The 124,409-nt window shown below is 44.5% G+C and overlaps 1 protein-coding gene across 4 annotated transcripts; it reads left to right on the top strand.

Annotated features, from left to right (window-relative positions):
- Positions 1-28,353: 28,353 nt before the first annotated feature.
- On the top strand, positions 28,354-116,365 carry LOC137415806 (F-actin-monooxygenase mical2-like). Of its 4 annotated transcripts, XM_078769035.1 has the most exons (6): positions 28,354-28,600; positions 42,211-42,316; positions 74,874-74,962; positions 80,109-80,446; positions 108,479-108,686; positions 116,013-116,365. In XM_078769035.1, exons 4-6 carry the CDS (start codon positions 80,183-80,185, stop codon positions 116,285-116,287), a joined length of 747 nt encoding a protein of 248 aa, XP_078625161.1. In that variant the 5' UTR covers positions 28,354-28,600; positions 42,211-42,316; positions 74,874-74,962; positions 80,109-80,182; the 3' UTR covers positions 116,288-116,365. The 4 variants fall into 4 exon arrangements, with proteins under 4 accessions (XP_078625161.1, XP_078625160.1, XP_078625163.1 ...); XM_078769034.1 differs by lacking the exon at positions 42,211-42,316; XM_078769036.1 differs by lacking the exons at positions 28,354-28,600; positions 42,211-42,316 and adding an exon at positions 57,958-58,134.
- Positions 116,366-124,409: the final 8,044 nt, after the last annotated feature.

The following is a 124,409-nucleotide window of genomic DNA, read 5'->3' as shown; positions in this document are numbered from 1 at the left end:
AAGCAGCAGTGCACTCCGAAGCCGCTGCACATGGCACGAATCCTCAATCTCACCAAACACTCTCACATCCTCAAGGGATGAAGCTCTACAGGAGGAGGTCCGTCAAAGCCCAGGCCTTCCCACCTGGCAACACTGGGCCCACAAGTCCCACCAAGCTCCAGAGACACCCAAACCCACGTCGAATGGTGAGACACCGACCACCATCTCGTCTTATCAAAGCCACCATTCCCAAGTCAGTTTTTACTGTCTATGAAACTGATCTATTCGACACAGTTCCTGGTTCTCTCCACCCCATGTGAGAGGAAGGCGGCCACAACCAGCAAGTCATGTCGCCTCCCCCGCAGTGGCCATCTAGTCAGATTGTGTTTGTGTGTGTGTGGGGGAGGAGGCATGCTTTATGTGGAGTTCTACAGGAGCGTGTCATACACCAAATGGTGTGTCATATACCAAATGATCGTCATGATGTCTGAGGCTAATTGACGACAAAGAATCTGGAAGAATTCCCAAGTTTTAAACACACGCCATGTTAAGGTGAACAGAGCAGCTTAATAGGTCTTTCCATGGCATGACATTCCAACTACTAAATAAATAACAAAAATAATGATAATATTGTAACAAAGCATATATTAATTAATACTACTAATAAAATAAGTCGAGCTATATTCAAAGTACACCGCCTCCATGCCAAATAAATAAATAACATATCCTTCAGCACGTGCAGCACATGGGGACCGAATTAAGAGGGAGAGGTGCACTAGAATTGATTGATTGATTAATTGCATAATTAAAATAAATAAAGGATAATCGTAAAATAATTGAATTGTAAATAAATTGGCTAACAGCATACTACCACCACTGTTTCATCCGAATCTATAACTTTTAGAATGTTACAAAAATTGAACTCTTTGGCATGAATGCACTACATCTGGTGGAAACCGAGCACAGCTCATCACCCATCTACAACCATCCCTACCTTGAAGCATGTTGGTGGCAGCATCATACTATGGGGATGCTTTTCAGCAGCAGGGACTGGGAAACTTGTCAGGATAGATGAAACAATGAATGGAGCCAAATACAGGCAAATCCTTGAGGAGAACCTGATTTAGAGTGCAAAAGACTTTAGACTGCGGCAAAGATTTACATTCCATTTACATTTACACAGCCAAAGTAACACTGGAATGGCTTCAGAACAAGAACGTGAATGTCGTAGAGTGGCCCAGCCAAAGCCCAGACTTGAATCCCATTGAGAATCTGTGGAAAGAATTGAAAATTGCTGTTCACTGATACTCCCCATCCAGCTTTATAGAGCTTGAGCAAATTTGCAAGGAAGAATGGGAGAAACTCTCCAAATCCAGATGTTCAAAGCTGGTACAGACATACCCATGAAGGCTCGAAGCTGTAATCGCTGCCAAAGTGGCTTCTACGAAGTATTGATTCAGGGGTTGAATACTGTCCTGTCAGCCCCAGCAGTTAACACCGCAGGGTGATGAATAGCCATGACGGTCAAGTAACGGTCCCATCAAGTACGGTACATCAAGTAATGGTCATCATCAAGTAACAAGTAACGTAACAGTCCCATCTCTACCGCCTCTGACATCAACTCATCCTAGGAATTCTTCCAAAGTAAATTGTTCTCTCTCATGCAAAGATTTATCCCATCTCGTCTTCAGTTGTCATACCCTTCCTCCCGTCCATGGTTCACGGAATCTTGTGGTGAGGCAGTTGCCCAGAAACAACTTGCCTTCGCCTCCTGGAAAGCAAATCCAACGGAAGGAAATCTCATTTACTTTCACAAAGCCCGAAACAAGTGTGTGTCCACGCTCAGGAGAGCCAGGAACAATATCTCTCCTCTCTCCAGACTGAACTCTCAAACCTGTATCCCTCTTCCAAATCCTGGTGTCGTCTGGTCAAATCTGTTTCTGGTGTTTGTTCCCCCTCCATTCCCTCCCTTACTTCAAACGGCCACACAGCTGACTCCGCTCGTGAAAAAGCTGAATGCCTCAACTCTGTGTTTGCCTCTAAATATTGTGTCCCAAACCCATCCCTCTCTGTACCCACCATACCCAGTCGTACCCAGCTGCTCCTGGACTCTGTGTCCTTTCCTCCTGACAAGGTGGAAAAGTTTATGTCAACCCTCGACTGATTCTGCAACTGGACCTGATGGCATCAGCCCACGGGTTCTAAAATCCTGCTCTGCCACTCTTTCACTCCCTCTCTCTGTTCTCTTCACCCTCTCTTTTGCTCAAGGTGATCTGCCATCAGCTTGGAAATCAGCCAACATCACCGCATAACACAAAAAGGTGGAAAAACAGATCCTTGCAACTACAGACCAATCAGCCTTCTCCCAATTATCAGCAAAGTCATGGAATCCATCATTGCTTCGGATATCAAATCTTTCCTCTTCTCCAATGGCTTGATCTCTGACCATCAATTTGGTTTCAGACCAGGTCACTCTACTCTGGACATGCTGCTTCTGCTGTCTCAACAATGAAATGGAGGTCCTCAATGCCAAACAGGAAATTAGAGCTGTCTCCCTTGACATATCACGTGCCTTCGATACGGTCTGGCACCCCGCTCTGCTCTCTCCCCCTATGGAATCCAGGTAAATCTCCGCACATGGCTTGCGGACTTCCTCTCTAGTCGTAGTCAACATGTGGCCCTGAATGGGTTTTTCTCATCTCCCCTTCCTGTTCAGGCTGGAGTTCCCCAAGGCAGTGTTCTGGGCCCTGTGCTTTTTCTAGTCTTCATCAATGATCTCTCTGACTCTCTTAAAATCCTCTCTACCTCTTTGATGATGACTCCACTCTCTGCCGCTCCATTCCTCATCCCTCAGATCGGCAGTCTGCAGCCTCTTCACTCTCTGCAGACCTGGACAAAATCACAGACTGGTCAAACAAGTGGAACATGTCTTTCAATCCTGACAAATCTCACACTCTTAATATGTCTCTCCAAAAAGACCGACTGTACAACCCTCCCATCTACTTTCTGAACAATCCTCTCCAAGAAGTTCTGTCACTCAAGCTTTTTGGTCTCACTATTTGCCATGATCTTTCCTGGGAAAACCAGATTTCCAATCTAGCCTCCAAAGCCAGTCGCTGACTGGGCATCCTCCGTCGTGTGAAGTCCTTCCTTGGCACACCTGAGCCATATACAAGGCTTTCATCTGCAGCTCAATGGAATACTGTTCTCCCCTCTGGGCCGGTGCTCCTGCCTCAAACCTAGCTCAGCTTCACGCTGTTGAAACCAAAGCTTTCAGAATCATTGGAATCTCCCGCGATGAAGCTAACTCCGAGGGCCTTTCACTTACTCACCACAGGCAGGTTGGTGGTCTTTCTGTCTTCTACCGACTCCTCTCCGAACCTTGCTCCCCCAGCTCTCTCTGGGCTCTGTCCCCCAAATATTCCTACAGGTCGCACAAGATCTGCCTGCAACCCTCTTGTTGGAAAAATCAAGGTCTACAACATTGTCCCAATAGTAGGTTTAATTCAGTTTCGATCTCTGGCAACACCTGTAAGAAATCATCAAGCTTTGTCCCAATAGTAGGTTTAATTCAGTTTCGATCTCTGGCAACACCTGTAAGAAATCATCAAGCTTTGTATCAGTCAAGCCTTGAACATCTAGAAATACGCACCATTCGAGTATACACTATCACACAGAATAAATGTCACAGGAATGTGTCAGAGCGATGTTCGTCCGAGTTCTTATAGGAGCCTCTCAGTGGTCGGAGACAGCATAACACCTGGGTTCAACTTAGACACAATTTCATTACACCTCTGATGGTTAAACTGACAAAATCAAGACTCTCTGCTCACCTTCACTCCTTCATTCCTCATTTCTCCCACCTCTGGAACAAACCTCCTCACTGTCTTCAATGCCACTCCTCCCTCCAGGTCTTTAAAACAGCTGTTCACCACCATCTCTTATCTTCCCCCATCCAAAACCCTGATCTTTTCTACCCCCGCTAATTTCACCCCAGATCCACCTTTTTGAAATACCAACTTCTTTCCTTTGAAGTCCTTGCAGTGTTCTTGTGTTTTATAATTCTCCCACCACCGCCCCCCCCTTCCCACGCCTCCTCCCCCCAAGCCCTCTCCCTCTCACAGATCTCCCGATGTCTCTGCTCTCAAATGTTGGGTTTGTGCTTCTCCTTCTTTCCCCATCTTGTCTACCGCTACCCTTATTATATGTTTTGTGTGTCTGTTTGATATTTTGTGTAATAAATGTTAGCTCTTTCAAGAGCCTCGATCCTGTATATATATATATATATATATATATATATATATATATATATATTGTTGCAGATCGCGGTTAGGATGTTATAGACCGAGCGGTGGTTTAAAACCGCGACCTAACAAAACTCACCCGATTCCACCCGAACGTTGGTTGTATCGCACCCTAGCTGCTCAATGAGGGAAAAGACAAAAGCGACGCAATGCAAGAGGAAAACGGAGACAAAAAAAGGTTTGAAATACTACTACATTTATTCCTACTATTTACACACAAGCAAAAAGACAGATGTCACGTTTATTTACAAGCACAAGACGCAGGTGACACAGTGCAAATTTAGCTTACCTACAGACTTAACTTATATCCCAGGACAGAACAAACAGAACGCTGACTCACGCGGGGAATGCCAGGGATGGCAGAAGGTGGATGGCTGGCGGGAGAGGAAAGGTCCAAGGGGGGGTCTTGCAGCTCAATCGTGCGTTTGGCAGCCGCCGTTCCTTTTTGTTGGCCCTGCTCCAAACCGCCGTTCAGGCCCCCTTTGGCGGTTGCCGGGTGTCGCTGCTGCGGCGGCCTCCGTCCGCTGCGTTCCCAGGACTTGTCTCACTGGTCTGGTCCCTCAACCCTCAACTCTTTCTTGCTTCTCTCACTTCTCACCACCGACTCCTCTCTCTGGCAACCGACTGTGACCAACTCCTTGCAACCAACTCCTCCTCTCTTCACAACCCTTCTTTTTCCAACCCAGAGTGCATCTCTCTTTCTTCTTCTTTTTTCTCCACTTCCAGTTGCGCCCTTTTATAGCGCCCCCAGCGATCACGCCCCCGGCGCTTTGGACACGCCCATCGGGGGTGCTCACCTCGGCCCTGGCTGGTCGCACGACCCTCGGGCTCCGCCCCGGACGACGACGGGCGGGCGCGCCCCTCCCCTCCTCTGACGAGGTGGAGACACGCCTTTCTTCCCTGACTCGAGCCTCGTGGTCAATGGCGGTTATTGGAGGGGAGGTGATTGGGAATCGAGGGCTCAGCAATGACGAGAGGGGATGTAATATGGTAATCGAGGGTCGGCAATCACGAAAGGGGGATGTGAAGGAAATGGGGATTTTTGGGGATGGGAATGAAAGGGGATCTATTCTCTTTCACTGGTGCAATGGAGTACTTCAATTAATGGGAGACACAGCCTTATCCTAAAACACAGAATAAGAGATAACTGTCAAAAGAAAAGATATATCGTGTCCTGCATGTATGTTTTTATGGACTAACTACGGGAACGCCCTTTGACCTTTATACAACCACAACGGAGGGAGGAGGGGTGATATTTTACAACATTTTACCACCACAACAAAATTAAAAAAAAACATTCTCATATTCACAACACTGCACCCTCCTCCCCTTAGGCACGTCCCGGGCCTATTACTTTTACCTTAGTGTGGCATGTAGGTGTAGTTCCCTCTACTTTTAACCTGTCCCTGAGTGCGACTGGTTTTAAAACATAAATAAATGTGTCCCGCTGCTCCATTGCACCCTGCCTAACAGACTTACGCCCACAGTTAACCGAATTGCGGAATGGTCTTCAAACTATACACTGACGGTGGGGAGCATTATTTACACTGACGCTAATTTTATTTACAAAAACTAACCCAGGACCTGTAATTGTTCTTTCTGGGGGGGAGGACAGTCTGCTCTGCATCAATGCACCATTAAAGCACCCAAAAACGCACCAATACACACCCAAGCACCAATCGGTGCAGTCACCATTGTTCAATGAATAAAATAAAACCAACAAACCCAACCCTGCAGGTGTCTCTTGCTCTTCGGCTCCCTCTGCTGGTTATTATTATTTCTTCCAGTTGTTGTCATTTTCATTTGCTTTGCTTACTGGCGGCCTATTTGCAATAAAGCTTGCCCAAACGTGTTCATTTTATTTATCTTTATTTATGGCCCACAGGGCCGACTACGTGTGGTTCACCTGTGGGGCATCGGTGCCCTGTGGCCAAGGTCCGCCAGCAAGATTTCGGGCCCTCATGGCCGGTTCCAGCAGAGGGGCCATGCCCCAACCCATGGGGTCCATAAGTGGTGCTCGGCCACTGATATGTGGTCCATAATGTGGTGCATCGATGCAGACAGCTGGTTCTGGGAATTTCGGGCGCACAATGGCCGACCCACGCACGCTCCCCTCGGCGCCCAACGGCGCTCAGGTCCTCATGTGGGAGACAAAAGGGGGCACAAGACAGATGAGCGAGGGGTAAGGTCTCAAGGGTACACATCAAAAAGGCAATGCAAGGCGAAATGCGTACGGAGGGCGAAGTGAGAAAGCTCGTCCCTACCGTACGTCACCCCCCTGTTACCTAGCCCACCCTTGCCCTTACCCCATATGTACAAAACCTACACATTACCAATTCGTCACTACTGTCACGTCTTCCCCATATTTCCCCTATACCAAATTCGTCTCCACAATCCCTCTACTTCAAAATTTGCCATCATCAAGTCATCATCAATCCTCATAAGGAGGCAGAGATGGAACATCAAAGCACAATGTCACACCCACGTCATGATGCGTCTCACAATCCAAACATTTGCATCATAAAAATAATTAAACTATGGCATGGTGTGGAGTACCTGTCACCTCAGGTGAGTGGATGCAGATGGTGCGAGGAGATCCTTCATCCTAACTACTTTCTAAATGACTTTAACACACTTTACACTACCCGGGGTCTTTCCCCTGCCAATCCATTGGCCACTTACACTATGGGTTCTAACAACCAATCCCCATTGACCAAACTGTGGTGCTTCTCAATTTGGGGTCTCACTCCCCCGATTCATCTCCCGGTGCCCTCGCACAATTTCTGGGCCGCGACGTGTAGCTCTCCCAACAGGTCTACCCACCTGCACACCTCCACCACTGTAGTTGCCACCCGAGCTTACCTAGCTCCTCACCCTAACCTATCTAACTGGGGGCAGCCCCTCTCCTGGCTCTGTCACCCCATGGTGCCCTCTGGCACTGGGCTACCCGGGTCCGTCCTCCGGATCCTCGGGCCCCATCCACAACAACTACTACCGGCTCCCAGAGCCCACCTGCGGCCTCACCTGGCCGACATCCTTACAGTGGTGGAGTGCCCAAACCAACTACACACACTAACAGGCTACACGCCCAGCCATTTCCACAACACTAATGCACCCATCCACATACCATTCTTTCACCTCGCACCACAGATGCCAATATCCAACCACAATTTACCTGTACCCTCTACCTAACACTTACACTACCCGCCCCGGGTATCCGTGATGGGGGTCCACTCTTCCCCCATTCACACCTTCGCACCATCCACTCCACTCCACAATTTCCACCATTCTCACTCCACGACCATCCATTCCAATCCTCCAGACCATTTATTCCATACACCTGTCTTTCATTCACCTGTCGTTGCACACCTGTGCAATCCTACCTGGTGCCACCTGCACCCTCCTCCTCTTCCTGGACCATTTGGTCAACACAACACGCAATCACCACTACTCCCTCATACACTGCTCCATTCACCTGTTCAGTTGCACACCTGTGCAATCACACCTGTTCAATTCTCACACACACGGCATCATCTCAGCTAACTACTCCCCTCTGAAACTTGCGCTTCCCAGTCGTCCCTTTAAACTATTGCGCTCCCTCGTCATTATCATCCACACTAATCTACCTGCGTCCCCACTACAGGTATCAGTCACTAACTAAACTTAACGTTACCTAATGTCATCTTCTAGGGCCCTATCAATATAACCTAACCCACCCGGGCTAGTTTTCACTGCCATCACCCCATAAGCTATTGCTCCTTTGCCCCCACATGGGAAGGATGGTGGATTTGCCATCCCACCACATCGGGGGTCTCTCACTACCAATTTCGCTCGTCCAAATCCAACAATTCAAAAATTTTCCATTTACTGCCAATTCTATTCACTTTTCTAAATTTCGGATCAAATCACTATCACTATCACAGTCCGTCTACTTATTACATCCTCTCGGTGCGCCAATTCACATCTACAGCCCGGCTTCGTACAGCCGAGCAATGAACGCGGGTCGTTTTGTGCCAGCGGCTGGATACGTCCCGCATTCGGGGCAGGGACGGGGGCTTACCCGGGCCGAGATCCCACGCACCACCTCGGCGTGGAGCCATCCAATGTCCCGATCTCGACCTGCCGGCACGTCTCAATAGAAAGTGGTCGCCATGACGACCCTTCCTATCGAGCTGCCCGCTCCGCCCAGTGGAGCCCGGACGCGGCCGTTCCACGCGAGGCCCAGCGTGGATCGCGCACGGCAGTTCTTTCGAAACCGCCGTGGTTCGGATCCCCGCTGGTTCTCGCGGCACGCGAAGCCCGGCACGCACCGAGGGCCTGATTCGGCTATAAGTCGTTCTAAACTCTACCCCGTCTAACGTCGATGCTTCACCTGGACGCTTACACCCCGCAGCCCGTTCCTCGCTCACACATCCAGCTGTGCCCATGCTCCTCGTACCTTTCCTTACACACCCAGGTACACCCATTCCACTCACAGCCTTGGTCACACACCTGACCACCGAACACTTTGGCACACATTCGTTGCTCGCACACCTCACCAATACACCGCTTCGCGCCCCCTCCTCGGTCACCTCCTCTGTGACAATCACAGGTGTGCTCTCATTCGCACACCCAACCACGTGCCTCACTACCAACTCAAATGTGCCTTCCCACACACGCTCTACCATTCCAGGTGTGCATCCTTCCATCCCAGGTGTACATCCTCGCTCACCTGTCATAACCAACTCACGCTCCGTTTCACTCTCACTACTCTCACCTCCACTCTCGGTCGCGCACTCACCCTTACTCTCGACCGCACACTCTTTCCTCATGCACCCGTCCGTTACACACCTTTCTCGCGCACACCCTCCCGTTACATCCTCTGTAACACTCACCACACCGCGCTTCCATGTACCCCCTCGCACACGCGCTTCGACCGGCTCACTCCTGACGGCACACTCACTCCTCGGCGTGCACTTTTTCCTCACACACCCCATGGTCGGACATTCTCGCACACCTCTTTTTTCGCACACCTGACCTGTCACACACTTCACCAACGGCCTCTCACGAACACCCGGATCCAAACCAATCCCCAAGCCGACTGAAGCTTTCCTCACATCATATACATTGCCACTCACCTCCGTACTTCGTCTCCGCACCTCCTTTGCCACCTGCAAACTTTTTATTTGGTTAGTGAGCATCACATCATGATTTGAACACAGACCTTGTACATATTCCATGACTTCCTCCTTTATCTCCCTCTTAGTTTCTGTCCGTCCCTTCTTAATTTCACTCACCTCTTCTCCCACTTCCTCTAGTTTTTGTTTAACCTCTTTTATTTCTCGGTGCGTCCCCTCAAGTTCGTCCTCTAAGGCTACCGTGACCGTCTCTATGTGCATCCTCACCTGCCGGTCCTTTGTCTCCATTATCTCTGTCACCTCCTCCACCCTCATTGTCAGTTCCTCCCGTACCATCTGACATTGCCTCTGCGTCGCTATTAATTCGTTTTTAATTTCTTTTTGTGTCGCCTTTAACCCTCCTAGTACCGCAGTGTTCTTTTGAACCTGCTCCACTAACTTAGTTTGTCCCTCTGTCAGCTGCTCCACCTCCTCCGTCAGATCTTCTATTCCCCCTTGTAACTTAGCCGTATTATTCCTCACTTCTTTCTCTATACGCTTTTCGCCTCGCCTTACCTCCTCGCGTAGCCCCGAGACCTCCTCACTCACCCCTCGTCGTATTTCCTCCATCTGGTTCCCCATCTGTTCGATTTCCCGGGCGGATTGTTCCCCTATTTCCCGCAATTTGTCCTCCATCCTATTTTCTAACCCCATTAACCCATTTTTCACCCCCTCTAACTGATTCTCCTGGGCAGCCATTCTGTTTTCCACCCCCGTTAACCCATTCTTTACCTCTTTTATCCCGTTGTCTAACCCCTCAAAATTATTGTCTAACTTCCCAAATTTCTTGTCTAACTCCTCAAAATTATTGTCTAACTTCCCAAATTTCTTGTCTAACTCCTCAAAATTATTGTCTAACTTCCCAAATTTCTTGTCTAACTCCTCACCAGTACCCCTCGCTTCGTCCCTCATTACCCCCATTTGGCCCCCCATCCTATCCATTTTTGCATTCAGTTGGGTCAAGAATAATCTGAGGTCAAACCCGGTTTGCCCAGCGTCCCCAGCCGCCACCGCGGGCTCGCCCTCCGCGGCGCCGCTATTTTGGGACCCTTCAACCACGTGAGCGAGCGCGCCATTTTGCGCGCCTGATATTCCCGCAACCACATTGCCATTTTCCTCCTCCCTTTCTTCCCCGAAGTCCTGGGTTACTTCTAACCCCTCTATCTCTCCCACCGGCATCCCGTCGCCTTGGACAGCCATGGCGCGATTTCAAAATTCGGGCTTTTCCTTTAAAACAAAACAAATTTCGGTATTTTATAATTTTGAGCGCGTGAAGCGCGCTCCGGGTCGATCCCACTCCTGACACCAATTGTTGCAGATCGCGGTTAGGATGTTATAGACCGAGCGGTGGTTTAAAACCGCGACCTAACAAAACTCACCCGATTCCACCCGAACGTTGGTTGTATCGCACCCTAGCTGCTCAATGAGGGAAAAGACAAAAGCGACGCAATGCAAGAGGAAAACGGAGACAAAAAAAGGTTTGAAATACTACTACATTTATTCCTACTATTTACACACAAGCAAAAAGACAGATGTCACGTTTATTTACAAGCACAAGACGCAGGTGACACAGTGCAAATTTAGCTTACCTACAGACTTAACTTATATCCCAGGACAGAACAAACAGAACGCTGACTCACGCGGGGAATGCCAGGGATGGCAGAAGGTGGATGGCTGGCGGGAGAGGAAAGGTCCAAGGGGGGGTCTTGCAGCTCAATCGTGCGTTTGGCAGCCGCCGTTCCTTTTTGTTGGCCCTGCTCCAAACCGCCGTTCAGGCCCCCTTTGGCGGTTGCCGGGTGTCGCTGCTGCGGCGGCCTCCGTCCGCTGCGTTCCCAGGACTTGTCTCACTGGTCTGGTCCCTCAACCCTCAACTCTTTCTTGCTTCTCTCACTTCTCACCACCGACTCCTCTCTCTGGCAACCGACTGTGACCAACTCCTTGCAACCAACTCCTCCTCTCTTCACAACCCTTCTTTTTCCAACCCAGAGTGCATCTCTCTTTCTTCTTCTTTTTTCTCCACTTCCGGTTGCGCCCTTTTATAGCGCCCCCAGCGATCACGCCCCCGGCGCTTTGGACACGCCCATCGGGGGTGCTCACCTCGGCCCTGGCTGGTCACACGACCCTCGGGCTCCGCCCCGGACGACGACGGGCGGGCGCGCCCCTCCCCTCCTCTGACGAGGTGGAGACACGCCTTTCTTCCCTGACTCGAGCCTCGTGGTCAATGGCGGTTATTGGAGGGGAGGTGATTGGGAATCGAGGGCTCAGCAATGACGAGAGGGGATGTAATATGGTAATCGAGGGTCGGCAATCACGAAAGGGGGATGTGAAGGAAATGGGGATTTTTGGGGATGGGAATGAAAGGGGATCTATTCTCTTTCACTGGTGCAATGGAGTACTTCAATTAATGGGAGACACAGCCTTATCCTAAAACACAGAATAAGAGATAACTGTCAAAAGAAAAGATATATCGTGTCCTGCATGTATGTTTTTATGGACTAACTACGGGAACGCCCTTTGACCTTTATACAACCACAACGGAGGGAGGAGGGGTGATATTTTACAACATTTTACCACCACAACAAAATAAAAAAAAAACATTCTCATATTCACAACAATATATATATATATATATATATATATATATATATATATATATATATATATATATATATATATATATATATATATATATATATATATATATTGTTACAGATCTCAGCGTCGGCCGTTCCCTTTAAGAAGGGGGGATTAATCCCCTCGCTTATAACTGACAGACGTGGTCCTGGGGGTATGACGCCACGCCCGGTCGGCGCTGGGTAGGGTATTAGGCCCAACCGTCCTATGACCTAAATACCAGCGCCTCCCGGTACGCAAGGAAATACTCCCCGCTCACGGCCGCAGCGTAATGGATGACTTGCGCCGAGCGAAGCGAACTGCGGCGTAAGCCGTTTACCAAGACTAGACCCGATTTATATTCGTTGGCCGAATCGCGCCACGTACCCTCAATATGGAAACCTCTAAAGCGACCGAATGTGAAGAAGAAGACAAGGTAGGAAGAACAGATATTTATTATTATTTACAACAAACCAAAGAAAGAAGAAGAAACGAAGGTAATTTAAAGAAGAAGCAGACACAGGGCAACACTAGCTTACCTATACAAGCTTACTTAACCCCAAGACAACATGAAAGACAGATGAACAATCAGACTTACACGAATGGGAAATTTGCAGAATGGATTGCTGGAGGGAGAGGAAGGTTCAGCTCGGACCGAAGCACGGTCGGGCTGGGAGGGAGCAGCCGCCGCCCTCTTGATCGGTCTCGCACGGCGCGTTCCTTTGCGGCCACGGGCGATACTGCCGTTGAAACCCGAAGCTGCTGCGTGCTGCTGCGTCGCGTGCTCTTTCAGGGATTCCTCCGCCTCATGCGCCGCGTGCCTTCCACTGGTTCATCTGCCTTCTCTCTCTCCCTGTGGGGGCGTCGGCTGCGGGTTATATAGGCCACACCCTCAAGCCTACGCGAACGTTCTCTCCACGCCCTCGCAAAGCCAAACCCCTCATCCTTGGTTGGTCGGCAAGGGCTGGCTCACTCCTCCTTTTGATGACGAGGGCGGAGACACGCCTTTCTTCTCCGAAACAGAGCACGTGGCAATGGCGGCAAATGCAGACAACCGCCCAATGCAGTTGGCAATGAAAGCTTTGGGATATGAAAGGGGATCCAGATTATTTAATTGATGCAACGCAATGAATTAGTGGACCACAGAGCCTTATACTGACATTTACTAAGGACATAACTACTGAGGGAATCTTATGATTGGCTACGTGTGTGCGATGGCTTAACTAAGGACGACCTTTGATCTTTACAATTGGAGGGTGATATTTACAAGAAGATTTACAGCATACAAAAGCGGAAAATTTACATCGAATTACACACAGTTCCCAAATCCTCAACACTGCACCCTCATCCTCTTAGGCACGTCCCGGGCCTATAATTTTAACTTTAGTGTGACACGTAGGTGTAATTCCTTCTACAATTAACCTGACCCTGAGTGCGACAATTTTAAAACACAAATAAATATGTCCCGCTAATTGCGTTGCACCCTGCCTAACAGTTTCACACCCACAGCTAACCGAATTGCGGAATTCTTTTCAAACTAAAACATTTACGGTGGGGGACCATTATTTACAAGTGTCGTTAATTGGACTATTTACAAAACGCAACCCAGGATCTGTGATTTTTCTTTTAGGGAACAAAAAAAAAAGAAATTCCTGTTGGGAGGGAGGAGACAGCACGCATTGCATCGACGCACCAGTACTATAAAGAGAGCACCAAAACACCAAAAGCACCAAAAGCACCATTTGGTGCACAGTCACCAGTTCATAATAAGCACACACAAAAAAAACAACTGGTGGTGGTCTTCCTCTTTTCTGCTGGGCCGATGTTCTTCCTGATGTTGTCTTTCAATTCTTTTCTTCATGCGGCCTATTTGGAACTAAAAAATGAAGTGCACAAAACGTGTCTATTTTCATTTAGGGCCACAGGGGCCAACTAAGGGTGGTCCACCTGGTTGGCATAGGTGCCACCTTACCGAGGTCCGCAAGCAAGACCCTGGGCCATCGTGGCCGGCTCCAGCAGAGGTGCCAGGCCCCAAAACGTGGGGTCCATAAAGTGGTGCTTGGCCGCAAGACGGCGGTCCATAAGTGGTGCATCAATGCAATGCATGCTGGTTGCGGGAGTTCTGGCACACCATGGCGGACTCCCGCACGCTCCCCTCGGTGCCTAGAGAGCACAGTCCTCGGGTGGGAGACAGGGGAACAGAAGACAGGTGAGCGAGGGGTAAGGTCACAAGGGTACACATCAAACAAGGCAATGCAAGGTGAGGTGCGTCTGGAGACTGAGCGGAGAAAAGCTCGTCCCTACCGTACGTCACCCCCCCTGTTACCTACTCTACCCTTGCCCTTACCCCATATCTACAAAAATCTACACATTTACAAATTCGTCACTACCGTCACGTCTTCCCCATATCTCTCCGATACCAAATTCGTCCCCACAATCCCTCTAACCAAAATTTGCCATCATTCAAATTCATCATCAATCCTCATAAGGAGGGAGAGACGGAACATCAGCACATTGTCACACCCACGTCATGATGCGTCCCACAATCCAAACATTTGCACAACAAAAATAATCAAAACCTGGCATGGTGTGGAGTTCTGTCACCTCAGGTGAGTGGATGTAGATGGTGCGAGGCGATTCCAATCCTAACTATCCTCTAAACGACTTTAATACACTTTACACTACCCGGGGTCTTTCCCTGCCAACCCATTGGCAATCTTACTCTATACGGACCAAACTGTGGTGCTTCATCAATTTGGGGTCTCACTCCCCCGATTCAACTCCCTGTGCCTTTGCACAATTTCCGGGCTGAGTCATGTGGCTCTCCCAGCAGGTCTACCCACCTGCACACCTCCACCACTGTAGTTGCCTCCGAGCTTACCTGCTCCTTACCTAACCTATCTAACTGGTGAAGGCCCTCCTTGGCGCTTACCCCACTCGGTGCCCTCTCTGGCACTGGGCTACCCGGGTCCGTCCTCTGGATCCTCGGGCCCCATCCACAACTCTACCGGCTCCCAGAGCCCACCTGCGGCCTCACCTGGCCGACATCCTCACAGTGGCGGAGTGCCCATTCAACTACACACACTAACAGGCCACACGCCCAGCCATTTCCTCGTCACTAATGCACCCATCCAAACACCATTCTTCCACACGCACCACAGATGCCAATATCCAACCACAATTTACCTACTCCCTCTACCTAACTCTTAAACTACCCTCCCCGGGTATTCGTGATGGGGTCCATCCTCCCCATACACACCTTCGCACCATCCACTCCACTCCACAGTTTCCACCATACTCACTCCACACCATCCATTCCATACTCCATATATTCCATACTCCATGTATTCCATACAACCATGCTCACCTGTATTTGCACACCTGTGCCATCACACCTGGTGCCACCTGCACCCTCCTTCCTCCCAGGCTTCCTCAATCATTCAATACAATACAACGCACAATCACAATTGTTCCTCATACACTTTTCACAACACACTTCTGAATACACTTTTACACACACACACGGCATCATCTGACCTACCTGGTGCCCTGCTAAAACTCGCGCTTCCCCGTCGCCCCTTACATTATTGCGCTCCCTCGTCATTATAATCCAACTACCCTCTCTATGTCCCCACTACCTGTACAATGTTGCTACTTAACCTTACCGTTACCTATGGTCATTTCTAGGTCCCTATACATTATCCAAACCCTCCCTGGCTAGTTTTCACTGCCAAACCCCATAGCTATTGCTCATGTGCCCCGTTGAGGGATGGCCGATTTGCCATCCCACCTCATCGGGCATCTTCCACTATGCGTGGTGGAATTTTGCTCACCCAATTTCCAGCCAATCAAAAATTTTCCAATCATCTGCCAATCATCAATCTGCCAATCATCAAATTTTGCTTTTCAAATTCACTACTACTACCACCCTCACACGTCTACTCACTTGAGCCTCTCGGTGCGCCAATTTGTTTCCAAAGCTCGGCTTCGCAAAGCCGAGCAATGAATGCGGGTGGTTTGTTGCCGGCGGTTGGATTTGTCCGGCATTCGGTGCAGGGAAGGGGGCTTACCCGGGCCGAGATTCCACGCACCATCTCGGCACGGAGCCGTCCGATGGCCCGATCACGCCCTACCGGAACGCTTCAACCACAAGGGGTCGCCGTGACGACCCTTCCAACCGGGCCGCCCGCTCCGCCTAGCGGAGCACGGACGCGACTGTTCGGAGCGAGGCCCGGCGTGGATCCCGTATGGCGGTTCCTTTGAAACCGCCGTGGTTACGATCCCCACTGGTTCCCACTGCACATGAAGCCCGGCACGAACGGAGGGTTTGCTTCGGCTACAAGTCGATTTGACCGCTATCCCGTTTAGCGTCGATGCTCCACTTGCATGCTCACACCCCACGTTCCGTTCCTTGCTCACACATCCAGCTGTCTCCATGCTCTTCATCATTGCACCTTCTCTTATACAACACCCAGGTACACTCATTCCGCTCACAGACTTTGTCACACACCTGACCACCGCACACCTTAGCACACACTCGTCGTTTGCACACCTCACCAACACACCTCTTCGCGCCCACTCCTTGGTCACATCTTCTGTGACAACCACGGGTGTGCTCTCCTCCGCACACCCAATCACGTGCTCCACTACCAACTCAAGCGTGCATTCCCACACACGCTCGACCATTCCAGGTGTGCATCCTTCCATTCCAGGTGTACGTCCTTCTATTCCAGGTGTGCATCCTCTCTCACCTGCTACAACCAACTCGTGCTCCGTGTCACTCTCACTACTTTCACCACCACACTCGGTCACGCATTCACCCTTACTCTTGACAGCGCACTCCGTAATCATGCACTCCTCTGTTACACACCTTTTTCGCACATGCTCCTGTGCACACTCTCCCGTTACACCCTCCGTAACACTCCCCACAGGTGTGCACTCTTCCGTTACATCCCCTATAACACTCCCCATCACGCGCTTCCATGTGTTCCCCCGCACACGCGCTATGACCAACTCACTCTCGACAGCACACTCACTCCTCGGCGCGCACTTTTTCCTCACACACCCCTTAGTCGGACATCCTCGCACACCTCCTCCTTTACACTCTGTACCTGTCGCACACTTTACCAGCGGCCTCTCACGAACACCCGGGTCTACACCAACACCCAAGCCGACTGAATCTCCCCTCACACCATATACATTTCCGAGTATATCGCCACTCACCTCGGCACCTCGTCTCCGTTCCTCCTCCGCCACCTGCAAACTCTTTATTTGGTTAGCAAGCACACCATCACGATTTGAGCACAGACCTTGCACATATTCCATCACTTCCTCCTTTATCTCCTTCTTAGTTTCCCTCCGTCTCTTCTTAATTTCACTCACCCCCTCTTCCACTTCCTCTAATTTCTCTTTTACCTCCTTCATTTCCCGGTGCGCCTCCTCGATCTCTTCCTCTAATGCCACCTTGACCGTTTCTATATGCGTCCTCACCTCCCGGTCCTTCGTCTCCACTGCCTCTGTCACCTCGTCCAAGCTCGTGGTCAGTCCCTCATGTACCGTCTGACACTCCTTCTTTATGACTGCTACGTCCCTCTTTATCTCCTTCTGGGTCGCCTTCAACCCCTCGATCACAGCCGTATTCTTTTTTACCTGTTCCTTCAACTCCCTTTGTCCCACTGTCAGCTGCCCCACCCCCTGCGTCAACTCCTCTATGCCCCCTTGTAACTTTGCCGTCCCCTTTCTCACCTCTTTCTCCATACGCTCCTCACCTCGCTTTACCTCCTCGCGTACCCTCGAGACATCCTCGCCCACACCTCGTCTGATCTTCTCCCCCATTTCTCCCATCTCTTTGGTAGATGCCGCCCTCATCTGTTCTAATTCATTACTTTGAGCATCCAATTTAGTTTCTAACCCGATTTTCACCTGCTCTATCTGATCTCCCATCTGCTTAATTTCCCGGGCGGATTGCTCCCCTATTTCCCTCAATTTGCCTTCCATCCTGTCTTCTAGCCCCGTTAACCCATTCTTCACCCCTTTTATCCCGTTGTATAACCCCTCAAATTTATTGTCCAACCCCTTAAAATTATTGTCTAAACCCTCAAATTTATTGTTCAACCCCTCAAATTTATTTCCCATATTGTTTTCCATTCGTACCAATTGTTCTCCTATCCCCATTTGCACGGCGGCCTGCAGCTGCGCAATGAGGGCCTGCATGTCAATCCCTCCCACTTGTGCAGTGGGTGCGGCCGCCGTAGCCATGTGCGAGGCGCCATTTTGCGTTTCTACAACCACGTGCGCGAGAGCGCCATTTTGTGCACCTGAAGCCCCCTCAACCACATCCTCATTTCTCTCCTCCTCCATTTCCTCCCTCTGGTCCTGGGTTACCCCTAACCCCTCTTCTAATTCCCCCACCGGCATCCTGTCGCCTTGATCATCCATGGCGCGATTTTCAAATTTGGGATTTTAAAAATAAAATTTTGGCCGCTCGAAATTTTGAGCGCGCTATTCGCGCTTCAGGTCCGAATCTCGCTCCCGACACCAATTGTTACAGATCTCAGCGTTGGCCTTTCCCTTTAAGAAGGGGGGATTAATCCCCTCGCTTATGACTGACCGACGTGGTCCCGGGGGTATGACGCCACGCACGGTCGGCGCTGGGTAGGGTATTAGGCCCAACCGTCCTATGACCTAAATACCAGTGCCTCCCGGTACGCAAGGAAATACTCCCCGCTCACGGCCGCAGCGTAATGGATGATTTGCGCCGAGGGAAGCGAACTGCGGCGTGAGCCGTTTACCAAGACTAGACCCGATTTATATTCGTTGGCCGAATCGCGCCACATACCCTCAATATGGAAACCTCTAAAGCGACCGAATGTGAAGAAGAAGACAAGGTAGGAAGAACAGATATTTTTTATTATTTACAACAAACCAAAGAAAGAAGAAGAAACGAAGGTAATTTAAAGAAGAAGCAGACACAGGGCAACACTAGCTTACCTATACAAGCTTACTTAACCCCAAGACAACATGTAAGACAGACGAACAATCAGACTTACACGAATGGGGAATTTGCAGAGTGGATTGCTGGAGGGAGAGGAAGGGTCAGCTTGGACCGAAGCACGGTCGGGCCGGGAGGGAGCAGCCGCCGCCCTCTTGATCGGTCTCGCACGGCGCGTTCCTTTGCGGCCACGGGCGATACTGCCGTTGAAACCCGAAGCTGCTGTGGCTGAAGCTGCTGCGTGCTGCTGTGTCGCGTGCTCTTTCAGGGATTCCTCCGCCTCATGCGCCGCGTGCCCTCCACCGGTTCATCTGCCTTCTCGCTCTCCCTGTGGGGGCGTCGGCTGCGGGTTATATAGGCCACACCCTCAAGCCTACGCGAACGTTCTCTCCACGCCCTCGCAAAGCCAAACCCCTCATCCTTGGTTGGTCGGCAAGGGCTGCCTCACTCCTCCTTTTGATGACGAGGGCGGAGACACGCCTTTCTTCTCCGAAACAGAGCACGTGGCAATGGCGGCAAATGCAGACAACCGCCCAATGCAGTTGGCAATGAAAGCTTTGGGATATGAAAGGGGATCTATCTTATTTAATTGATGCAACGCAATGAATTAGTGGACCACAGAGCCTTATACTGACATTTACTAAGGACATAACTACTGAGGGAATCTTATGATTGGCTACGTGTGTGCGATGGCTTAACTAAGGATGACCTTTGATCTTTACAATTGGAGGGTGATATTTACAAGAATATTTACAGCATACAAAAGGGGAAAATTTACATCGAATTACACACAGTTCCCAAATCCTCAACTATATATATATATATATATATATATATATATATATATATATATATATATATATATATATATATATATATATATATATAGTTGAGGATTTGAGAATCCTGTGTGTAATTTGTTGTAAAATATACCCTTTTGTGTGCTGTAAATATTCCTTGTAAATACCTCCAAGTGTAAAGGTCAAAGGTCGTCCTTAGTTAGGCCATCGCACACACGTAGCAAATCATAAGTTTCCCTCAGTAGTTATGTCCTTAGTAAATGTCAGCATAAGGCTTCGTTTCCACTAGTTCATTGCATTGCATCAATTAAAGAAGCGTAGGCCCATTCTCCCTTCGAAAGGGTGCGGGTGGTTGTTGGCATTATCCCTCCACAAGACGCCATTGTTCCATGCGGTCGACCCGGGGAAGAAGGGCGTTGCCCGCCCCTCGTCATCGGAAGGTGGAGCCAGCGAGCCCCCACCAGCCAATCAGGGCTGGTGAGATACCATCACGGGCGTGGCACGGGTTGATCTCAAAGCGCAATATAAAAGCGCGGGCGGAAGCCTTTGACCGAGAGATGATGGAGATGGTTCGTGCGCCCTGCTCGTTGTGGTACCTCGTCTGCGCTTGAGCCCGCTCACTGCCTCGCTGTGCTGCCTTGCTCTTGAACTTACTCTTGAGCCTTCTCTGCGGAATCGGCGCGTGCACGCTCGAGCGGGGAATCCACATCGAGCCATTGGCCCCGGACCTTCCTGCCGCGATCTCTTTGGGCCGTGCCCCACCCTGCCAGGATTCGAATCTGCCATCCCTTTCATCTCCCCAGTCGTGTGAGTCTGCTCGTTGTCCGTCCTCTGTGTTGTCTTGGGGTCTTAAGTTAAGCCTGTATAGTATAAGCTAATAATTGCACTGTGTCTTCTGCTCCTTCCATTTCCCTGTATATTACCTTGATTGCTCTCTTTTCTTTGGGTTGTGTAAATAATTAATAAATATCTGTTCTTCTGTACCTTTGCTTTCCTTCTTTCTCATTCGGTCGCTTTAGCGATTTCCAAATTGAGTGTACGTGGCGCGATTCGGCCAACGCATATGAATCGGGTTTAGCCCCTTCGATAAACGGCTCACGCCGCAGTTCGCTTCGCTCGGCGCAACCAATCCATTACGCTGCGGCCGTGAGCGGGAGTATTTCCTTGCGTACCGAGAGGCGCTGGTATTTAGGTCATAGGACGGGTGGGCCTAATACCCTACCCAGCGCTGACTGGGCGTGACGTCATACCCCCAGGACCACGTCGGTCAGGCATAGACGAGGTGATTAATCCCTCCTCGATAAGGGGGAAAGAGGCCGACGTTGGCTTCCGTAACAATATATATAAAACGGTCCTTAATTTCCGAAGTGCATAGCCGAAACTGGTGGTTGGTCCATTGTATGCGGGGGAAGGAACTAAAGTACTTACCTGCACGAGGCACATGGGTTGATTCCCAAAACCCACAACAAAGAAACATGACACAACAAATGAAATGCACCACAATAATGATTTAATGAAAGTAATGCATGGAATAAAAACGAATGCTGAGGTAAACCTTTAATTCTAATCGAGGTACCTCCACATGCAGACTCAAAAACAGACGAGGGGAAAGATAAAATAAAAGACAAGTACAGATACATTCAAAGTACACTGCCCCCATGCCAAATAATTAAATATCTTCCAGCGCGGCATTGCCAGGGCGCCTCTGGCGCATGGCAATGTCGGCATGCAGCTCATAGAGACTGTATTTGGAGGGAGAGGTGTACAAAAATCCCCCCTTTATGCCGGCACTCAGCTTTGGTTTCGACGACGACTGTTCGGAGCTTGGTGGTCGTAAGAACGAGGAGCCACCGCGTGGGAAGCCACAATATGCCACGGAGTCGCTCTCCACTGCCCCACGAACATGAGGTAATTCATGCGGGTGGTCCTCTTTTGCTGTCCACTCCGTCCGAAGCGCCAAAAGCCCCACAAACCGCCGCCAACTCCTCCTCATGATCGTAATTGCCAACACCGCTCTCTCTCAGCACCAGGTCCACACACACCAAATGGCGCCGCCTTCCAACAAAATGCGAGCCTCTTCTTTGGCCAGCACAAAAACCAAGAGAGAGAGAGAGAGACTGAGCGATTCTTCTTCTTCTGCTGCTCAAACCTTCCCTATGATTTCACCCCGACCAATCGCCGAGTTCCACTGAATCACCCCATGGTTGGGCTCGACCAATGACGAACATTGGGGCGTGGCCTTTTTCCTTACTCGGTTGGTGGGCGGGGTTCATTGTTTATCGAGGACGTTCGGCTTCTGCCGGCATGGTGTCGATTATTGTTGTTTCATGGCAGATTGTTGATGTGACGAGCGTGAGTTTTATTGGATGGCCTTGTTGCAATTTGTAACTAGAACGGCACTCTTCGACATTACGACATCGACTGATATGCCTCCACCCACATTATTACATCATTATAATACTTCTATAAAGTTTGATTTAAATCCATTCAGCTGTGCCCAAGTTAACACATTTTTACCTGACATGAACTCTGCCCTTTGACATATTGACCTCAGGACCCCCAAAATCGAATCAGTTAATCTTTACATCATTATACATATCTGTACCAAGTTTGAATTAGATCACTTCAGCCGTTCTCAATTTATAGACATATTACAGATTTGACCTTTGACCTGAGACCCCAAAATCTAATCACTTAATCTTTAAATATTATATATACCTATACCAAGTTTGAATTAGATCATTTTAGCCATTCTCAAGTTATAGACCTATTAAGATATGACCTTTGGCCTTTGACCCCAAAATCTAGTCACTTAATCTTTACATCATTATACATGCCTGTACTAAGTTTGAATTAGATCACTTCAGCAATTCTCAAGTTATAGACCTATTAAGATTTGACCTTTGGCCTTTGACCCCAAAGTCTAGTCACTTAATCTTTACATCATTATACATGCCTGTACTAAGTTTGAATTAGATCACTTCAGCAATTCTCAAGTTATAGACCTATTACAGACTTTCACCTTTGACCTCTTTACCCCAAAATAGAAGTTCATCTTTACATCATTCTACATAAGTGTACCAAATTTGGTCAGCATCCCATCGCTGGTTCACAAGTTATCGTGGTAACAGTATTTTTTACCTAACATGACCTCTGACCTTTGCCCTTTGACCTCGTAACCCCAAAATCTAATCGGTTCATCTTTACCTCATTATATATACCTGTGCCAAGTTTGACTAAGATCCCTTCAGCCGTTCTCAAGTTATCACGGTAACAAAAACCTATCACGGACGGACGGACAACCTGAAAACTTAATGCCTCCAATGACTTCGTCGGCGGAGACATAAAAAATTCCACTTTCCCTTTATGGGGTATTATGTGTCAATCAGTGACAAAAATCCCAATTTAATAAATGTTAAATTCAGGCTGTAATATAGCAAAATGTGAAAAAGTCAAGAGGTGTGAATACTTTCTGAAAGCACTGTATGTACAGAAAACTGTTGTATTCACTCCCCTCATGTTTGTCTAAAACCGTTATCCCTTCACATCATTTTTATATTTTATCTCTTTGTAATCTGTCTTTTATGTTCCTTTAAATGATCCAATAGACTGACGGCACTAGTAATGGTGAGAAAACGCCACTGTGAAGAAGAAAGTGCACCTTCAAAGTGGGTGAAAGGTCAGGTCTGTTTGCCATACCCACGGACGAGGACAACAGCCAATGGCAGCCAAGCTGGGTGGGGCTGGTGACTTTATGTGATGAGGGTGGTGATGTCCTCGATAAAAGAGTGCAGTGCAAACCGTGGAAAGGAGATGCACGGAAACTTTGCTAAGAGGAACTTATACTCGGACTCCTGGGGTTTTCTCTGCAACACGGGTCGTATTTGTCTGCAGCCTTCCAACATGCTCCCACAGCAAGCCATGTCCATCCACCCCTTCCCCATACGCCCCCGTCCTCCTCTTACTGGCCTTTAATTATGGCACAAACTATACTTCCCACAGGAATATCTCCACTTCAGACTTGGTGTGTCCCTTCGGGTGCAGTCTCGCCATTTCTCCCTGATCCTTCCTTCTGTGGTGTCCTGGAGGCCTTAAGTGATTAGGTAATTAAGGATCTTCTGGATAAACGTTCTCGATAAAGCCGAACGTTCCCGATAAACAATTAACCCCGCCCACCAACCGAGTAAGGAAAAAGGCCACGCCCCAATGTTCGTCATTGCTCCTTTTGTATAGATGATTGTATTGCTCCTTTTGTATCCCTGCTCTTTTTGCTGTCCAATACACCATTATAAATTCACTTTGTCTCTAAATGATTTGAGTGTCCTGATTGTGAGTATGTGAGTCATAATCGGCCGTTAAAGGACAGATTGGGTTCGGGCGCTTAGTACACAGTACGAGACCATACTTGCGTCCAGCGATATCTGCTTGGATCACAAATTGGGGTCATCAGATGCAAATACCTATTAGGAATTAGGGCGTCGCCTGCATCGCATCGCATCGCTTATTACCTCCACCACCAAAGGTGGATGGAGGTTATGTTTTCACCCCTGTTTGTCTATTTGTCCGTTTGTGAACAAAATATCTCAAAAAGTTGTGGACGGATTCAGACGAAATTTGGCAGAGATGTAGCGTATGTGACAAAGAGGAAATTATTAGATTTTGGTGAAGATCTGGAAATGGATCCGGCTACTAGAATTTTAAAAGTGATTCTTCACCATTAGGAATATGAATGAATGATCGTTTTTAAGGACATTTTCCCCGCTAGAGCGGGGGTTGGCCTTGCGGGCCCCATGACAATCATGGTTCCCTGTTTGAGGCAATGTTTTTATGGCCGGATGCCCTTCCTGACGCCTTCTTCACCATTAGGAGATGGGGCCAAAAACGATACATAGCAGGATATCTCAAAAAGTGTTGGACGGATTCGGATTAAACTTGGTGGACAGGTGGTGTGCGTGACAAGGAAGAATCGATTCAATTTTGCTGAAGATCCGGATCCGGATCCGGCTAGTATAATTTTTAAAGTGATTCTTCACCATTGAGTGATATGGCCAACCGGGTGGAGGTATGGTATGCTCTCCACTGAGTGCCGTTCTAGTTTTCACCTGAATATGGCAACGCGTGAAACAGGCCCAAAATCCTATTCGGAGCATCAGAATGAGTTGGCCGCCACGCCCGCTTTGAAGCGGTACATCAGGATTTGAATCGGGCAACTGTGGCGAGTCCCACGACAACAACATTTCACAATTCCATGGATATAAATGACGAATTCTGTGATTATAAGGTAAAATGCCTCAAGCATTGACCTTTATTGAAGTGGATAATATCACTGAAAGGGCTTCTGTGTACGTTTTGCTACAATGTATGGATTGTTTACGGATGTTACACGTATTTGTTCCTGCTGACAATCGATTTGGGCTCCATTTTACCACAAAACCTACCAACGGGGCTCATGTGGGTGGCAGAGTCGGACCGCTTGGAAACCGACAGGACTGCTCGCAGTTCCAGCTTTTACTTTCAAGCTGGTGAGTATAATCATAAAGACTCATAAATACCTACCTGCCTTCATTATTCACACCTACCTGCCACCTACCGCAGTTCAGACACCTGCCACCTGCCACCTACCGCACCTACCGCAGTTCCAGCTTTTACTTTCAAGCTGGTGAGTATAATCATAAAGACTCATAAATACCTACCTGCCTTCATTATTCACACCTACCTGCCACCTACCGCAGTTCAAACACCTGCCACCTGCCACCTACCGCACCTACCACAGTTCCAGCTTTTACTTTCAAGCTGGTGAGTATAATCATAAAGACTCATAAATACCTACCTGCCTTCATTATTCACACCTACCTGCCACCTACCGCAGTTCAGACACCTGCCACCTGCCACCTACCGCACCTACCGCAGTTCCAGCTTTTACTTTCAAGCTGGTGAGTATAATCATAAAGACTCATAAATACCTACCTGCCTTCATTATTCAGACAATGGTCATCTTTTTATTAAATCAATGTATTCTGGGTCCGTCAAAGTTTTCTGTGTTTTGCAAGCTTATACTTATTCTGAATAGTTGTGCTTGCATCGCCTTTTTTTTGCACCAGTATTCACAATTTATAGAAAACTGGAGTCTTCTTCTTCCATCAGATAATTATACATACATGATGAAAACTGTTGTTTTGAATGATTACTCACATCCGGTGACAACGTGTTTGTTTTGAAATAAGATTAAAACAACATATTGCAGTGAGTAATGAGTTTACATGTATTATTTATTTATTTGTATGCAGCCTATGGTACATTCCAATCTGCTTGGCTGCATCATTTTTGGGGGGCGAGGGGCCAAAAGGATCTTGAGCCAACGACCTCGGGCCCACGGATTGTTTAATCCGGCCCTGCATACTCTTTTCAGAGCGTTGGTACTGCCGAATCAGTTTCTTGACAAGGGTTAAACTGGGGGGTTTGCCATTGCTCTTCCCAGGTGTTGATTGTCTATGCTCTATCCTTTTAAATGCTGAACGTCAAGCAAGGAAGCCGCACGTGCCATTGGATAAAGCCTTTGGTATGACTCCGACGGGGTTCGAACAATGACCTTCCAGACTCAGAGCGGAAACTTGAACCATTAGGCCGATTCCACTGAGAGTAATGACTACATAATGAGTGGAGGCAGATAAAACAACAGTACTACAGTCTTGCAAACTTATATTTCCTCCATCAGGCCCTTTTGCTTCTTTATCATAACTTTTGAAAAACTTTGAAACACTCCGCCCAGAGCTCTGGCCCTCATGGGTAAGGGAAAACAAATACATACACACACACACACACACACACACACACGTACAGCCACACACACACACACACACACACACACACACACACACACACACACACACACACACACACACACACACACACACACACACACACACACACACACACACACACACGTAGACAAAAACAGCCACACAGAGAGAAACACACACACACGTAGACAAAAATACAGCCACACAGAGAGAAACACACACACACGTAGACAAAGACATAGCCACACACAGAGAGAAACACACACACACACACACACACACACACACACACACACACACACACACACACACACACACACACACACACACACACACACATAGACAAAAACAGCCACACACAGACAGAAGCACACACACACACACAAAGACATAGCCACACACATACAGCCACACACACACATACACACGTAGACAAAAACACAGCAGCACACACACACACACACACACACACACACACACACACACACACACACACACACACACACACACACAGACAGGAAGCACACACACACACACACACACAGACAGGAAGCACACACACACACACACACACACACACAGACAGAAAGCACACACACACACACACACACACACACACACACACACACACACACACACACAGACATAGCCACACACATACAGCCACACACACACATACACACGTAGACAAAAACACAGCCACACACAGACAGCAAGCACACACACACACACACACAGACAGGAAGCACACACGCACACACACACACACACACACACACACACAGACAAAGACATAGCCACACAGACAAAGACATAGCCACACACACAAAGACAGCCGCACACAGAGAGAAATACATACACACACGTACAGCCACAAACAACTACACACACTTAGAAAAATACACAGACACACACAGAGAGAAACACATACACACACGTACAGCCACAAACAACTACACACACGTAGAAAAATACACAGACACACACAGAGAGAAACACATACACACACGTACAGCCACAAACAACTACACACACGTAGAAAAATACACAGACACACACAGAGAGAAACACATACACACACGTACAGCCACAAACAACTACACACACGTAGAAAAAGACACACACACACACACACACACACACACACACACACACACACACACACACACACACACACACACACACACACACACACACACACACACACACACACACACACACGCCTTCCCGTAGGGCTGCATGCTTCATGATGCAACACACATAGCAACGCATCAATAAGTCGAAAATTCGGAGTCTGATTCGATTATATTGGGTATCATTTATAAGATCAGATCGGTCATAGCCAAGCACACTATAAACTGAGACCTCCCATCATCCTCGAACACGAAGAGCAACGCAAGAACAAAGAAATTTCAAAAATAATATACGTGACGTCATTTTCATGGTTTGGAATGTACCATGTTTTTGCCTAGTGAACAAATTAAAGGGGGGAGGGCGTGGTTATTATTGACCAGTTCCAAACAAGCTGTGATCAACAGCTGGCGCTTTCGAAGCGATGAGCATGCGCCATCAACGCGTAATGACTAATGAGCGGACCAATCGGCTGCGGCTCATCATCAAATCATCGTCATCATCACCAACATCACCAACAACAACAACGGAGGGCCGGGACTGTCACGTTGGAGAACGGAAGCGCGGTTTGGAGCTGTGTGCACACTGCGGATGCCACGCCACGCCCTGGGCCATTGGGAGGAGCCAAGGGGGCGGAGAGAGCACGAGCTGCCGTTGGTTGTGAAGCGCGAGACGCGGGAGACGCCTTTTGCAGTGGCACTCGAGGGATTCCTCTTCTTCTTCATAAACCTACATAGCACCTTTCTCCCCGGGTTTGCGATGTGATGCTGGAGGACGAGCTCAGAGAGACGGTGTATGTACGGCGGCCGCAGCAGCTGCGCATCCAGTGAGTGTTACAGGCGTATCTTGAGGACCTGGAGGCAAACCGAATGTCCTCTTCAAACCTCCGTTTATATAATATCAGCGAGTGATGGGCCCTGGTGCTTATATTAGTCGTTGTGCCACTTGGGTCACGTGTTTGTGAGTGTGTGTAGGTGTAGGTGTGCGTGTGTTGTAGCTGTAGCTGTAGCTAGAGCGGCACTTAGAGTGTTCAGTGTACCGGCCGGTGGTCCTGGTGGTGGTCTACGTGTTGCACCAAACCCCCCTCCTCCCCGTGTACCTTCGGGGTTCCAAGCTTGCCAACCAGGGCGTTCATTTCCTAGTGGAAAAAGATTGGTGTTCCCAGTGCTCCCCATGCCTCACCATTCATCCTTCACCATCTCGTTTCTTCCCCAATTAGCCACGAACTACCCTCATGGCGCATGCTGAACCTGGCGCAACATCTCGAAATTCTGAACACTTTTTAACATACGTTACCCATTCGAGTTGCACACCACAGCCTTTGCACACAACGGTGCGTTCATGAAGAGTTGGGAAATTGCAAAGTTCTGTTTGAATAACGACTTTCAATTTGTCTTCCAGCCTCGCACGTGTTCTTTGATCTTGTGCAGCCTTTGCAGACGTTTGTACGAATGGCATTCCTTAATATCACCTCCATCTAACGTATCATCAAATGCAATATGGGAGCGTTTGCGTGGACATAGATCCTGCATATTGAGTGTTGCTTGTGTTTGTTTACCCCTGTCACCTTCGTTTGTACTGTGCAAATCTTTTCATATACCTGAGGTTCAATTGCTACTAGTTTAACTGGATTCTCACTTGTAGCTTGAGTTGTTGAGAACCTTTGCTGGGAAAACTAGATACCATGAAGGTAATTTTAAGAACAGTCTCCACCCTCCCCCGAGTGGGCAGAAGGTCATCTGTTGAGGTCTTGAGGTTCAGACCTCTGCTGATTTGGGCTCTCTGGGAGCTCCCTGATCCAAAGCCGAAAATCTAAGACCATGTGATCCTGTGGACCATCGGACAGAAGGTCCGTACTGTGTTTCAGAGCGATCAGTTAGTCAACAAGCATTGAGTATTGCGCTGCAATACATGTCCCTACCGGCAGTCTGTCATCCGGAAAACTGTTGGGGAAATTACTAAAGTTCAAAGTGCCATAACTTGGTCAAAAATGATCGAAACGTCGTGAAGTTCGAACTTGATCTGTAACTTATCATGAGGAAACCATGTACCAAGTTTGAAATCATTAGCATTAAGAGTTTAGAAAAAAAGTCGGGAAAACTGTTCTTTGCGTGACGGACTGACAGACTGACAGACTGACAGACTGACGGACGGAATACAAACCTATAGTCAGGGCCGGCGCCAGACTATTTTGCGCCCTAGGCAAGGCCAGCTAATTGGAGCCCCCCCCCCCATTTTTTTTTGCCAACTTCGATTTAAAAAAAGATGTTTTGTAGAAAAAATAAAAAGCAGAAAACTTGAAACTGCTAAATTTATTTTAAATTGCAAGAATACGTACCGTAAGATGCCAACAGCACCAATATTAAAGGCGCAATATCCATTAATATGGCAGTGGCCCTGTTACCCCACGCTTTGGGGCAAATGGGCTTTCACTTAAAAAAATATGACGCTACATGTGGTTTGCAATGCAAAATAAAGAAAGTGGTCCCTTTATGAGTGTGTGAATGGAAATTAAGGAATAAACAAAACAGTTTTTGGTTTGAGCAATAAGTTTTAGATATGCAAAATCAAAATTTTAAATAATCAATCTTTGATTATCTTTCGCAAATACAAAATAAAATATTTTGGCACACAAATCATTTTGAACTAAAGGGCACTCGGTATAATGCATACCTCAGCCATTGGCAACACAACATTCAAACCTTTTACTTCACACACCTTTAAGTATACAGGTATATACCATTTAAGGATACTTGGCGTAACCAACCCGTCATGTCACCACAATATTTAGCTTACAGTCAGTCAGAGAAACAAACAAAAAAACAGACAAACAGAGTTAAAAATGTCTCATAAAAGTTTCAATTTCAGACACGTCAACATCTCACTTTGCGTGCCTTTTCCTTTGCAAATTTTGTCACCAATTCAACCAGATCAAGTGCTGATGCCTGGGCATGTTCAATTGATATAGTTGCCAAGCCAACTAGTCTCTTTTCCAACATTGTAGAGCATATGTAAGTTTTTATAACTTTGAGCTTTGAGAAACTACGTTCACCACTTGCCACTGATACTGGAAGTGTGAGAAGGATCCTCAAATCAACGGAAACATTCAGCACATTATCCAGGAGTTTTTGTTGTGGTATGAAGAGAAGTACTTCTTGTGGCAGCATAGACTTTGGAAGTCTTCAAGCCATTGCTACAAGTTCAGTAATGCGCCCCTCTGATGTCTGCGCCCTAGGCGGCTGCCTAGTTGGCCTAATGGTAGCGCCGGCCCTGCCTATAGTCCCCTCCGGTGTACACCGGTAGGGGACTAATAAGGGACGAGTATGGATCTGAAGTTTCAGAGGGTAACCCCCACTGGGAGTCCTCGTGATCCAAAATGGAAAAATCGAAGCTAGAGCGATTGTGCACGTCGCTGTATTGTATTCATGTGTCAAGTTTTCAGAACAGACGGGTGATAATAAGGGGTGAGTAGCAAAAAGTTAATGGACGGACAGACTTTTGGACGTCATGACCCATTTTATAAGTTCATCTCTTCGAGACTTTAGATGAGATGACCTCAAAACAACAAGTGGTAAGGGTGTGAAGAAGAAGACTAGACAAGATAAGATGTGCATACAGTGTTTTGTTGGAGTTCTAGTTGCATTGGTGTATGAAAGGAGTGAGCATCAAGTGAAAATGGCAACATCATTATGGTCGTTGTCCTATAAGGACTGCGATTGGCTAAAATAATGTAGTTTATCCTTGGTTCTTTGCGTTTTCAACTGTCTACCATGTCTTGGATACCAGATTTCGCTTCCATTGCCAGATGTGGTTAACGATCAATGAAATCTCATTTTGGTTCAGAATTGTGGCAAAAAAAAACAATTCACAATCCAGTTTGGGTGTTTTGTTTTTGCCACAAAGCTGTCCTTACCCTATGATTTATTGTTTGTCGTACTGACAGCCTCAACAGTAGCTTCCTCACCCTTGAGCTGTGTCGTCTGGATTGGATTCTTGATCCGTAAATAAGCCGTCATGCTGTTGCTTCCCCGTTCCATCGGCGAGTATCCTAAGCTTTGTAGGGGACGTTGTTCCGGCTGTCGTTACCTCGTGACAATTCACCCATATACCTTGATAAAAGAGTCGTCTATTTGTATCGATGTGTCGTGGCCCAATTTTTGTCAAAATGCGGTGGTGCCGTGAGGTGGGGCAGCATAGCTCGTGTGCCTTGCACGAGAATTTCTAACTTTGGACGTTCATCACGTTTGAACATGTCATCATTTGCTGTTTAACGCACCTATTTAAATGGTGTGTGTCAAATTCAGTGAAGTGCTTGTAATGCTTTAACCCTGAAACCTTCATCAAGGTTGTACCGTAGATGGTTTTTTTTTCAACTACGACTAAGCTAGGTAAGTAATGCTCCAACAAAAAGTGGCCTGGCTAGATATCAAACCCTTAAAAAAAAAAAAAAAGCATGGTACATCTTTCAACACCTTCATGGAACCTTTAATTACTATTCTCAAATCGCCTCCATGGCACACAATCTGTCGGGACTTGTTTTTCATCACCTGCTGCCATTTTCTATTAACCTTAAAACGCAACTTTAATAACACTGGTATTCCGCGTCGTGTGTGTATGTACGTTTGCAGACCCGTTTTGCAAAGTGCTGCTTTGACACACGTGGTTCATGTCGGTCCAGAGTCCACAGGAAATGATTTTATTTGCAAAACGAGAACCTTTGGGTTTTCTGCACGTGACATGGAGGGTGTGCCTTTTCAAGTGCACCTTAGCATATTTAGCATTGTTGCAGTGCGTTCTTAGCTAATGCCTGCAGTCTTGATGGAAGCTTTGCCCTTGGCCTAAATAGCTTGGTGAGTTTGGCTTTGTCTTGTGTCATGTCCTGGCACTGTGGTCCGTGTGCTTCAACATTACCCTCCCTGTTTGTTTTACGGCAAGAGCAAGTTCCAGCAAGCTCGTCGCTTAGAATTTCGATCAATTAAATGAATTATTTACCCTTTGTTAGATGCATGAGGTGTGTGTGCGACTGTGCGTGCGTGTTTTGATCATCGTTGGGTTGGCACTTTTTAAGAGGCAAAAACCAGATTGTTTGCAAAAGTATATAATATGATTGTAGGGCTAATAGAAAATTGCTTTGTTCATTCAAAGGCATTACTGTGTCATAAAACCAAATATCCTTTCCTTTCCAAGGCCCATACTTTCCTTTAGGAACCTTTTAGGTTTGCAAAAGTGGATTTGTCTCTATGGGGGGACATCTGAATACAGGAGAGGATAACACAGATGGAACTAGAACGGCACTCAGTGGAGAGCATACATACCTCCGCCTGGTTGGCCATATCACTCAATGGTGAAGAATCACTTTAAAAATTATACGATCCGGATCCGGATCTTCACCAAAATTGAATTGATTCTTCCTCGTCACACACGCACAACCTGTCCAACAAGTTTCGTCCAAATCAATCCATAACGTTTTGAGATGTCCTGCTATGTATCGTTTTTGGCCCCCTTCTCCCAATGGTGAAGAATCACGGAAAAAATTAAATAATTATCATATCCGAATCCATATTCAGATCTTCACCAAAATCGAATCGTCCTTGTCAGACACCCAACCGGTCCACCAAGTTTCATCCAAATCTGTCCATAACTTTTTGAGATATCCTGCTGTGTATTGTTTTTGGCCCGATCTCCCAATGGTGAAGAATCATTAAAAAAAATTATAATAGCCGGATCCGAATCCGGATCTTCACCAAAATCGAATCATTTTGCCCTTGTTGCATACGCTACATCTCTGCCAAATTTCGTCTGAATCCTTCCATAATTGAGATATTTTGTTCAAGGACAAACAGACAGGGGTGAAAACATAACCTCCATCCACCTTTGGTGGAGGAGGTAAAGATGGGGATTTAATGTGGAAAGGAGGGAGAATGGGGGTCAGGGGAGGGGCATGCACATCAAAATCCTACTTTTCATCCAATTTTTTTTTTTAATTTACAATAGCCTCCCCCCCGACCCTCCGACCCTCATTGTATTGTTGTGTGAAATTGGGTGGACACCATCACTCTCCCCCTTTTCTTTCTCCTACATACGTTAATTGTTTAAGGTGTGTCAAAGGTAGATCTAATAACGTGTGTCGAAGGGCATGGTACATCATTAAAATGGGGGGGGGGGGGGGGGGAGGGGGGGAGGGGAGGGGAGGGGAGTTGCAAATTTCCTAACAACTGTCGAATAACATATCGCTGGCACCATAAGCATGCAGTGCACTGAGTATAACTGCAGAAAAAAAAATCCGTGTTAAACTATAGTTTAAAAAACGATGAGTTATATCAATTTATCCAGAAAAATTGACGGCTGATGGAAATTCTCCACCACCACATTTCAGAAACATCCACCTCAAACCCTCTCCATTTTTAAATTGCCACACGTGCTAAACGATGTCCAGGTTTTACGGAGGACATAAAACGATGCATTTATTAGTTACTGGCAGTTTAGCCACCCTACAGGTTGGTGGAGTTTGCGTATTATTTACTAATTGTGAGGTCAAGGGTCTGAAGGGGTATAGAAGAGGTCCGAGGGGTATGTTCCAATCGTACATCATTAATAGATGTCCCAAGTTCAAACTACGTAATTAGTAGACATACTCACATGGTTTCGCCGTGCCCCCTTATTGTGTGTGTGTGTGTGTGTGTGTGTGTGTGTGTGTGTGTGTGTGTGTGTGTGTGTGTGTGTGTGTGTGTGTGTGTGTGTGTGTGTGTGTGTGTGTGTGTGTGTGTGTTTGCAATAAGACTATAAATGTTTGTGTTGTGGTTCTAAAAGGTTATAGATGGTCGAAAGGGTACGTTCTAATAGTAGTAGGAGTTTTAGGGGTCGAAGGGTTCGAACTGGGTCTTAGGGTACTTAAGTTGTCTTGGGGTTGGTTCTGAAGGGTCTTATGGGTCTTGAGGGTTCTAACGGGGTCTCTTTGTCTTTGTTTGGGGTCTTCTGGTTCTAAATGGGATCTATATGGTCTACAAGGTGTTGGAGGTCTTACTGGTCTATCGGGTTTCAACGGGTATATAGGTATAGAGGGCTCGAAGGGTCTAAAGGATGTAAATGTCGAAAGAGTCTTAAAGGGTCTTCAAAGGTCTAATGGGGTCTCAGCAGTCTAAAGGATGCAAAGGTTTACAAGGTACGTTCCAGTAGTACGTAATTTATAGACGTAATGATGGTGCAACGGATGTTCAAACAGTACGTAATTAAGAGACATTGGCGTTTGGGCCGACCAAGGATTCACTCACGGCTTCACGGACTGTTTTTCATTTTTATACACATATAGATATGGATAACCTGCACTACTTGCATAGAATTGTGGATCGGTTTTGGCTGTGCACGCACATTTGGCCATCATTTGTAATTTACCATAAATTAAGGTGACCTCAAAGACAGATATCCTGAATGCACAAGCTTAGATCCCCATCCCAAGTCACTGCATAGCACAACAAGCAATCTTTTGCTGTTTCTAAAGTTGTGTGTAGGCAAAAACGATTTTCCACAACTTTTTTTATGGCACAGAGAATAGTTGCAAAAGTATCTAAAAGTTATTTTGATTTCATTTTACATGGACCAATATATTTCTGGATTTTCTTCCTGCTTCTTTACTTGCTGTTAAAGTGTACCATACACAGTAGTTCTTTTTCAAGTTTATTGAGGCTATTAGTTACACTTGGAAAAACGTTACACCTCTATCTCCCATACCGCTCAATGGAAAAAGTTGAAACAAGGCTCACTTTCAAGTACTCAGCATGGGGAATAAGATATGATGATGATGACTCCATCGGTGCCTTCATTATGACATCATAATTCGACAAGTACAACATCTGATGAGTATGAATTTTTTTTCCCCTCTGCAACTGTTAGTCCAATGGACACCAAATTTGTCCCATAGGAGCGCCTCCTGTGGAATATTCTAATGACTAGCCGAAACCCGTGGAACATCCACGGAAGGCAGGATGTGGTGTATGGATAGTGTGTACCATTATGGATGGCATAGGGGAGCGCTCATGGGATCTTCTTCTTCCGCTAATCTCCAATTTTTCCTCTTTACGTTAAGTCCAATCAGTCCTCTCTGTTCGAAGTGCTCAGGCCATGCCTTCCCGCTCTCATACTTTTATTTCCGTTCTGTGTAGAAAGAGATTGACATATCGTTCGTCTGTTTTCAGCTCGTTATCTTTAAGCTTCCTTACGTCTCGCCACCTGCTACACCTCTCTGAGTTACGAGGATTTATGCAACGCACCCCGAGTATCGCAACGTCACTCCATTTAACTTTATTAAAATGACGATAAAGACGTTTCCTTATACATCCTAATTTAAAATGTTCAAGGGAATAAAAAGACCATTTGGTTCACACCACCCATGTTCACACCACTCGACTGTCCAATCAGCGGACGGCTCGCTTCGCCTTCGCCCAGCAGACGCCAATACGATGGCGTCGTAAGATGGCGTCGTATCGGCAGTTAATCGGATGCTTTTGGGCCCCAACGTCGGCTAATTCAGATTTTTCGAGTATGGCTGTATGTGATAAACAAAGAGCGCGGTTCGTAGATCGTAAATCCATGAGTGCTGTGGGCATCGGGTCACTGGGTGCGGCGTAAAAGGGATAACAAAGTCGAGTCCTTACGGTATTATTATATAGATAATTATGACGTCATAGGTCACGTGGTACAGGCACCATATTGGAAAAACTTCGTACCTCTATATCTCTGAAACTGCTCAATGGAAAAAATTGAAACATGGCTCATTTTAAAGTACTCTCCATGGGGAATAAGATGTATAAGTGATGTTATTAGTGCCTTCCTTATGACGTCATAATTCAACAAGTATAACGCTTTATTCGATCAGTATGAATTTTTTTTTCTCTGCAACTGTTGGTCTGATGTACACAAAATTGTCATCATAGAAGCGCCTCCTCCCGTAGAATATTTTAATGATAATTATGATGTAATAGGTCACGTGGTACAGGCACCATCTTGGAATTCCACGTGGGGAATAGGTGTCGTTAACGATGACGTCATTGGTGTCGTAATTATAATGTTATAATTTGACATGAACAATGCTTGGTCTGATCAGTTTGAAATTTATTGAGCGTGATCTATGCAACAATTATATTAGAGAACAAGTCAGGAGACGACGATGGTTCACGAGCGAGCGGTATTCAATGACAAAGGACGGACTGTAACCGAAACAGGCCAGGCCAGGACAGGCCAGGCCCGGAAATGTCAAAACGAAGGTTACTGACCTTGAAATGAGATAGAAAATAATGTATAATCAGTTATGAGGTTAGTTAGCTACACAATACCGAAAATTCGGTGAAAAATGAAATGAAAGAAAAAAAAAATCGAGCTCCGTGGGGTTGGCCGAACCAACCGAACCGAACCAAGACACATGACATTGGCCGAACCAAATATCGAAACCCCTGTCAGATTCCACCAAACCCCTCGGAGAAGATGTAGCTTGAACTCAATTACCCCCAAAAAAGACATCTTTTTCGGGCGTGGCTCCGCCCACAATGGGCGCAATACGCCCACTCTCGGCAGGACACAACTACATCATGATATCATCCTCCCACACAAGTTTCATCAAGATCGGATGTTATCGGGTAGTTATGCTGCGAACAGACACACACACAGACAGATGCACACACATGACGAATATAGTGGTCACTTGATAACTCGTGAACCAATATAAATTGATGATGTAATCGCTCACGTGGTCTGGCAGCCATATTGGATCAAAGAAAAAAAACAATAAAAAACATTCAAAAACAGAAGAGTTGGCTTGCACCAAGTTGATTGTGCAGGGTAAGTATTCTAAGAATACTAGCTAGTGTTTATACTATTTTCGGTTGTTGAATGATTAGTGCCTTTGAGAGGTTACTTGACTCCTTTGCCGATCATGGTAACATCTTAATTAGGTTATTTTTACATCTGATAACATATTTGATGATCTGATCTCATTATCTCACTATCTCACCATTTACAAAGTTATCCGGGTTTAATTCCAAAAACATATGGGGATTTTATAAAGCATTATCTGCATATATATATATATATATATATACAGTCACGTGAAAAAGTAAGTACACCCGATGTAAAGTTTTGACTTTTTCAACATATTTCAACATACAGCTATTTGATCTTCATTTCAACAATATTGATAGATAAAGGTGATATAATATAACAAATATCATGAAACATTTACATTTTGTAGTCCATTGTATAATTTAAATAAACATAAATGCAAATTTCGCATGTGGAAAAAGTAAGTACACCCTATGTAAAGTTTTGACTTTTTCAACATATTTCAACATACAGCTATTTGATCTTCATTTCAACAATATTGAGAGATAAAGGTGATATAATATAACAAATATCATGAAGCATTTACATTTTGTAGTCCATTGTATCTATCTATAATTCCAGTAATCTCTGTGTGTGTGTGTGTGTGTGTGTGTATGTGTGTGTGTCTGTGTGTCTGTGACAGCTGTTTCTCGACAACCACGGGTCCGATATACTTGAAACTTGCCAGGTATATTGCTGGGGACCCGAGGATGTGCCTTTTCAAGGTTTCATATTAATCGGAGAAGTAGTTACCGAGCTATGGCGATTTCTTTACCAAACTCCGCAAGCCGTTCGCTTTGGACCAAACCATTTCATGTAAATAGAGGGGGGGGATTGTCACCGTACTCGCAAGCCGTTCGCTTTGGCTTTGCGAATGGACCAAACCATTTCATGTAAATAGAGGGGGGGGATTGCCACCGTACTCGCAAGCCGTTCGCTTTGGCTTTGCGAATGGACCAAACCATTTCATGTAAATAGAGGGGGGGGATATAATTTTAGATATATATATAGTACGGGCATGCCCTAGTAATTTAAATAAACATAAATGCAAATTTCGCATGTGGAAAAAGTAAGTACACCCCTACATGTATCACTACTTCAAATACCTAAAATTAGAATCAGGTGCGCCAGCTCAGGTGCAAATGATTAGAACATCGTTAGAGAGGATCTTGGAGGAACCTGTCTTATTTAAACTTCAGACATTTAGTTTGGTTTGCTCTTTGTTCCTGAAGTGTGCGGCGTCACCACGCCTAGATCAAAAGAGCTCTCTGAGGCCTTCAGAAAGAAGGTTATAGATACCTACGAGTCTGGGGAAGGGATTTAAAAAGATCTCCAAACAATTTGAAATCAATCATTCGACTGTCCGGAAGATCATCTACAACTGGAGAAGATTCCAAACAACTGCCAACTTGTTCAGGCCAGGCCGTCCCAGCAAGTTCAGCCTGAGAGCAGACCGCAAGATGCTGCAAGAAGTCTCGAATAACCCCAGAATGTCATCACGGGACCTACAGGTACCTCTTGCCACTGTTGATGTCAAAGTGCACGAGTCTACCATTAGAAAGAGGCTGCATAAATTTGATCTACATGGGAGGTGTGCCAGGTGGAAACCTTTGCTGTATAGAAAGAACATCAGGGCAAGACTAAAGTTTGCCAATGAACACCTAGGCAACGACCAGCATTTCTAGAACAATGTGCTCTGGACAGATGAGTCAAAGGTAGAGCTATTTGGCCACAGTACCAGAAGACATGTTTGGCGAAAACCAAAGACAGCATTTGACCACAAGAACCTAATACCAACTGTAAAGCATGGTGGTGGAAATATTATGGTTTGGGGCAGCTTTGCTGCCACAGAGCCTGGGCAGCTCACCGTCATATAATCCACGATGAATTCTTAATTGTACCAGAGGGTGCTTGAAGATAATGTGAGGCCATCTGTCGGAAAGTGGAAGCTCAACCTCAATAATGACCCTAAACACACCTCCAGGCTATGTCAAAACTACCTTCGAGGAAAAGAACAAGAGGGTAGGCTTCAAATCATGGAATGTCCAGCACAGTCTCCAGACTTAAACCCCATTGAGCTGGTTTGGATGAACTGGACAGAAGGGTGAAAGCAAAGCAACCGACAAGTGCAACACATTTGTGGGAACTTCTGCAACAGTGTTGGGAAGAACTTCCCGAACAATATTTGATTTCGATTGCAGAAAGAATGCCACGAGTGTGTTCGGCGGTTATATCTGCAAAAGGTGGCTACTTTGCCGAGTCAAAAATTTAAATTAAATGTTGTTAAACAAAATGATTCTATGATTTCTTTTTTTTATCTCCAATTGTTTATTTGTTCTATGCTTAATTACAGAGTACATTGAGACATTAAACTGCGTAAATTTCAATAAAAACTGGAAAAATTGAGGTGTTCTAAAACTTTTGACCGATAGTGTATATGCATATGTATATATATACACACACACACACATCATATATTTATATATATATATACACATCATATATTTATATATATATATATATATATGGCTCTACACTCGGATATCATGGCGACAGGTGGATGTTTATAAGTTATGATTTGTGGGAAAATAACTGTTTAAAACCCCAATTTTGGTGCATTGTGGTAAAAAATGTTATCCTATAAAGTTTCATGCCGATTAACCGATGGAGCTGAAGAGGAGTAGGGTCACAAACAAACAAACATTTCGCTTTTGTATATATATATATATAACCCCCCTTCACCCCTTCTCCATCCCACTGTTGGGAGATTTGGAGCTTCTTTTGAAACTTAAACAGGGTTCAGGAGGCTTAAGGTTGTTTCATGGCTAAGTTCTTATAATCCTTGCATTATATTCTTATGACCCACCTTCGCATTGTGTAACGGATGCATTGTTTGGTGATATAAGTTGAATACATTTTGGGATTGGGGGGGAGGAAGAGGGAGTGTGGACACGAGTTCTGCCAGTGCAGTTACTTTGGCAAGGATTACAACCCTGGACAGGTCACCACTCCCATGCAGGTGACTTGAATGAGGGTGCAGAAATTTGGAATTTAGCCGTGGTTCGACTGATAGCCCACATACTCTTCACAAAGGACTCTGTGGCATCTTTATCGCCCGCTTACTAATGCCAGCAAATAGGATGCCCTTTGAACATCCATCTGAGAGACTGCATACACATCACAACACCAGGGTGACAGTATATAGCTGGATCGAGATTGAGGTGAGGCAGCTCAGAGGCAAGTGTGTGTACATCTAGTCTCGTCCATCCAGCAAGCTTGGAGCAGCGAGGGAAGGAAGGGTTAAAAACTTCTGCCTTTATGCATATTGACTAATTATGTGGTTCCTTAAGGCAAAGCATGCTGGGTAAGCTTGACACTCTTGACACTCTTGCAAAGCAAACTCGTAACATTTTCTTTCAGCGTTCTCATTCAAAAGCTTGCGCTTGTGAAATATGTCATCGGATAATATCAAGGCTCAAATAAATGCAAGTGCATCAGATAGCCTGCTTACCACACAGTTTTGACGACTTTCTATATGATCGACATTATGCAAGTAAAATATCAGGATAACGGCCTCAATGTAATCCATGAGCTTAGTTTTTATATATGTGCATAACACACCTAAACTACACCACGATAATATGCAGCAAAACATGTTCCAACTGAGTTTGTTCCAGTCACTTCAGTACAATTTATTTACTTATTTGTTTTGCCTACGTTTGGCTCTGCCCTAGATTAACTGTGCCAAAAAGCTTGACGGTGGACCAAGATTTGAAACGGCCAAGAATTTTGGAAATACCCGATCTTTTGCAAGAAACGTAGAAAATAACCACGTTTTTACCTCCGCCACCTAAAGTGGACGGAGGTTATGTTTTCACATCTTTTTGTTTGTCTGTCATCAATCATCATCATCGTTTTACGGCCGGTTCCATGCTTGCATGTGTATGCCGTGATTCACCTAATGGCTGCGTTCCAGGCTGCACGGTCCGTTACTAGCCCTCTTGTTAGTCCTTCAACTCTGAGATCATCTCTCAAAAATCTTGATCTCCGAGATCATCTCATCTGTGAGGAAGATTTTTCAAAAAGTTTTGGACAGATATCGGACAAAACTTGGTGGACAGGTCAGATGTTTGACAAAAGATTTTGATTTTGCTTTAGGTCCGGATCCCGATCCAACCTATCATTTGGATACAACATGTAAACTGTTCATCCTGGCAGAGGTACGCGCTCTGTCGAGTGCCATTCTAGTCTTGGGTATGCAGTTTATTTTATACCAGTTTCTACCAGTTTATTTCCCTGTATTTTGGTTGTAACATAAAGGTTTGCTCAAGAAATATGTATTTTATATCTAGTTCCAGATGAAATACCATAATTTTACACTTGTTAATATAATGATCTATTAATGACACTCAATATAAAACTTCCAACACTATGCAGAGGAAAATTTTCCAATGCGCCGGTTATACTGATCAAGCCTAGCAGGTATCCGGATGCACATGTTGTCCATGACTTTTCACGGTGTCTTGCTTAATACAGTGTGTGCAATCCTGGATCACTGTTTTCCAGGTCCAAGACCGTCCTCAAGGCTGTCTTTTAGATGTGCTTCTGAGGAAGTCCACCCCTGACCCCTGTAAGAAGTCGCACGGATTGTTCCGGGCTCGTCATTTTCCAGGCGAGGCCTTTGTCTAAGTTATACAGGGAAACGGATTGAGATATCATTTGATGTGACTTGTCATTGTGTCAGGAATGGATGTAATTTAAAACATCATCCATGGTGTGTGGGTGCGCCCCAATCATGATGAACCTATGGCTTGTCACCACAAAACATAGATGTTGCCTTTCCACGAAAAATAATGTAACATGTCCAAGAATGTAGGCACGAAGAAGAATGTAGCCATTTCATCATCATAACCATCAAAAGGGAGGACCCCATTGTTATAACGTCCAAAAAAATTGAGCATGAAGGGGACAGAGTCAAAGTAGATTGATGCGTTTTTTGACCGTTTTTGATTTGAACTTCTGACCGTTTTTGAGTAGATTGATACATTTTTGATTTGACCTGCCTCCCTGTAGTGTAGTGGTACCAGTTCTGTGTTTGTCATTAATAAATGTGTAAAATCATGGCATTGCATCTGGAACCATGTATATTTTTGATTAATGGAAAGCAATTTACTACCATTTGATTAATTGAAAGTAAAAAGTATTTCTGTTTTCCGAAGTGTTTCATTGAGAGCTCACAAAATGTATCGTAGTTTTGCATTGTTCACAGTTGCCTTTAACTTTCTGTCAAGCTGAGGACTCTGTAGACCACTTTCACAAGTCTTTTTCATGTTGCACCAGTATATTATATACACACATGCACACACTTTAGGACGAAGCATTGACAAATTCCCATGATGTAAAATTTAATCATCTCGCCAACTTTCCACAGGGGTGGCAGGATGGCCGAGAGGTAGGCACGCTGTGTCTAGCCTGGGTTTGAATCTTGGCCCAGCTATAAACTGTCGTCACTGAGCATCCTGTCAGCTGGCATTAGTTGGTGGATGTTAAAGATCCTCCAGTGTCCTTCGTGAAGACTAGGCGAGCCCAGCTGGCACCATGAACAAATTACAAATTCCTGCCCTAACCTTAGTCGAACGTCAGGCCTGGCCATTCAGCTCGTGAAAAGAGCCAAGCCTCCTCCTGGCCAAACCGCACAATAACGTGGAAAAAGTTGTGCACAAAAAATATTTAACGAGAAACAATTTATGGGGTTAAGGAAGAAATACAATGAATGAATATGAATGAATGATCGTTTTAAGGCCATTTTCCCCGCTAGAGTGGGGGTTAGCCTTGCGGGCCCCATGACAATCATGGTTCCCTGTTTGAGGCAATGTTTTTATGGCCGGATGCCCTTCCTGACGCGAACCCTTGGTCACGCTCTTACGATGCGCAGGGATACGGTGTACCTATTCTAAACCGGGGTACACACCGGGGTCATTCATCCCAGAAAGCTGGTACTCAATTTGCCGACCTCGGAAGGATGACAGGCTGAGTCAACCCCCCTGGCGTTAATTCAGCGATCGACCGGGATTCGAACCCAGGATCCTAGGATCCCAAGCCGGCACCCTAACCGCTAAGCCAACACCAGGCTCAAGGAAGAAATACAATGAACTTATTAAATATTTTTCTTTTTTCTTTTTTCTTCCATTCATGCAAGTATTGAACAATCTTCTGGATGCCTGAAAAGGAAGATACAGAGGTAGCGCACAGTTCGCCTTTTGCTTTCAGCTGTCCGTTCTGGGTTTGATTGTTGACCTGACCATAACCTCATAGATTGATACTTTCCAGGCAAGGTGCATCAGCAAATGTGCCGTCTTATAAAATGTATATTAAGCTGATGTCCCGTCTGTCATTATTGATTACCGGCAAACGTTGAAGATCCAATGGTGTCTCTTTGGGAAGAGTACTTGAGTTATCGCTGGCATTCTACCCGCATTTCAACATTCCAAATTCCTGCACTAATGAGCAAGGACACCCCATCAACAGCACTGCCGTGCCTCAGGAATTATGTAACCAGTGGGCTCAATTTGTAATTGAATCTCAGTCCAATAAGCATTTCATAAATACAAATCTTATGGCCATAAAACCTTGTACACGTACAAGAGATCAAACCTTTTTATTTTTTCTTGCCACAACCAACGAAGGTAGACTGAGATTATGTATTCAACCACTCCTGTTTGTTTGCGAGTTGGATATCTTAAAACGTTATGGACTAATTCGTACGAAACCTGGTGGACTGGTTGGGTGTGTGACGAGGACAAATTGATTAGATTTTGGTGAAGATCCGGATCCAGATACGAGAACTTTAGAAGTGTTTCCTCACCATTGAGAGATTCGGGCCAAAACGATATATAGCACAATATCTCAAAAAGTTGTTGATAGATTATGACAAAACTTGGTGGACGAGTTTGTTCGGTGACGAGAACACGCCGATTCGATTTTGGTTTGGGTCCGAATCTAGATCTGGCCTATCAGTGGGATACAAAATTTAAGCTGTTTGGCCTGGCGGAGGTATGCGTTGCACCGAGTGTCGTTCTAGTTTAATTGATGTTCTTACAGACTACAAAGCAGTAATATATCGATCGTACATTAATGCAGTGAATTGATCCAAAATTTGAACTTCTACTGACTTGTGTGCAATAATAAGAGTGTGTATTGTAAAGGGTAAGACTTGGTAAATTGTATCTATTTGGCATGTCATTCATTGGTTTTGGAAGCCTGGTGTTGGCTTGACGGTTAAGCTGGCTGGCTTGAGGCTGCTTTGAGTTCTCAGGGTCCTGAGTTAAAGCCCCTGCCAGCCGTTGAATTAACACTACGTGGATTGGCTCATACTGTCATCCTTCCGAGGTCGGCAAAATGAGTACCAGCTTACTCGGAACAATGAGCCATTTGAGTATCCTGCGTCGGAGCTGCGACCCGTCCAGGATTGTGCCCAATAGCCTAGGAAACTGCTTTGGCAGTCCAATGCATCTGAAGATGCAAAAGGAGTGGTCTTCTCTTCTTCATTGTTTTTGATCAAAGCGATAATTATCATTCATGGTTGGGAGCAACATTTGAGGTTCTTGGGAAATGTAACGTTTTTTTTCCATCCCAAGGTAAGCATGGACAAAATGATAACATTGTGCTCCTTTATAAAGTCGAGTTGTAGAATGTTCCAATCAATGTTGTTTATTTTTATTTTTTGGTTCCATGAGCAACAGCACTTTCACTTTGTGACTTCATGGATGTGGGTCACAGTCCCCATGCAAATAACATTGCAGCTCATTTTGTATGCATGAGTAAAATGAGTGCTTGTCCTTTTGGGAATGGCTTTGCGTTAAGTTGGCATTAGAGCTTGGTGCTTATGGCCAGTGGGTTATTTGTCTGATTTGTGCACTGCAGCCACGATCCATCTCTTTTACTAAGATGTACTCATGAGGGATGCGTGTTGATGTCCTGGATAGTAATATGGCTACTAAATTCAATGTGCTTGAATTATTGCAGTGAAACTGCCAAAGTGGATTGATGAAAGTGTTTAATTTATTTATCTTGACTTAGAGTTTCAATTGTATTTGAAAGAGAAACACCTCTCTACACATTTATCAAAAGCAATTTTGAAGTCTGGATTTTATACATCAGTTTTTGATGTGATTTGAAATTTTATTGTATTTTTTTTTTGTATACAATGGCAAGTCTTGTAGAGGAGCTAGAACACAGAGCAGGCCAGGACATAACAGAATGATAAGGACAGTAAAAAGAGAGTGCGGGTGGGGCAGGGGAGGTTGGGTGTGAGGGATACTCCAATAGCAGGGTCGATGGACAAAGTCGAGGGAGACTTGGAGAAACGTTGGACATAAGAATGAAACAAGGGACATCACGTAAGTGGAAGGAAAAACTGGAAACCCAAAAGAGGTGGGCTTGGGGAGTGTTGAGGCTACAAAACATTGCGGTTGGGATGGTGGTGAGCAGCTGTCTCAGTATTGGAGGGAAGAATGGGATTTAAGAGACGGAGGAAGTTGGTTCCACAAGTGGGGGTGGGGAGGAAGAGGAATGAATGAGTGAAGGTGAGCAGTGATTCTGGATTTTGGGAGTTTTACCAGATTACATTTCCAAGTGATGGGCAGGGGTACCAGCCTAGAGTGGAGAGCAGTACTCCATGAAACTGCGGCTGAAGGAAAGGCTTTGAACAACGGATGATGCCCAGCCTGCGGCTGGCTGTGGAGGCTGGCTGGCACCTTTGATGCGGTTGACCGAGGAGAGGTCATGGCTGATGGTGAGGCCTGGAAGTTCAAGACTGAACCTTTTCCAGTAGCTGACATTGGAAATAGTGAGGTGGTTTATTTTAACGATCATTCCAGGGTGACATGGTGAGACAGTGGGGATTTTCTAGGATTGATGGACATGTTGTATAATATCAAACAAGTATCTGAGCAGTTCAAGATCAGCAGAGAATGATGGCTGCCGCAAGATGCAGTACTCTGCCAAATGGAAGAGAAGGTTTTCCAGAGTATCAGCGAGATCATTTATATACAGCACTGTAGTTGAGGAGCAAAACTGGTCCCAACACTGCCTTGGGGAACTTCAGCCTCCACTGGGAGATGCGAGGAGAGGCAGAGAAGCAGAGAAGCAGAGAAGCAGAGAGGCAGAGAGGCAGAGAAGCAGAGAGGCAGAGAAGCAGAGAGGCAGAGAGGCAGAGAAGCAGAGAGGCAGAGAAGCAGAGAAGCAGAGAAGCAGAGAAGCAGAGAAGCAGAGAGGCAGAGAGGCAGAGAAGCAGAGAAGCAGAGAGGCAGAGAGGCAGAGAAGCAGAGAGGCAGAGAAGCAGAGAGGCAGAGAAGCAGAGAGGCAGAGAAGCAGAGAGGCAGAGAGGCAGAGAAGCAGAGAGGCAGAGAAGCAGAGAGGCAGAGAAGCAGAGAAGCAGAGAGGCAGAGAAGCAGAGAGGCAGAGAAGCAGAGAAGCAGAGAGGCAGAGAGGCAGAGAGGCAGAGAAGCAGAGAGGCAGAGAAGCAGAGAGGCAGAGAAGCAGAGAGGCAGAGAAGCAGAGAGGCAGAGAAGCAGAGAAGCAGAGAGGCAGAGAGGCAGAGAGGCAGAGAGGCAGAGAAGCAGAGAAGCAGAGAAGCAGAGAGGCAGAGAAGCAGAGAAGCAGAGAGGCAGAGAAGCAGAGAAGCAGAGAGGCAGAGAGGCAGAGAAGCAGAGAGGCAGAGAAGCAGAGAGGCAGAGGACTCCATTGACCAGAGCACATTGAGTGGGTGAGTGGAGAAAGTCTGAAATATTGGAATGTAAGCTGCCTCGAGTTCCACAGGCAGAGAGCTCAGCAAGCAAAGCAGGTGGACTGGATTAATCTTTGGAAAAGTGTTGTGGAAAAAGAGCAAGAGGCATTTTTGGTAGAAGTTTGTAACTGGCAGATTATAGGTAATTTGGACATACTAATTACAAATCTGCTTGTTACCAAACTTTTGTTTGCATTTTAACCTCCTAATAAGCATAATTCAAACCCCGCAACAACGTAGCTTTGACATATACTTTCGCTGCATATAACGAAGTTTGCTCATGTTTTAATACCCAGATGCAAATTTATGGGGCAACTCGAGGCGATTCAAAATGCAATTCACATTTTTTGTCACTTTATAAACTACCAACTATATATTTGAATTTTTAATTGCTTTGCATAACATGGTTTGTTCACAATTTTCAGTCACATGTCCAAGTGACATAGTTATCTAACAAGCAAATCTGGATGTGATGCATAGATAAATAGAGAGACCACATGACAGCTACATCGATGCTCAGATATACATTAAAAACCACCGTTTAGAGGCCATTTTCCCCCGCAAAGCGGGGGTTGGCCTTTTCGGGGACCGTGGTTGTTGTTGTTTTTTGGTCCCCTTTTTGAAGCATACATTATACACCAATCTACATTATACATTATACACCATTATTTTGGATTCGCATTAACACGGGCATTGCCATTAGTATATCTGCTGCATCCACATTCTGCCGCACAGAATAGTTAGACCTTCCTACATCTGCAGCGATTACTGCATCCAGTGTAACATGAACAGTCGGGTGACTTGTGATTTTCTGCCAGGATTCAGGAGCTAGTGTCTTGAGGATGGGTTGAAGCTTCACCCTCCCCCCTCCCCTCCCCCCCCCCCCCCTTTGCCACTCGCTTCCCATCCTCCCTGGCGTCAGCAGATCTGGATCTGTTCAGTTCACTTGCTTCCAGATCATTGTTTGGTAATGCACTCACATAATGTAAAACCACAAAGCATTGCTCATCAATGGTATGGACTCGAGTTTGTCTGCTTTGGCGAACATGGTGTCACAAATCCTTCCAACATGTTCATGTAAATTGTTGAGGTCACTGTATCCTCCGCAAAGAAAAACGTGGATTGGCTCGTACTCATACCATCACTCATATCATTGATAATATCATTGACTATCATTGATATCATTGACTCATATCATCACTCATATCAACACTCATATCATATTCATATCATTGGCTCATACCATCACCAAGCGGTAATGGAGAAGGCCACACCACACACTAACCTTTGGACTGTCACGTATGTGTTCAATGACTACATGGGGGTTTCAGAACCCCAGACCCTCACATTGTGCCGGTTCACCTTCCCTGATGCATGAAAGCAAGCTTCGTCTGTGACGATGACCTTTTTTTTTTTTTTTTTTTTTTTGTATACTGAATCGAGGCTCGTGAAAGAGCTGACATTTACTTCACAAACAAATCAACCAGACAAACAAAATATATAAAAAGAGGGAGCAGAAGACAAGATGGGGAGAGAAGGGGAAGCACACAAACACTTGAGGGCACACAACATTTGAGAGCAGGGAGATGTGTGGGAGGGAGAGGGCTTGGGGGGAGGAGGCGTGGGAAGGGAGGGGGGGGGGGGGGTGGGAGAAGTATAAAACACAAGGACATCAAGGACTTCCAGGACAGAAGTTGGTATTTCAAAAAAGTGGAATTGGGGTTAAATTAGCGGGGGTAGAAAAGATCAAGGTTTTGGATGGGGGAAGATAAGAGATGGTGGTGAACAGCTGTTTTAAAGACCAGGAGGGTGGAGTGGGATTGAAGAGAGTGAGGGAGTTTGTTCCAGAGGTGGGAGAAAAGAGGAATGAAGGAGTGAAGGTGAGCAGAGAGTCTTGATTTTGGCAGTTTAACCATAAGAGGGTTGCAGGCAGATCTTGTGCGACCTGTAGGAATATTTGCGGGCAGAGCCCAGAGAGAGCTGGGGGGCCAAGGCCAGAGAGGAGTCGGTAGAAGACGGAAAGACCACCAACCTGCCTGCGGTGAGTGAGTGAGAGGCCCTTGGAGTTAGCTTCATCGCGGGAGATTCCAATGATTCTGAATGCTTTGGTTTCAACAGCGTGAAGACGAGCTAGGTGTGAGGCAGGAGCACCAGCCCAGAGGGGAGAGCAGTATTCCATTGAGCTGCGGATGAAAGCCTTGTATGTGGTGAGGAGCTCAGGTGTGCCAAGGAAGGACTTCGCACGACGGAGGATGCCCAGTCGGCGACTGGCTTTGGAGGCCAGATTTGAAATGTGGTTTTCCCAGGAAAGATCATGGCAGATAGTGAGACCAAAAGCTTGAGTGACAGAACTTCTTGGAGAGGATTATTCAGAAAGTGGATGGGAGGGTTGTCCAGTCAGTCTTTTCGGAGAGACATCGTAAGAGTGTGAGATTTGTCAGGATTGAAAGACATGTTCCACTTGTTTGCCCAGTCTGTGATTTTGTTCAGGTCTGCAGAGAGTGAGGAGGCTGCAGACTGCCGATCTGAGGGATGAAGAATGGAGGGACAGAGAGTAGAGTCATCAGCAAAGAGATAGAGGATTTTCAAGAGAGTCAGAGATCATTGATGAAGACCAGAAAAAGCACGGGGCCCAGAACACTGCCTTGGGGAACTCCAGCCTGAACAGGAAGAGGAGATGAGAGAAACCCATTCAGGGCCACACGTTGACTACGACTAGAGAGGTAGTCCGCCAGCCATGCGTGGAGATTTCCATAGATACCAAAAGAGGAGAGTTTGGTGAGCAGAGCGGGGTGCCAGACCGTATCGAAGGCACGTGATATGTCAAGGGAGACAGCTCTAATTTCCTGTTTGGCATTGAGGACCTCCATCCATTTTTGAGAAAGCAGAAGTAGCATGTCCAGAGTAGAGTGACCAGGTCTGAAATCTTCATCATCCTCTATGCGACTGAGCATTTCCAAGGCAAACACCTTGCCTTTGGGTCTGTCATTTGGTTTGGGTTCCTGCAGAATCTGCAACGTGTAGGCATAAAGCTTTGACAGTCTTTGATGCAAAATCCTGTGTACAGTGGTGGTTGGTCGTCCCATTTCTCTGGATGTACGTCAGATTGATTTTCTGGGACTTTGTTGAAATGATTCACTCACTCGTTCAACGTCTGTGCACTTGTGCTTGGTCGACCGGTGCTTTTATATTTCTGACAACTTGCAGTCTCGTTAAACCTCATGCACCATTCTGATACTAGTCCGCGACGGCAGGTTCCTTCCATACCTTATACGGAAATTAATCTGAACTTGTGTGTTGGATCTTGTCTCTGAACCATTCGCCGCACCGAGCTTTCTCCTGTGAAGTCACCATTTTATTTTACATTAAACCACGAGACCTGAAAATAAAGAAAACAGAGTGTCATTGTATCATTTGTGGTACTAAATATAGTAACAGGCAAATTTGTCGAGGTCTTTTTAGAACACCCAGCATAGCATTTGTTGAACACCTTTCAGGCAGATTGCTTTGTGTAATTGCACATGAAAGATGTTGTATCACTTGCTGCCACTGCATGGAAAGGCAGGAGTGATCCTGCAGCTCCAAGAGGCAGCTGGACAAAGATGTCCTTCATGGGGATGTACTTTAGTGTATTTGCCATGCCTGACTTCATCCATAGACTCTGATATGAGAAATGATGATAATGTGACAGTTGTGACACCAACAGAAGAAGCACATCTGTATCTCTTGCAACAACCACAACATTGCTGATGCGATGCAGCACGAGCCACGTATCACCCTCTTCGTGTTTCACAGTAATATCTGACAGATCAGTAGATATCTGTGATCACTGCTCTTCCCATTCATCTGCAAATCCCCCTTTGACTATCTCCCTGTCAGGTGGTGCCTTTGCGATCCCCTCTTCTGATAGAAAACTTGCCAAGGCAGCCTTGTTCTCAGGCAAAGCTAGAAGGTTTGGCCAGCTAAACCGAAGAGGCTCTTCACGCCCTTCAATGACACGCCAAATTGGTCAAGTGCACTTGGTGTGCCACTTTGTATGCCAGTCTTGATGGATTCTTTCCGATATCTGTAAAAATAACATATTTTCACCTGTATGATGGACTAGCATGTAATACTGATGTTGTGAAGATATCTCCAAGGTCACTGAATGTACTTGCTCCAATGGGCTTGCCAAACACAACAACTAGTGCCTGTCCATCTATTACTTTACTGGATGGCACACATTGGAATTCAATTGTTTAAAGGCAATCAATGTCTTCTGCAAGTATGTCAGGCAGCACAGATTTAGTGCCAGTTCTCAATGACCCAATCGATTTGCTGTTGATATTAGCACCTTCAACAGCTCATGCTTCAACACCCTGCAGTCAGATTAATCGGCAATGATCAGGCATTGCAGGACACTGTAGCAGCTTTCAAGACGTTTATTTTATCCTTATCTTTACTGTCATTCACCACTTTCCACAAGTCAAGTAGTCAAGTATGGGAGCATGTGCCAGAGCAGCGTGTCGCCGCATCCACTTTCCTATCCACTCCAGGGGCCTCTGTCTGGCCATCCCCCAGGGTGATGCCTGGCCCATCTCTATCTCCTTGAGATGCCGATCTACCTGCTGCAACCACGAGGCATGCGGTCGGCCTGTTTGCCTCCTCCACTCACTCTCACCCTTGCTGAGAGTATCTGGTGAGCTGGATCAGGGTCTGGAAAACGAACCACATGTCCGTACAGCCGCAGCTGATGCTCACGGACCATACAGGAAACAAATCTCATCTGAGTCTCTGTCAGCAACCGCTCGTTGGACACAAAGTCCGACCAGCGAGAGCCAAGGATTCTCCGAAGAGACTTGGTTCTAAAGGAGTTAAGTCTCATTCTCTGGCCCTTGGTAATGGTCCAAGTCTCACATCCGTAGAGCAAGACTGGACTTTGTACTAACTTTCAAAAGTGGGAGCATTATTCCTCGGTATTGTAGCACGGAATGGAAATGATGGTGATTATCCATTTTTACTACCAGTCTTCCTTCAATAAATGCTGAACAAGACTCTGCTTTCCAAGTTATTTGGCATCCCGAAGGGAGTCCCGAGTTGTACCAATGGCTAGATCAGGGGTTCCCAACCTTTTTTGTGTTATGGCCCCCTTGGCTCCCAGAGCACATCCCCAGCACCCCTCTCCCTTTCGTGAGGGTTGAGCGGCGGAACGCATGTAAGCAGGCTAGGGGGCTCTGGGGGCATGCCCCCCAGAAAGATTTTGATTTCTAGATGCTCTGTGGTGCATTCTGAGAGGTGTTTTTTTCCTTTAATTGGCTATTTTGTTTGTATGAGAATTGGTAAATTATTACACAGAAAATGAGGAATTCCAAGTAGCCAACATGAACATTTAGTTCCATAGTTTTTTTCTGTTCCTTACTGGCTCCCAACTACATCGTTTTTGGAAGAAGCAAACAAAGCAACGTCGCTCGAATGATGCATGTTTGATATGAGATTTTAATATTATCAGTAGCAACACTATGGACAGCATAAAATAGAACTGTCACACAAGAAAACAGTATGAAAAGGTTCCAAGTCAAGAATATGTGAAAACTAAAAACCTCTGTTGTGTCTGTATTTAACGCAGTGTGTTATAATCTCACAAAAAGAAACTCAATTCGACAACAACTCGGGTAATCAAAACTAGGGACGCCGTAAAAGCATGCGCCGTAAAAGTGAATCGCATGCGCCGTAAAAGTGAATAAAAAACTCATTGGGATGGCTGAAATTGCATTTTAGCTACCAATTGGGGTATCCGTGGTTGAGTCAGTCAGGGCACAGCGGAGGTCATCTTCCACGTGGAGCCGATTACACTTTCGATTTGATATTCAACAGCGTGGAAAACCCCGCTTCGCAGAGATAGGTAGACGAGAATGGCAGAAGCAACCGGATAGCTTTCTGGCTGATATTGGGGTAGCGACCCATTCCCACCCAAAACTCCGTCAAGCTCTTCTCTTCGAATGTGTCTTTGGCAAATGAATTGTTTCGGAGATCCAGGAATTCATCTTGCATTGCATGCTCTCCATGCAAAGGTTGACGGAAAAAGGATTCCTCACAATTTTTGCCTCATTGTTGTCTAAATCAGGAAAATACTTATAAAATTCTAGCTCCAGTGACTGCAGATGCTCAAGAATGTCATTTTTCAGTATGGGATCAAGCTCTTTTCCCATGCTGTCTTGCAATTCAGACATTCTTTCGAACATAGCAATGTTTTCTATGTTCACTTTCCTGCGCCAGTTTTGGAGCTTGGCAACAAATCCTCTGAGATGAACGTGGAAAAGAATAATATTGGTCGCTCTTCCTTGGAGCAACTTCAACTTGGATGGCCTCATGGATTCAGTACTCAAAACCTTGTGACACAGCACACATTGTGGTTTCTCTTGGCTAGACACGGTAATGGATGTGAATCCAAGCTTTATGTATTCGTCAAGATACTTTCTTTTTGTTACTCCCAGAAGCCATAACGTCAAATCTGCAATAGGAAAAAAAAAAAAAATATCAAAGTCAAAACAATATAATTTTTTTTAAATTTATTTATTTATTTTTAGTATGGTTCAAATTACCCCATGGCTCCCCGAGAAATACACCATGGCCCCCAGGTTGGGAACCACAGGGCTAGATCCTTGGTAGCGATGTTGTAACGAGAAGTGTGGTGAACCGCATGTGTGAATACATTGAACTGCTGCAAGGTTGAGAACAGTGACTACTCATCTTCTTGGTCACATTTCTGTCTCCCTGACTTAGCTTCGTTGTGTGTATGGCTGTCTTCAGGGCACACCTGGAACATTACATGGATGTCTGTAGAAATGTTTGATTGGAAGTTATAGGAAAGAGCCCACCTGCTGAGTGCAGAAGTTGTCTTGTTCATCCCCATTGTAACCTCTTCACCTTTTTCCTGTGCTATTCAGCTACTTCTGGCTATAGTCAGGGTCTTAACTGATTTAACTTCTGGGATCATCGGTTGACAAAAAGGTCTCCTGCTGGAGCTCATATAACACTGCTTCTGGGAGTTGGTGCATCTCTGCAAGATAGATATGGACCTGCTATATATCTGTCAGAGTTGTAACAATTTTTACCTTTGGGAATTGGGTAGCATGCAGCTGAAACTGTGTAGATGAAGATCCAAAACTCCTTGTTTGTTGGCAGGATACCTTAGATTAGAAGTATGCACACTCACCTTTGTGCTGTCTAATCTTTGTTTGAATCTCGACCCAGCTATAAACTGCCATTCTGTCAGCCAGCACTGCTCATTGGTGGACGTTAAAGGTCCCACAGTGTCTTTTATCGAAGACTGGGCTGGCCTGGTGTTGGCTTAGCGGTTAGGGTGCTGGCTTGGGATCCTAGGATCCTGGGTTCGAATCCCGGTCGATCGCTGAATTAACGCCAGGGGGGTTGACTCAGCCTGTCATCCTTCCGAGGTCGGCAAATTGAGTACCAGCTTGCTGGGATGAATGATCCCGGTGTGCACCCCGGTTTAGAATAGGTGCACCGTATCCCTGCGCATCGTAAGAGCGTGACCAAGGGTTGGCGTCAGGAAGGGCATCCGGCCGTAAAAACATTGCCTCAAACAGTGAACCATGATTGTCATGGGGCCCGCAAGGCTAACCCCCGCTCTAGCGGGGGAAATGGCCTTAAAACGATCATTCATTCATTCAGTGTCTTTTATCGAAGAGTAGGCGAGCAGTTTTATCATGACTTATTACGCAATGGAGGGAGAGAAGCAATATTAAGGGAGTGGCCTGGTATGCTATCTTGGGGTGTGACTTTACTACATAATGCACGCTCTGAAATGGCAAATATGACAGCTACTGCTCTAACAGAGATGGGTTTGGACTTTTTAAATGATCTCCAATGCAGTCCAGATTTGTTGGCTTGTGACTCATCTGTTTGGACCACTCAAAGAACATCTGAGCGGAATTCCATTTATGACGGATAAATACGTCAAAGCATGTGTCCTGAAATGACTTCATAATTCTTTCAAATATTTATATGCTGATAGCGAAAATGTGCTGTAACATTGATGGGACACTTGTGTACATGGGTGTAGGAAGGTGTACTGTATTTTCATAAATTTTATTTTCCAAGTTATTTTTTCTGTATCAAAACCTCAATGTCAACCTTGAACTGCCCTCATACATATCCTACACAAAACAAAATCTGCTTGCAGTGCGCCTTGGTCCATTGCTCAACTGTAAATGGAAGCGGCACCTGTACATTCCAAAAACTTGTAGATGGAGGTTGTTGTCACTACTCTGCAAAATGTAATGTCATACACAAAACGTTAGAAATGGCTCTCATTGAGGACATAAGCAATGCCTATCAAAAATATCGTATATGTGATGTCAATGTGGGAATGCAAATTATGATTATGATTTATAATTTGAAAATGTGTTGTTTTTCCAAGTCATCACATTTATTTATTATTCAGAAATAAGGTATATTCCCTTTATTTTCTGGGCAAATCATGGAAAAATGTATGATTGTTTTTTTGGGGTTTGCCAAAAAGGAGTTTATCTTCTTAGCTTTCGATCCCAGTGCAAGTTCAGATATTTCCTTTATGTATTTTTTTTTTCTTAAGCAAATATGGCCTTAAAGGCTTTTAAGACAACTGATTTTTACCTCTCACAATTTACTCAGAATTTGTCAGGTTATATACAGTGCATTCAGAAAGTATTCAGACCCCTTCACTTTTTTCACATTTTGTTATGTTCCACCCTTATGCTGAAATCGTTTAAATTCCTTTTTTTCCTCGTCAATATACACTCAATACCCCATAATGACAAAGAGAAAACAGGATTTAGAAAGTTTTGCAAATTTATTAAAAAGAAAAAACTGAAATATCACATTGACATAAGTATTCATACCCTTTGCTATGACACTTGAAATTTAGTTCAGGTGCCTCCCATTTCTCTTGATCATATTTGAGATGTTTCTACACCTTGATTGGAGTCCACCTGTGGTAAATTCAATTGATTGGACATGATTTGGAAAGGCACACACCTGTCGATATAAGGTCTCACAGCTGACAATGCATATCAGAGCAAAAACCAAGCCATGAGGTCGAAGGAACTGCCTGCAGATCTCAGCGACAGGATTGTGTCGAGGCACAGATCTGGGGAAGCCTACAAAAAAATTTCTGCTGCATTGAAGGTTCCCAAGAGCACAGTGGCCTCCATAATTCTTAAATGGAAGAAGTTTGGAACAACCAGGACTCTTCCTAGAGCTGGCCACCTGGCCAAACTGAGCAATCAGGGAGAAGGGCCTTAGTAAGAGAGGTGACCAATAACTTGATTGTCATTCTGGCTGAGCTCCAGAGATCCTGTGTGGAGATGGGAGAAACTTCCAGAAGGACAACCATCACTGCAACACTCCACTGATCTGGGCTTTATGGCAGAGTGGCAAGACAGAAGCCTCTGGCCACTCTTTGTGTTGGTTGAGCGACGTGTGTTGGTGACATGACAATACCATAGTGTGGCATCACTTCCGCATTCCTTGTGCAGTGTGACATCACTTCCGCACTCCTAGTGTGTGCGCGAGCACAGTTCGAAAGCCGGATTAAACATGATAAAACGGTGCAAATTATACACCAACAAGATTGGAACCCTGGCCCCATTTGAGGATTCTGCTGTCAAGTACAAAAAGTGGCAGACTACCGATGGTGTTGCTTGTGTTGAAATAGCTGGGACAGCATCAGAAGCATTTGAGGAATTCAAGCGACAATTGAAACCATTCCAACTACACATTTTCATCAAACGGCATCAGACTGAATGACCCTTGCACTTGTAGATTAAAGTTCATCAATGGTTGGATAACCTCTTTCAACACAGTTGGATCGGGTGACGAGGGCAGATAGAACAGCCATCCAGTTCTGATTTAGCCCCATGTGATTTTTGTTTGTGGGGATGGATTAAAGAAAAAGTGTACACCAGCAAACCTGATAGTTTGGACGAATTAGAAAGTTCTATACGAAATTTTTAATTTTTTTTATTTTTATTTTTTTTTCCTCGGAGGAAGTTTATTTGGCATTAAATGGAAAATGTTGTTGAACTATTGAAAAAAAAATGTACTGAGAATGCAGGAGCTTTTGTTGAAATTTGATGTTCACAAATGAAAACAGCCATAAATGACATTTCAAGAAAACTATATTTCAGTAATATATTATTTGCAATAACAACGTGTTATTTATACAGTGCCTTCATAAAGTATTCACACCCCTTGACTTTTTCATTTTGTTGTGTTACAGCCTGAATTTAAAATGGTTAAATTGAGATTTTTGTCACTGATCGACACATACATAATACCCCATAAAAGCAAAGTGGATTTTTTTTTTTTACCTTTACAAAATAATGAAAAATGAAATACAGAAATATCTAATTTACTGAAGTATCCAACCCCCTGACCCAACACTTCGTACAATCGCCTTTGGCAGCGATTACAACTTCGAGTCTTCTTCGGTATGTCTGTATCAGCTTTGCACATCTGGTTTTGGGGATTTTCTCCCATTATTTCTTGCAGATTTCCTCAAGCCATGTCAAGTTGGATGGGGAGCGTCGGTGAACAACAATCTTCAAGTCTTTCCACAGATTCTGAATGGGATTCAAGTCTGGGCTTTGGCTGGGCCACTCAATGACTTTTACGTTATTGTACTGAAGTCATTTCTGCGGGGCTTTGGATGTATGCTTGGGGTAATTGCCCTGTTGGAACATAAATCTTCACCACAATTTAAGGTCTTTTGCACTCTGAAGCAGGTTCTCCTCAAGCATTCAACTGTATTTGGCTCCATTCATTGTTCCCTCTATCCTTACAAGCCTCCCAGTCCCTACCACTGAAAAGTTTCCCATATCATGATGCTGCCACCACCATGATTCATGGTCGGGACAGTGTTAAATGGGTGATGAGCTGTGGTTGGTTTCCACCAGATGTATCACTTTGCATTTAAGCTATAGTTCAATTTTCGTCTCAGACCACAGAATATTTCACCACATCCTCTCAGTCTTTCACATGTCTTTTTGCAAATTCCAGGTGTGCTGTCATGTGCCTTTTTCTCAGGAGTGGCTTCCATCTGGCCACTCTCCAATAAAGCCTCGATTTGTGCAGTGCTGCAGATTCCTTTCCTTCCGGCAGGTTCTGCCATCTCAGGCAAGGAACGCTGCAAGTTCTGTCAGAGTGGTCATTGTGTTCTTGGTCACCTCCCTGACTGAGGTCCTTCTTGCCCGATTGCTCAGTTTGGATGGACAGCCAACTCTAGGAAGGGTCTGGGTAGTTCCATATTCTTTCTATTTCCCAATGATGGCGCTCCCTGTGCTCTTGGGAAATTTCAACACTCGAGAAATTGTTTTATACCCATCCCCAGATCTATGTCTCCTCGCAATTTTATATCGGAGTTCAACGGACAGTTCCTTGGACTTCATTGTAGAGTTTCTGCTCTGACATGCACTGTCAACTGTGGGACCTTATATAGAAAGGTGTGTTTCTTTCTAAGTTATGTCCAATTAATGGAATTGGCCACAGGTGGACTCCAATCAAGTTGTAGAGACATCTAAAGGATGATCAAAGGGAATTGGATGCACCTGAGCTCAATTTGGAATGTCAGCAAAGGGGTTGAATACCTATTAGCTCAAGACATTTCAGCTTTTCATTACCTCCGCCACCAAAGGTGGATGGAGGTTATGTTTTCAGCCCTGTCTGTCCGTTTGTCTGTCTGTCTGTGAACAAAATATCTCAAAAAGTTGTGGACGGATTCGGACGAAATTTCGCAGAGATGTAGCGTATGTGAGTGACACCGACGAAACGATTAGATTTTAGTGAAGATCTGAATTTGGATGTATAATTTTAAAGTGATTCTTCATTATTGGGAGATAGGGCCAAAAACGATACATAGCAGGATATCTCAAAAAGTTGTGGATGGATTTGGACGAAACTTGGTGGACCGGTTGGGTGTCTGACAAGGACGATTTGATTCGATTTTTGTGATCTGAATATGGATACGGATATGAGAATTATTTAATATTTGAGTGATTCTTAACCATTGGGAGATGGGGCCAAAAACAATACATACAAGGATATCTCAAAAACTTATGGATTGATTTGGACGAAACTTGGATGGGTTGTGTGTGTGACAAGGAAGAATCCATTCAATTTCGGTGAAGATCCGGATCCGGCTCGTAGAATTTTTAAAGCGATTCTTCACCATTGAGTGATATGGCCAACCAGGCGGAGGTATGTATGCTCTCGACTGAGTGCCGCTCTGCTGCATTAAAGGTTCCCAAGAGCACAGTGGCCTCCATAATTCATAAATGGAAGAAGTTTGGAACAACCAGAACTCTTCCTAGAGCTGGCCACCCGGCCAAACTGAGCAATCGGGGGAGAAGGGCCTTGATAAGAGAGGTGACCAAGAACCCACTCCACCCTCCAGGTCTTTAAAACAGCTGTTCACCACCATCTCTTATCTTCCCCCATCCAAAACCTTGATCTTTTCTACCCCCGCTAATTTCACCCCAATTCCACTTTTTAGAAATACCAACTTCTGTCCTGGAAGTCCTTGGTGTCCTTGTGTTTTATACTTCTCCCTCCCCCCCCCCCCCCTTTCCCATGCCTCCTCCCCCCAAACCCTCTCCCTTCCACACATCTCCCTGCTCTCAAATGTTGTGTTTGTGTGCTTCCCCTTCTCTCCCCATCTTGTTTTCCGCTCCCTCTTTTTATATATTTTGTTTGTCTGGTTGATTTGTTTGTGAAGTAAAATAATGTTAGCTCTTTCACGAGCCTCGATTCAGTATACAAAAAAAAAACGTTTCGAAAAAAAAAAATCCACTGGCATTATGGGGTATTATTTGTTGATCAGTGACAAAACATCTCAATTTAATCTATTTCAAATTCAGGTTGTAACAACTTCTCCTCTCCTCGCATCACCCTGCACATATATAAATATCTGGTAGCCAGCATATCCTTTGGGATTGTTTTGTGCTTTTACCTGTGAAGGCATCAATTTCATGATTTCTGTTTGACAAACTGTAGATCCAGAATTTGTCAAATGTAGAATATATTTGGTTGCAGCTCTTGCATAAAATTAAATCTTTCTTCAGGGGAAATGCAATTGCTCTCGATCGAGGTTAAATAGGTTTAAAAGCGCATGCAAGAAAAGGCATAATTATAAAACGCACTAATGCCCCCAAAGTGAAAAAAGTGCTTCATAATTAAATTAAATCAATGGTTTCCAATTACTTGTACTTGTAATTCACATATACATTGACCTGTTTGATAGACTCGTCATGATCAGACATTTAAAATGGAATGTTAAAAGAGAATGAGCAAAATAATCGTAGGGGAGCTCGGGTGTGAAGGGTGGACCAATGGGGTGTGAAGGGTGGACCAATGGGTGTGAAGGGTGGACCAATATTGGGTCCAATATTCCTCATTCATCAGATTTGTGCACAGGGTGTCAAAACCCAACAGCATATGGGAGAATTTTTTTAATTTGTGGTTAAAATTGTGTGTATATATATATATATATATATATAATCTATCTACAGTGCATTCAGAAAGTATTCAGACCCCTTCATTTTTTTTACATTTTGTTATGTTGCAGCCTTATGCTGAAATTGTTTAAATTCATTTTTTCCCTCATCAATCTACACTCGATACCCCATAATGACAAAGAGAAAACAGGATTTTAGAAAGTTTTGCAAATTTATTAAAAAGAAAAAACTGAAATATCACATTGACATAAGTATTCATATCTTTTGCTATGACACTCGAAATTTAGCTCAGGTGCCTCCCATTTCTCTTGATCATCTTTGAGATGTTTCTACACCTTGATTGGAGTCCACCTGTGGTAAATTCAATTGATTGGACATGATTTGGAAAGGCACACACCTGTCTATATAAGGTCTCACAGCTGACAATACATATCGGAGCAAAAACCAAGCCAGGAGGTCGAAGGGAACTGCCTGCAGAGCTCAGAGACAGCATTGTGTCGACGCACAGATTTGGGGAAGCCCACAAAAAAAATCTTTGCTGCATTAAAGGTTCCCAAGAGCACAGTGGCCTCCATAATTCATAAATGGAAGAAGTTTGGAACAACCAGGACTCTTCCTAGAGCTGGCCACCCGGCCAAACTGAGCAATCGGGGGAGAAGGGCCTTGGTAAGAGAGGTGACCAAGAACCCGATGGTCACTCTGGCTGAGCTCCAGAGATCCTGTGTGGAGATGGGAGAAATTTCCAGAAGGACAACCATCACTGCCACACTCCACTGATCTGGGCTTTATGGCAGTGTGGCCAGATGGAAGCCAAATGGTTCAATCTTGGTTTCATCAGACCACAGAATCTTGTTTCTCACAGTCTGAGAGTCCTTTCGGTGCTTTTTTGCAAACTCCAAGCGGGCTTTCATGTGTCTTTCACTGATGAGCCAAAGACTAACTGCGCACGATAAACAACGACGTGCGAAGGAGAATGAAATAAATAATGTGAACGGACCGACAAAGTGAAAGGATTGATAAAGGGAAGGAAACAAAAGAGGGAAACGCAAGAGCAGAGAAAGATGAACGTAGACTTGCGTTGTGCGATTGAGATAATCGATCGAGACCCGAACAGTGCACGTGGGTCCCGGCGGTCCCACTGGCCTAGCGCTACCATGTTTAGACAGCGAACTCCGTCCCCGGGCACCACGTCTGACTCTCTTATTCAGTGAGACATGGCGACGTGGGCACGGTAGGACACCCGCGGAGCCCCGGCGGACCAGGGACGCGCGAGCCTACGCGTTAGCGTGCTACGGCGGAATCAACGGCTTCGGCCACGGCCGGGCCGATACTCGGCCCGGTCGCCCGGAAATGAACTGGTTCGACGCCTGCGCTAGAGAGGTCGCGGGCGACTGAGATGTATTAACAAATTAGTTAATTAATTTGAGACGTCCGATTTCTAGTGTTTGGAAATTTGGAAGAGCTTGAGTGGGTTCCGTTTTGACGTTCCGTGGGAGGCGGTTTTGGGGTTTTGGGAAAAAAAAGAAAAGAAAAAAGTCTATGATCACTTCGTCAAAAGGTTTTAATAAGCACTTCTCTCCCTCTTTCTCTCAGTTCTTCATGCAGCATCTTTTATCACCCTCCAAATTTCCTCACTCTTTTCTCCGCCTCTCCCCTCATTGATGGGCGAGGCCGCTTTCTTGGCACGATCTGATCTTTTTCGGGAAGAGCTCGTGAAGTGTACTTGATAACAGCCCTCAGGGCACTCGTGAGGATAATTGGTTCCGTGTATGTGATTATCGCGTGAACTTTTGTCAGATCTCCTCGTGAAGTGGTTATAGGGGGCTGTGGGTATAATGCGTTCATGGTTGACGAAAATATTCGGTAGATGTTCTGCAAAAAGGAAGTTGGAATGATAAAAAATTATATTTGGGGTTTGTTGCTACTCAATCCCAATGCAGATCTATCAACATGGATTTTCGACAGGTTAAGTGAACAATATAACAAGAGCAGAGATAACTGAGCAGAGATATATAACCCAGAACAATATAACTGTTAAATAACTGCTTAACTATGGGAGGATTCCTTTGGAACCCATAACCACAACACTGGAGGATTTATTTGTTTTTCATAACCACAACACTATTTGCTCTGGTTCGTCATGTGATAACAACAAAACTATTTTTGAGTGTCGTCAGATATGATCCCTTTTACACATTTAACTAGTTTACCATCCATGTCTCTTGGCTTTGATGTTCAATAAAGGTTTTGTAGCACTGTCTACATTTGAGGTCCTTTTGTGGTTTCAGAAATGCGTGCACTGTGCCCGTCACATCAGTAGGCAGATATAGTTGCATTGACTGGAATGAGAAGGGTGAGGGTGTTTGTAAAGAAAACCAGGTGGAAGATGAGTATGATATGACGAGGAAGGCTTTTGTTCTGGTAAAGGCTGCTTTTACTCTCATTTAGTTCAAATAACAATGCACACTTGACGTCCCGTATTTGGATGAGGTCGTTTATTTTTGTTTTGTTTTTAACTTGATGGATGCTCGTCATAGTGTCTGATCACAGAATACATAAATGTTTTATTTGAAAGTTCTCCAAACAACAGATGAATAAATGGATTTAAGAAGTGATGCCAACACTTGTTTTAGAATGTAGAATTTGCTGAGGGGTTGCTTGCTTTTATTATGACTCTAACATTCCATCTTGTTACATACACGTCAGATGGGTCGACGACAACCGTTGACTACTTGATGGCGCATAGGCGAGATAGGGGGCACCTCTGGGACACAAAGGTGATCCCGGGGGAGGAGGCTGTTTCACAGCACCACTTGGTTGTCTGGGACATAAGGGTGAAAAGTGCGTGGAGAGCTCGGCGGGTGAAGTACCAACCGAGAATGGAGGTTGAAAGAGGTGACAGTGAGGGAGGCATTAAAAGAGAGGCTGGGTATAGCAGAGGATGATGTGGTCGAGCTTGAAAGTGGTTGGATGTCAAAGAAAGCTAGTCTGTTGGGAGCCATTGGTGAGGCATGTGGATGGACAAAAGGATCACCGAGGCACTCGGAAACATGGTGGTGGGATGATGAAGTTGGAAAGAGGATTGACGAGAAGAGGAAGAAGTTCAAGGAGTGGCAGAAGGCGAAGGGTACGGGGGCAGAAAAGGCAGAGCATGAAAGTTATAAGGCAGCCAAGAAGGCTGCAAAGAAAGAGGTAGCAAAGGCGCAGGAGGTATGTAGGAAAATGTTTGGAGAACGCTTGGATTCGGAAGAGGGTCAGAGAGCGGTATTCATGATTGCAAAGCAGATAGCGAAAGAGAGGTGTGATGTGATGGGGGTGAGTTGCTTGAAGGATGAAGTGGGACAAATTGTTGTGGACACAGATGGAATTAAAGGAAGATGGAAGAGACATATGGAAATGCTGTTGAATGCAGAGAATGAATGCGATGGCAACATAGAGAGTAACCCAGTTTTAGGACCGGCAGAGAAGATAACTGAGGAGGAAGTTGAGGAAGCGATAAAAGAAACGAAGAGTAGAAAAGCGGAAGGGCCGACGGGAGTTGTGGGAGATATGTTGAAGGCAGCAGGAAGTTGGGGTGTGAAGAGAATGACAGAGATCTGTAATCTGGTGGTGAAAGAAGGCCGCATTCCGGTGGATTGGGAATTGAGTACCCTCTTCCCTCTATACAAGGGGAAAGGTGACCCTCTGGACTGTGGCTCGTATCGAGCGATAAAGTTATTGGAGCATGGAATGAAGGTATTGGAAAGGGTGCTGGAGAGGAGGATAAGGAAGAAGGTGAAGATCAACGAAATGCAGTTTGGATTTATGCCAGGAAGAGGAACGACAGACGCGCTCTTTATTGTGAGGCAGTTGCAGGAGAAGTACATGGAGAAGAGGAAGAAGTTGTTTCTTGGGTTTGTTGATCTGGAGAAAGCATTGAATAGGGTTCCACGCCAAGTAGTGACATTGGCATTGAGGAAGTTAGGAGTGGAGGAATGGTTGATCAGAGTAGTGATGGCAATGTACAAAAGAGCGCGCACAGCTGTAAGGACGAAGGACGGGAACAGTGGTGAGTTTGACGTGCAGGTGGGAGTGCATCAGGGGTCGGTACTAAGTCCACTACTATTTGTAGCTGTGATGGAGGTGCTGCCTCGGAATGTAAAGGAGGGTTTACCGTGGGAATTGTTGTATGCAGATGATCTGGTGTTGATTGCAGAAAGTATGGATGTACTGAAGGAGAAGATGAACAAGTGGAAGGAATGTATGGAGACAAAAGGTCTGAAGGTGAATATCGGAAAGACGTAGGTGATGGCAAGTGGTAAAGCATGTGGTGAGGTGGAAAGAACTGGGAGGTGGCCGTGTGCTGTGTGCAGGAAGGGTGTCGGAGTGAACTCAATTCAATGTGCAATGTGCGCCGAGTGGGTTCATCAAAAATGTAGTGGTCTGAGAGGGTCATTAGCCAGTGTGGCAGCTCCATTCAAGTGTAAGGTGTGCACAGAGGGAGCTGCAGATTTGGATCTTGGAGACCGTGAAGCTGGAAGGTGTGAAAACATTTCACACCTACGTAGGAGACATGCTGAATGGAGAAGGTGGATCAGACTCTGCAACGGTTGCTGGAGTGAGATGTGCATGAGAGAAGTTTTGGGAACTGAGTGGCATGCTGACGAGGAGGGGTGTCATTGAAGCTGAAGGGAAACGTGTATTCTGCATGTGTGAGAAGTGTTATGATTTATGGGAGCGAGACATGGGTAATGAACGTAGCGCAGCAACGAAGGCTGGAAAGGGTGGAAATGCGAATGGTTCGGTGGATGTGTGGAGTATCGTTGAGAGAGAGGAAGACAAATGATGAATTGCAAAAGATGATGGGAATAGAGCCTGTGATGGATGCTGTGAAGAGGAACAGGTTGAGATGGTTTGGTCATGTGTTGAGGAAGGATGAAAGTGATTGGTTGAGAAGGGTGATGGAAATGAATGTAGAAGGAAGTAGAGGATGGGGAAGACTGAGAAAGACTTGGCTAAAGATGGTGGAAGAAGAAATGCGGGCAAGGGGGTTAAGAAGGGGAGATGCAGAAAATAGGGCAAAATGGAGAAGATTGTCATGGGGACCGCAAGGCTAACCCCTGCTCTCGCAGGGAAAATGGCCTTAAAATGCCTGTTGTTGTTGTTGTTGTTGTTGTATTCCATCTCACTCTGATGTACCCCTTACCAATCCTATGCGCCTCCCTATAATCTCTTTTCACGCAGTCAAAAAAGTACTCCTCTCTCTAGACACAAGCAATGCATATGGACAAGACTGCATTCTTCGTTGTGTCCTGAAGGAGTGTGCTCCAGAACTTGATCCCGTCCTTGCTCATTTGTTTCGTTTTGTTTAAAAACCCAAACTTTTCCTCTTTCCTGGAAACATATCTTGGTACAGCCTATTTAAAGAAGGGTGATCATTAGAACCCTTCCAACTACCTTCCTATTGCTCTGACTTCTACTATTTCCAAAGTCTTTGAATGTATTCTCAATTCAAATTTCCTCGAACATCTTGAATCTCAGTCTTCTATCTGACCATCAATATGGCTTGCACAAGGGAAGATCTACTGGTGATATCCTTTCTTTCATTACGAATGTCTGGGCTTCTTTCTTCTCTGGGAGACTTTGGGGAATCCTTTGTTGTAGGCCTTGATATCTCAAAAGCCTTGAACAGAGTTTGGCTTTGGGGTCTGATACCCAAGCTTCCCTCTTTCAGCTTTCCTCCTTCACTCTGCTCTCTGATATCGAGCTTTCTCTCAGACCGCTCCATCTCCGTCATTGATGATGGTTCAACATCTCCCTCCTTCCTTATCAACAGCGGTGTCCCTCAGCGTTCCATCCTGTCTCCAACACTCTTCCTTCTTTTTATAAACTAGGGCATGCCCGTACTATATATATATCTAAAATTATATCCCCCCCCTCTATTTACATGAAATGGTTTGGTCCAAAGCGAACGGCTTGCGAGTACGGTGACAATCCCCCCCCTCTATTTACATGAAATGGTTTGGTCCAAAGCGAACGGCTTGCGAGTACGGTGACAATCCCCCCCTCTATTTACATGAAATGGTTTGGTCCAAAGCGAACGGCTTGCGAGTACGGTGACAATCCCCCCCCTCTATTTACATGCAATGGTTTGGTCCAAAGCGAACGGCTTGCGAGTACGGTGACAATCCCCCCCTCTATTTACATGAAATGGTTTGGTCCAAAGCAAACGGCTTGCGAGTACGGTGACAATCCCCCCCTCTATTTACATGAAATGGTTTGGTCCAAAGCGAACGGCTTGCGAGTACGGTGACAAACCCCCCCCTCTATTCACATGCAATGGTTTGGTCCAAAGCGAACGGCTTGCGGAGTTTGGTAAAGAAATCGCCATAGCTCGGTAACTACTTGTCCGATTAATATGAAACGTTGAAAAGGCACATCCTCGGGTCCCCAGCAATATACCTGGCAAGTTGCAAGTATATCGGACCGGTAGTTGTCGCGAAACAGCGGTCACAGACAAACACACAGACACACACACAGACACACAGAGATTACTGGAATTATAGATAGACTAGGGCATGCCCGTACTATATATATATCTAAAATTATATCCCCCCCCTCTATTTACATGAAATGGTTTGGTCCATTCGCAAAGCCAAAGCGAACGGCTTGCGAGTACGGTGACAATCCCCCCCCTCTATTTACATGAAATGGTTTGGTCCAAAGCGAACGGCTTGCGAGTACGGTGACAATCCCCCCCCCCCCCCTCTATTTACATGAAATGGTTTGGTCCAAAGCGAACGGCTTGCGAGTACGGTGACAATCCCCCCCCTCTATTTACATGAAATGGTTTGGTCCAAAGCGAACGGCTTGCGGAGTTTGGTAAAGAAATCGCCATCGCGTGCACAAACGCGCAGGAAAGCGAATGTATCGCAAATTAGTTTTAATTAGTTTTAAAACATAGTTTAACGGCAACATAGTTTTCCAACGTGAAATAAATGAATACGCTCTCAAATGTGCCGTCCGAGGCAGAGTCTGTTCGCCACGTTCGGCACACGTGATAGCTCGCTGCTCTCTGATTGGTTGAATCGTTTTTTGGACATAGCTCGGTAACTACTTCTCCGATTAATATGAAACCTTGAAAAGGCACATCCTCGGGTCCCCAGCAATATACCTGGCAAGTTTAAAGTATATCGGACCCGTGGTTGTCGAGAAACAGCGGTCACAGACATACAAACATACAAACATACAAACATACACACAGAGATTACTGGAATTATAGATAGATGACCTTCTTTATTCTTCAAATAACCAAATGCACTTGCATGCTGATGACTTGACATTACATTCCTCCATGTTTTTCCCATCTGCCCCATCTTCCCTCACTCGAGTTACATCTCGTTTCATCACAGCCACCTCTTTAAATTTGGATTTGGACAAGATTTCCTGGTGGGGAAAATGTACCTGGTTAAGTTTAATGCTTCTAAAACTCTATTTCTTCCAATCCCTCTCTCTAAAACTCCTCTCAACTCTCCAATCTCCTTTGAAAGCTCCATAATTACACCATCTTATTATAATAGAGCAAACGTATATGGTTATGTCGCTATGTTTGTCGCAATGTTTATATGCAACGAAAACGTCTTCTTCTTCAAATATAATTACCACCCTCTTAATTAACACTCTTAATTGCGTTAATACTGCTGAGTCCCCTCAGACCTTTGACGACCCTTTAAATCCCCCAAGACCCTTCAGACTACCAAGACCCCTGAAGACCCAAAATACCCCCAAGACCCCCAAAGATCCAAAAGACCCCGAAGACCCAAAAGACCCTGAAGACCCAAAATACCCTTCAAGGCCCTGAGGCTCAAAAACACCCTGAATACCCAAAAACCCAAAAGACCCCGAAGACCCAAATACCCTTAAAGACCAAGAATAACCAAAAGCCCTTGAAGACCCCAAAAGACACCGAAGACCCAAAATATCCTGAAGATCCAAAACACCTTAAAATGCCCTTAAAGACCATGAAGACCCAAAAGACCCTGAAGACCCTGAAGACCCAAATGGCCCTGAAGACCCAAAACATCATGAAGACCCAAAAGACACCGAAATGGTCAAAGATGTCTACCCCTCTGAAACGACGTGTGGTGAGGCGCGTGGAGTGCGCCGAGTCACGTTAGTGTGATTCAATAAACCTTCTAGGTATTACCGTAGCGTTGCATCAAATTTATCCTGGAATCCGCACATTACACAAATAGCTAAGTCTGCCTTGAAGAAATGAGGAGTGCTGTTAGGGTTTCTTCTCCTCTGAACAGTTGCTACAATGATATAAAGGTATGATTCGTCCTTGTATAGAGTGCTGCTCTCACATCTGAGGAGACTCCACATACTTACTGGACATAAATGAATCCAAAGTAATCCGACTTATCAACTCTCCCATTCTGACCTAAAAACTAAGACCCTTTAGATCCTGTCGACCCCATTATAACCCTTTGATCCCAAAGACCTTCTGTGAGAAGGCCTTCGGCAATAACACCTGAGGGTGACCAGCCATTATGAAAAGCCTCCTGCCACCATTGCTAAACCGCTTCAGTACCAAGCTAAGAGGGTGCAAAATACAATAAATTAATTAATTGATTTTATCTGTCTTTTATTTCAGCTTCTGCTCATTTTGGTCAGTAGCATAGTGAAAAGCCCCAAAGCACCACGTGGCAAAGATAAATTGGTATCGATAACCCCATTATAATCAAATGGGATATTTTTGTGGTTTTATTGTTGCCAAACCTCAGGATGTTTTTCAAGATATCAGATTGAAACCTACACAGTTTATTTGTATACATGTTTAGTACAGTCGTGGCCAAAAATATTGGCACCGTTGCACTTTTTTAAAATAACTCACAATTTTCTTTAAAAATAAGTTGAAATTGACAAAAGTATTTTGTCTCCACAATTCTTTATTTCACTGTTAATATTACATAACCTTTGTTTTGGATTCAGAACTTAATATCTAAATATCTATAAAGCTCAGTTGACTTTTTGCTCCACCAAATAACAGTGAAACGGAGTTGAGTAAAAGGGTGAAAATTCTACAGATGCTGTGATAAATAACTACCTCTGTCGGTTTGAATGTTTGAAAGAGAATAGACGTCTGGATCAATTTTTGAATTTAATTTAAATCCCAATTTATATCTCTATATATAAAGGAGGTGTGTGTGTGTGTGTGTGTGTGTGTGTGTGTGTGTGTGTGTGTGTGTGTGTGTGTGTGTGTGTGTGTGTGTGTGTGTGTGTGTGTGTGTGTGTGTGTGTGTGTGTGTGTGTGTGTGTGTGTGTCCGCTTATAACTCAAGAACTACACATCGGAGAAAAGTTTTAGACACAGATTCGGAATCAGCATAAAATCCCGGTGGTTTTAGGCTACGTTTTATTTTAATATCAATGGTTTAAAAAAACCAGGCCAGCTGCAATTCCATGGTGTAGTTTGTGGCGGCGCTAGACGTTCGGGGTGTATTGCAATGGTTTGTCGGGTTTGGCTGTGGGTCCAGAATAGCTCCCATTTCCTTATGTTCTTCCACTTTAATTTTGATTCTTCTGTTACAACGCCTTCCTTATCTACCTTATATCCCCCCGACGAGGCCTCTACATAATTTCATGCGGCAGAATTTCGTGCATTTTGAGTGAAAGAAGTGAGATGAAGGTGTAGGAGGAAGAAGAGGCGCGGTCACTGTGGAGGCCTTGATCGTGAGTGGAAATGGCGGGAATTGCGTTTGTATCGCAAAGTAAAGGATCTGCATTCATTTCTGAACTTGCATTGGTGGATTGTTATACATCTGCATTATTTTTCATAAAAAAACTTTATGTTGAACTTGAAGGCTCCAAGCACGGACTATATATATAGCCCTCATTGAGGTAAAAATAAAAGTAAAAAGCCTGCTATCGCTTGCCAAGCAAGCTTCCTCCTCCCCTCCCTTCCCCCACCCGGCAATGCCGGGTACTTCCCATGGCCAGCTGTCCGTGGGCTGCTCGAGGGTTGGAAAACCAAGCAATCTTTATGTCTTGGCACCAAGCAAGAAAACCAGAAATGTTGTATACCAAGAGGTTTTGAGAAATTGAAAATTGACAAAACGTCATGTAGGAAATGTACTGTGATATTGCTCTGAAATATACATGTTCTTTTCATCATATATTTGTCTTATTCTTATTCAACCCGGGCGAAGCCGGGTACCTCAGCTAGTATAAATATATAAACGTGAATTGTCTGTGTGTGTGTCCACGTTTTATTCAGAGATGGCTGAACGGATCTTCATCAAACTTTCAGAGGTTCATCAGAGAGTGCCTGGGAGTGTTTTAGGCCAAAAATAAATAAATAAATAAAAAAAGTTCGTTTTTTTGGAGTAAAAAAAAAAGAAAAATCGCTCGATAGTGCCCAAGCTTTTTAAAATGAATGACAGTTATATACAAGTACACATTCGCTTAAATAAATACAAAATAATTACCAGACATTTGAATACAAATAAATCAAACAATTCCGGAAGTGTACGAATTTGGTAGTATGGCTTCTTCTTCCTGATCGGCATCACACTTAACTCAAACGTGAGCCACATTCACTCAGAAACGTGAGCCACATTCACTCAAACGTGAGCCACTCTCCTTCCTCTCCTGCCTCCCCCCTCCCCTCCCCTTCCCTCCTCTCCCTCCTTTCCCTCCTCTCCCTCCTCTCCCTCCTCTCCTTCCCCCCTCCTTCCCCTCCTCCTTCCCCCCCTCCTTCCTCCCCCTTCTCCCCCTCCTTCCCCCCTCCTTCCCCCCTCATCCCCCTCCTTCCCCCCTCCTTCCCCCCTCCTTCCCCCCTCCTTTCCCCCTCCTTTCCCCCTCCTTCCCCCCTCCTTCCCCCCTCCTTCCCCCCTCCTTCCCCCCTCCTTCCCCTCCTCCTTCCCCCCTCCTTCCCCCTCTCCTTCCCCCCCTCCTTCCCCCCCTCCTTCCCCTCCTCCTTCCCCCCTCCCCCTCCCCTCTCCCCTTCCCCTCTCCCCTTCCCCTCTCCCCTTCCCCTCTCCCCTTCCCCCCTCCCCTTCCCTTCCTCCCTCCCCTTCCCCCCTCCCTCCTCCCCTCCCCCTCCCCTCCCAAACCCTCTCCCACCCCTCCCCTTTCAGATATAAATTCTCTGTAAAAGAGCTTCCACTTCTGACTGCTCCCTTACCCCCCTCTCCCCACCCTTCCCCCCTCCTTCTCCCCTCCTTCTCCCCTCCCATTCCATCCTCCCCTCACCTCCCCCTGCCCCTCCCCTACCTCCTCCCCTCCCCTTTAAGATATAAATTCTCCGTAAAAGAGCTGCCACTTCTGACTGCTCCCCTTCCCCCCCTCCCCACCCCTTCTCCCCTCCCCTCCCCTTCCCTCCCCCCTCTGTTCCCTCCCCTCCCCTCCCCTCCCCCTCACCTCCCCTCCCCCTCCCTCCCCCGTTCTCCTCCCCTCCCCCGCCCGACAACGCCGGGTACTTCTGCTAGTATCCTTTTAAATCAGAAAATAAAAATAAATGGTATTGACAAAATTATTGACACTCCAGACTTAATATTTGGTAGCACAGCCTTTGGACAAATAACTGCAGTCTAGCGTTTCCTATAGTCATGAATGAGCTTCCTACACCTCTCTACTGGCAGTTTGGCCCACCCTTCCTGTGCAAAGTGCTCCAGTTCTCCCAGATTTGAAAGGTGCCTTTTTCCAACTGCTGTTTTCAGATCTCCCCACAGGTGTTCAATGGGATTTAGATCTGGATTCATTGCTGGCCACTTCAGAACAGTCCAGCGTTTTGTCTTGAGCCATTCCTGGATGCTTTATGAAGTGTTGGGGCCATTGTCCTGCTGCAAGGCCCATGACCTTCAACGGAGACCCAGCCTTCTGACCCTGGGTTGAGCATTGTGCCCCAAAATGCCTTGGTAATCTCCTGATTTCATGATTCCATGCACACATTCAGCCACCCAGGACCAGAGGCAGCACAGCAACCCCAAAGCATCACTGAACCTCCTCCATGTTTGACTGGAGAGAAGGTGTTCTTTTCTTTGAAGGCTTCATTTTGTTTTCTGTCAACATAGAGATGATGTGCTTTACCAAAAAACTCTAATTTGGTCTCATCTGTTCATACGACATTCTCCCAGAAGGATTTTGGCTTGTTCATGTCTGTTTTGGAAAACTCCAGTCGGGCTTTCTCATCAGTGGAGTCCTCCTGGGTCTCCGACCATAGAACCCCCTTTCATTGAGTTGGCGACGAATGGGGTGAGTTGAAACTGTTGTACCTTGTATCTGAAGGTCAGCTTGAATCTGTTTGGTAGTTGATCAAGGTGCTTTCTCCACCATTCGAACAATCCTTCGCTGCAATCTTCGATCAAATTTTCTCTTGCTGCCACGTCCAGGGAGGTTGGCTACAGTGCCATGGGCCTTAAACTTCCTGATAATATTGCATACGGTGGACACATGAACATCAAGATCTCTGGAGATGGACTTGTAGCCTTGAGATTGTCAATGCTTGGCTACAATCTTGTGTCTGACCTACTCAGACAATTCTCTGGTTTTCTTTCTTTGCTCCATGCTCATTGTGGTACACACAGTGACACAAAACAGCAGAATGACTCATTTTCTCTATTCAAACTGGTTGAGTGAGTGATTTTTATATTGGATGCACCTGTAACTCACCACGGGTGAGTTCAATTCCAAAGTAAAGGAGAATCATCTGCTTGAAATCTAATTATTTCTAACCACTTCTAAAAGGTGCCAATGATATTTTCCGGCCCATTTTAGGATTCGTGTGTGGAATAAGCTAAGAAGGTGATTGCTTACACCTTTGCTAATTTACAATTGCTATTGGAAGGGGGGGTGGACACTTATCCAACCAAGATATTGTAGTTTTGGATTTACAATTTATTTTCTGAGATTTGTAGAATTTGTTTTTCCCTTGGAATTTGTGGTTTACGATATGTAAATGAAGGTGGAAAAAGCCTGATTTAATACATTTTAATTCCAGGCTACAAGGCAAGGAATGGTGAAAGTTTTGACTATATATATTTTAAATCACCAACAATAGTTTTTCTGAGCGGAGCACCATTGTCTATAATGTAAACATGCACCACGTGTCCTGATCCACATCATCACTTTACATTGAAATCCCTGTTCCGACCAATGTACACTACAAAATAATTCCTCATTGAGGTGGGACATCTAAGGAACCCATTGGAGGACGGGTACCTTGCTAGTGTTCATTATTCTGCATGTTTCTAAACCTGTATTTTCATAGATTGTGCTTCGAATATTTTCTATTTGCAGTTGTTGCTATTTGCCTTTGGGCCCATGTTTTTGTTACATAGCCTCTATGGTAGAGCTCTCCCTTCCATACTGTCACATCCATGTCCTTTCTGTTCTTTTCCCCTGGCTCTTACCTCTTCCCACCTTCCGTTCCCTTCCTACCATCTCCTTCAAACCTCTTTTTACCCTTCTTGCTCCACTTTCCTGACATTCCAGAACCTCCAACCCCCCCGCCCCCCTCACCCACCCGTTATCATCCCTTTCTCAAGTTTTATTTTCTACATTCACCCCCTGCCCTTCACACACCTTGTTCATATGTATGTAATAAATGGCCCATTTGGCCATTCATGATCTTAGAGTAAATGTTCCATTTTTAACATAATTGCTGAAGCTGTATTTGGATTCATCATCAATTATTTGACACAACATATCTTTGTTTTCAACTCGTTGTAAAAGGTTAGCCTCCAAAAGTCTTAAAATCACCATGACTTTAATCAATCCTGTGTTCTGAAGTTGTAATTCCTGAACGAGGTGCATGTGCCTTTCCCTTCCCCATTCCTTTCTGTGATTTCCTCTTCTCCCCACACACACCACATCATGTAAAACTCATCGTTTTACACCCTATGAGTCGTTTGGGCATTCCTTGTGCCCTCTGAGTGCCATGTTAGCTTCGGCTTTTTCTATTTTCAGCCGCTGCTTGGATTCTATTCTTTCTCCTCTCTGGACGCTTTTGAAGATAGTGATGTGATTCCTTGGACAATCTACATTCTTGGTTTAGGGTGAGATTCCTTATCACAACAAGTGCTCACGGCTATACTTGATTTATCTCTGCTTGGTTCTCTCGTATACGAGTTGGCATCTCTCTTGAGTTTCTTTCATCCTCCACTCTTGTGTTGCGATTTCCATGTCCAAATTCCAATGTACAATTCGTATCGGTTTGGGCCCTGTCTACTAATGGCCTTGCTTATGTAAATATGTAATGATGCAACGTTGTGTATTTGTATGTGATGGAAAATATGTACAAATCCCTTCGTGATCTTTGTATGTATGCAAGTAGGGAAAATAAAATAAATAAAGTAATGGACTCTGCTTTTGTTATTGATGAGGTATTTTGAATTTGACCTCAAATATTTTGATTGTTTTTCTTTATGCTGCAACCTCATTCCATTAGGTGTCACACCCTAATCGCGTCAAATGCACGTTCCATCAATGTGCAATGAGTCTTGTCAAACAGGATTTAGCATTTTGCTCCAACAACAACAACAACAACATGCATTTTAAGGCCATTTTTCCCTGCTAGAGCAGGGTTTAGCCTTGCGGTCCCCATGACAATCTTCTCCATTTTGCCCTATTTTCTGCATCTCTCCTTGTTAACCCCCTTGCCCGCATTTCTTCTTCCACCATCTTTAGCCAAGTCTTTCTCGGTCTTCCCCGTCTTCTACTTCCTTCTACATTCATTTCCATCACTCTTCTCAACCAGTCACTTTCATCCTTCCTCAACACATGACCAAACCATCTCAACCTGTTCCTCTTCACAGCATCAATCACAGGCTCTATTCCCATCATTTTTCGCAATTCATCATTTGTCTTCCTCTCTCTCAACGATACTCCGCACATCCATCGAACCATTCGCATTTCCACCCTTTCCAACCTTCGTTGCTGCTCGACGTTCATTATCCATGTCTCGCTCCCATAAATCATAACACTTCTCACACATGCAGCATACACCTTTCCCTTCAGCTTCAACGACACTCCCCTCCTCATCAGCACGCCACTCAGTTCCCGAAACCTCTTCCATGCACATCTCACTCTAGCAACCGTTGCCGAGTCTGATCCACCTTCTTCATTCAGCATGTCTCCGAGGTAGCAAAATGTTTTCACACCTTCCAGCTTCACGCCGTCTCCAAGATCCAACTCAACATTTCCTCCATCTGCAGCTCCCTCTGTGCACACCTCACATTTGAATGTAGCTGCTACACTGGTTAATGACCCTCTCAGACCACTACATTTTTGATGAACCCAACACACCACTAGTTGACTATTGCTCCGTTTACTCTTATTAACCTGACACAACTAGGTGTGTGCACTAAGTGCTATACAATAGGGGACAGATTCTGATTAGGCTTCACATTTGGAGGGAAATACTCAACTTGCTCAATAATTACACAGTGAAAATAGGCCGTGCTATGTTTTTGTACACCGCTCCTTTCTTTTTCATCTCCAGGCACTGCATGATGTCATTGCCAGGCACCGAAGGGTGTCCGGCGATGACATACGCTGAAAGGGGGTACTCAGTTTTCACTCCGTTTGTTTTCTCATTTTCTTTCTTTTTCTTATTTGTTTGATCAGGCGATATGTCAGCTTTCCTTTGAGCTAGGAGCTGAAAGTTGGGCACAATAGTGAACAAGTGCTTTGGCAACAACGTTATTTTTTGTTGTTTGATTAACCAATAAATTGATTAATTACTTAATTATTATCGATTTATTAAGTACTCATTTTATTTCTCTGGGAAATATCTCTTGCACATTTTGAGTTCGGAAGCTGATATTTGGACACAACAATGACCAAGTGATTTGTCTGTAAAGGGTATTTTTGATTTATAGATTTATGGATTAATAGATTAGTTATTTAATTACTCGATTACTTACTTAATTTCCAAAAAGTTACAGATTTGGATGAAAGGGTGGTGGTTGAGGTACACTAGTAGCCAATTGATTCGTAAATTAATTATTTTAAGATAACTATTTATTTATTTTAATTACACAATCGATCAATTATTGTACACCATCCCCTCCCAATTCCGTTTCTACGTGCTACAAGGCTGGATTGCCGGGCACAGAAGACTCCCCAGCAATGTCACTTGCTGTAGGATATGTTATTTATTTATTTGGCATGGGGGCAGTGCACTTTGAATCTAGCTCTACTTGTTATTTATTTATATTTCTGCAGCGAGCAGAAACCTGTGCAGATTGGCCATATCAATGTGCTTGAGCATGATAAGGCAATGATTATGTCTCCTCTTTGTACATCAAAATAATCTTCTTACTATAATTCACCAAATGTCTGTCCGTCTGTTTGAAGGTACCGCAAAAACGGCTCAACCGATCGAAACGATATTTTGTGTGGGTAATCCTGGGATCTCCAGGAGTAAAATAGGCTATTTAGTTTTTCCAATTTCAGCTTTGGTCTCCAGTATTCTCAGGTTTGGACTCCCACATAACATTCACGTTCGCATAACGTCCATTGTGACGATATTCTCATTGTGACGATGTAGCTGTTCACGGTAGTGTTTGACGTGACGGTGTGAACGTAATTTCGTAATGTTTTTCGTTTCGTAATCCTTTAATTAACGTTTAATGTTTAATGAACGTTTAATGCCCTTCGATGTCCGGGGCCGCACGCGCGCTACACTGGACGGGCCAGCGTGTACCTTGCCCTTCACCGTCGGGCTCGGGTAAACCGCTGAGCCCCATCCGTGATGGGGACTGGGGCTTGAGACAGTGTCCTTCATTAAAAGTATAATAAACGCTGTCTCCATCGATCTTGCCAAGGCCGTAACAGCCGTAACATTTAATCTCTACATGAGAGAATTCCACATAGCTATTTGCGTGGTGAATACGCTAACAGATCGCTGTCTCCATCGATCTTGCCAAGGCCGTAACAGCTATCGACTCAAAATGCTTTTGACTGTTGATTTGGTACAGTTACACGTATCGGGAATTTGGTACACGTATCGGGAGTACATACGACATAGCGATTGTGAACACGATTATCGATCACGATTCACGATCATGATCATCACGATCATAGTGTATCGATCACGATTTGAAACGTGATGGAATAATATTTACCGATATGAACAGTGATGTGGCTTTTATTGAAATTCTAAAGATACTGTCACGCAACCGTGATTAACACCACAGTTGCGGATGGCCAATTGCGAGGCTTTAACTCCCGAGGCGAGAACTCAATAGCGGATTCCAAATCAAACACTGAAACTAAAGTTAAACGCGCGGAATGGTGGGACGGGACACAGCAAAGCTCCGCCGCCTTATCTATTAAAATCCAACAGGAAACTGCGTTCAGATATATATATAGAAAATAATACAAGGATTTATTCATGAAAAGTAGACAGTGAAAAAGCACGCGCCGGTAATACTAATAACTCTAATAAGCCTAAATTGGGATCCCACACACAACAGATATCAAACACGATACGAGGGAGATGAATACGAAAATAACACGTCTCGTCATGTAAAGTGTAAACGCGGAGCTCGGGCTTATCTGGCTCCTTTCGTCTTCAGTGTAACACGGCCCCGCGGCCCTCCCCGTCCGCCTCCGAGCGCCACCAGGCCTCGTCGGTTCAACGGCACACCCACACCACGAGCTCACTTGCTCCAAAGGTCCAACGCAGGGCTGCACAAAGCAAACGAACTCCACTTGACCAGGGACAGGAACGACTCTCCAAACTCTGGATCGCACCGGGACCCTCTCAAGCCGTGAACTCCTTTGAACTCCACTCGACTCGACTCTGCGGGAGTGCTGGCAGCCAACTGCCAAGTGCCAACTGCCCAAAAATGGCGTCCGACCGTCGATAATATCTCTGGCCGATGACGTCACATTGGCACACTCCTCAGCCAATAAAAGCCTCCCAACTCGCCGGCTCGCCCAGGTCACGCCCTCTGCGGCATCACTCCACTCTCCCGTCCCCAACCCCGCGGTCCTTGTGTTATAACACGTGCCAGGCGAGGTTTGTAGGCCTTGGAGGTGTAAACTGTGGCGGCCAATTGTGGCGGTGTTTTTGGCCTGGTTTCCTGTCCGTTTGTTCCGAAGTCATTGTCAGGGAAAGGAATTATTTAATGTTGCGCTAAGGACCTAACTAATGTTTATGTGGTTTGCAGTGCCATAATGGACAAAGGTTTGACTACTAGGTGAGACTCACAGGGGCGTTACCTTTAATCCCTCACTACTTAACACTCGAATCTCCAGGTAGATCCACAATCATACATCTTACCCCGACAAACGCCTAAACATCAAGAACTTATTACATGTAGAGTCCCTGTCACGACAGTCGAATACCTACCTATACAGATCTACCTAGCTCTAGATGTTGCTCTACCAAATTCATAACAATACTGTTTCAATTTTGATGATTTGCGTGTGATATGATTCAACGGATGTTTATATGAATCATAAAAATAAAAAAAACCCATCAATTTCTGATATTTTGCCTTTTCATTTGGGCTTCCCAATTGAAGCCCCGCCCATAGGGCGGGTACCGTTGCTAGTTCTAGAAATGTGGCATTGCCCATTTCCTGTCTACTTGTTGGATTGTTTCTGTAAGCTTCTTTGCATTAATATCGAGCGATCTACGAACATAATTATTACTTTTTTCCGGCTCCTTTCATCTGATTTGGGTGATGAAAGATGCGTTGAGTGCAGGCTTCCACTCATAGCAAACATAAGTGGATGATTCCACTTGTAAATGAAGTGCTTCTTAAATCGGATTAGTCCTTTTCTTTTTTACATGTGAAGAAATTTGAAACCTTTTTTTTCTTCTACATTACCGATGTAATTGGCAGACTTCTTACTCATTCATGGATTATTGCTCACCTTCAGTTGGAAATTTGTGTTTCAGTTTTTAATGATTGGATTATATGCGGGTGTGCCTATTTGCCTATTTTAAACATTTATTATTTTGAATCTTGTTTAATCATCCGGGCTTTTAAGTGCAAATTTGATGGAGGAAAGTCACAAAGTATATTTTACATTTCATCCTCTTCTGCTTTTGTTCTATGACTAATACACCCAGTCATTCCAAGCAAATCCAGCATCTGAAGATGATGCTGAATTCTGGCAGCAATTCTCTCGCAAAAAGGCGGTTACGTTACAAATTTTTGTTTTCTTGGCCACTTCTCATTGCAGGGCTGTGATGCATCAAGAAAACTTCCATCCACTGCTCGGCTCTGACGCTTAAGCGGCAGAAGAGCCGCAAGACAATGGGAGACGTGCCCAACGACAAATACAACCAATGTTCTGCACTCTTTGACAACTTCGTACATGCGACAACTTGCAAAGGGACCCTGCGTGCCTTTCATGAGTTGTGTGATCGCATAGGCCTTCAGCCTAGCGAGTTTCGGACTTTCTATCCAAAGCTTAAGTCTAAGCTAAGTTATTGGCGTGCCAAGAGCCTGTGGAGCAAGATAGACAAACGTGCAGGGCACAAGGATTACAAGAAGGGCAAGGTCTGCATCAACACTAAGGTGAGACACCCTGGCATGCATGGTAAACTCCTCCTTGTCTGCCTTTTTCTATATGGCTATTAGCCGTCTTTGTTTTACTTCCTTAGATAGTGCTGGTATCTTGTATTTATAAGATTTGATTTAAAATGGGGGTGGCTGTGGAAGATTGCTCCAAAATAACTTTAAGTGATTTATCTTCCGCAATGTTTTAAAGCATTCCAATAAGCTACATGAATTACTTTGAAAGCATTAATGAATGATTGATGTGAATTTATGTGAATGGGGATTTATTTGTTTTAAATGCAAAATGGTGATCTGTGCTTGTGATATTTTTTTTTTTTGCCACAAATCACGTTCACCCATGCCAGCCTCTGTGTAATACTGTATGTGATTTATCGCTTTCACGAACTCAACTATTCCCCCCTTTTTAAAAGTCATCTTGTGTGCAGAAACCTTGCCAGTGCAGATAAATAACTTAATTATTTTTAAAAAAAATTATAAATAAACTGATGCCCACTCTACATTGTTTCACACAACACTATAGTTTGTCATTGCGTTGGCTGAATTGACTGTCTTACAGAGAGCAACGATGTGCTTGCGGTGATAGGAATGGGAATTGGACAAAAGCAACTGCAGCTGCTGAACTCTCTTAACATATGTACTTTCTTGTTATTTATCGAAAACATTCCATGACATGTTTGTTGTCTTTTATTTTTAGTACAACTTTTGGGATGTTTTCGATTATTTGATACACGCTCTCTCGCTAAGCATATGTCCTATTGGCTGATTTATCTGTCTGTCCTTCACTGTTCCTCCGACTGAGTAGCAGTGCCATCCCTTATTTCTTTCCACACTGCACACTGTCCTAAATAAGTATCACTTGCAACATTCTGGTGACCTTTTTTCGGTAAACATTGGTGTTGATGATAATAAGAAAGAATATGCTTTGCAATAACATGTCCCCTACTGGTCCCAATGAATGAGTGTTCTTGTTCCATGCAAAAAGTACATAACTCTGTCAAAAATTGGCGAAACGCCCCAAAACTCAAAACTTGTTAAGTAACTTATAATAAAGCCATGCACCAAGTTTCAGTTGAATATGTCAAAGGGTAAGGGAAAAAAGTCCAGAAAACCACAGGTGGGACAGACGGGCTAACAGACAGACGGGGAGCAAACTTATAATCCCCTCCAGGTAGGGGACTAATAATACAAGGAACTTCAACACAGGAGGCCATTAGGCCCATCAGGCTTGTGCATTGGCTTGCCAACCTATGGGTGCTTATCCATGTGCTATTATTTTTTTAAATCCTAAGCGTCGAACAAAGAAGCAGCACATACCATTTAAAAAGTCTTTGGTATAAGCCAGCCGGGGTCGGGTTCAAACCGCCGACTTTGCAGACTCAGAGCAGATGCTTTAAACATTACGCCACCGAGTCTGCTGTTGTATAGATGTGACAATCTCTTACCAGGAAACGCTCATTATTTCAGACTCTTTTTCCAATGTCACTCCTTAAAACTTTACTCATCTCCCCATGCATTGCCATCAACTTCAAAGTCGTGGGGTGTTTATCCAGCTCTCCCATCTTTGCATTTGGTGGTAGACATTAAAGGCCTCACACACAGTGTCTTGTGAAAAAGACAGAAATGCATGGTTCAGTAGCGTGGGCAAATGTCAAATTCCTGTTCGAATATAGTATATATGGAAAAGGGAGCGGGGCAGCGTGAGAGGGCGAGGCACGGAATCGGTGTTATGTCCACACCCTCAGAAATGATGCAAGCCAGCAGATAGTTGCTTCTGCACACATGATCATAATCTTCAAACTCCTTTTGTTCTCTTTTATTATTATTGGCTGAATTGTGTCAAACTCCTTTTGTTCTCTTTTATTATTATTGGCTGAATTGTGTCAAACTCCTTTACGTGCTTGGATTTCAGAGACTCAATAAGCTGATATGTTATTTTTTTTACTTCAATGTTTGCATGTTTTTTTCAATGCTTTTTCTGTCAATTATATATATATATATTTTAAAAGTTGGTTTATGGGAACTTCAAAATTATTCTCATTCTGAGATTCTTCATTTATCTTCTCTTTGGCACATATTTAATCTAAATGCCAAGGCGCCGGAGGCATTATGTTTTTGTGTTGCCAGTTTGGTTGGTTGTCCGTCCGTGATAGGTTTTCATTACCGTGATAACTCGAGGAATGGCTGAAGGGATCCAAGTCAAACTTGGAACAGGTATGTATAATGAGGTAAAGATGAACTGATTAGATGTTGGGGTCACGAGGTTAAAGGCCAGAGGTTATGTTAGGTAAAAATTCTGTTACCATGATAACTTCGGAACCAGTGATGGTATGTTGATCAAAGTTGGTGCAAGTATTATTATGATGCAAAGATGAATGGATTCCATTTTTGGGTCAATAGGTCAAATGTCCAAGTCTGTAATAGGCTTATAACTTGAGAACGGCTGAAGGGATCTACGTCAAACTTGGTAGAAGTATGTATAATGATGTAAAGATGAACTGATTAAATTTTGTGGTTAAGAGGTCAAAGGTCAGAGGTCATGTTAAGTAAAATTACGTTACCAGGCCAACTGGTGAACCAGTGATGGGGTTTTGACCAAACTTGGTATAAGTATATATTAAAATACAAAGATGAACCAATTCGATTTCTGCATCAAGGTCAAAGCTCAGTTTCTATAATAGGTTTTTGTTACTGTGATAACTTAATAATTGCTGAAGGGAACCAAGTCAAACTTGGTACAGGTATGTATAATGAGGTAAAGATGAACTGATTAGATGTTGGGGTCATGAGGTTAAAGGCCAGAGGTTATGTTAGGTAAAAATTATGTTACTGCACTAAATTGTGAACCACTGATGAGATTTGGACCAAACTTAGTACAAGCATATATTATGAGGAAAAATGAACTGATTAGATTTCGGCATCAAAGGTTAGAGGTTATCTTGGGTACAAATGTGATACTTGCAGCTGAACAGCTTTAAATCAAACTAGGTGCAAGTACATGTAAAATGACCAAAGCGACGGTTAAAAGGATTTTTGCCGATAGACGTCACGGGCATTGTCAAGATAGGCCTCAGCGATTTGAGGCAGTGGTCTGCCGTCTATACACCGCCCAAATAACTGTGGCATTCTCTCAAGCAGGACCTTTACCGACGAGGTTATGCAGGTCCTTGTGATTACTTCTGACTATTTTCTCTTAGACTCGACCAGGGACCATACGTACCTATGTCTTTGTCCAAGGACTTCCGGGAATCTTGCCACATTGTGAAAGAAAACATCTATCATTATTTACTTTTAACAGTGTATATATGCATCAGGAATATTATTGGATTCCGGTCATTTAATGGCAAAATTAGCCTGCTCATAGTCACTTGTGAGTTGCAATGCAATGGGGTTTCTGCATATCTCTCAGGATTGTGAGTTGGACACTGGACAGGCGACCATGACTTGTTTCTGTGAAGTCGGTTATAGCATGATATGGGGAGGGGAAAAGCGTTCAGTATTTTGCTGTTTCGATATGTGAATACTCGTTTGCTTTGATGAGTGGGAGGAGGGTGAGGGTGAGGGTGAGGGGAAGGTTTTGGAAGATTAAGCAATTTTATATTGATTCTCTCCCACTCCCACCCCATCCCACCTCGAGTACATCTCCTCCAGTTGTACTCGAGGTGGGGTGGGGTGGGGTGGGAGTGGGAGAGGTGCACGAGAAGGTTTTGGAAGATGAAGCGATTTTATATTCCCCGGAGTTAGAGAGATAGGGCTGCAGATTGAGCATGAAAATGAGGGTGAAGTGGCAACTAGCTTCCTTCCAGCTAATTTTGATATTTTTTATAAAGTATGGGACCTGACTACTTCACACACCAAAAATACGCAGAATCCCCTTGGGGGAACATGTTCAAGTGACGTCATCAAGATGGCCTCCATTTTTATTAAGTTTTTGTATTTTATTTTTTACATTGAGGTTCCCTGTGTCCTGATCTGTAATAAAATGATACGAGCATCTGATTTAAATATTTCTATTTAATAATATTAATATTTAATAATATTTAAAAATAATATTAATAATTATATTTAATAATATTTAAAATAATATTTAAAATAATATTTAAATAATAAATTTATTTAAATGCAATGCATTTAAATTAATTTAATAATTTAATTTAGATATTTAAATAATATTTAAATTAAACGCAGCTGATGCATTAATATCAATTTCTTGGGTATTAGGGTATTCAGTTGTTGGTTGTAATTTTTCTATGTCTCTGCGAATAATACTAACTGCACGGTGAAGTATTTGGGAATCATTTTTGTATTCAGAACCATTGTTGTGAGCACATTCTCACGAACTTCTGCTGGCTTCATATTCGCTGCTGTAAGTTTTATTCCTTTCTTTTTATTCTCTGGTTCTCCACAAATGAAAGTGTTCATCCCAGGAAAAGGCTGATGTTTTTTCTCTCGACAGTAAAACTACTATATAAACGGTTAGGTACCACGTCAGCACCTGTACACAATGCCAAACTTTACAATTTTGGCAGCCATTTTGATGACGTCATTTAAGCATGTTTCCCCAGAGGTATTCTGGGTATTTTTGGTTTGTGAACTTGTCAAGGCCCCTACTTTATAAAAATACCAAAAGTAGCTGGTAGGAAGCTGGTTGCCAGTTCCGCCATTTTTAAGGCACTTCTTGACAATAATCTGCAGCCCGAGAAGGGGGAACACGCAAATTATTTATGTAAATGTGCATCATATAGTGCTACTCCTGGTGTGAGTGGGGGTATTCCAAGTCGTATTAAAATATGCCAATTCTCTGTATGGAAACTATAGTTTCGAAGTGGGGGAATTGTTGTACTGCTTGTGTGCTTGTTTGTTTGCTTGTTTGTGTGTTTGTGTGCAACCCTGGTGTTGGGCTAGCGGCTAGGGTGCCGGCTTAGGATCCTAGGATCCTGGGTTCGAATCCCGGTCGATCGCTGAATTAACGCCAGGGGGGTTGACTCAGCCTGTCATCCTTCCGAGGTCGGCTAATTGAGTACCAGTTCACTGGTAATTCCCTGTTTGTCGTTAAAGGCAGCAAAAAGGGTTGGCGTCAGGAAGGGCATCCGGCCGTAAAACATTGCTTCAAAAAGGGGACCAAAAAACAACAACAACCATGGTTCCCGAAAAAGGCCAACCCCCGCTTTGCGGGGAAAGATGGCCTCTAAAGGTGGTTGTTTTTTTGTGTGCTTGTTTGACTTGTGTGCACTCTTAAACGCTGGATTGGATAACTTGTAAATTGGTGGTTGGATTTGAGGTGTGCATAGGAAGATTTTCAGCAGTTAGAAAAAAAAAAATCATATTCTGAAAGTGGGAACATTAGGAGAATGAACTGCTGGAAAGAATAAGTTCACAATGGGTGGTTGTACTCACAGAATGCACAGGGAGAGAGGGGAGGGGGGGACATTACGGAATGATTTGTGGTCCTGGAATTCTCATAATCCCAAGAGTTCAAGGTGTGGAGAGTACCCAAATTATCTCTACATGAAAGTGAATAATAGAGAACCATCTGGTTTTACAAGTCATAAATCATAGAAGTGGAGGAATTAACCTGTGAAATAAGTGGGAGTGGGAAGGAAAGGTGTGTATGTGTGACATGGCAAAGCCTTCAATTGCGTGGATCATGAATTGATGTGGATTATGCTGAAAGTCATGGGGATGTCAGAGCACCTGATATGTCTGATATGACATATCACCATCTGATACGATATGAGCACCAGTCACCAGAACTGAACCCAATCAAGCATTTATGGGATATTCTGGAACGATGCCTGAGATGGTGGTTCCATCTCCATCAAACAGGTGTGAGTTCATCGACTTTCTCGTGGAAGAATGGTGCTGCATCCCTCCTCCAGAATTCCAGACGCTGGGGGACTTTAGACCATGGCACATACAGGCCGTACTGTCCACATGACTGTACATTGGTGTTTCCATTTTTTTTTTTCCACAGCATGTACACAAGAAGCATGGATGCTCAAACAGAAACTGTCATACTTTGGACATATAATGTGTGCAGAAAACGAAAGTCTGGAGAAGTCAACCATGCTGGGTAAGGATGAAGATGTGCTGTGCTGGATGGATGAGGTAAAGGCTGCAACCAAGCCATCTCTACCCGACCTTCGGGAAGCAGTGCAGGATGGGGATATTTGGAGAAATCTGATCGTGAATATCACCACAAGTCAGACACAACTTGATGGATATATGTATACAGTGTGTGTGTGTATATGTGTCTTTACAGAGCATTGGTGCTGCCAAAAAAGGTTTATTGGCAAGGTTATACTGGGTGGTTTCTGTTGCCTTCCCAGCAGTAGTTAGGGCAGGAATTTGTTGCAATTTTGCCGTGGTGCTGGCGATAGCTGCTGGCTTGTTTGACTTGGAATAGTTTCGCCTACTCTTCGTGAAGGATATCGTAGGATTTTTATCATCCACCAACTAATGCCGGTAGACGGAACACCCACTTTATCGCCCGACCGAGGGACCCACATTGATGACTTACCTTGCCTGGATGACAGTTTTTAGCTGGACTGAGATTCAAACCCGTGTGTGTGTGTGTGTGTGTGTGTGTGTGTGTGTGTGTGTGTGTGTGTGTGTGTGTGTGTGTGTGTGTGTGTGTGTGTGTGTGTTTGTGTGTGTGTGTTTGTGTGTGTGTGTCCATTTTGAGACACACTGATGCAATTTGGGCCCACGATCATGAAGGACTGAACTATCCCAACTTTAAATACATGAAGCTCAGTAGAGAGGAGGGTAATACAGTGACAGCGGGATTCATAGCTTTTGTCTGCATGACATTTAGAGACAAGAACTTGAGTTTGGACATCCTTCCTTATCTCAAGCAGGGTCTGTAGTGATGCTGTTTGAGTTGAGAGAGGGGATGGTGGGGTAGCACCAGCGATTGACTTGGCAAAGCACCACCATGGATTTGAGGAAGCAGGCTGTTTGGAGAGTACAGCCTTTCGATTATCAAGATGGTTTCTGGCCGAAGGATGGACACTTGCTTGTTGTGATCTTTATGGAGTGATCTAAAGTGGCCCTCATTCAGTTTACCCTTCCATCTTGAGAAATTGATTCCACAATATTGTTTTTCCAAAGAAGCATGTGGTGGACTTCTGTGTTGCTAACATTAATATAATATGAGTTCCCTTCCCAGAAGCTTCATCGGAAGAGGAGGCCATTAGGCCCAACAAGCATGAGCAGTGGTTGCCAACTTGTGATTGTTTGTTCTCGATGCTTTTTGAATGCTGTGTGAATCAAGGAAGCGACACATACCATTTCTACCATTTCTATAATATTTGGTATGACTCGGCCAGGGTCGGTTTGAACCGCCTATCTCCCAGGCTCGGAGCATACACTGTAACAATTGCACCCGAAAGTCTGGTATAAATAATATTGAGGGGTTTATGTTTCGTCGCCTTGCTACCAAAGGCTATAAGGCATTGCTCCGAGCATTGAATTTGATTTATCTACAGTGCATTCAGAAAGTATTCAGACCCCTTCACTTTTTTCACATTTTATGTTATGTTGCAGCCTTATGCTGAAATAGTTTAAATTCATTTTTTCCCTCATCAATCTACACTCAATACCCCACAATGACAAAGAGAAAACAGGATTATAGAAAGTTTTGAAAATTTATTAAAAAGAAAAAACTGAAATATCACATTGACATAAGTATTCATACCCTTTGCTATGACACTTGAAATTTAGCTCAGGTGCCTCGCATTTCTCTTGATCATCTTTGAGATGTTTCTACACATTGATTGGAGTCAACGTGTGGTAAATTCCATTGATTGGACATGATTTGGAAAGGTACACACCTGTCTATATAAGGTCTCACAGCTGACAATGCATATCAGAGCCAATTCCAAGCCATGAGGTCGAAGGAACTGCCTGCAGAGCTCAGAGACAGGATTGTGTCAAGGCACAGATTTGGGGAAGGCTACAAAAAAAATCTCTGCTGCATTGAGGTTTCCCAAGAGCACAGTGGCCTCTATATCTCTATAGTTCTTAAATGGAAGAAGTTTGGAACAACCAGGACTCTTCCTAGAGCTGGCCGCCCGGCCAAACTGAGCAATCGGGGGAGAAGGGACTTGGTAAGAGAGGTGACCAAGAACCCGATGGTCACTCTGGTTGAGCTCCAGCGATCCTGTGTGGAGATGGGAGAAACTTCGAGAAGGACAACCATCACTGCAACACTCCACCGATCTGGGCTTTATGGCAGAGTGGCCAGACGGAAGCCAAACAGTTCAATCCTGGTTTCATCAGACCACAGAATCTTGTTTTTCACAGTCTGAGAGTCCTTTAGGTGCTTTTTTTGCAAACTCCAAGCGGGCTTTCATGTGTCTTTCACTGAGGAGAGGCTTCATTTGAAATTCTTTTCGTGGCTATCGTGGCTTTTATTGAAATTCTAAAGATACTGTTTAGATCCCAATTGAAGCCCCACCCATAGGGCGGGTACCGTAGCTAGTATTTTAAATGAAAACTCGACCCCTCTGATTTCCTTGAGCTTGGGTGACCTTGAGCAAGGGTGACCTTGAGCTTCACCTTGGGCCTCGAGAGTTAAAAATTGGGCACAGTCTATTCCAGGGCAAGACAAATATGTGTGTAAAGTATGGCGATTCTATGTGCAACGATGTAGACGCAGTACTGCGCACAAACAGACAGAGAGACAGACAGACAGAGAGACAGAGAGACAGAGAGACAGAGAGACAGACAAACCAACCAACATGCTTGCCGGAATCTTTTCTGGCAAGTAACACACCAACCAACATGCTTGCCGGAATCTTTTCCGGCAAGTAACAAACAGACAGACAGAACCACAAACGCAACCGACCAACATACTTGAAAAATCTTCGATTTTGCAAGTAATAAATGGAAACACCTGGGTAAACAAGGGCCATCAAGTTTATTGAAAGCAATGGCTTCCACACAGGTGTGGCACGTGTTAATTAAGTAAATAACCTCCCCTCATGCTTAGTCATGTTTAGAAATGCTGCACAGGCCTGGTTTCCTCTAATTATGGCTGGTATAGCTGCAAGAGGAGACCACAGTGACTTTGAAAGAGGGGTGATTGTTGGGGCGTGTTTGGCAGGAGCATCAGTGACAGACAGTTCAACTTGTTGATATTTCATGAGTAACGGTTCAAAGGTGATGTCTGCATGGAAATCAGAGCGAAAGCCATCATCATCAAAGGGCAACAGTGGGCTTCCGCGCATACTCCAGTATCGTAATGTACGCATTAATTTGAAGTGCAAGGCAAAGCAGGCGAGCAACTGCAGATCAATTGAGTAAATTTCAACCTTGGGCTTGAGCAGCCAGTTTCATAAATGGCTGGGATAACATAGTCGGCTGGGTTTCAGTGCGCAAACAACCTGCCACAGCTGGCAATGCACGTTTGTGAGTCCAGTGGTGCAAAGAGCACAGGCGATGGACTACCGATCAGTGTAGAAATGTGTTATGGTCAGATGAATCGTCCTTCACCACCTTCTTGACAAAAGGACGAGTACACATGTGGTGCCAACCTAAAGAACTCTACAACCCTGAGTGATTGGTTCCACCAGTGAAGGGTTCTGGTGGGTCTGTAATGTTGTGGGGCACATTTTCCTGTCATGCTTTGGGTGCAGTCATTCCCTTATTGGCAAGGTCGATGCCAATCGCTACTTAATGATAGAGTGATCATCTTCACACCATGCTGCAGCATTTCTTTCCTGCCGGGGGGGGGGGGGGGGGGGGGTGTCTTCCAGGATGACAAAGCTCCCATCCACAGAGCGTGTTGGTCACCCAATGGTTTGTTGAGCATGACACTGATGTTATCCAAATGTGATGGCCTTCTCAATCCCCAGATCTGAACCCAATCAAGCATTTATGGGATACTCTGGAATGACACCTCAGAGAGCATTTTCGACCTCCAACAAACAGGTTTGAGTTGATTGAATTTCTTGTGGAATAATAGTGCCACTTTCCTTCTGCAGAATTCCAGATGGTGGTGGACTATATGCCATGGCACATACAGGCTGTACTGGCCAAACGTGGTGGTCCAACGCCCTATTAAATTATTTTACATTGGTGTTTCCATTTATTTTTGTCCATTTTTTTTGTCCTCTGTGTATTTATGTACATCTGAAAATCATAGGAAAAACAGGGCTGACCCAATCTCCACCAAATTCTCTATATGTGTTAGTAATACCCACGGTCAGGTCATGGGCACAAATTTAAGAAAACGTGTGGGGGGAGGCAACTTGCCAGTGCTCCCGAATGGGTTGTTTCTCGTTCCTACAAATTGCATTTGCCTGGGCTGTCTGCTGTTTCTTTTAACAGTATTTTGAATGCATTTATTTATGATCAAGGCATTGTGAGATACTTCACAGTCAGTTTAAGAGTATATCGTCATTTCACGAAAAAGGCAAATCGGTACAAATCATTGACAACCAAAGAGTACAAGTTTTCTTGCATTATCAGGGAAATACCCTTCGTGATTCTAGTTGTGCGTGTGCGTGTGCGTAACATATGTTGGAGTGTCAGTCAATTATCTGCAATTTTTATTTGTATGTTGTCTTGCTTACCTGTTACAATATTGGATAAGGTCTCATTTTTCCACATAATCGGCCTGCTTTTTGATGTACTTGGTCCAGCAGTGCACAAGCTTTTGTATACCATCAGCAAAAAGGTTATCGGCTGGGCGCAAAGTCACGTTTGGTTTCCATACTTTAGCAACCAATATGAGGGCGGGCGTTGTCATGCAGCAAATGAACACGTGATGACAGCCTTCATCTGCATTTTGTTTAAATCGCTGACTTCAGATTGTTACGTAGCATGTCACTATGCCTTGCACTGGATACCGTGGTTCTCCTTTCTTGATAATGTTGAAAGATTGACCTTATGAATCTCAGAACACTGTAAGCATAACATTACTAGCTGATGGCGAACGAACGACAGCACCCTGCCCACATAAAACAAACAATAGCACATTGCTCTTCCTTGCTGCAAGTCGAAAGTGGTAGGGCCACGTTTTTAGCATGCTTACAACTGAACAACTGAGTATGACGTTCCCAATCCCATAAAGCAGCGATCTCTACGCTTGGTGATTGCAGCACCATCAACGGTCAGCAGTGTATACAATTCTGGGAAAAAAACAAAAAAAAAACAAATTCGAATACCTTTTGACTTACCCTCGTGCGTGTGTTAGTATTGTTACATTTGTAGGGGGTAGCCAGTGATTACCTTAGAACCAGGTAGAATGTATAGATTAGTGTGCTCCGATTGTCATGAAGAAGAAAGAACCACCTCATGTAATAAGTAGGGATTTTGTATTAGACCGGACTGTCGGGTTAAGTTTGTATCTTCGTCCCCATTACGAGGAGTGGGGTATGTTAATTAGCTCGGGGATTATGGGTAATTATCCCTTGTACGTCGTTACCTCTAATTTATTTCGTATGTCCCTTTTGGTACCACACCATAGACACATAGCCAAGCCACGCAATCACCCACATTTAAACCCAATAATTAAAAAGCTAACCGGAAGTCATGCATTAAGCACTGCCGCTGACAACCCTGACTTTGGAAGCACGCGGGACGAAAGATCTCCGTTCACCCCCAGAAGGGCAGTGATTGGTCAGGGTTTTGATTGACGGGGAGGACTGGTAAGAAGCACACGCTGATGGGTGAAGCACGACAGATGACGTCAGAGCGACGTGTACAAAGTAGTTGGAGCGGCGGACATTTTTGGCCGCTTCTCGTTCTGGATGCTATTACGAACGGTCGTGGTTGCTCCTCTCCTCACCCTTCTCGGTTTTGGGTCTGGCAATAACGGTTGTGTGCTGGCATCTTCTCCTCGTTCCCCTGTTCGTCTGGCATCTGGGCATTGAGAGCGAACGTTCCCTCTTGCGCCTCTCATTCCAAAAGCATAGTGGACGGTTGTGCTTCGCTCTTTGCACGGGGAGGCTTCATCGCGAGCAGCCGTGTTCCGGCACTGGGCTGGTGTTCGTGAGGCGGAAGAGCCGTGGACGGAGAGCTGCAGTTTTCCCCCAAGCAAGAAGGACGAGCTGCATGATAACTCATGTTCGTTTCACGTGCGAGGCCCGGAGTGAGGAGATCCACAGGGAGGCCTGCTTCGCGCCAGCGAGCGCATTTCGCGCGCAAAGACGCCGCCAAGGCCTCAGATGATCTTTTGACGATTCTTGGCGAGACGCGCTGATCGATTGAGCTAAGTGCAATTAAAGCTACACATGTTTATTTTATATGTCATTGTATTTCCCTTTGTCTGTGTACTGGATCTGTGTGCGGGGACGTCCCATTTAGGATTTTATTTACCGGGCATTATTTTGTATTACCGGCATTTCTTTTAATAAAGCCGGTATTTTTGGACATTTTAATTTTGTGTTCATTTGAGTTATTTTTTGCAGGTTTGAGGACTACCGGTGGGATCCGTGAAGGTAAGGCTCTGGTACTCCCCCTCCCTCTCGCTTCCCCACCCGTATTATTCGCCATTTGAACTGAACACCTCGGAGTAACAGCTCGTTTGGTCATCCGTGCTACCTTAAGGTGTTCACCAAGGGTAGTAACGCGACAGTATATTGTCTTGTTCATGGGCTGGTTAACACCGCCCCTGAAAGAATTGACCGAAATGGGCTTTATCTCCGAGGCTCTGTTCAATTTACGGCGGTATATTACCCTCGTGCGCATGGGCTGGAGCAATCACAAGAACCATAAAGATTTTAATAAACCAAATGGGTTTATTCCTGAACAAATAAACAGGGAAAATGAATTCAATAATAACTACATCCAATGAAGTAAACAATGGTAAAATAAATCCGAACATTTAGACTGACTCACACTTAAATGATCACTTACAGACTCACGCCAAATTAACCTCAGCAAAATAAATCAGGAGGTGCTGTGGGAAGTGAGCCGTAGTTACCTTATCTATTCTTCTTGCTGTACTTCCCCTTAGATTCAAACAACAACTGAAAAATGTACAATTATATGTACAAAATTCTTCTCCCCTTGTCTCCTCGCTCTGATGTCCTGGGCAGGGAGAGAATGGCTCCAAAAACAAACAAGCAGGCCTACCTTATCAGACAATTTAACTTCCACAATTTACAATCCAATCTACTTGACCACGTCTCCCAGTGGATGCCACCTGCTCCAGCTTGTCAGCTGAGCCCAAATACCCAATTTCAAGGGCTACCTGCTCTCCACAGCACATATCAGGTCGCATGGGACCGAGTAGAACATTCCCACACTCATGCACAGCAACAACCACCACAACAATTGCATTTCCTGCAAGGCCATGGCTTCATTTATTAACACACTGCAGGTGTGGCCCTCAACTCAGCAGCAGGGAGGTCCTGCACAAACAAGATGGTGAGGACGCTTCAGGCTGTGGTACCCGCAGTCCCAAACACAAGTCAACGACTCATGACTTCTTGCCCCCCCCCCCCCCACCCCTTTTCAACGTCTCGGACCCTAACAGCCAAACAGCTCCTTTGCTCTATGTCCCGCTGAAGAGGGTCTTCACACACAGGCTGTCCTCCTGGCCTCAGGCACTCTTGGCCTCTCCTCCCCCAGGTCACCATGGGTCTCTATACTTAACAGGCCTACTTCTTCACATTGAGATTGGCTTGCTACTCGCACATGGATCATACTACTCTATACAGTTCTATCTCTTCTAAGGTAATCTCTAACCCCCCTAAGGTAATCTCTAACCCCCCTAAGGTAATCTCTAACCCCCCTAAGGTAATCTAAGGTAATCTCTAAAAATATATGTATATATATCTATATTATAATAGGCGTAGATGATTCTGTCTGTTGGACGTCTGTCCGGGGTGTGGCTTACTCGGTTTGCAGAGTAGCTCCACCCACTCCTCCTTCTCGAATAGCTTTGAGGCCTGTTTAGTTAGGCCCGTGCTGTCTTTCTCTCTCACAGAGATTTATTTCAATTCTAATTCGATATATCATTTCATTTTTCGCAGTTGCTAACATAGTTTTAGACTCGGTTGAAAAAAAACAGGAAGAAAATCCGATCCGATCCTTCGGATCTTGTCTCTCTCACGCCTTTATCTCCAATCTAACTCACCATCTGATTTCATTTTTATTGATGGTTTTAGACTCGGTGTCAGCAACGCGGGAAAACGCAGAGATATATTTTAAAAAATACACCATATCACTGCCCAACACCGCCCAACAGCCAACAAGTATCATAAACCGCCCAACATGACACAGACGGCAACATGTCGACATTATCGCTTTTTCTTTAAACCGAGTGAACCGAGCCGAACCGAATAAACCGAGTGAATTCACCGAGCGAATTTCATCCAATTCCACCGAGTTTCATGAAATTACCGAGAGATATTTCTTCGTTTTTATTTTATTAGTTACCAGCAGAAGTACCCAGCGTTGCCGGGCGGGGGAGGGGGGAAGGGCACGTACACTTTAAACATGTATATACATGTGGGATGTGGGATATATACATGTGGGACATGTGTACGTGTGTGTGTATATGTGTGTGTGTATGTGTATGTAGGCTAACCCCCGCTCTAGCAGGGAAAATGGCCTTAAAATGCATGTTGTTGTTGTGTGTGTGTGTGTGTGTGTGTGTGTGTGTGTGTGTGTGTGTGTGTGTGTGTGTGTGTGTGTGTGTGTGTGTGTGTGTGTGTGTGTGTGTGTGTGTGTGTGTGTGTGTGTGTGTGTGTGTGTGTGTGTGGAGATGTATATATGTGTATAATGTGCATATATGTGGATACATATGTGCATATATGTGGATACATATGTGCATATGTGTATATGTGTCTGTACGTGTGTGTGTGTGTGCATGTGTGTCGATGTACGTGTGTGTGTGTGTGTGTGTGTGTGTGTGTGTGTGTGTATGTATGTAAACATGGGCCGGTGTGTGTGTAAAGTGTGAGGAGGTATTGGAGAGGAAAATGCAGAGATATATATTTTTAAATCGCGCCATGATGATAAACGAAAATACACCGCCTAAAATAACAGTCGACATATATTTAAAATTCGTCACACACATCCATGCCCGTGGGATTCCCACGGGTGGGAATCCCACGGGCATGGATGTGTGTGACATTTCGACATATTGAGTTAGATGCTGCACCTGCACATTCAGTTATATAAAATGGTTACTGGCAATTGATCACATCCACAAATGATGTAATCCACACAATTTATGTACTTTACATAACGTTAATAGGAATACATGCCCGTGTAGATGGGAATGACATATAATTCACCGAAAACGTTGAAGCAACCACATAATATTAGTGATGTTTAACTCTGAGTGAGAATAGTTCTAAATTTTAAAAACTTTCTTCTGATATTTGTGATTTATTTCAAACAAACTGTATTGTTGAATGACGGTTGGATTGGGATATTATCAAACCCGCTATTGCCGGCATCTGTCCACTTCCGGATTCGCTACAGGTTCGTAATTCTCATCAAAATCTAAACAGTATTTGTCGAATTTCAATAAAAGCCATATCACTGTTCATATCAGTAAATATTATTCCATCGTGTTTGGAAAAACTGGAAAATTGGAAAAACAATATAGCCTATTTTACTCCCAGGGGTCCCAGGAATACCCACCCAAAATATCGTTGTGATCGGTTGAGGCGTTTTTGCGGTACCTTCGAACTGACAGACGGACATTTGGTGAATTAATAGTAAGATGGTGACCAACAAGATTTCACTGTCATGAATCTGGAAATCATATTCATGTTTTGATGGAGAATAGGTTAAGATGTAGAAAACGGAATGAGTACCTCTCTGTGCTAAGTTGCATAAAGCGTAAGTTGATTACATGTTGGGCGTAATGTGGAACTCCACACTGGCCATGTGGGGTATTGTAATGCCTATGCATAATTAATTTAAAACAGCTGTTACAGCGTTTGGTTTCGTTAAACTGTTCTCGACAACACAACTTGTTTTTCACCCAAATGGAATCCAGGTGTCTTTCAGGGTGACTTGCGTCCTACCAATTTCTGCTGAATATAGTTGATTGTGCTTATCAGAAAATGTTTACTTTTGAACAGTAAAAGCTTTGTCAACACTGCATTCAACATTCAACCCACAGCATTTAACCCCTGACTATCTCTTCTCCTTCTCCCTCCTTTTGCTTTAAATATTTCCCTATTGATTCTTGTCTTTTTGCAATTGTTGTTTTCATGTATTGTTATGCATTATGTTTGCCACTCTGTCAAAGCGCCTTTGGGCTTCATGAAAAGCGCTATACAAAATAAATGAATTATTATTATTATTATAATTATTATTTGGTACTTTACTGGGGGAGTTACCATGTGTTTTTTTTTTAAAGTGCCTTTTGTTGATGGATGTATAAGAATGGTGGAGACTTGTTCGTGTTACTATCAATACTCAATTTTCCTGCTCATTATTGATTTCTTTCCTTTAATGACAGTGGTAGCCTCATGGCAAAGACACTTTATTAGTATCATCCCAGACATTGTGTTTTCATATCTGGCCGAAAGCAGGAACCTAAGCTTTGCCCCGTGCACTTGCAAAATAATATTTGAATGCACTTTGTAGTTGACTCACTGGGCAGTGAATTGCTTTTAAAGGAAGGCACAATTTATTTTTGAGTGTGGATAGCGATTTCCAAAACCCCTTGAAAAAAGAGGAAATTATTACCTCCACCACCGAAGGTTATGTTTTCACCCCCGTCTGTCTGCTTGTTTGTCTGTTTGTCTGTGAACTGGATATGTCAAAAAGGTTGTGGACGGATTCGGCTGAAATTAAGTTGAGGGTTTTGGGTATGTGACAAGGACGAAATGATTCGATTTTGGTGAACATCCGGATCCAGATCCAACCTATCAGTGTGATACCAAAACGTAAATCGTTCAGTCTGGCGGAGATGTTCTTTCTACAGAGCGCCGTTCTAGTTTTAAAACGGTTGTTGTGTGGAAAGTAACTGAGATGAGTCCCTTGTCCAAATGGCACGCTATGTCTTCACACCTCTGTAACTGTGCACATTGGGAGGATAGGAAGAAATGCAAAGCACAGACTTTGCTGAACAATTCGGATACGAGGGAATATACACTATAATTAGCAGGAATTGTAACTCGGAGGATAGTTTTCTGTGCATTGTTATGCAGTGCTACAGGGATGCTGAAATTTGCCCCGTGAGTGTGCAGAGGTCCCTATAACGTGAAGCTATAATATAGGAATGTACATATATAATACAGCAATATGCAGGTGTGATTGGGTATCTTGTTTCAGGATAATTACCGTGTTGCTAGCAGGTTGTCTAATCAAAACCCAGCTGGCTGACTAATGATTTTCAGGGAGGAGGTAACCTGCCTGTTTCACAGGGTCTTCTGTACAAGTAATGCCATTCTACACATTGTGGTTGGCTCCTAATGGTCTCAGAGCTAGTTGGGATGGGCCCAAAATATGCACTACTTGTGCAGCAAAATATGCAGCAATGCTGCCCACATCTGCCAATCAATAAAAGCCCCCAAAAATTACATGAGCATTCTGTCTTCTTTTTTTGTTTAACTCATGTCTGTTATTCCTAAAATGGGATGGCCATAGCTGATTCATTCTTTCCGAAGTGGGACAGCCACAAAATTACTTGCAGGAGTGGATAGTACAGAAAAGACCTGGATTTGGTAAGAATTGTCTATTTAGTGCCAGTTGAAGTGCCAGTTGAAGTGCCAGTTGTGGAGGATCAAGGAGAGCATGCCACCTCCCAGCACAAGCTGATGGTGTTTGTTATACGCATGAAGAAAATGAGGGAGGTTGCGAGCGGGGGTCGGAAGATGAGGTGCATTTGGAAGATGGTGGGGGAAGTGCAGGGACAACGTCGTTATAGTGTACAAGGAAAGAAAGAGGGCCAGGTAAGAGTAGCTTAGTGAAGAAGCCAAAGGTTTTGAGGAGTGGAAAAAGTACATCGAGGCATTTAGGGGAATTGCAGAGGTTTTCTGTGGCATTGCATCAGGAAAGCGTACATCGTTGAGGGACACAAACCAGGTATGGTGGCTGCAGGAAGCAACATAGACAGTTGAGGAGATTAAAGTTTGGAAAAGGATAGAGAAGATAAAGGATAGTGGGGGGTTGGGGGGGGCAACTGGATGCAGGGTTGCTGCACATGAATGGGCAAAAGGAGAAAGCAGCATGGAGGGCGGCAGATATGAGAAGGAATTGTATGGAAAAATAGGTGTACAACAAGTTGGACGAGGATGATGGAAGGAAGATTATCTATAAATTGGCTCGTGGCAGATGAGGGCAGCAAGGATATGAAGGGGTGGGAGGGGTTGTGATTAATGATGGCAGCGAGAGGCTAGTGGCAAGGGGGGGGGGGGGGGGGGAGGGGCAGTATTGAAGGTATGGGAAGGATATGGAGCTGTTGGACCAGAGAGGAAGCAATGGCGAGCTGGAGCTTCCGTTTTATGTAAGGGGGAAAGTGGAATTGGTGGAGATCATGTAGGAGGAGGTGTGGACAGCATTGAAGAGGGTGAAGAAGGAAAGGGCGCCATGCATTGATGAGGGTGCATACAGAGATGCTTGTTATTGCGGGAGACGTTGGAGTCAGTTCGACGAAGAGGCTGTTGAATGTATCTATGAGAGTTGGATGAAACTGATTTGGATGAAATATTTTTATACCCATCCCCTGATCTGTGCCTTTCCACAACTTTATCCTGGAGGTCTTTTGAAAGCTCCATGGTGCTCATGGTTGAGTCTTTGTTGTGAAATGCACTACCTAGCAGAGGAAACCTACAGAAACAGCTGATTTTATTCTGAAATAATGAGAATCACTACAATTTAACACTGGTGGAGGCCAATTGACTTGGTGTGCGATTTTGAAGGTGATTGGTTACACCTGAACTAATTTGCAATTGCTGTTTATAAGGGAGGTGGACACTCATCCAACCAAGATATTCTAGTGTTGTATTTTTAATTAATTATCTGAAATTTGTAGAATTTGTTTTTCACTTGGAAGTTGTGGGTTACGATGGGTAAATAAAGGTGGAAAAAGTCTGATTTAATGCAATTTAATTCCAGGCTATAAGGCAAGAAAAGGTGAAAAATTTGAAAGGGGATGCAGACTTTCTATAGGCACTGGATATATATATATATATATATATATATAAATTATAAATTATATATATATATACAGACTTGGCATTTCATATGGAATTTTTTTTTTTTCTTGACGGGTTTACTGTCTGAACTCAGTATATCAATCTGGGGAGTTTCTTTTACCCTTCGGTGATGTCTTTGTTGAAAGAACCATGTCACTGATTGTCTTTCGCAGCAAGAAGTCAATAACAGGATTTTATCACAGGTGGCGTGACAAAATGTAAGGACAGGTACATTTGACGATTGGCTTCACAATCGGGTATATAAGGGTTGTTGCCTTCTGTATTAGTGGAAAACTGCTTCACGTCCACAAAAGTTATTGCCGCTTCCTCTGGAGATGGTCCGTCAACTTGACAATGCTGTTTGTCATGGAGTGGTGGCTTTACTTAATTCTGGCATGAAACAGCGTGCTATTGCTCGGCAGTATGGCATCACTCAAGGTCAGGTGTCAAAGATCCTGAAACGAAATGCTCAGAGGGGTGTCCCTCCAATACCGAGGCCAGGACGTCCACGCAGAACCACAAGGAGAGATGATCGCCAGCTGCACCGGTTAGTCTGCAATGGCCGTACCAAGTCAGCTAATCGGCTTAGGGCTGAGTGGCAGCAACTGACAAATGTGCCTGTATCCAGAAGGCTAGTCAACCAACGACTGGTTCAAGCAGGCTATTGTGCCAGGCGTCCCCTGAGAAAGCCACACCTGACCAGACAACACAGCCAGCGCCGATTGCAGTGGGCCAGAGAGCACCGTCAATGGCAGCCAGGACACTGGAATCACGTTTTCCTCTCGCTCTCGCTTCCTCTCGCTTCAGTGACGAGTCTAGATTTCTGGTCTATCGTCAAGATGGCCGCGTCCGAGTGCGCAGACAAGTACATGAAGCCCACAACGAAGATTGTATAGTGCCAAGAGTCCAAGCTGGAGGTGGTGGGGTGACCGTTTGGGCTGCTTTTCATGCAGGGGGCAAATCTGACCTGGTTGTTCTGAATGGAAACCTGAACCAGTTCAAGTACAGGGTCATTCTGGAAGAAGCATTGCTTCCATTAGCTCGTGCAGCCTTTCGAGGAAACTTTGTCTTCCAAGATGACAATGCACGGCCTCATCATGCTCGCATGATCCAACACTTTCTTGCTGACCGTGGTGTAGAGCATATGGAGTGGCCTGCCATGTCCCCGGATATGAATCCTATAGAGAACTTGTGGGCAGAATTAACGCGTCAAATCGACAACTCGGACCAGCAGCCTACATCTGTGCGTGAATTGCAGCAGACTATTGTCACTGCATGGCAAGCGATTCCTGTCCAAACCTTGGCAAATCTCGTGAACAGCATGCCTCGACGTGTACGTGCTCTCCTGAATGCTCGTGGGGGTTACACGAAGTACTGAACTGTAATTTTACTGTCCGTAATCCCAGTCATAATTTAGCATTTGTTTTTGTTGAAATTTTTTTTTGCTTTTGTGCAAAATAAAGAGATACTTCTGGAAAACGTACAGAAGTTTAACACAGTACTGTACGTGAATTGAGTTCGATATCAGTTTCCATCACTTTCAAGGACCAATTTATTTGTTTCGAAATGTCAAATGTGGTTTTTGTTTCTTTTAAAGTTCACATTAACAAAATCTAGAATAGTTTCAACATAATTCCAATGAACATTTGGTTCTAAGTCATCTTGAAAAGTAAGTTCACCCCCACCAAAAAAAAAAAATTCCATATTAAATGCCAAGTCTGTGTGTATGTGTATATACATACATATATATATATATATATATACATATATACACACACACACTCTGTTGCGGTTCCCGGTTCTGTCGACGTACTAAAGGGGGGGGGGGGGGGTGAATTCCCTGGTTCCCACCGGGTCCACTGGCCGCGGCTAAACTCGCGGTCGACGGGTTGCGAAGCAACTTTAATTGCCAATCTCCCAACCACGGGTGAAGGGTTATCGGTCATGACCCGAATACCTTCGAGACCGCGTGGCCGGAAAGACCAGGATTTAAACCCTCTCGCGATTCCACACCTTATTCCTTTCAAGTTTGCCGAGCGGTTGCACGGTGTGAATCGCGGTTTTATACTGCGTGATCTATGGACTTAATTGAGGAGTCAAATTCGGTTCGAACGATGCTGGGCCAATGGATAAGAGGACGTACACGAGCAGGTTGAAAGGAAACAAAATGTACAAGTCTTTTATTTATAATGGCACGGAAAAAGAATGAGAAGCAGACTTAACAATTTTTACCTATCATAATCCCAACAGGTGCCTTGCTCACTCACACAGGGAATGAATCACACCTGTTAACTCATACCGGAGACGTGCTGATGCTGACTTGGGTCCACCAGCTCCCTTGCGCAGCGCACGGGCCGATCAGGACGCGCAGCTTGAAGGAAGGTCCGAAGGACGAACCGCCGCTTCAAAGTCAGCACGGACGACGATCCCGGTCGAGGAATGATTCAGCACAGACGACGACCCAGCCCAGACGAAGAACCAGCACGGGAAACGAAGGAGGAGCGCAGCATGGACGAACCAGCATGTAGGACAGCCAGCTTGAAGAACGAATGACGAGAGAGACCCGAAGTGCGATGGGCACGGGCTTTTATCGAGTGGAAACCCCTTCTAGAATGTTCCACGGCCTCCCATTGGCCGAGGTTGGTGATGTGCGGTCGTTCAGCCCAACCTCCTTTGAGAAGGTTCCACCACCTACTATTGGTTGCTTGCTGGTGACATGTCCATGACCTATCGTTGGTCGCCTGCTGGTTACGTGTCCACCACCTATCATTGGTCGCTTGTTGGTCACGTGCGGTCGTTCAGTTAGCCACGCCTCCCTGCACATGAAAGCTTCCTCGTTCAACCGCCTGGAGGTTTGAAATCCTGCTTAAACTCGACGCATATCTGCTTTAATTACTACACAATGGGAAGGGAGCTAATCTTTACATTTAATAAGGAATAACTGACTACTGCGGGCTACATGTTGTCGTGTAATCAACTAGAGGGGTTGTTCTTTATTGCAAAACTGTAACTATATACAGACTTGGCATTTAATATGGAATATTTTTTTTTTCTTGACTTGGGTTTACTTTCTTAACTCAGTATATCAATCTGGTGAGTTTCTTTTACACTTTGGTGATTTATTTGTTAAAAGAACCATGTCACTGATTGTCTGTCGCAGCAAGAAGTCAACAACAGGATTATATCACAGGTGGCGTGGCAAAATGTACGGACAGGTGCATTTGATGATTGGCTTCACAGTCGGGTATACAAGGGTTGTTGCGTTCTGCATTAGTGGAAAACAACTGCTGCACGTCTCCAAAAGTTATTGCCGCTTCCTCTGGAGATGGTCCGTCAACTCGACAATGCTGTTTGTCATGGAGTGGTGGCTTTACGAAATTATGGCATGAAACAGCGTGCTATTGCTCGGCAGTATGGCATCACTCAAGGTCAGGTGTCAAAGATCCTGAAACGAAATGCTCAGAGGGGTGTCCCTACTCCAATACCGAGGCCAGGACGTCCCCGCAGAACCACAAGGAGGGATGATCGCCAGCTGCACCGGTTAGTCCGCAATGGCCGTACCAAGTCAGTTAATCGGCTTGGGGCTGAGTGGCAGCAACTGACATGGGCCTGTATCCATAAGGCTAGTCAACCAACGACTGGTTCAAGCAGGCTATCGTGCCAGGCGTCCCCTGAGAAAGCCACGCCTGACCAGACAACACCGCCAGCGCCAATTGCAGTGGGCCAGAGAGCACCGTCAATGGCAGCCAGGATACTGGAATCACGTGATCTTCAGTGACGAGTCTAGATTTCTGGTCTATCGTCAAGATGGCCACGTCCGAGTGGGCAGACAAGTGCATGAAGCCTACAACAAAGATTGTATAGTGCCAAGAGACCAAGCTGGAGGTGGTGGGGTGACCGTTTGGGCTGCTTTTCATGCAGGGGGCAAAACTGACCTGGTTGTTCTGAATGGAAACCTGGACCAGTTCAAGTACAGGGCCATTCTGGAAGAAACATTGCTTCCATTTGCTCGTGCAGCCTTTCGAGGAAACTTTGTCTTCCAAGATGACAATGCACGGCCTCATCGTGCTCGCATGATCCAACACTTTCTTGCTGACTGTGGTGTAGAGCATATGGAGTGGCCTGCCATGTCCCCGGATATGAATCCGATGGATAACTTGTGGGCAGAATTAACGCGTCAAATCGACCACTTGGACCAGCAGCCGACCTCTGTGCGTGAATTGCAGCAGACTATTGTCACTGCATGGCAAGCGATTCCTGTCCAAACCTTGGCAAATCTCGTGAACAGCATGCCTCAACGTGTACATGCTCTCCTGAATGCTCGTGGGGGTTACACGAAGTACTGAACTGTAATTTTACTGTCCGTAATCCCAGTCATAATTTAGCTTTTGTTTTTGTTAAAAAAATTTTTCGCTAATGTGCAAAATAAAGAGATACTTCTGGAAAACGTACAGAAGTTTAACACAGTACTGTCCATGAATGGAGGGGTAGGGTGGAAAAAGGGGAAGGGCAGGGGAATGTGAGGAGGACAAATTTACCTGTGCGAAGAGTGCTTTAACCTCAGCGTTGCCCAGGTAAAAATGGGAGTTGGCATACCTTCTGCCACCACCACCAGGTGGCGATACACAGTACACATTTACATAGAGAATTTACCCCTCCCGTCCCCCCATTCCCCCACGTGAGGATGCAGCCACACAGCCTATGTTACCCCCCACAGAAAGTTGTATTTGGAAAGCAAGGTTAGAAAAACAGCTAGACAAAGCCATCAAAAAAAGTCATGAAAAGGAAGGTGAATGATTAAAAATAGTACAAGTGCACAATTAAAATAAAAAAAAGCCAGATCATTATGGTCGACTTAACACCATGTATTCCTGTAACACCATTTCTGCTTAATCGGTTTTAATTATTTACGCTTTGGTTAAAATAAAACTCTGCATGTAGTCTGGCCGTGGCAAGGGCCTTAAAAACTGTTAAAACATTGTTATGTAGTGAGCATCAGAGTTTGCAAGAAGTTTAGCTTTCTTTGTTTTATAAATTGCTAGGTTCCCTTCGGCTATTAGAAAATAGAGAGCAGATTCGACATTATTTTTGGGATTTAACGGCAAACTGAAAATAAAACTATGTAAAGAAAAATAATTATTCATGTGGCAGCACAATTGTGATAATAAAGCAAAAAGTGGGGCCAGTCTTGCAGTCAACATCGGCATGGTGTAAATCTTCAGAGGAATGGTGTAAATCCAAAAAGGGGAATGAAATGGACTTTAAAACACGAAAATGGTGTGATAAAACATTGGTAGGTAAAATCATATGTACAATTCTCCAAGAGATTTCACCAGTCCGTTTTGCAATCGGCAGGACATACAAGAGAGATATACAGTCACGTGAAAAAGTAAGCACACCCCATGTAAAGTTTTGACTTTTTCAACATACAGCTATTTGATAATCATTTCAACAATATTGATAGATAAAGGTGATATAATATAATAAATATCATGAAACATTTACATTTTGTAGTCCATTGTATAATTTAAATAAACATAAATGCAAATTTCACATGTGGAAAAAGTAAGTACACCCCTACATTTATCACTACTTCAAATACCTAAAATTAGAATCAGGTGCACAAGCTCAGGTGCAAATGATTAGAACATCGTCGGAGAGGATCTTGGAGGAACCTGTCTTATTTAAACCTCAGACATTTAGTTTGGTTTGCTCTTTGTTGTTGAAGTGTGTGCTTTGTGTGCTTCCCCTTCTCTCCCCATCTTGTCTTCTGCTCCCTCTTTTTATATATTTTGTTTGTCTGGTTGATTTGTTTGTGAAATAAATGTTAGCTCTTTCACGAGCCTCGATTCAGTATACAAAAGTGTGTGCCGTCACCATGCCTAGATCAAAATAGCTCTCTGAGGCCTTCAGAAAGAAGGTTATAGATGCCTACGAGTCTGGGAAGGGATTTAAATAGATCTCCAAACAATTTGAAATCAATCATTCGACTGTCCGGAAGATCATCTACAAGTGGAGAAGATTCCAAACAGCTGCCAACCTGTTCAGGCCAGGCCACCCCAGCAAGTTCAGCCTGAGAGCAGACAGCAAGATGCTGAAAGAAGTCTCTAAGAACCCCAGAATGTCATCACGGGACCTACAGGTAGCTCTTGCCACTGTTGATGTCAAAGTGCACGAGTCTACCATCAGAAAGAGGCTGCACAAATTTGATCTACATGGGAGGTGTGCCAGGAGGAAACCTTTTCAGTCCAGAAAGAACATCAGGGCAAGACTAAAGTTTGCCAATGAACACTTCGGCAAAGACCAGCACTTCTGGAGCAATGTGCTCTGGACAGATGAGTCAAAGGTAGAGCTATTTGGCCACAGTACCAGAAGACATGTTTGGCGAAAACCAAAGACAGCATTTGGCCACAAGAACCTGATACCAACTGTAAAGCATGGTGGTGGAAATATTATGGTTTGGGGCAGCTTTGCTGCATCAGGGCCTGGGCAGCTCACCATCATAGAATCCACTATGAATTCTTCATTGTACCAGAGGGTGCTTGAGGATAATGTGAGGCCATCTGTCGGAAAGTTGAAGCTCAACCGAAGGTGGACCTTGCAACATGACAATGACCCTAAACATACCAGTAAATCCACCAAGGAATGGCTGGGTTCTGGAAATGGAAGGTTCTGGAATGGCCAAGTCAAAGCCAGGATCTAAATCCCATCGAGATGTTGTGGGGGGATTTGAAACGAGCTGTGCATGCAAGAAACCCCTCAAACATCGCACAGCTGAAAGAATTCTGCCTGGAGGAGAGGGCAAAAATTTCTCTCAGTTGATGTCAGAGACTGGTAGACAGTGATAAACGCCTACTTGAGGTTGTTTCTGCCAAAGGGGGCAATACCACCCATTAGAGCCAAGTGTGTACTTACTTTTTCCACATGCGAAATTTGCATTTATGTTTATTTAAATTATACAATGGACTACAAAATGTGAATGTTTCATGATATTTTATATATTATATCACCTTTATCTACCAATATTGTTGAAATGAAGATCAAATAGCTGTATGTTGAAATATGTTGAAAAAGTCAAAACTTTACATGGGGTGTACTTACTTTTTCACGTGACTGTATATGGTAACTTAAAACTTAAAAGATGTGGCTATGCCCCCTGAGGTTGCTTAATGTAATGAGAAATTATATTAGCAACCATCTTCACAACCTTGAGAGCATCCTGAAAATAATTGCAAGATGCAGGTCTGCAATTGAAATGAGACGAATGCATTTTTCTTGCTGCAGAGGTTTTGTACCTCAGACACAAGATTACCACGAGAGGGTTACAGATGACGGATGATAAGGTCAGGGTGGTCACTGATGTGCCCGCTCCAAGGAATGTGAAGGAACTGAAGCTCTTGTGGCACAGGGCTGGTGCGGCGGAGGGCAGGAGTCTGGCGATGAAGAAACGAATGCTGCCTCTCTAAAGGCCGGGCTCCAACCCCGATTGCCACGCTCAGCGTGTCTACGTCCTTCATAAACTTTGGGACCACCTTCTTCATGCATGGTGGGACCCTATCATTGGCACCTATGGCTGAGGGCGTGCCATCTTCCAAGCCCTCTTACACCCCTCTTCAAGGCTCTGCAGCAGACCTTGCCACCATGGCCTGCGGTGTGCCGGCCAAACGGTTCAAGATGTTGCCCCTTGCAAAGTTAATTGTGCTTTCCTGTGTTCCTTTGATGTTTGTGTCCAGATCCTCACTCAGCCTTGCTCAAAAACAGGAGATTTTACATAACAAACTTACTCTATACTATTTTAATGTTAACACACTGCTTCCTCGGTGCACGTTTTACAATATGACTTCCTCTGACAATTTACCTGTTACAAGAGTAAATATAGCATATGTGGTGATATGGTCCATACGATGCTTCACAAAATCGAGCTTGGGATCCCCCTTTTGACGTAAAAATATGTTTAGTGGTGAACATGAACAGCGGAACATGCTGTTCCACTGAATAAACCGTTGTGTGTGCTAAAAAACTGCTGCCTGTCCTTTATTTAGTTACAGGAAGAGATTAACCAGACATGAACGTCACACACCATGGTACAGTGTCGAGCCAAATGAGCTGGCTGCATGATTAAGATAGAGATAGCATAATCACTGTTTATGGAAATTTTTTCATTATGATGTTCCTCATACTGTGTATGTTTTACACTGGCAAATGTTAATGACTGTGAAGGCGAAAACCAAATTAAAATTGTGTTTTTGGGGGGGGGGGGGGGGGGGGGGGGGTTCTTATTCACTCAACTTCAGTAAATACTTTTGGAAAACCTTAACAAGGTTTTTGGTGATAGTCTTTCTGTTGAACACCGGGTGGAAAACGAACCCAGATGCTATGAAGCAGTAGCTTTTGGAATCATGCAGTATAAATATCAAATGACGAGCTAAAACAAGGCTGCGCAGGATGCTTAACGCCTCACGAGCACTTTAGAAGTGTTGGAGCACTTTTGGGCTTGTTTTTGGTTTTTGAGTCCTTCGGATTGACCTTGCTGTGTGTGCAATTGCCTTTACCTTGTCATTGCTAATTTTTCCTTTTATCTCTTCCCAAAGTCTCTTCAAAATGCTCGAATGTTTTTGTACATTTTGCAAAATGTATTACAGAGGATGAGGCTTTTTTTTGCTTTGTTTTGTTTTTCACCTGAGTTGTGGTTTGGCGAAGGATACATTATTTGTGATATTTTTAGAAGTTCATTCTGGTGTCCTTTCCATCGTTGTTTTAGTTAACTTGTCTTTTGGTTTCATGTTGGTTTTATTTTCCACCCATATGATTTGTATAACTTACCCATTTGATGTTCTCTCCTCATTCTCCTCCTACTCTCCCTTTTCCTCATTCTCCTCCTACTCCCCCCTTTCTTCCTCAATATCCCCAGTGTCTGATCATTGGGGCTGGACCATGTGGCCTCAGGATGAGTATCGAGCTGGCCCTATTGGGTGCCACAGTGGTGGTTGTAGAGAAGCGGGACGTTTTCTCTCGCAACAACGTGCTTCACCTCTGGCCCTTCACAATCCACGATCTCAAGGCTCTTGGTGCCAAAAAGTTTTATGGAAAATTCTGTGCCGGTGCCATAGATCATATCAGTGAGTTACCCTCCATCCCCATCTCTGAGCACACTTCAAATTAAATTTAGCTTTAATTTCCTCATTTGGAAATAAGAAACATTTTGTTTCACTGAAACATTAACCCAGGTCAACATCACCTTTGTGGCTTTATTCTGTTCTAGCAACGGTACCCACCCTATGGGTGGGGCTTCTATTGGGAAGCCCAAATGAAAAGGAAAAATATCAGAAATTGAAGGCTTTTTTTATTTTAAACGATTCATATGAACATCCGTTGAATCATATCACACGCGAATCATCAAAATCTAAACAGTACATGGCGCCCATTTTGAAAAAAGATTGAATTCTGCAAAACGGAAGCAACCGCTACTTGTCTTTCTCAGTCACACGTTTATGTGTGAAGAGTGCGTGCCGAATCTAACACGGAAGCGGCTGCTACACCTGTTTCTCAGTCACTTTGCACACGCTGCCATATTACTTCAGAGCCGCACGTTTATATAGGAAGAGTTCGTCAGGAGTCGATCTACTCTTTCCTGGTGTGTAGAATAAACAGTATTTGTAGAATTTCAACAAAAGCCATATCACTGTTCATATCGGTAAATATTATTTCATAGTGTTTGGAAAAATTGGAAAAATTGGAAAAACAATGTCGCCTATTTTACTCCCAGGGGTCCCAGGAATACTCACCCAAAATATCGTTGCGATCGGTTGAGCCGTTTTTGCGGTACCCTCGAACGGACGGATGGACATTTGATGAATTATAGTAAGATAAGAAACTTCAAAGAAGTACAAAGCTGAGATGCAGAGCAGGCCACTTAGCCCATCGTGCCTCTGCTTATGACAGCACGTCTACCTATTGCATGAATGAATGAATTATCGTTTTTTAAAGGCCATTTTTCCCCGCTAGAGCGGGGGTTAGCCTTGCGGTTCATGGTTCCCTGTTTGAGGCAATGTTTTTATGGCCGGATGCCCTTCCTGACGCCAACACTTGGTCACGCTCCTACGATGCGCAGGAATACCGTGTACCTATTCTAAATCGGGGTACACACCGTGATCATTCATCCCAGCAAGCCTGGTACTCAATTTGCCGACCTCGGAAGGATGACAGGCTGAGTCAACCCCCCTGGCGTTAATTCAGCGATCGACCGGGATTCAAACCCAGGATCCTAGGATCCCAAGCCGGCACCCTAACCGCTAAGCCAACACAAGGCTTATTGCATGTAATCCTATTATAATTCACCAAATGTCCATCTGTCCGTCCGTTCCCAGGTACCGCAAAAACGGCTGAACCGATCGCAACGACAATTTTGGGTGGGTAATCCTGGGACCCTCTGGAGTAAAATAGGCTATATTGTTTTTCTATAATTTTTCCCAATTTTCCAGTTTTTCCAAACACTATGGATTAATATTTACCGATATGAACAGTGATGTGGCTTTTATTTTAAATTCTACAAATACTGTTTAAATTTTGATGAGTTGCATGTGATATGATTTAACGGATGTTTACATAAATCGTTTAAAATAAAAAAGCCTTCCATTTCCGATATTTTGCCTTTTCATTTGGGCCTCCCAATTGAAGCCCTGCCCGTAGGGTGGGTACCGTTGCTTGTACCAGTAATATAGTTAAACCAGGCAGAGGAAATTTGTGTTCCATAAAAATAACAGTTTTTGGTTAAGTTTGATGTCTGTGAGGATAGGTGAGCGAGCTTTCAACTGAGATATCCCAGAGCCATAGAATACTAGAGTTTGGGGAAGTCGGTTTTAAAGAAAACGATTGTGATTGGAGGATATGTGATCACATGACTGCAAGGCACCATCTTGTTACTCACCTTTGTCAAGTGAAACGCTAAATTGTGTGCATCTGTGTGGTCTCCAAGTCATATTTACATCTCTTCAGAATGTTACAATCATTGCAACTTTGTTGTGCAAGATTAATCAGAACAATGAAATGAGAATTAAATAACTTGAATGGCAAATGGTCCTCCGTGTCGAGAGAAAGGGAAGATATAGAAGATTCCCTTTCTCTCACGGCAGATCGATTGCCATGTAAAGTACGGTATTTACTCCTTATTTGTTTTGACTTCTCTTGCTGCCCACGCTGTTGCTAATTTTGTGCTGAAATTAACGATTACCTTCATTCCAAGTAGAATCAGGAGTTGTACCATGTAACATCCTAAGCTACAATATATATATATATATATATATATATATATATATATATATATATATATATATATATATATATATATATATATATATATATATATATATGACTGGCTGGCAAAAGCTGAAGAAAAAAAAATTCAAAAATAAAAATACATTAAAAAAAAAAAATTCAAAAATAAAAATAAAAATAATAATAAAAAAAAAAAAAAGAAAAGAAGCTGAAGAGTCAAAATATGACCATAGGGACCAAATTGAGATTTTTATATGGATAGAAAGAGTAACTTCTCGAGATTATTATGCACCAAAACATTTTTCCAAGAAAGGTTGTGAAATTCGACAAAGAATCTAAAATGGCATTCTCAAAATGTGCTCAAAAAGACACGAAGATCGTGAAATTTCGATGTTTTACTACGAGTCATACATCGTTATTCTAAGGAGATCCCTGACATACATGTTTGGTATGAATGAAAAGCTCTACGTGTGCACATTATGTGTGCGTGTGAACTGTATTGTGAACTTTGAACCTAATTATCTCCATTGTTTAAACAAAAATACAATTGTCATTAAAATACCATAACTTCGTTAATTTCCATCCAATTAACATAATGTATATATAAAATGAAAGAGAAAAGCATGGGGAATCAGATGATATCAAAAGCTCAATTTTGATGTTTTTCCCCCAAGTGTCTGCTTTTGCCAGAGCCAGTCACATATACTTGCACTCACATTCGGGGTCTGCCTAGCAGGCACGTAAGACATCGGCCATTATAAAGCTCGCAGTGTTAAGTGTGGAAAAGTTCTGAGGAGATTACGGCTGGCTCAATAACGCAGTGGGTTGTTGACGCGTAATCAATGGAGGTCCATGGTTCGAGCCCCGTATTGTCAGAATTTTTTCACACTTAGCCCCTCGCAGGAATTTGATTCCTGTTTAACCCTTTGAGTACGGATGACGTCCAGTGCCGCAACCCGTGGAAAAGTTTTGTGTACGGATGACGTTATGACACGTCATCGACTATACCTATAAATAGATCGTCAGTACGTGGTTGCATTTCCGTAATGCCAAATTAATCCCGTACCTGGGGTATTTTTTTTAATAAAAAAAAAGCCCATACTCGAAGGGTAAAAAACAACAACAAACAAACAAATATATATATAATTATAATTATTATATAATAATTATTAATTATATATATATAATTATATATAGTCCCTGGTGTTGGGCTAGCGGCTAGGGTGCCGGCTTAGGATCCTAGGATCCTGGGTTCGAATCCTGGTCGATCGCTGAATTAACGCCAGGGGGGTTGACTCAGCCTGTCATCCTTCCGAGGTCGGCTAATTTGAGTACCAGTTCACTGGTAATTCCCTGTTTGTCGTTAAAGGCGGCAAAAAGGGTTGGCGTCGGGAAGGGCATCCGGCCGTAAAACATTGCTTCAAAAAGGGGACCAAAAAAACAACAACAACCACGGTTCCCGAAAAAGGCCAACCCCCGCTTTGCGGGGAAAAATGGCCTCTAAAGGTGGTTATATATATATATATATATATATATATATATATATATATATATATATAACACACGCACACACACACACATACACACATACAGATACAGGGTTGTCCAGAAACCCTGGGCACATTTTGAAGAACAATACCTGCAACAAACAACTAAGTTTATTATTGTTCTTTGGTGCAAAATAAAGCATGATTACTCGTAAATGGATGTGACTGCTTCAACATGCACAGGCATCATGTGATACGCAACAGGGTGGTGAGGTGCATCGCATGATATGGATCGGGGTGAGCTTCGCTCACTGTGCTGCACGCCTTTGTCTTTGCATTAGTTCAGTTCATTATGAATTAGACACCCTAATATTATAGAGGATATCGTGAGACAGAAAATTCACGCTGTACGCTTGTATTCTCTATCTGGAAATTCGGCTGAACTTCACAGACAACTTGTCAAAGAATTTGGTGCCAACGCAATTGACAGAAGAACAGAATAAAGGCAGAATAAACAAGCAGTTTGATGGAACCGGCAGCATTCTTCCAAAACATTCACCAGGTAGGCCTTGTACTGTTCGAACTGAGGAAAGCAGAGAGGTCATTCAACAACAACTCGACAGTAACACACCATTATCAACTCATCGTTTATCACACGTCACCAACATAAGCCGATCATCGATTCGAAGAATACTAAAATACCTTAATGCGAAACCATACACACCCAGATTAATTCACCAACTATCTGAGGATGATTTTGACAGGTGTGTTGAGGCATGTGAGACATTGTTTGGGTTAATGGATATGGACAATGATTTGCAGAACAGGATCTTGTGGTCAGATGAATCCAAGTTTACTTTATCTGGTTCTGTGAATCGTCATAACAGCGTGATATGGGCAGTAGACAACCCACGATTTACTGTTGAGCACAACGTCCAGTATCAAGCTTGTGTGTCCGTCTGGGCAGGCATTTCTTCTGGAGGCATTGTTGGACCAATATTTTTCTAAGAAAATGTGGATGCTGCAAATTACCTTCTAATGTTTGAGCAGCATGTATTTCCACTCGATGATGGCCAAATGTGGTTCATGCATGATGGTGCGCCTGCTCATTATGCTGCCAGTGTACGCCAGGCCCTTGATTTGAACTTTACAGACAAATGGATTGGCCGTCGTGGTCCAGTTGAATGGCCTCCATGGTCTTGCGATTTAACACCCTGTGATTTCTTCCTTTGGGGTTCCTCAAACACAATGATGAGACCTGTACAGTCCGTGCCTGGAGCCTCCAACATAAAAAATAAAATAGAAACTCATCTGCAGTGAATTACTGCTACACTTGTTGATACAACTTGGACGGTTGGACCAGATTATGTATACTAGCCTTTGCAAATGCATCTTGTTTATTTAGTGAACCGATAATTTGATAGAGTTGTTATTATTGTTGTTTTTATTTTCTGTTTTTCTTCCTTGATTTGGTGCAAATGCTTAACTCATGCATTGTACTCAGTAATTCATTATTAAATCATATTTTCAGTTTCAGAATAAACGTGTTCACAATTTTTGGTTTTTGCATGAGGTGGCTTTTACTTCCTGCGGATCTTGAGTGGTTAAAGGGTCTAAAAGTGTCTAAAAAGTCTTGAGGGTCTATTGGGGGTGTAAAAGGTCTTGAGATTATTAAGGGATCTTGATGGTCTAAAGTTAAAGCTCCAAAAGGTCTAGGGTTTTAAGGGTCTGAATGTCTGAAAGGTCTAAATTCGAAGTTTTGTAAAGGTCTAAGAGGGTGAAAGGGTGTAAGGAGTCTGAGGGTTTAAATGGTCTAAAATCAAAGGTATGTATCGGTCTAAGAGGTCTAAAGGTCTCAAAGGTATGTTCCAATAGCATGTAACTAATTCTTCACCACACGTCAACACTTTGGTGACAACATGACACCTATTGTTATAGTGCTTTCAGAAAGTATTCACACCCCTTGACCTTTTTCACATTTTTTTGTGTCATAGCCTAAATTAAGAAATGGGTTAAATTGAGTTTTTTTTTTTTTTTTTTAACTCTGATCTAAACATAACACCCAATAATGTCAGTGGAAGTTTTTATTCAGAAAAGTTAACAATTAATTAAAAATGAAAAACAGAAAAGTCGAGTAAATAAGTATTCAACAAGCCCTTTGCTATGACACTCAAAATTGAGCTCAGATTCATCCAATTTCCTTTGATCATCCTTGAGATATCTCTACAACTTGATAAGGACCTTGGTCAGGGAGGTGACGAAGAACCCAATGACCACTCTCACAGAACTAGAGTTCCTTGACTGAGATGGGAGAATCTGCCGGACGGACAACAATCTCTGCATCACTTCACAAATCTGGGCTTTATGGGAGAGTGGCCAAATGGAAGCCATTTGTAAGAAAAAGGCACATGACAGCATGCCTGGAGTTTACAAAAAGGTATGTGAAAGACTGAGAGCATGAGGCAAAAGATTCTGTGGTCTGATGAGATAAAATTGAACTTGTTGGTCTGAATGCAAAGTGCTACGTTTGGTGGAAGCCGAGCACAGCTCCACCCCCATGCAACACCATCCCTACCGTGAAGCATGGTGGTGGCAGCATGATGTCATGGGGTTGCTTTTCAGTGGCAGGGACTGGGAGACTTGTAAGGATAGAGGAAACAATGAATGGAGCCAAATACAGACAAATCCATGAGGAGAACCTGCTTCAGAGTGCAAAAGACCTTAGACTGTGGAGAAGATTTACGTTTCAACAGGACAATGACCCCAAGCATACAGCCAAAGTAACACTGGAATGGCTTCAGAACAAGAATGTGAAAGTCCTTGAGTGGCCCAGCCAAAGTTCAGACTTGAATCCCGTTGAGAATCTGTGGAAAGCCTTGAAGATTGCTGTTCACTGATACTCCCCATCCAACTTGACAGAGGTTGAGCAAATCTGCAACGAAGAATGGGAGAAACTCCACTAATCCAAATGTGCAAAGCTGATACAGAAGTACCCAAGAAGACTTGAAGCTGTAATTGCTGCCAAAGGCACTTCTATGAGGTATTGACTCAGGGGGCTGAATACTTTTGTAAATTGGATATTTTTGTATTGCATTTTCAATAAACTTGTAAAGATTTCCAAAAACGTATTTTCACTGTCATTATGGGGTATATTGTGCAGATAGTTGACAAAAAATTGAGATTGAATTCACTTTAAATTCAGGCTGTAACAACAAATTGTGAAAAAGTCAAGGGGTGTGAATACTTTCTGAAGGCACTGTAAGTTTGCTGAACTCTAATATTCTATGGCTCTGAAATGATATCCTGCCCCTCCCTCCCACTCCCCATTCCCCATCCCTCAACCCCTTGAGGCCATAGAGAATTAGAAAATTATTGTTTATGACATCAGCCGAGAATTATGGTAAATTAAATGCTTATTTAGACTGAGGCAGATTGGGGAAGAGCAGATCATAAAAGTGAAGCTCTGTTAGTAGTATACGCTGTTGGCCCCAAATGTGCTGCACATTTGTTATTGCTTTATTTATTGAGTTTCTCTGTGCATCCCATCAGCGGTTAATTACTGGAGGTCTGCTGTAAGTCTGTCTTTCTGTCTGTCTTTATATCTTACTCTGTTACTTCTCTCGACTTCTCTCGACTTCGAGTGCTTCCTAAAACAATCCGTTCTGGGTGCCGTTTGTTCTGCAGGCATCCGACAGCTGCAGCTCATGCTACTGAAGGTCAGTTTGGTGGTCGGTGTCCAGATTCACTTCAATGTCGAGTTCCTTCAACTTCTGGAGCCACCAGAAGACCAGGAAATTGAACGTGAGTATCCAGTTCTACTGCAGTGCATTGCTTTGAAATTGCAAGCAGAAGTAATTGTCAGCAATATATATATATATACAGTGCATTCAGAAAGTATTCAGACCCCTTCACTTTTTTCACATTTTGTTATGTTGCAGCCTTATGCTGAAATCGTTTAAATTCATTTTTTTCCCTCGTCAATCTACACTCAATACTCCATAATGACAAAGAGAAAACAGGATTATAGAAAGTTTTGCAAATTTATGAAAAAGAAAAAACTGAAATATCACATTGACATAAGTATTGTTACGAATTTGGGTAGTGATATATGTAGAGCAGAGTAGATTTAAGTAGGTAACATGCTTTGACTGTCGCGATAGGGAATTTACCTGTAATAAGTCATGTGTAGGCGTTTTGTCGGCTAAGATGTATGATTGTGAATCTACCAGGAGATTTGTGTGTTGAGTAGTGTAGGGAATAATGAGTAGAGCCCTTGTATGTCTCACCTGGTAATCAAACCTCTGTCCATTTTGGCACTGCACACCACTTAAACACTTGGTTAGGATCCCTTTAGCACAACATTAATGACGCCTTTCCCCCCTGACGTGACTGAGGAAGAAATTGGGCTAGAACACCGCCACAATTGGCCGCCACCATTTACACCTCCGAGAGGCCTACCCGCCTCGCATAGCACGTGCTGTGACCAAGGAATAGGGGACGGGAGTGAGAGTGGCGCAGTGGGCGTGCCCTGGATGAGCTGGCGAGTCGGGGGAGGCTTTGATTGGCAGGACAGTGCGCCAAAGCTGACATCATCGGCCAGAGATATTAACAGCGCCGGTCGCCTTGGCTGGCAGTTGAGCAGGAGTTGAGCCGGAGTTCAGATCTGATTCCGAGTTCGTGTGCACAAGCAGTTTTTGAGAGTTGAGAGTCGCGCAGCCCATGAGTCATGAGTTGGTGTTGAGTTGAGACGGGTTCACTCCTGGCCCCTGGCAGTTCAGTAGAGAGTGGATTCGTGGTCGAGAGTTGGTTTTGCAGTGCGCAGTTGGCAATGAGCAGTTGAGAAGCGAGTTGGAAGGACGAGACGTGCAGTCACACCTGCGTTCTCTCCGTTCCTGTCTTTTCGTGCTTCGTGTGGGGATCGACCTCGTGTGAAGCCGCTGGCCTGCGTTGGGTGCTTTGGAGCTTGGTGCACGGACCTCGTGGGCGGCGAGAGGATCGGAGCTCGGAGCAAGACCTCGTGGTGTGCGGTCGGGCCGATCGGGCTGGTGTTGGACAGCAGCAGAAGAAGACGACAAAGACAGATACGCCGAGCTCTGCGTATACATTTAACATAATGTGTTCTTTATATTAATTCACACCCCCTGTTCGTGTTTGAAATCTGTTGTGCGTGGGATCCCAATTTAGTACCTTATTTTATTACCGGCGCGGTTTTTACTCTCTTTGCTTTTCCTGAATAAACCGTTGCATTATTTTTGTACATAATACCTGAACGCAGGTTACCGGGTGGTTGATTTCACAGTTAAGGCTGCGGGGACTTGCGCCGCTTCCCTCCATTCCGCACGCTTAGGTGTTTTAGATTTTGGAATCTGCCATTGAGTTTCCGCCTCGGAGTTAAAGCCTTCGTGATCGGCAATCAGCGACCGCCAGATATTAATTTTGGCGGTTGCGTGACAGTATTCATACCCTTTGCTATGACACTTGAAATTTAGCTCAGGTGCCTCCCATTTCTCTTGATCATCTTTGAGATGTTTCTACACCTTGATTGGAGTCCACCTGTGGTAAATTCAATTGATTGGACATGATTTGGAAAGGCACACACCTGTCTATATAAGGTCTCAGCTGACAATGCATATCGGAGCAAAAACCAAGCCATGAGGTCGAAGGATCTGCCTGCAGAGCTCAGAGACAGGATTGTGTCTTGTGTCGAGGCACAGATCTGGGGAAGCCTACAAAAAAATCTCTGCGGCATTGAAGGTTCCCAAGAGCACAGTGGCCTCCATAATTCTTAAATGGAAGAAGTTTGGAACAACCAGGACTCTTCCTAGAGCTGGCCGTCCGGCCAAACTGAGCAATCGTGGGAGAAGGGCCTTGGTAAGAGAGGTGATTATCCAAGAACCCGATGGTCACTTTGGCTGAGCTCCAGAGATCCTGTGTGGAGATGGGAGAAACTTCCAGAAGGACAACCATCACTGCAACACTCCACCGATCTGGGCTTTATGGCAGAGTGGCCAGACGGAAGCTTCTCCTCAGGGAAAACACATGAAAGCCTGCTTGGAGTTTGCAAAAAAGCACCTAAAGGACTCTCAGACTGTGAGAAACAAGATTCTGTGGTCTGATGAAACCAAGATTGGACTGTTTGGCTATATATATACACATTTATATACATATATATATATATATATATATATATATATATACATTTATTTATATATATATATACATTTATTTATTTATATATATATATATATATTGTTGTGGATATGAGGATTGTGTTTTTTTTATTGTGTTTTTTTATTGTATAGTAAATTGTTGTAAAATATCGCCCTCCTTGCTCCAGTTATGTATATAAAGGTCAAAGTGCGTCCCGTATTTAGTTCATAAACACCACACGTTAGCCAATCATAGATTTCCCCCCTTTTTGACAGTTATATCCTTATTATGTGTATTAGGGTAAGGCCTTGTCTTCCATTAACTTAATACTCCATTGCACCGAATTCAAATAGATAGATCCCCTTTCATTCCCCATTCCCACTCCCAAAACTTCTACTGCCAACTACAATTGCCACCATTAAGCATGTGCTCAGCTCGGGGAAGAAGGGCATGCCCGCCCATCGTCATCAAGGGCGGAGCCAGAGGGCTGTGCCGACCAATCAGGGCCGAGGCGAGCTGACCGATGGGCGTGTCCTGGACACTAGCGGCTTGATCGCCTGAGGCGCTATAAAAGCGCGCGCGCAAGAGCCGAGTGTGTGGTTGGACTAAGCAAGAGAGGGAGAGGAGAGTTGAGTAGAGTTGAAAGAGTTGAGTAAGGGATCCCTGAAACAGCAGCTTCAGCCACCGCAGCTTCAGCCACAGCAGCTTCAGCCACAGCAGCTTCAGCCACAGCAGCTTCAGCCCCAGCAGCTTCGGGGCCTTGACGGCAGTTTTGAGCAGGGCCGCGAAGGAACGGCGGCTGCTAAACGCGCCGATCGAGAAAGGGCGGCGGCTGCTAATCCCCGACCCGACCGTGCTGCGGGTCCAGCTGAACCTTCCTCCTCCCTCCAGCCATCCACCTCCTGCCAATCCTATCATCATTCCCCGCGTGAGTCTGTCTTTTGTTTGTTCTGTCCTGGGTTTAATTAAGACTGTAGGTAAGCTAGCATTGCACTGTCTCTGAGTTCTTCTGTATATTATTTTATTATCTTTCCTTCTCCTTGGTTTTTTTTGGTCTTGTAAATAGTAAATAAATTATATTTGTATTCCTTACCCTTTGTCTCCTTCTTTTTCTTCACATCCTTCGCTTTAGTCTTTTCCCCATTGAATATCTGTGGCGCGATTCGGCCAACGTTCAGGAATCGGGTTAGTCGGGGTTACTGTTAGGGCCGCGGTGCCATCCGCTCGGCAAAACGACATCTTATCCGCGGTCCGTAACAATATATATATATATATATATATATATATATATATATATATATATATATATATATATATATATATATATATATATATATATAATATATCTATATATATAAAACACAGTTTGTGTGTGTGTGTGTAATGTTACCGATAGACTCCTAAACGGAGAGGCTTACGTGCTTGATATTTGACATAGACATGGCCATTGAGTGTGGGACGAACATGGCCGAACTCAAAATATTTGACGATCCATATTTTTTATTCATATTTACCTCAGCGCATTTCAGCGAAGTACCCGCTAATCTCAGCCGGTTCCAGAGCAGCTCGCTGATTCGCTCAGAGCGATCACGTGATGTTCCATCCCATCACACGTCACTTCACCTTTTATGTGATCGTGTTTTGTATCGAATTTGTGCGATATAAATTAAATGTCTTTGAAACAGCTGTGAAACGTCTTTTCCACAACCCTTCCGTAACCGATTGGAGCAGTTTCTTGCCGCACAAAACGAGATCCGCGAACGAGTTGGTCGAGTCGTGCTGACCAAGATGGCGACACGGCGGCTTCACTTTTCACGGAGTATGAGCGTTCTATATATTTTAAATTCAGTGCGCCCGTGATTTGTGGCATAGACATGACCATTGGGCCTTCACGGTGTAATTTGTGCGAGGCTTTTGTCCGAGTGAGCTTGAGTCGAGAGGGCGAATGTACGGGTCTCCCTTCCCCCGCCCGGGCAACGCCGGTACTGGAGGACGTCACAGGATCGGTGAGTCTCCAAAACCCGCTTCGTGCTGTTGCGAATATGCAGGACTATGTCCGATTGTTGTGCTGCTCTCCGACCATGAGAACTGCAACGTCATTGTTGACTGGCCATCCCCTTCCCTTCCCCTTCCCCTCCCCCCTCCGTCCCCCCTTCCCTTCCCCCTCCACCCTACCCCCCTCCACCCTACCCCCCTCCACCCCTACCCCTCCCCTTCTCCCCTCCCCCCCTCCCCTTCTCCCCTCCCCCTCCATTTTCCTCCTCCCCCTCCCTTTTCCCCCTTCCCCCCTCCCCTTCCTGCTCCCCCCCTTCCCCCCTCCCCCATCCCCCCTCCCCCTCCCCCCTCCGGACCCTCCCCCCTCCCCTCCCCCCTCCCCCTACCCCCCTCCCTCCTCCCCTCCTCCCCACCCCCCTCCCCCCTCTCCACCTCCCACCCCTCCCCCCTCCCACCCCCTCCCATCCCTCACCCTCCCCATCCCCCCCTCTTCTCCACTCTCCCCCTCCCACTCTTCTCCCCTCCCCCCCGTTCCCCTCCCCTCCGTTACCCTCCCCTCCCCCGCCCGGCAATGTCGGGTACTTCTGCAAGTATTATATATACTAGCTTGACTGAGGAACAGGCTTATTTTAGCTGAGGATAATGACTGCACCTGAGTTGCTGTGTTGTCATGATTTACACCAATCGTAAAACAAACAATTATTTTGCACAAATTTATTTCTCGTGTTTGTGATATTACATTTTCATGAGCAATTTGGGTTGAAGATTTAAGTTGAAAAAATATATAAAATTCAAAAAAGAACCCCTCAGCACATACATACTTGAGGGGTAGGTGCAGACTGGAAGTTTGGGGCGATTACACCTCACCACCACGAAATTCAAAACACCTCACCACCAAGTAATTTAAAACACCTCACCCCCATGTAATTTAAAACACCTCGCCCCACCTAATGTAAAACACCTCACCACCAAGTAATTTAAAACGCCTCACCCCACGTAATTTAAAACTCCTTACCCCCACCAAATTTACAACACCTCACCACCACGTAATCCAAACCACCTCACCACCACGTAATTCAAAACACCTTACCACCAACTAATTCAAAACACCTCACTACCACATAATTCAAAACACCTCACCACCAAGTAATTCAAAACACCTCACCACCAAGTAATTCAAAACACCTCACCATCACGTAATTCAAAACACCTCACCATCACGTAATTCAAAACACCTCACAACCACGTGATTTAAAAACACCTCACCACCACATAATTCAAAATACCTCACCACCACGTGATTCAAAACCACCACCACGTTTTTAAAAACACTTCACAACCACGGAAACAAAAGTTTCAGGGAGTAGTTCAGTGACAACAGACACTGCCCAGATATGTAGCTATATAGATAAATGACTATACCTGAGTTATTGTTTTGTCATGGTTTACACCAATCATAATTCAAACAATCATAATGCACAAATGTATTTGTAGTATACGTGATATTACATTTTATAAACAATTGAAGTTGAAAAAAAAATTCCCCCCCCAAAAAAAAAAATTGGAAAATATTTCCAAAAAAATACCTTCAGGACATACCGACAGGAGAGATAGGTGCATACCAGAAGTTTGGTACGATTTCACAAAAGTTTGAGGGAGTAGTTCAGTGACAACACAGGACAACACAACGACACTGCACAGATACATACATACAGACTTGGCATTTAATGTGGAATATTTTTTTGTGGGGGTGAACTTACTTTTCAAGATGACTTAGAACCAAAAGTTCATTGGAATTATGTTGAAATTATTCTAGATTTTGTTTATGTGACCTTTGAAAGAAACAAAAACCACATTTGACATTTCAAAGCAAATCAATTGATCCTTGAAAGTGATGGAAACTGATATCGAACTCAATTCAGCGACAGTACTGTGTTAAACTTCTGTACGTTTTCCAGAAGTATCTCTTTATTTTTCACATTAGGCAAATTTTTTTTAAACAAAAACAAAAGTTAAAATACGACTGGGATTACGGACAGTAAAATTACAGTTCAGTACTTCGTGTAACCCCCACGAGCATTCAGGAGAGCACGTACACGTTGAGGCATGCTGTTCACGAGATTTGCCAAGGTTTGGACAGGAATCGCTTGCCATGCAGTGACAATAGTCTGCTGCAATTCACGCACAGAGGTAGGCTGCTGGTCCAAGTTGTCGATTTAACGCGTTAATTCTGCCCACAAGTTCTCTATCGGATTCATATCCGGGGACATGGCAGGCCACTCCAGATGCTCCACACCACGGTCAGCAAGAAACTGTTGGATCATGCGAGCACGATGAGGCCGTGCATTGTCATCTTGGAAGACAAAGTTTCCTTGAAAGGCTGCACGAGCAAATGGAAGCAATGTTTCTTCCAGAATGGCTCTGTACTTGAACTGGTTCAGGTTTCCATTCAGAACAACCAGGTCAGTTTTGCCCCCTGCATGAAAAGCAGCCCAAACGGTCACCCCACCACCTCCAGCTTGGACTCTTGGCACTATACAATCTTTGTTGTAGGCTTCATGCACTTGTCTGCGCACTCAGATGCGGCCATCTTGACGATAGACCAGAAATCTAGACTCGTCACTGAAGGTCACGTGATTCCAGTGTCCTGGCTGCCATTGACGGTGCTCTCTGGCCCACTGCAATCGGCGCTGGCGGTGTTGTCTGGTCAGACATGGCTTTCTCAGGGGACGCCTGGCACGATAGCCTGCTTGAACCAGTCGTTGGTTGACTAGCCTTCTGGATACAGGCATATTTGTCAGTTGCTGCCACTCAGCCCTAAGCCGATTAGCTGACTTGGTACGGCTATTGCGGACTAACCGGTGCAGCTGGCGATCATTCCTCCTTGTGGTTCTGCGGGGACGTCCTGACCTCGGTATTGGAGTAGGGACACCCCTCTGAGCATTTTCGTTTCAGGATCTTTGACACCTGACCTTGAGTGATGCCATACTGCCGAGCAATAGCACGCTGTTTCATGCCGGAATTTCATAAAGCCACCACTAAATGACAAACAGCATTGTCGAGTTGACGGACCATCTCCAGGGGAAGCGGCAATAACTTTTGTAGACGTGCAGCAGTTGTTTTCCACTAATACAGAACGCAACAACCCTCATATACCCGATTGTGAAGCCAATCGTCAAATGTACCTGTCCTTACATTTTGTCACGCCACCTGTGATATAATCCTGTGATTGACTTCTTGCTGCGACAGACAATCAGTGACATGGTTCTTTTAACAAAGAAATCACCGAAGCATAAAAGAAACTCACCAGATTGATATACCAAGGTCAGAAAGTAAACCCAAGTCAAGAAAAAAAAAAAATTCCATATTTAATGCCAAGTCGGTATATATGTTGATATATATATATATATATATATAATATATATATATATATATATATATATATATATATATATATATATATATATATATATATATATATATATATATATATATATATATATATATATATTATATATATATATATTATATATATATATATATTGTTACCGACGCGGTTTTAGATGTTAGTTTACCGAGCGGTGGTATTACCGCGTCCGCACAGGTACTCCCCGATTAGAAACCCTATCCCGCCCGATTCCACTCGAACGTTGGCCGAATCGCGCTATGCTAAATCAATGAAGGAAAAGGACACAACGGCTGGGATTAAGGCAACGACACAAGGGGTACAGTTCTCAAGACCTCCGGAGGAGGATATAATATTGGTTATGCAGAACGGTTAGATTACACGACAAGAGGTAAAGCACAGCAAGATGGACACTTAGACACAGTCTTATCTTATACCCGACAGACCACAGACAAACGGGACAAGACTGACTCACACAGGATTGATGGCAAGGAAGGGCAGGCAGTCGATAGCTCAAGGTGCACCTTGGC

Source organism: Myxine glutinosa, unplaced genomic scaffold (genome assembly GCF_964187855.1).
Source record: "Myxine glutinosa unplaced genomic scaffold, kmMyxGlut1.1 SCAFFOLD_976, whole genome shotgun sequence".
Lineage (NCBI taxonomy): Eukaryota > Metazoa > Chordata > Myxini > Myxiniformes > Myxinidae > Myxine > Myxine glutinosa.
Note: the sequence above shows the minus strand (reverse complement) of the source record. Positions and strands in the feature narration are given on the sequence as shown.

Bases quoted from the DNA above. Each gene is read 5' to 3' on its own strand.
- LOC137415806 (XM_078769037.1), top strand. From the start codon at position 80,183: ATGGGAGACGTGCCCAACGACAAATACAACCAATGTTCTGCACTCTTT. The intron at 80,447-108,478 runs GTGAGACACCCT...CAATATCCCCAG, and splicing joins AGGTCTGCATCAACACTAAG to TGTCTGATCATTGGGGCTGG. The intron at 108,687-116,012 runs GTGAGTTACCCT...TTTGTTCTGCAG, and splicing joins CGGTGCCATAGATCATATCA to GCATCCGACAGCTGCAGCTC.